Genomic DNA, 120,583 nt, shown 5'->3' with positions numbered 1-120,583 from the left:
AGCTGCCCTGTGGGATGTCCTGAGGGTTTGTGGGATCCCCTCAAGGTTGCTGGATATCATGGCCGGCCTGTAGACTGGTACTGTGAGTGCTGTGCACAGTGGAGTCAGAACGTCTGTTTTTCCCAGTTGATTTTGGGGTTCATCAGGGGTCTATTCTGCTCCTACTCTGTTTAATTCTTGTATGAACTGGGTGTTCGGCAAAGTCATGTGGTCCAGCGGCTGTGGGGCAACTGTTGGTGAAGAAAGATTCACAGAACTTGACTTTGCTGACGATGCTGTGATCTTTGTGGAGTCAATGGAGGCTCTGATTGGGGCGCTCGAGAGACTGAGTGAGGAGTCTGAGGGTTGGGGCTTGCGAGGGTCTTAATAAAAACCAACATCCAGGTCTTTAATGACCTCTTGGGCATGGCCATCAGCAATGTGTCTCTCTGTGGAGAGAGTGTCGTCCTCGTCATTAAGAGGTTTACTTACCTCGGCAGTGACATTCATGTGTCTGGTGACTCTTCCTATGAAGTCGCCGGAAAGGGGTGTGTGTCGCTCCCAATATCTCTGCAAAAGGACGAAGGTCCAAGTCTTTAGAGTCCTGGTGCTTCCAGTCTTGCTATTTGGTTGCGACACATGGACGCTATCCAGTGACCTGAGACGAAGACTGGACTCCTTTGGTACTGTGTCTCTCCAGAGAATCCTTGGGTCCTGCTGGTTTGATTTTGTGTTGCTCATGGAGTCCCGAAAGAGACACATGACCTGCATTGTGAGGGACCGCCACTTATGGCACTACAACCATGTGACACGTTTCCCCGAGGGTGATCAGCTCATTGTTGAGGACCCGAGTGGCTGGACCAGGCCAAGGGGTCGCCCACATAACACTTGGCAGTGGCAGATAGACACTCATTTCTGGAGGATGGGACTGGACCGCGTGTCTGCCTGGGGAGGTTGCCAACCAGGATCCTGAGTTGTTTCATTGTGTAGTGGGTGCAGCAACGTGCAGTACCAGTGCATGCTCCTCAACTTGACTTGACTTTTACTTTGTCATTCCGGGGTATTCAGTGTTACTTGAATAATTTAAACGATTTTAGCACAAGGCTGTAAACATAGCAAAATATGAAAAAGGTGAAGGATTCTGAATAATTTCTGGATGTACAATTTCTCATACCTGCTTGATCAAATTCAGAGTTGCTGAGGGCAGGAAATCAACTGGCACAGGGTTAAAGTTCATTATTAGGCCAATGCATGCACTGCCACACTCAATCACTTTGGGCAGATAACCTAACCAGAACATCTTTGGGGATATGAGTGGACAACTGATTCAGAAACAGGGAAAAATTGTAAAAACTCCATTACAGACAATGACTGGGTGTGAAATCCACAAGCAGCACAACGTAATACTGCCAACCTGCTAGAACAGCAAAGGTCAGGTCAGGTTGGGGAGTGGGCACTGGTACAGCGTGTTGCTACCACCCACCACAATGTTACACAGCTCGGAATCCCACTTGGCAACCCCAGGCAGAGACGCGGTCCAGTCCCACCTTTCAGAAATGACCCTCTACCTGCCATGGGAGTCCCCTTGGCCTGGTCCAGCCACTCGGGTCCCCAGCAATGAAGATCTTACGAGCTGGATCACCCTCTGGGAAATGTGCCACATGGCTGTAGTGCCGTAACTAATGTTTCCACACAATGCAGGTCATGTGCCTCATTCAGGACTCGGTAAGCAACACAAAGTCAAACCAGTGGCACCCAAAGATTCTTCGAAGAGATGCAAATGAAGGAGTCCAGTCTTCGTCTCAGGTCACTGGATAGCGTCCATGTCTCACAACCACATAGCAAGACAGGAGGCACTAGGACTCTAAAGACTTGGACCTTCGTCCTTTTGCATAGATATCGGGAGCGACACACACCCCTTTCCAGCGACCTCATAACCCCCCCATGCTCTCCCAATCCGTCTACTGACTTCATAGGAAGAGTCATCAAAGACATGAATGTCACTGTCAAGGTAAGTAAACCTCTCGATGAGGTCGACACTCTCTCCGCAGACAGACACACTGCTGATGGATAGAACAGCACTATAATAATTCATTAAGGAATAATGCAGCGACAAAGTACATAAAATAAGCTTGTAATGAAAAATAAAGCAGGTCCTGAAAACATGATGGACTGACAGCTGTGAACCCATTTTTAAAATTTTTACTTACACTTAAAAGTACAACCCCCTGGAAAAAATGATGGAATCGCCACTCACGGAGGATGTTCATTCTGCTGTTTTACTTTGTGGCAAAAAATAAAATCACAGATACGTCGCAGAACTAATTTATTTAAAAGCTGAACATTCTGGCATTGTACAACATGTCTCAATAAAATGAAATTGTGGTAATTAATGGCACATTTTTTCTCCAGACCAAGCAGAGGAAGAAATTACTGAATCACTCAACGATGAGGAAAAAAAATGATGGAATCGCCTGGTAATTCGCATTTCTAAACCAAATCCCTGCACAAGTCTAAGTAACCCACTGAAGTTTGCAGCTCAAAGCGAGTGCCTAAAAGACCTTACTAAACTGTTGCACCAATTTGACAGACAGGAAACACGACCCCAACAAGAGAGCTGTCACTTAGAATATTAGAACAATCTGGACGAGAACAGGCCAATCAGCCCAACAAAGCCCGCCAGTCCTGTCCACTTATTTCTTCCAAAAAAAAAAAAATCAAGTCGACTTTTGAAAGTCCCTAAAGTTTTACTGTCTACCACACTACTAAGTCGCTTATTCCAAGTGTCTATCGTTCTTTGTGTAATGAAAAACTTCCTAATATTTGCGCAAAATTTCCCCTTAACAAGTTTCCAACTGTGTCCCTGTGTTCTTGATGAACTAATTTTAAAGTCACCGTCTCGATCCACTGCACTACAGTAATCCCTCGCTATATCGCGCTTCGACTTTCGCGGCTTCACTCTATCGCGGATTTTAAATGTAAGCACATCTAAATATATATCACGGATTTTTCGCTGGTTCGCCGCTTTCTGTGGACAATTGGTCTTTTAATTTATAGTACATGCTTCCTCAGTTTGTTTGCTCAGTTGATTTCATACAAGGGACGCTATTGGCGGATGGCTTAGAAGCTTAGAATCACAGCATGTATTACATATTAACTAAAACTCCTCAATGATATAAGATATGCTTCCTGCGCGGTGCTTGATTTTTGCTTCTCTCTATCTTTCTCACTCTCTCTGCCTGACGGAGGGAGTGTGAGCAGAGGGGCTGTTTGCACAGAGGACACCGACGCTCCTCTACAAAATGCCGCTTTATCACGGTGCTTCTGTATACTTAAAAGCACGTATTGATTTTTTGATTGTTTGCCTTTCTTAGTGAGCGCTCTCTCTGACATTCTCTGCTCCTGACGGGCGCTCCTCTAAAGATAAGATATGTTTGCATTCTTTTAATTGTGAGAAAGAACTGTCATCTCTGTCTTGTAATGGAGCACAGTTTAATCGTTTGACTAAAGGGTGTTATTTCATGTCTAGAGGACTCTAATAATGTTAACAGGTTGGGAGAGTTTATAAGGGCTTAAACTATATAAAAATAACCATACAAACATATGGTTTCTACTTCGCGGATTTTCACCTATCGCGGGGGGGTCTGGAATGCAACCCCCGCAATCGAGGAGGGATTACTGTAATTCCCTTCATAATTTTAAACACTTCACTCAGGTCACCTCTTAATCTTCTTTTGTTTAAACTGTAAAGGCTCAGCTCTTTAATTCTTTCCTCATAACTCATTACCTGTAGTCTTCTAATCAGCCTGGCCGCTCTTCTCTGGACATTTTCTTGGGCTGCTATGTCCTTTTTGTAGTCTGGAGACCAAAACTGCACACAGGACTCCAGAGGAGGTCTCACCAGTGTGTTATAAAGACTTAGCAGAACCTCCTGTGACTTGTACTCCACACACCAAGGTGCTATAGAACCGGAAAGTCTGTTAGCCTTCTTAATGGCTTGTGAAAACTGTCAGAAAGTTGATAGCTTAGAGTCCACTATGGCCTCCTCATAAGGTGGACTCTCGATTTTCCAGCCACCCGTTGTGTATTCAAACCTCACGTTTTTACTTCCTAGGTGTAATTCTTTACATTTACTGACATTAAATTTCATCTGCCACAAATCTGCCCAAGCCCTCTGTAATGATATAACAGATTCCAAATTATCTGATAATCCACCTATCTTGGTATCATCTGCAAACTTAACCAGCTTGTTACTTATATTCCTATCTAAATCATTTATTTATATTAAAAATAGCCGCGGCCCCAACACTGACCCCTGCTGGTCATCACTCTTAACATCGGCCAATTTTGATGAGGTTCCTCTCACCATCATCCTCTGCTTCCTGTGTCTGCACCCATCTAAAAACACCACCCTGAACTGCCACTTCTTTAAATTTGATGCCCAACCTCTCATGTGGCACCTTATCAAATGCTTTCTGAAAGTCCAGATAAATAATATCATCTGCTCCACTGTGGTCATATTGTTTTGTTGCCTCCACATAAATTTCCAGCCTGTTAGTACAACACAACCTTCCTCTTCTGACCCCATGCTGACTGTTCCTAATAACTCCTGTCCTTACCAGGTGTTGCTCAATCTTGTCCTAAATAATTCCTTCCATTAATTTTCCTGTGATGCACATTAAGCTTACTGGCCTATAGCTGCTTGGATCTGCCCTGTCGCCCTTTTTATATAATGGGATGATATTTAATAATAATAATAATTCTTTGCATTTGTCATTTCCAGTCCTTATGAATCTCTCCAGTGTGCAGTGACTTCCTAAAAATATGTGTTAATACAGCACTTGCTAACCTCCTTAAGAACCTGAGGGTAAATGTTATCTGGTCCTGGTGATTTGTTTGGTTGAGTTGAGTTGAGTTGAAGCAAAGAAAAGGATTATAAAACTCCTTCAAGAAGGTAATTCAGCACGGAGTGTGGGAAAAGATGGTGGCAGGTCCCAGTCAGCCGTGTCTAGAATTTGGAGTTAAGTACAAACAAAATGGGAAAGATGGACAAGGCAAACATACAGGGAGACCAAGGAAGACGTCCAAGCGTCAGGACAGAAAACTCAAAGCAATATGAATGAGGAAACAGAAAATGTACAACAGAAATGAGAAACAAAGGGCAGAAAGACCGAACTGTAAGAAATCGGCTGAAGGAAATGGGATTTCCTGTTGAGAAAAGCCAAACGTAAACCACCATTAACACCTAAACAGAAGAAAACAAGGTTACTGTAAGCTAAAGAGAAGCAGTCATGGACTGTGGATGATTGGATGAAAGTAATACTCAGTGAGAAATCATGAATCTGCATTGGCCAAGGAGATGATGCTAGAACTTTTGTTTGGTGCCATTCCAACGAAACATATAAAGATGACTGTCGGAAGGAAACGAACAAACTTCCACACTCATTGCTGATATGGGGTTGCAATTTAGTGGGCAGGGGAGATGGCAATCATTACCTCTACAGTAAATGCATAGGCGGACATTGAAATTTGGACACTTTTCTCATCACATCAATCGAAAGTAGGTTTGATGATGATGAAGTCATTTTTCAGGATGACAATGCATCTTGCAACAGAGTGACAAGTGTTAAAACTTCAGGAAAGGCATATCAAGTCAACGACATGGCCAGCAAAGAGTCTGGATCACAATCGGATATTAAAATTTGAAAAGAATGTTTCCGCTCCATCCTGCAAAGCTGGTCTGTCCTGTCAAGTGCTGTACAAGAACCTGATTGATGAAGAATATTGATTTTCATTAGTGAAGTCCATGCATCAAAGAAATTAAGCAGTCATAACAGCGGGAGGCAGTGCAAAAAAAAAAATACTAGTTGTAATTTTTTGGTTTAACAAATCCAGAATTTTTTCCTAATCGTTGAATGATTCCATAATTCTGAACACTAAATGTGCCATTAATTACAATTTCCTTTCATTTTTATGAGGTATGTCTTACCATGCCAGAATGTTCAGCTGTTAAATGAAATAATTTTGTGTCACTTCTGTGATTTGTTTTCTTGCAACAAAGTAAAACAGCTGAATGATCATCCTCCAAGAGTAGCGATTCCATATTTTTTGCCAGCGATTATACAAGCGCAAGGATGCACTCTGTTGGACAGGATTGTGGAAATCTGGAACCAGCTACTAAGTTCTGTAGTTAAAGAGGAAACCTCAACAAATTAAAAAAATATGTGGACGAGATATTTGGACAACTTAGCTTTCAGCAAACTAAATGAGGCTGATGAACTGAATGACCTCCTCTCATTTGTTGTTTTGTTCAAAAGAAATTCAAAACTACAGCTAGAATAAACTAGGGATGCTCCGATCGATTAGCGGATGAGCAAAAAATCGGCAATTTTCCTCCCCAGATAACTTGATCAGAGCTCAGCAAACTGGCCAATCTCAAAAAAACTTTTTTTTTTTTAAGGCTGTGTACGGTAATAATTTTGAAAGTGTTCCTCTAGCCCAAGTATGATGGGACTTGAGGAAGTGGTCGTGGTCTTGAGAAGCTGGAAGTGACTTGTAAATTGAAAAGCAGCCAGGCTGATAGAGAAGACCATAAGGTTAGCTTTCACATTAAAGAAAGTCAAATAAGAAGAAGAAAAAAAAGCAATCAATATGTTGTTCAAGTATAAACAATTTCTACAACTGTTCCAACTTTTGCTGATTACTAACAAACCCTTTGTTCATATAAAAGCAATGTTAGAGCAAAGTGTGTTGCTACAGCCTTTGGGGACTTATCTGGATAACATTGTTATCATAATGGTGAGGAAAAGGGCAATTAACAAAAGAAGAGAGACCAACCATTATAACATTTAAAAGTGTTGGGTCTTTCCTTTAGCGAAACTGCAAAGACAGCCAAGGTGTCAGGGAGTACAGTGTCCTCCATAATGTTTGGGACAAACTGACAATTTTTTCTTAATCCTTCTGCTAAACAATTTACAATTACAAATCAAACAATTCAGACTTTGTGATTAAAGGACATTTTGCAGACGTTTCGTTCACACTACACTTTTTCTACACGGTCCCCCATTTCAAGGTTCCATAGTGTTTAGGACACAGCAATGGCAGGTCTATTAAAGTAGTCATATTTAGGACTTTGTCGCATATCTGTCACATAAAATGACTTCTTGAAGTCTGCAATTCATAGACATTACTAGGTGTTGAGGGTCTTCTTTGGTGATGCTCTGCCGAAGCCTCTCATGCAGACATCTTCAGCTCCTGTCTGTATCAGGAGGCTTTTCTCTTCAGCATAGGGAAGGCCTGCTCAGTTGGATTGGTGACTAGCTTGGTCATTCAAGAATTTTCCTTTTTTTTTTTTTAAACTTTGACAAACTCCCGTGTTGCCTGAGCAGTGGGTTTGGCTCATTACCTTGTAGGATGAAGCTTCGTCCACTGAGTTTGAAGGCATCTACTGAGACTTGAGAAGATCAGATATTTCTACACACCTCAGAATTCTTTGTGCCGCTGCTGTCAGAAGTTCCATTATCAATGAAGAGAAGTGTGCCAGGACAGCAAGCCATAACACTTCCAGCACTACTATGTTTAACAGATGAGGTGGCCTGCATTGGGTCTTGGGAAGTTCCTTTTCATCTCCACACTTTGCTCTCATCATCACTCTGATGAGGCTCATGTTTGTCTCGTCTGTTCACAAGACCTTTTCCCAGAATTCTGCAGGCTTTTTTCAAGTCCTTTTTCCCAAACTGTAATCTGGCCATCCTGTTCTTGTGCCTTCCATCTTGCAGTGTGTCCTCTGTGTTTCTGTTCATGAAGTCTTCTGCTGATAATCATCTCTGACATGTCCACATTGGCTCTCTGAAGTCTGTTTCTGATTTGTCGGACAGGTGTTTGTTGCTTTTTCTTGACCAGAGTGAGGATTCTTCTGTCCTTGGCAGTGCAGGTCTTCCTTGGCCTATCAGTCCCTTTGTGATTACTGAGCTCACCAGTGTATTCTTTCTTCTTCATGATATTCCAGACAGCTGGTTTTGGTTATCCTAAGGTTTTCCCAATGTTTCCAATGGTTTTATTAATTTTTCTCAGCCTCAGGATGGCTTCTTTGACTTTCATCGGCACAGCTCTTGTCCTCTTGTTGCACAATGGCAGCTACAGACTCCAATGAGTAGAAGCAAGCCGAGGTATCTTATGAAGCCATGAAACCCACCTGAGTCATCGACAAACACCTGTGACGCCAATCGTCCTAAACATTAGGAAATAGGGGGACCAGGTAGAAAAAAGTGTTGTTGTTTCTACATGATTTGACTGAAACGTATTCATGGAGGGCACTGTACATAAATAACCTATTCGTGCTCAGAAAACTACAGTGTTTGATACCTTTCTATCTGACAGCTCACGATTCTATCTAGCCGTCTGTCTAATAATGTTAGATTATTTTATTGTCTAAAATACAGGAATATAGCAGAGCAAATTAAGAGCATTCCATTAGCATGTTAGCTTATAGGGGGTAAAGCAGAAACTTGTATTATCTTTTGTACATGTGCGTCTCAATAAATTAGAATATCATCGAAAAGTTCACTTATTTCAGTGATTCAATTCAAAAAGTGAAACTCGTATATTCTATAGATTCATTACACACAGAGTGACATATTTCAAGCATTTATTTCTTTTCATTTTGCTGATTATGGCTTACAGGTAATGAAAACTGAAAATTCAGTATCTCAGAAAATTAGAATCCTCTTTAATAAAACCCCTGTGTGCGTCCAGGTGTCCGTGTGTCTTCTGGTGAAGTGCGCATGCGCGGGCCGCGCCACATATCGCATCATGCCCTGCCCATGCGCTCAGCACCGTGGACACAAACACACTGGAAGCTGGGCACACAGTGAATGGCCTACCAGCTGCCTCACATGATAAGCAAATAAAGCACACACACTGGACGCTGCACACACAGTAAATGGCCTTGCCACGGCTGCGCATGATAAGAAATAAAGGACACCATTGCTGGGGAGAGTGCTGATTGGGTAGTCGCGGCCGCACACATAAAATCCGTTGCTGGGGAGATGCCACACATACAATAATCAGCTACACGCCCCCACAGATTAAAATACTTGCTGGAGAACTGCACAGTACTTGCTGGGGAGACGCCACAGGCACGATTATAAGCAGCACGCCACACATTACATCAGTTGCTGGGGACACTCTGCTGATTGCCCACTGTTGTGACAGAAAATTAAAGTCATATTACGGACATCAAAGTCAGTATTACTGTCAGAGAAAACTGCAGGCATTTTGCGGAAATACAAACCAGCATTACTGCGAGAGAAAATTAATGACACACAATGCAGTGATGCATATTACAGCCACATACAAGCCAGTATTACTGTAGGATAAAATATTACGGACGTATCTACTAACAACATGCCACCCAAAAAAAAGGACACGTCAAGTAGGACAAAAGACACAGACAATCAAATCCTAAATAAGCAACATCTCCTGGAAGAACGGTCAGCTCAACAAGTAAACGTCAACAAAAGAAAGGCTGAAAGACAAAGACAAATGCGAGCAAATAGATCGATTGAAGAAAAAGAAAATGACCGTCAGAAAAACGCTAAAAGAGAAAGACTCAGAAGAGCAAACCTTAGAAAAAGTTGGCATTTACTTGCCAGAACCATCATTCAGCCACGGTCAGTTATATGTTGCATTATCAAGAGTAAGAAGTTATCCAGATGTTGTTGTCAAGGTTGTAGAGATTCCTGAACAAGGCAAACTGTTGCCAAACTCAGACAGAATATTTACAAGAAATGTTGTCTATAATGAAATTGTATAGAAAAATTTCATGAGGTAAAAAAATAGAAAATTTTACCTAAATATCTTCTTCAGATATTGTGTATTACAGATTGTTACAAAGTTTTACACTAAGGCAATATTAATTATACTTACTGTATTGTCATATACGTTTCTATTTTATTTTTATTATTATTTTACTTTAGGCTTCTTGCAAAAATATTTTTGACAAAAAAAAATTAAGACAAGAATCAGAATGAGGTCAAGGTCCCTTGCCATGTAATATAGACTGTTCCTACTAATGTTTATGCACTACTGTTCTAGCACCCGCTATTGTAACGGGCTTAACGTCTAGTATTACATAAGACCAATAAAAAAAATGATTTTTAATACAGAAATGTTGGCCTACTGAGAAGTCTGTCTGTGTACGCCCACAAAACTTGGTTGGGGCTCCTTTTGCATGAATTACTGGCAAGGAAGCGATCAGCCTGTGCCATTGTTGAGCTGTTATGGAAGCCTAGGAGCCTTCAGTTTGTCTGCATTGTTGGTTCTGGTGTCTCTCATCTTCTTCTTGATAGATTCTCTATGGGGTTTAGGTCAGGTGAGTTTGCTGGCCAATCAAGCAAAGAGATACCCACCATGGTCATTACACCAGGTATTGGTACTTGTGGCAGTGTGGGCAGGTGTCAGGTCCTGTTGTGACATTAAATCAGCAGAGGGAAGCATGAAGTGCTCCACAATGTCCTGGTAGATGTGTGGCTGTGCTGACTTTGGACTTGATGACGAAAACAAAGTGGACCAACACCAGCAGATGACATGGCTCCCTAAATCATCACTGACTGTGGAAACGTCACACCGGACCCTCAAGCAACTTGGGATTCTGTGCCTCTCCACTCTTCCTCCAGACTCCTTGATCTCCAAATGAAATGCAAAATTGACTTTCATCTGAAAAGAGGACTTTGGACCACTGAAATGTTAACAGTCCAGTTTTCCTCCTTAGCCCAGGTAAGACGCTTCTGACGTTGTCTCTGGTTCAGGAGTGGCTCAACACAAGGAATGCTGTGACAGTTGTAGCCCACGTCCCGGACACGTCTGTGTGTGGTGGCTCTTAATGCTCTGACTCCAGCTGCAGTCCATTCCTTGGGAATCCCCCCCCCGCAAATTCTTCACAATCCTCTCAAAGCTGTGGTTATCCCTGTTGCTTGTGCACCTTTTTCTGCCCCATTTTTTCCTTCCACTCAATTTTCCATTGATATTCTTAGATACAGCACTCTGTGAACAGCCAGCGTCTTCAGGAATGACCTTCTGTGGCTTCTCCTCCTCTCAATGACTGTCTTCTGGACAACCATCAAGTCAGCAGTCTGATTGTGTGGCCTACTGAACCAGATAGAGAGAGAGTCTCAGGACCCTTTTGCAGGTGTTTTGTGTTAATTAGCTGAGTGGAGTGGGACACCAGGAGTCTACAATATGGAACTTTTTCACAACATTCTAATTTTCTGAGATACTGAATTTTGAGTTTTCATTACCTGTAAGCCATAATCAGCAAAATGGAAAGAAACATTTGAAAATATATCACTCTGTGAGTAATGAATCTATAGAATACAGGAGTTTCACTTTTTGAATTGAATTATAGTAATCCTTCACTATATTGTGCTTCGACTTTCGCGGCTTCACTCTATCGCGGATTTTATATGTAAGCATATCTAAATATATAACGCAAATTTTTCACTGCTCCGTGGGTTTCTGCGGACATTGGGTCTTTTTATTTCTGGTACATGCTTCCTCAGTTGGTTTGCCTAGTTGATTTTATACAAGGGATGCTACTGGCGGATGGCTGAGAAGCTACCCAATCAGAGCATGCAGTTAAGTTCACGTGTGCTGATTGGCTCAGCGACGGAGCGCCGAATTCGATTCCGCTGCATTAACCAGGAAGTCTCGTCTCGCTCATTCAGCATCAAAATGTTTCGCTGTGTAAAGAGTTATCTTTTGTGCTCTTTGTGCATAGTCAAGCCCTTCGTTATGGATCCAAAACGATCTTCTACTGCTTCAGGGGCCGTGCCCAAGCGCCAACAGAAGATGCTAACGATTGCTGAAAAGGTAAAAGTTTTGGATATGTTGAAGAAAGGGAACAACTACACCGCTGCAGGACGCCATTATGGCATCAATGAGTCCACGATTCTTTTTATTTAAAAAGGAGGAAAAGAATATTAGATCTACGGCTGCAGTGTCCTTTAACCAGGGTACAAAATGAGTTGTAAGTGGATGTAATAAGGCGGTAGTTCGGATGGAATTTGCTTTAGGGATTTGGAATGAAGACTGCCGGAAGAAGAACAACGGCGGTACTACACAGTCGCCTGAAGAGGCTCCTTTAGAAGAGCTGTAACGCTCTCCTTTGTTCTGCAGTAAAACTAAACTCATCGTGTCATTGTTGGTGAGAAACCATAATTAATTTTCTATGTACAGTACTTAGTATATGTACATACGTTTAGTGTAACTGTACACACATTTACTGTATACAATTTTTCTTGCATTGTACGTATTTATTGCTGGTGGCCTGTCTATCGTAATGGCTGTAACATATGTGATATCGGAGATGCTCGATATCTTTAAAATAATATTTAGGTTTTACTGTATATAAACAGAGTGTTTACATACATAATTTCAACGAATCTTACCTAATATCTAAGAGAATACAAAGGGTTTATGCTATATAACTGTGCGGGAAATATTTATAAGAGTGTGGGAGAGTTTATAAGGGCTTAAAATATACAAAAAAATAACCATATGAACATATGGTTTTTACTTTGCGGATTTTCACCTTTCGCAGGGGGTCCTGGAACGCAACCCCTGCGATCGAGGAGGGATCACTGTACTGAAATAAATTAAACTTTTCGATAATATTCAAATTTACTGAGATGCACCCGTATGTAGCTATGTGAACCTTGCATTCTATTAAAATAAGCAAAACACATATATTAATTTACCATTAACATTAACTTAGCAGGTTTGGTCAATTGTCAGTATACTGCCCACCACTAATCAGAGAACACACTTGACTTACCTGGAAGAAGCTCACGATCTGCCATCTCTGTGCAACCAGGGTAGGGATAAAAGAGGTGTCCTTTCTCTAATGGATAAGGTATCATCCTAAACGCTGCAAAAAATAAAAACAAAACAAAGAATATTATAGCATGTTCCACACAAGTGAACTGGTGCATTGGTTTACCTCATAAAATGACCTAATTAACTCACGTCTTATGGGATGTGCCCTCCACTAATATTGGCACCCTTTGTAAATGCTAGCAAAATGGGTGGTGGGAAAAAATGCCCTTTTTTTTGAGCCACAATTTTTGGCAGCGGTAAAAAATCACAGGAGTAAAATCTACCTGTTAGTACAGGGAAATTCACTCAAAAAGGCCCCAAATATTCTGCAATAGCTCTCGCTAGGACAAAGCAATCTGAACAAAACAACATGCAATGTGCTCCTCATTATATGGAGCTTAGAACAAGCTGGGATGCCCCTGCAGCCGTTGTGACCTTTAACCTCCGTTTGCAACTTGTCCAGATCTAAAAACCAGCATGGAGAGTCGCTCATGTACTGAAGAGTCTATAGCTGAAGGTGGAAGCTGCCGTCACTGCACTTTGTATGTAACAGCCAGATCGAATGTTATTTACCTATTTACCTTTATTTATTTACTTACTTCCTACAGTCACAAGTAGATTGCAGAGTTTCCAATGTACATATACAAAGTACAGTGATGGCAAAAGTGCGACGTGCATTCTTGCTCCGATGTAGAACCGTCGTCATCATCCGAGTTCACCTCTGTTATAGCGCGTCTTTATGTGAAAACAGCAGTGTCAAATGCGAGGGGGGGTGGGATCGTAAACACGACTAAAGGAATAAAACTGAATAAAAAAAAAAAGCAAAGCTAACCTTTACAAGTATCATAAATTTACACCGGCTGTTACAGACTGGAATCAAATATACACTCACCTAAAGGATTATTAGGAACACCATACTAATATGGTGTGTGACCCCCTTTCGCCTTCAGAACTGCCTTAATACTACGTGGCATTGATTCAACAAGGTGCTGAAAGCATTCTTTACAAATGTTGGCCCATATTGATAGGATAGCATCTTGCAGCTGATGGAGATTTGTGGGATGCACATCCAGGGCACGAAGCTCCCGTTCCACCACATCCCAAAGATGCTCTATTGGGTTGAGATCTGGTGACTGTGGGGGCCATTTTAGTACAGTGAACTCATTGTCATGTTCAAGAAACCAATTTGAAATGATTCGAGCTTTGTGACATGGTGTATTATCCTGCTGGAAGTAGCCATCAGAGGATGGGTACATGGTGGTCATGAAGGGATGGACATGGTCAGAAACAATGCTCAGGTAGCCCGTGGCATTTAAACGATGCCCAATTGGCACTAAGGGGCCTAAAGTGTGCCAAGAAAACATCCCCCACACCATTACACCACCACCACCGGCCTGCACAGAGGTAACAAGGCATGATGGATCCATGTTCTCATTCTGTTTATGCCAAATTCTGACTCTAACATTTGAATGTCTCAACAGAAATCGAGACTCATCAGACCAGGCAACATTTTTCCAGTCTTCAACTGTCCAATTTTGGTGAGCTCATGCAAATTGTAGCCTCTTTTCCTATTTGTAGTGGAGATGAGTGGTACCCGGTGGGGTCTTCTGCTGTTGTAGCCCATCCGCCTCAAGGTTGTGCGTGTTGTGGCTTCACAAATGCTTTGCTGCATACCTCGGTTGTAGCAGTGGTTATTTCAGTCAAAGTTGCTCTTCTATCAGCTTGAATCATTTGGCCCATTCTCCTCTGACCTCTAGCATCAACAAGGCATTTTCGCCCACAGGACTGCCGCATACTGGATGTTTTTCCCTTTTCACACCATTCTTTGTAAACCCTAGAAATGGTTGTGCGTGAAAATCCCAGTAACTGAGCAGATTGTGAAATACTCAGACCGGCCCGTCTGGCACCAACAACCATGCCACGCTCAAAATTGCTTAAATCACCTTTCTTTGCCATTCTGACATTCAGTTTGGAGTTCAGGAGATTGTCTTGACCAGGACCACACCCCTCAATGCATTGAAGCAACTGCCATGTGATTGGTTGATTAGATAATTGCATTCATGAGAAATTGAACAGGTGTTCCTAATAATCCTTTAGGTAAGTGTATGTTTTTATTCTAAAATAGTAAGAATAAGAGCAGCTCACTTCTCAAAACGGACTCATCCGGGATCGAACCCGTGAAGTTTTGATTACCAGTCAACAATTGTTTCCACTGCACCACCGAAGCGATTGTATCAGTTATATTCTTGAATAGAAGCACACTTGTTCTGTTATATTTGTACCTTTTGTGAAAAGTGATTATTTGATATTTGGACATCAGGCTTCACACATTAAACACGTCATGTCTACATTTTGTTAATTATTACTAAAACATGAAAAACGTTTCTGTCTTAACGATGTGTTTATATAACCCATTGTAGATACGGAACACACATGAAGTGCAAGTGTTCGAAATAGCCATACAGTATTTATAAGAGGTGTCATTTTGCTTGACTTCTCACGCTATACAACTCTAAGCAACTGACACGCAGGGTAACAGACTTGAGCTGAGAAATTTTGGGGCAGCTGAAGGGCTTTAAAGAAGGTAATTCCTGGTCGGACCAGGTGGTGGCAGAGTGCACTGACCCTTTCTCTTTTTCCCCACAGACCAAATGCAGGAAATTCCACCTGGGCCAGATCCCTTGCTATGTGCTCTCCAACCTCATTAGGCACAACAATCTGTTTTAAAGAAACCGGAGATATTACAGAAAAGTATTTGTTTTATGATGGGTTTTTGTCCATTCAATTATATGGCTTCAAATATGGATTACATTTTTGTTAATATTTATGATGAAAGCGCAATAAACAATAAGGACCTTTCATAGCCTATTTTCCTTTTATTTAGCAAGTGTGCCAATGTAAGTGGAAGACATTGTACATTACCTTTAAACAAACAAATATAAGATATAATAAAAACCAGCATAAAAGTAATGTTATAATTAGGAGATTGTTTCCAACTGAGACCTGTACGCAGTTCCACACATCACAGTAGAGGTCACACAACTCAATATTTTTGCTGACTTGGAACTACAATTTCAGAGTGGTGAGCGGACACAGATGAGCAGATTTTATTCCTGTGGTTATGAGCAGGCAGGCAGAGTGTACATGAACCTCTAAAATAAATAAACCATTCCCAGCAAGACAATTTTTCCATTACTTTTAAATCAAAAATTTGAGTAAAAGAAACCTGCCCCATCTTCCTCACTTCACACCCATTTTTATTCCAGAAGAAATACTGATCAGACTTGAAGACAGCATCTCAATTATATATAAAAACTTTTTAAAGTTCCCATCCTTTCAAAGATCCCAGGGTACGCTGGGGAAAGTATCTGTCACTTAACATCTCTGAAAAGCAGTGGAAGGCAGCCATGCACAGAATATACTCTAGCTCCATGTGCACAAACCATCCAATTATTCAACTTAAAATCTTTTATCGAGCACATTGATCTTGTTTAAAATTGTCCAAAATGTATCCAACCTAAACGCTGCAATCGAGCTCCAGCCTCACTGGGCCACATGTTTTGGAAGTGCACCAAATTAACATCATCCTGGACAAAAAAATTTCAATGGTGTCTCGATCACTCCTAACCTATTAACAGCTGAGTTTGGTGGTCTCCCAGATGGGCTTAAAGTGGAGAAGGACAGATTGATTGTAATTGTCGACACCACATGACCAGTACACAGACTTACCTTGCTCAGTCAGAAGAATCCCAATCCATCTTTTATAGGTCAGTGGGTATCTGATGCTCAGTATTATTTACAATTGGATAAAAATGTAATTCTCACCGAGGATCAGTCCAAAACTTTATTAAATTATTAGCAAGATCTAATTAATTAAATCTTACAATAAGTATTTATATCGGGGGGAGGAGGGGTGTACATTCATGTTATTTTCATCAAATAAACTTTATGAAAAATGAAAAAAAAAAAAACTTTCTCAAATAAATCATTGCGATATGTATCTTATATACCGTATATACATGCGTTTTAAGTTCTCTCGCGTAAAAGCCGGGGCTTGTTTTTACCATATAAATTTCTGGTATTTTATAATGTCGGTCGTATAAGTCGAATGCAGAAAACTCACGCTATTGGGCCAACAGATTATGCTATGCTAACACCCACCTGAGAGACTAACCACAGAGCACACTGACTTTTTTTTTTTCCTATGTATTGTGCCTACATGACCACAAGGTAATACCTGAACTATTCCGAAGCGACGTTTGCACTGTTTCGTGTATCTCACACCCTCATACACCTTTATAGTAAGAGCATCCCTTATCTACGATGGAGCGTTCGATCAGAAGAAAATATGAAGCTGGTTTTAAATTAAAAGTTGTTAAAAGTGGCAAAAGAAATTGGTAAATGTGCTGCTGCAACAAAATTCAATGTGTCTGAGAAACTGTTGTGAGATTGGAGGAGGCAAGAAGATGTCGTATGTTTGAACGGGCACATAAGTCAGGGTCTGATATTATGATCGATTTTTCGTGTATCAAGACCTGACTTATACGTGAGTATATATAGTATATATATTTTTTTGCCCACACAAACAAAAAATTAACTGAATTTTACAAGGACAGTTAACATCAAAGCATCTACTTTTCCTGAATTGTACCAGAAATCAATCACAGTAACATCTCTGTAAACAAGCAGAAGCCCTAGAAATGGATAGGACACCTTGGCCATACCGATTACTTTATAACCTGCTGTGATGGGTGGCCAGGACCATCACTCGGCTGGAACACTGGCTGGGTGAAAGGACCGAGGGACAGAACCTCTTTAGGACAGTATCCTCCCTGAGACGCTAGAGGGCAGCCCCACTGGGTTGTTACTGCACCATGGGTCCCCGGCAGGCCACGCCTGGAGTTGAAGTTTGGAGCAGCCTGTGATCCAGAGTCTAGAGGTGGAGGACAAAGCTTGCGGAAGGAATAGTGGAAACTATGCATTATTTGGTGCTTTATACTGTGTTGTATAGTGCCGTGCAAAAGAAAAACGCTTCCCCCACTTTAACAAAAGGTGTGCAATTTGGCAAGACTTGTGTCTCAAACCTGTCTGTGTTGGGGTTTGGGGAGCAGTACGCTCCCTGGTGGTGCACACTGCAAACAGTTGGGCACCTGGGACAAGGAATTGCCAAATTGGTTTACAGCTTTGGAAAGTAAGGTAAATGGACATACTTAAAAAGATCAAAGAGTCTGAGCAAGGACGTCCATCATATTGACAGACGGCCAATCAAACGTGTGTAACATCACATGTTTCGGAATCCCACATAGAATTTTACAATAAATATAGCTTGTCTAAGAGGAGAAAATGAATAATGACTTCAAGAGAGGGCAACAGTGACGACAGGAGAGGGCACTGGCAGTCATTTGGGGTGCAGGACCCTAATCGTAAGGGATTACTTTACTTCAATATTAAAGTCTTCTTTAGCACATTGGATGTCTTAACATTTCAAGAAGAAGTGAAGAAAGTTACATGCTTCATAACTTAGGAGAAAAAATGATTTTTTGGTACATTTTGAAAGAAATCTCATTGAACAGTGGGTCACTTCTGCTAGACAAAGTTCTCCCTTTTTAGAAGTTCTGTGATTTTCAGAGTGAAGGTGAGCTCTTCTGAACATGTATTTGGCTTCCTACTCGTTATGTCCTGGTTGAAACATGGGTGTTCATTTTTTAATTATTTTATTATTTTACTTGTCTGTAGATGTACACAGGCATTGTTTGGGCACCTTTTGTATTTATTAGTTGGTGCTGATTCTAATGTGGCTCTGCCCAGACCTCCTCTGTCATTTTTGCCAAAATGCCATATGAGATTTTCTTTAAACAAACCTCACAGAGTTAAACTGACTGCATGTTCAAACCATACATGTGTTGTGAATGCATTGGATAAAATATGCAGTTTGTTTACACAGTCTAAGTAATAATGATCCTAATAACATCCTAGACAATTTTTGGGATTTTTATAAATATCAGGCAGATGGCCATTTAAAGTCTCAAAAGAGAGGACACTGTGTGGTGTGTAACACTGGGGCACCTTAAGGAACCGTCATGTCTCCTTTCCAGTTTACCTTCCCCACAATGGACTTATAGCTTAATACAAGCTCTTGCTAGCTACAGAAGTTCTCAGAAGACTCCTCTATCATAGAATGTAAATGATTTAGATAGGAATATAAGTAATAAGCTGGTGAAGTTTTCAGATGATACCAAGATAGGTGGATTAGCAGATAATTTGGAATCTGTTACATCATTATAAAAGGACTTGGACAGCAGACAGGCTTGGGTAGATTTGTGGAAGATGAAATTTAATGTCAGGAGATGTAAAGAATTACACATAGGAAGTAAAAATGTGAGGTTTGAAAATCGAGAGTCCACCTTATGAGAAGGATTTAGGATGAGGGCACCTCTATCACGGGACTGACTCTGGAGATTCTAGTGGCTGTTGTGCAAAAGAGGATGGTGGCAAAGTCAATTGTGTGAAAGAAAAATTAACTGCTTGCAAGTTGCTAAGGGTTAAAAGCTGACAAAGACATTTTGCTCTAACGACGGGTTATTCATACTGGCGTCTGCCATAAAACAGGATGCAGCAAGCTGACGGTAAACCCGTGCATGCAGTGTGTGATGTCTCAGATAAAGAGGAAGACGAGCTGTTTATTGATGTAGTAAGAGAGGAACAACCCTCTGAATCTGAACAAGCCTTTGTAGACATATCAATAGGAAAGCAAGGTGTAAAGCTTAAGTTTAAATTACGTCCATAGACACGCTGCCGCTAAATATTCGCAGGCAAATCCACAACTTAATACCGGGAATGCTTGTTGAACATCTTACATTCACGAGTACCGATTTGGGTAGTGAACACTTCAATGAATGAAACCTGTTATCTTTACAACGGTTGACAACGAAGATGAGATGGTCAGGGATAGACCAGACAAACACGGACTGTAACTTGAACACAACACATCCTCCAAATACGAACCTGATTGAACAGTCACAAAACAATTAGATTGACAATCATGTTACGTTATTTTTAAAATGTTTCCTTTTCTTTTTCATAACTTCTTTAGCACACTACTTCTCTGCTGCGAAGCGCGGGTATTTTGCTAGTTGTTAAATATGAGCCAAAATGAAGTAACACATTTCTCAAGGTCATTGCGTGAGGTAGAGGTGGCCAAGTATCCTTTGATAGGCGAACCCCTGTAGATCTCAGTCGGCAACACGCCTTGGTCCTGTGCACCGTGCTTTGTCTGTCGAAGCATTCTTCAAAAACAACAAATCCATCGTGACTACGCAACACTCCTTCCGAAAACACTTCAGCATTCCTCCTAATGGAGATGTCACAAATCGGAAAACAATTCTTCAATGGGCAGCTAAATTTAGACAGACGGGTACAACATTGAACAGAAAATCTCCAGGCAGTCCTCGGACGCCTGAAAACATCCAAACTGTAAGGGCATCAATTTTGCAGTCTCCTAGATGCCTTCGCCATTTCCAACACGTCTTTGATTTTGCATGAGGACCTTAATTTCCATCCTTACAAAACGATGGTAGTGCAGGAACTCACTGAGAGAGACTGGGAGAGCCGCAGAGAGTTGTGCGGCAACATTCTGCAAACCGTTCATCAAGATGCCATCGTCATTTGACATCAGCAACGAAGCCCATTTCCATTTGAATGGTTGAGTAAATAAGCAAAACCATCGCTATTGGGCTGAAACCAACCCTTCTGAACTTCATCAGAGACCCCTGCACAGCGAGCACACGTGTTACAGTCTAGTGTGCCGTTGCAGAATTTGGCATTGTAGGCCCTTATATTTTTTTTGAGGAGGGGGGAGCAATGGTCACCGTCACTTCACAACGTTACATTGAAATGCTAGAGAACTGGAAGAAATGGATGCGGTGGATGGCGGATTTCAACAGGATGAAGCAACAGCTCATACGGCGTGGAGATCCATGCAAGTTTTCCAGGAAAGGTGATCTCCTCCCTGCGCACCGATGTCAGGTGTCCTTCATGTTCACCTGATCTTGCTCCGTGCGATTTCTATCTCAAACCGAAGGTATACACACACCAACCTCAAAACCTTGAAGCCCCCAAGGACGCTGTTCGGCACGAAATTGCCGCTATTCCCCTTGAAATGGCTGAACGAGTCATGCGAGCGTTCAGAAATCGCCTCGAAGAGTGCTAATGATGGCCAGCACCTTGAAGACAACATTTTTAAAACACAGTGAAAAAAAATCTATTTTGTATACCATTTCTTGTGTCGTAATGAAATTTAGTTTATCTTGTAGCGTTTTTGTAGAATAAACATTTGAAATGTGGTACTTCTTTTTGGCTCACCCTACATAAATAAAAGTGAGTTATTTTGCCAGTCTCGTTGTTTAATAGACAGACCTCATATCTTATACTGTACTTTGAAATGACATCTGTGTATTTTCTGTTTTTGCTTTTCTACAGTATACAGTTGAATTTCCACTTATGGATCAATAAAGTATACCTAATATAATCTAAAGAGAGGATGTCTGGTCACACATTATCTATTCATCTATTATTTTTTTCAAAAACGATATCAATTGGGGGCGGCACGGTGGCGCAGTGGTAGCGCTGCTGCCTCACAGTAAGGAGACCTGGGTTCGTTTCCTGGGTCTTTCCTGCGTGGAGTTTGCATGTTCTCCCCTTGTCTGCGTGGGTTTCCTCTCACAGTCCAAAGACATGCAGGTTAGGTGCATTGGTGATCCTAAATTGTCCCTTGTGTGTGATTGGTGTGTGTGTGTGTGTGTGTGTGTGCGTGCGTGTGTGTGTATGTGTGTGTGCCCTGTGGTGGGCTGGCGCCCTGCCCGGGGTTTGTTTCCTGCCTTGCGCCCTGTGTTGGCTGGGAGTGGCTCCAGCAACAACATTTATTTATATAGCACATTTTCATACAAACAGTAGCTCAAAGTGCTTTACACAATGAAGAATAGAAAAATAAAAGACACAGTAAGAAACTAAAATAAGTCAACATTAATTAACATAGAATAAGAATAAGGTCCGATGGCCAGGGAGGACAGAAAAAACAAAAAAAAACTCCAGACGGCTGAAGAAAAAAATAAAATCTGTAGGGATTCCAGACCATTAGACTACCCAGTCCCCTCTGGGTAAGACCCAGCATACCCCCATGACCCTGTAGTTAGGATATAGCGGGTTGGATAATAGATGGATGGATGAATATCAATTGATCAACTCTGTATTGTGGGGGAACAAAAAGGCACTCAAACAGATTTCCTCCAAATTTTGTCAGGAGTTGCCGGGAGTGGAATGGAACTGAGGTGGGAGCGGTCAGGAACAGGACTGAACAATCAGTAACGTGCAGACCTCTACCTCAGGGTTAGGGCTGCCCATCCCTGCTGTAAGTCATTACACTGTAAAAGAAACATAATTGTATTTAGGCCTCTGCTTACAGTGTCTTCCAGTGTTCTTCCAATTTCAGGACCTTCGCGTCCAATTGTATCCAGTGTCACACACTCACGAGTGCACATGGGAGGCAGCTAAAGGGCTCAAAAGAAGGTAATGCCATGCCAGACCAGGGGGTGGCAGAGTGCACTGATCCTTCCTCTATTTTTCCCCAGCAACGTAAAGTTCCACCTGGGCTTGATGATGTCACTTCTGGTCCCGATGACCTCACTTTCGGCCCACCGAGGCCAATGATGTCATTTCCGCAGGCTCGATGATGTCACGTCCAGTTCCTCCCCAACCCCAAACATGATGACGTCACTTCTGGTTCCTCTCTGGATGACGTCATTTCCCCTGACTGGCTCTAAAAAAACGCCATCTTCCTCCTGTTATCTCAGTTGTGTTTTGGACTCGTATCTATTCTTCAATTTTGCCTTTTTATTTTCAGCCAAACTTCAAGTGTACGGGGTGGCTGCCCCAAACGTTTTTGTTGTGTCAAGGCGTGTCATTTCACAGCAGTTTATATGTGTAGAATATAAGAAACTTGACAAACGGTAGGAGGCCACTAAATCCATTAAGTTAATTTGTTTAGCTAACAACTAAGCAGAACCAAACTCCAATTCCATTATTCCTAGCTATTGTTTTCAGGCGTGAGGGCCTGCTTTGAAAACGGAGATTAAAGTAAAGGTCTTGAACCCTGCAGAGCACTCAGTCAAGAGCGTCAAGGGGGTGTCGAGAGGCAGGGTCTTGGGCCGACGGTCACTCACATCACGAAAGACTGTCAGTTTGGGGGTTTGGGGCCTTGAGAAACGTACAGAGATAGGAAAAACAGAATAAGAATATGACAGCACATAACGTTAAGTGCAGCTGTGAGAGGCTCAACTGAATGTGCTGCTCCTCACCAAAGACCCCAACCAGATCCCAAAAGTAAAGACACACAGTACTTACTGCCTTCCCAGGTGCAGTGCAGGAGGTTCAGAGCCCCCTCGACTCTCTTCCAGTGCTGCAAGTGGAAGAAGGAGTACGCCACAGCCTCGCTGTCCCCCCGCTTCAGAATGTGTTCTGGGGGTAGTATTAAACTTTTCATTTCTAATAAATACTGCAAAGGAAAAGAATATTCACATAAGTAGGTGTCAAGAGTCAGGCACAGTGGTTTGAACATGAATTGAAGCTCTCTGTACTGACAGGGAAGGGCTTTTAGGTTTGAGAGACTCCAGAGGCCAGTAAGCCAAACCAATTTAGTGGAACAAATAAAAAAGCAACCCCCTTACACAGCACTCCGGTCCTTTCAACCCCAACACCACAATGTACGATATTGTCACCTTGACGAAATGGAAAATGAAACACACCTTGCTCATATATCAGAAATCAACATCATTTATAGGACCCCATCAAAAATTATAGTTTGGCTATTGTAAATGTGGAGCTTGGATGGTTTATCAGAGAGAAAGGAAATTAAAACATAAGAGCAACAGAACTTTCACAAACAAGAGGAGACCACCAAGCTCATTCGGTCTGTTAATACCAAAGCTGTCCTAATATCCACTCCAGATAAATCAGGAGTGGTCTCCCCTCGACTTTCTCACATACTCAAATATGGGGATGGACAAACTGCAAGACAATGGTTATATTATGTACATCAAGAACCATCAACAACAAATCAAAACAAATGAATAATGTATTGAGCAATTATTATAAAAGTAAGGTTGAATAAATTGGACTGTGCAGCTGCACAAATAAAAGGTAAAGTACCACGTCCAGTTAGCGGAAATAGGACAAAAGTTGATAGAAATCTACATTTTGTGCCAAATACTTGGATGTAAAATTTGGTTGACCAAAGTGAAAGAGTACGCAGGTTATCGTGTTTACACACACACAGACACACAGAGACATAATTCCAAAATGTTGAGATTCATCAAAATCTCGAAATGGAATTTTTGGAGAATTCTAATACTTTCCCAATGCTTCGTATACGAGAAAGTCAGGGAGGTCTAGAACGTCAAGATTCATCAAAATCTCAATATGAAAATTTTCCCTACACTTCAAATACGAGAAAGTAAAAAACAACAAAACGCAGATATTCTTAAATTTACGTTGACTTTGATTACATTGCAGACAGTAAGAACCCAAGATATCTCATGTTTTGCCTGCTCAACTTAGTTCATTTGTTAATATGCATCCATTTCTGCATTTGAGGCCTGCCAACACATTCCAAAAAAAATCAGGAGTGATCTGCCCTTGGCATTCTCATCTACTCAGATATGGGGATGGATATCTGAGAAGTAAACAGCAAGGCAATGATTATTTTTTTTTATGTTACGTACATTAAAAAACCATCCCAAATAAAAATAAAATGAATAATGTATTGAACAATTATTATAACAGTAAAAGTTGAATAAATCGGACTCTGCAGCTGCATGAATAAAAGGTAAAGTATCCCTTCCAGTTAGCGGAAATAGGACAAAAGGTGATACCCAATACTTGTATGCAAAATTTGGTTGACCCAAATGACAGCGTACTCAAGTTATCGTTTTTACACACACAGACAGACAGACACACAGACATAATTCCAAAAGTGGAATTTTATGAATCGGGCAGGTCTAAAATTCATCAGATTCATCAAAATCTCAAAATGGAATTTTTGGAGGATTCCAATACTTTTCCTATACTTCATTTGTATAATGCAACGAAATGTGCAATCTCTGGGATAATTGATTTTAATCTTGAATATGCTGCCTGATGTCGATTTGTAATTTAAACTGCCTGATGAAGGGACCCGAGTTGCTTTAAAAGCGTGCATACTGTAATCTGTTCAGTACACTCGTGTACTGAAGAGTCTATAGCTGAAGATTGAAGCTGCCATCGTTGTACTTTGTATATAAGAGCCAGATCGAATGTTATTTACTTATTTACCTTTATTTATTTACTTACTTCCTACAGCGCAAAGTCACAAGTAGACTGCAGAGCTTCCCATGTACGTATACAAAGTACAGCGATGACTGCCGGCAGCAGCATATTCTTTAGCTAAAACTCCCTAGCTTTATGTAAAAAAAGCAGTGTCAAATGTGGGGGGTTGGGTGGGATTGTGAACGCGACTGAGAGAATAAAACTGAATAAAAAAAAAAAAGCTAACCTTTACAAGTATCATAAATTTACAGCAGCTGTTGCAGACTGGAATCAAATGTATGTTTTTATTCTAAAATAGTAAGAATAAGAGCAGCTCACTTCTCAAAACGGACTTGTCCGGGGTCGAACCCATGAAGTCTCGATTACCAGTCAACAGTTGATACCGTTGCGCAAATGCGTGTCAATGTCGCACCCTAACGCGGGTTCTTTTTCTGCAGTTATATTCTTGAATAGAAGCGCATTTGTTCTGTTATATTTGTACCTTTTGTGAAAGTGTTTATTTGATATTTGGAATTCAGGCTTCACACATTATACATATCATGTCTACATTTGGTCAATTATTACCAAAACATGAAAAACATTTCTGTTTTAACGATGTGTTTACATAGATCTTTGTAGACACGGAACACACATGAAATGTAAGTGTTCCAAATAACGATATAGTATTTATAAAAGGTCTCACTCTATACAACTCTAAGCAACTGACATGCAGGTAAACAGACTTGAGCTGAGAAAACTGCGCGGCGGTGGGGGATGTGATAGCAGTCTGCTGGCTGCTTATCGACACATTTACAGGACAAAAGACGCTGATGGAGAGGTGCGAAGCGATTTAAGGTGGGATGGATCTACGAGTTTTTTCATAGGCTCTGGTAATTCTAGTGTTAATAAAATGTGTTATTATTACTCCTCTCTTAGACTCAGTTCCAGTGAGTCTGCACGAAAGGTTTGCTTGCAGTAGCCGCATGGCCCATTTACTGACTAATCATTACAACGTTACGTTTTGGCAAAATCCTTGTTTCATTCATATTAGCCATTCTTAGGGCTTTATGAAAGAAATCTAATTTAGAATTTAAAATATTCTAAACAACTATAGAGAATTCCTAAATTAGGTTCTTAAAAATGTGGACTAGCAATTTTTAATTCTTATCTTAAAACCCACAATATTTATGAGAAATTTCCGCCTGGCTTTCACCCCAGCCACAAGATGTAAATTATGTTATTACTGCTATCCAATTCAAGAAATGCTGTAGTCACTATAATTTAATACTTCTTTAGCAAAGCTTTTGATAAAAATGGACAAAGCATTTTATTACACAGGCCTCAGAATTTCATCATATTGCCTTGTTCTGCACAGTAACAAAGGTATTATTAGAATGTGATATATAGAAATGCTGCGGTGGGTTGGCACCCTGCCCGGGATTGGTTTCTGACTTGTGCCCTGTGTTGGCTGGGATTGGCTCCAGCAGACCCCCGTGACCCTGTGTTCAGATTCAGCGGGTTGGAAAATGGAGGGATGGATGGATATATAGAAATGATTTGGATTGGAATGTCAGTAACGAGCTGGTTTTAAGTCTGCAGATGATACCAAGATAGGAGGACTTGCAGATAATCGAGAATCCATTAAATCATCACAGAGGGACTTGGACAGCAGACAAGCTTGGGAAGAGTTGTAGCAGATGAAATTCAATGTCAGTAAATGTAAAGAATTACACATAAGAAGTAAAAATGTGAGGCGTGAATACACAATGGGCAGTCAGGAAATCGAGAGTCCACCTTATGAGAAGGATTTAGGAGTCGTAGTGGACTCTAAGCTATCGACTTCCCGACAGTGTTCAGAAGCCATTAAGAAGGCTAACAGAATGTCAGGTTATATAGCGCCTTGGTGTGTGGAGTACAAGTCACAGGAGGTTCTGCTCAACCTTTATAACACACTGATGAGGCCTCATCTGGAGTACTGGGTACAGTTTTGGTCTCCAGGCTACCAAACGGATATAGCAGAACAAGAAAAGGTCCAGAGAAGAGTGACTAGGCTGATTCAGGGCTACAGGGGATGAATTATGAAGAAAGATTAAAAGTGTTGAGCCTTTACAGTTTAAGCAAAAGAAGATTCTCCCCCAAAAGGAGAATCACAGTCCAGTCCCGTCCTCCAGAAATGACCCTCTATCTTCCGCAGCCAGGTATTACATGGGCCTCCCCTTGGCCTGGTCCAGTCACTAGAGTCCTCAAAATTGAGGATCCTGCCAGTTGGAATCACCCTCAGGTAATTGCGCCACATGGCCATAGTGCCATAACTGATGTTCCCTCACAGTGCAGGTAATGTGCCTCATTCGGGACACCGTGAGCAACACAAAATTAAACCAGTGATACCCAAGGATTCTCTGAAGAGACACACATGAAGAAGTCCAGTCTTCATCTCAGGTCACTGGAGAGCATCCATGACTCAAAAAACAGGGAGCACCAGAACTCTTAAGACCTGGACCTTTGTCCTTTTACAAAGATATCGGGAGCACCACACACCCTTTTCCAGCGACCTCATGACGCCCCCATGCTCTCCCAATCCATCTACTGACTTCATAGGAAGAGTCACCAAAGACATGAATGTCACTGCCGAGGTAAGTAAACCTCTCGATGAGGTTGACACTCTCTCCGCAGACAGACACACTGCTGATGGCCGTGCCCAAGAGGTCTTTAAAGGCCTGGATGTTGACTTTTATCAGGACACTTGCAAGCCCAGACACTCAGACTCCTCGCTCAGTCTCTCTAGTGCCCCAAGCAGAGCCTTCACTGACTCCATGAAGATCACAGCATCATCAGCAACGTCAAGATCAGTGAATCTCCCTTCACTAACAGATGCCCCAGCCGCTGGACCCCACAACCCTACCCAACACCCAGTCCATGCGAGAGATGAACAGAATAGGAACAGAATGCACCCCTGATGAGCCCCAGAATCAAATGGGAAAAATCCAGAGGTTCTGCCTCCACTCTGCACAGCACTCACAGTACCAGCGTACAGGCCAGCCATGATATCCTGTAACCTTAAGGAGATCCCGCAAAGTCTCAGCATGTCCCACAGGGCCATTTGACATGTGCTTTGGATCATCTCCTTTTTGGAAGACCTAACAACAGCCAAGTTTCAGCCTTCTCACAGAGGCAATCAGATTTTCAGCTAAGATGTTTTGGTATTTAATGGATTTCATTATGTCAGTGACCTTAAGAAGAGACCCCCTGGCCCACAGGTAGCAAAACTGCCCCAAAGAATCAACGAGCAACCACCATATTTTACTGGGGGTATGAGGTGACCTGCTTTGTATGCAGTTCTTCTTTATCACAAAACATGGTGATGGTGTGCATGGCCAAAAAGCTCAGTGTTTTTTTCCCCGTTGTATCTCCAAATGTTGCTTGGCAAAGTTGCAACATTGGGATTTGCATCTTGGACTCAGGAGAGGCTTCTTTTGTGCCACTCAGTCGTAAAGCTTCTGGACATGGGGGGGTTTCATCTCACAGCTGACTTTAAAACAATGAATCCCCAAAATTCAACTAAACTTTGAAGTTGTGAAACTGTGCTCTTTGGGGTCCTCTTTGCCTCTCTTAGCATCCTCCTCACTGTACATGAGGGTGATATGAAGAAGCGTCCCCATCCTGGCAAATTTTCCATGCCTTTCAAACTTCTTGATCATGGCCCTGATTGCGCTTCCTGGTAATTTCAATTGAATCTTGTTTTTTTTTGGCAGCTCACATGCACACACAACCTGCCACTACAACTAAACAAAAACGTTAAACGGTTTGAGGGGCAAGTAACAGACTATTTGTACTGAGTCACTGGGTATGTCACACTATACAACCGATGGTCACAATAAGATTAAGTCTCTGACTGAAAATCGCTGGAAAATGACAGGACCTTAAGTGTCATGAACTAATTGCAGCTTATTTTCTGCTTTGTGCCCTCCTCCACCATAACCTATATCACCTATTGGGGGAGAAGCAAAGCTTTAGATTTGTCAAAAATTTCAATCTCTGGTTATTGATGGATCTCGACATTTTACAGTCCCCTGATACGTATCTCGGTAATGGGTGTCTGACTGTGCGTCACAGTTTCTTGAGGACGGTCTGGAGCTAAAAAACGCTGGATGGAAAAATACCAAACTCAAAACTTAAGCCAGTTATGAGATGCCGATGTGCTGATTCGTTTCTGAGCAAAATGGTGCAAGAGAAAGAAATGCTTTAGAGCAAGGGGTCTTCAATCACGGTCCTGGAGGGCAGCAGTGGCTGCAGGTTTTTGCTCCAAACCCTATTGCTTAATAAGAACCACTTATTGCTCAAGTAACACTTCTGCTTCACTTTAGTGGTCCCGCTTATTAAGATTTTGAACCTTTATTGCTTATTTGAGTCTTAAACAGCTCTATTCTTGGTTTTTAATTTCTCCTAATTAGCAATAACATGCAAATGACAAAAGAGACCAGCATTTCTCCATTTACACCTCTGTGTGTATTTATCGTGCACTACTGGGTTTAGTACAGGTAAAATTCCATTACAATCAACTGTCAGGGACTTAAAAAATATTTCGTAGTAATGAGATTCTGTATTTGTCACTATAGTGCTTTCTTTAACTTGCATCCAGACGTTTGCAATCATTTCAATAGCTTTCACGTTAATTTTAATCTCCTCCTGCCTACAAGTTATGCTGACCAGAATTTTTCTCAGCATTTCCTTGCCATAATACACTTTCAGGGTGCGAATGATCCCCAAATCCAATGGCTGAAGCGCTGCTGTGCAACTGGGTGGGAGGAATTCAATGTGAACATTATCTAAATGTAGAAGCATGTTATCAATCAGCACAGTTATTAATCAGAAGCCAAATCATTCTTTTCTTCTTCTTCATATTGTGAGGTTTCTGAACTCTCTTGGGATCCCCCCTCTAATGGGACGACAAGCCAAAGTGCATCCCAAAGCGTGATTGCTGTGTCTGTGAAAGATTGTTTGTCCGTTGCCAGGGCAGGGCAATAGGAGGCTCACAGTGCTGCACTGAAGCACCACAGAAGCAAATCCTAAAACTCTGTGGTCGCGCTACAAGTCCCTGTCTTACACCCCAAAACACGAGGCTTAGTCTCAGTACTTTAGCAAAACCAGCTTTATTCAGCTTGAAACAGGAACAGCAGATCTGTCACTCTCCTATACACAGACACAGCACTCAGGCAGGGTTGTGACTAGGTTAGCGGCCAAGTAATCCTGTTCCCTGCATTTATAATGTTCCTTGAGCGAGGCCCTTAACCTGTAATTGCTCTGTCCTGGGTATGACGTTAATCTGCATCCACGCCTGCATGTAGGCCCTCCAACCTGCAGGGAAAAAAACGTGGGGGTTGGTGGCAGAATTGGCACTCCGGCCATCATAAAAAACCTCACACTGTTCCATCTCCTTCTGTACTAGTGTGGTGCTGAGGTATCACCCGTTGCATGGCTGTACTCAGTTCCTAATCTGGATCCTGAGTTGGTTTGTCGTGTGGTGAGTGGGGCAATGCACTGTACCAGCGCATGCTCCTAACCTCTCTCGCATCACCCATCGAGATTTTTTCTGTTTGTTTCTTCGGTGAGCCACAGCAGAGCTGTGAGCCTGCTGTTGCCTCGGCAACATATAAACAGTCCTCCACAGACGCGGTGATCACACTTTGGGATGCTCTTTGGGGTGTTGTCCACTTGGGGGAGGTCCCAAAAGAGTTTACAAACCTCACATTTTCTTGAATGAGTGCCGCACTAATAGGAATGTTTCTTGAACGAGCATCACTGAACCACATAAACACGGCTTTTTTGACGTCTTCAACTGCAGTAGTTCGAATACGTTTGCAACCCGAGATTTTTCTTCTTTTTTTGCTCGGCCTTTCAAAAGAGTTGAGGGTGTCGATGGCAAAATTTCTAATTCACTGGCAACGTCTTTTTTCTTTTTGTCGCAATCGAGAACTGCAAAAATGCAAAGTTTATTTTTTTCTAATATGAACGGTTATCTTTTTTTCGTGTCTGCTGTTTCTATAGGAGGGTGACAATGAGTTCAGTTCTAATGGATGTTTTTCAAATGTTGATGAGCAATAAACAAGACCACCGAAAACAAAAACAGCAAAAACACAGTACAAGAACAGAGAAAAATTTACAATGCTTGCATTCGAAGATCGTTGTGCACAACTGAGCTGCGACCACAGAGCTAACTACTCTACAGATGATTTATTCAGGCATTTCAAGGTCTTTTGGTCAGAAAGTATCTGCTGAATGCACTTCGTAGTAACAAGATTTCTACAGACGTGTCATATGGGGAAACTGTCGAAATTATAAAAATACTTCGTTGTAATGAAAATTTCATTATAAAGATGTTTGTTGTAACTCAGAGTAGCATGAAAGAAGTCTGGAATGGACTGGGAATCATTACTGGACTCAAACAATTCAGAGCTTTGGTGCCAGAAGGAGATGTGGGCGAAGTGAACGCCCTGAACCAAATTTTTAATAGATTTTCCTTCCCACTGCCATCTTCTTCCAATGACCAGTCTCTCTGCCACATCAACAACTGGAATGGCTGGTGACAAGTCTGGCCATAACTGAAGACCAAGTAAGGCAGGGGTGTCCATCTCAGGTCCTGGTGGGCTGCAGTGGCTGCAGGTTTTCATTCTAACCCTTTTCCTAATCAGTTTTCAATGCTAATTGACTCCTTTATTAGCATTGATTTTAAGGATTCAGTCTTCTGAATTGATCTGATTCTTCAACAAATTTCAGCCAAACAGAAATGAGACGTGAAACAAGCCAACAGATGACCAGCTAAACTGGAACGTCAAATTCCAGCCAATTTCACTCCAACCAGTTTCTTAGTGAGAAGCCAATTCTTGCTGTTAATTAAAGCCTTTATTGAATATCAGGACTTGTTGCTGCTCTCGTCCTGCCATAGCAGACTGTCAATTTCTGTTTTTGCCAAGACCACCATGCAGATGTTTTGGTGATCTGAGCAGACCAACATGACCGAGACCTTCACCTTTCTTTATGTTCAGGTTAGCTGGTCGCGTGACAGCTTGTTTTGTGTCTCATTACTGTTTGGCTACTCATTATGGAAAAACAAACAACTAAGGGGTCTGAGTCATGTCAGTTAAAACAAAGGCAAAACAAGTTAATCAGCAGCAAAAACGGCTCACTGATTAAGAAGATGGTTAGAATGAAAACCTGCTGCCACTGCAGCCCACGAGGGCCGGTGTTGGACACCCTTGAAGTAAGGAGACAACTGAGGAAGCTACACACAGGAAAAGCTGCAGGCCCAGAAGAAGTAAGTCTTCAAGTTCTTAAGGCCTGTGCTGACCAGCCTTGTGGTGTCCTCTGTCACCTGTTCAATTTGTCGCTAAGGCTCCAGAAAGTGCCACTGCTGTGGAAAGCATCCTGCATTGTTCCTGTTCCAAAGAAGGCAGCACCTCTTCATCTAATGACTACAGACCAGCAGCTTTTACGGCTCACATGAAGACCTTTGAGAGGCTGATCCTGGACCATAGGAGTCCACTTGTATTAGACCACCGAAACCCACCACAGTTTGCCTATCGGACAAAGATTGGGAAGAAGGATGTGATTATTCATCTGCTCCACAAGGCTTATTCTCACCTGGACAAAGTTGGCAGCACCGTTAGGATGATGCACTTTAATTTCTCCAGTGCCATCAATACCATTCAGCCATCACTGTTAAGCTGTAAACTCTGAGATATGCAAGAGGATAAGTCTATGGTGCCCTGATAATGGACTGTCAGGCAGACCACCATCTGTGAGACTCAAGGACTGTGTGAGCAACACTGGCACAGCACAAGGAACAGGCCTCTCTCCATTTTGAACACCTCAGACTATAAATATACCGGCAGGTCACCTCACTTGCAGAAACTCTCAGATGATTCTGCACTTATAGGGTGTATTGACACTGTGGATGAGACAGAGGGGGAGAACTTTGAGAATGTCAGCAGCAACAACATCATCAGCAAAACCAAGGAATTGCTTATTGACTTTCATCACACCAAAAAGCCTCTATATCCAGTCACCATTCAAGGAGTGGATGTAGACGTGGTCCATTCCTACAAGTACTTGGGGGTCCACATTAATGACATGTTGAACTGGTCTTGGAACACAGAGGAACTATAGAAGGGGCACAGCAGACTCTTCTTTTCTTAGGAGACTGCATTCCTTTAATGTGGGAAGTGACATCCTTCATGCCTTCTACAACTCTGTGATGGCCAGTGTGGTCTGCTGAGTGGGTAACATCACTTCAAAAGAAGACCACCGAATTGACAAGGTGATTAAAAGAAAGGCCGGGTTATGGGAAATACTCGGGCCCTCCATGGAGGATGTAGCAAGAGAGAGAATAAAAACAAAACGGAGTACCATTATGAACAATGCTGCACATCCTCTCTGTGACACACCAATATGGAGGACTTTCAGCCAACGAACTATTCAGCAGAAGTGGGTCATGAAACACATTGGGGGCTCCTTTATACCAACAGCAATACACCTGCATAATGCCTCACCGGGACTGTGACAGGCAAGTCTGAACTTTTTCTTCCTTTTGAATTTTCTTGCTTTATAGACATTCCAGCGTGTGTTCAGAACAAAGTGTGTGTATATATTTATTTATTTATTTACTTACTTATTTACTTAACTCTCTATTCATACATTTACTTATTTAAAGATCTTCTATAAAAAGCCAAATTTGCCCCTGGGAGACATAGTTCTTTCTATCTATCTATTTATGTATCTATCATATAGTGCCTTTCCTATCTGTCTATTATATCAGGGGTATCCAACTCCAGGCCTGGAGGGCCGCAGTGGCTACAGGTTTTCATTCGAACCCTTTTTCTAATCAGTGACTAGTTTTCACTGCTAATTAACGTCTTTTCCCTTCATTTCAACAGCCCTGTTTTTAAGGATTCAGTCCTCTGAATTGATTTCTTCATTAAACGACAGACAAACAGAAATGAGACATGAAACGAGCTAACAGACGATCAGCTAAATTCCAACCGATTTCACTCCAACTAGTCTCTTAATGAAAAGCTGATTCTTGGTGTTAATTAAGCCCGTTATTTAATTCCATGGCTTGCTACTGCTCTCATTCTGTCACAGCAGACATCTCCAAATTCTGTTTTTTCTAAGAACAAAGTCAAAATGTTTTGGTGACCTGAGAGATCAGCCTTACTGAGACCTTCACTTTTCTTTATTTTCAGATATTGTGTGATGGGCACAGGTGAGCTGCACATGTGGTGGCTTGTTTGATGTCTCATTATTGCTTGGCTACTAATTAAGGAAAAAGAGACAACTAAGGAGCCTGAGTCAAGTTAACTAAAACTAAAGCAAAAGAAGTTAATTAGCAGTAAAAAGTGGCTCACTAATGAAGAAGATGGTTAGAATGAAAACCTGCAGCCGCTGTGGCCCTCGAGGACCGGAGTTGGATACCTGTGTATTATATAATTCCTTTCATATCTATCAATCTATCTATTATATAGTGCCTCCCATATCTATCTACCATATAATGCCTTTCATATCTATCATATAATGCCTTTCATATCTATCTATTATACACTCACCTAAAGGATTATTAGGACCACCATACTAATACGGTGTTTGACCCCCTTTCGCCTTCAGAACTGCCTTAATTCTACGTGGCATTGATTCAACAAGGTGCTGAAAGCGTTCTTTAGAAATGTTGGCCCATATTAATAGGATAGCATCTTGCAGTTGATGGAGATTTGTGGGATGCACATCCAGGGCACGAAGCTCCCGTTCCACCACATCCCAAAGATGCTGTATTGGGTTGAGATCTGGTGACTGCGGGGGCCATTTTAGTACAGTGAACTCATTGTCATGTTCAAGAAACCAATTTTAAATGATTCAAGCTTTGTGACATGGTGCATTATCCTGCTGGAAGCAGATATCAGAGGATGGGTACATGGTGGTCATGAAGGGATGGATATGGTCAGAAACAATGCTCAGGTAGCCCGTGGCATTTAAACGATGCCCAATTGGCACTAAGGGGCCTAAAGTGTGCCAAGAAAACATCCCCCACACCATTACACCACCACCAGCAGCCTGCACAGTGGTAACAAGGCATGATGGATCCATGTTCTCATTCTGTTTACGCCAAATTCTGACTCTAACATTTGAATATCTCAACAGAAATCGAGACTCATCAGACCAGGCAACATTTTTCCAGTCTTCAACTGTCCAATTTTGGTGAGCTCGTGCAAATTGTAGCCTCTTTTTCCTATTTGTAGTGGAGATGAGTGGTACCCGGTGGGGTCTTCTGCTGTTGTAGCCCATCCGCCTCAAGATTGTGCGTGTTGTGGCTTCACAAATGCTTTGCTGCATACCTAGGTTGTAACGAGTGGTTATTTCAGTCAAAGTTGCTCTTCTATCAGCTTGAATCAGTCGGCCCATTCATTCTCCTCTGACCTCTAGCATCAACAAGGCATTTTTAGCCACAGGACTGCCGATACTGGATGTTTTTCCCTTTTCACACCATTCTTTGTAAACCCTAGAAATGGTTGAGCGTGAAAATCCCAGTAACTGAGCAGATTGTGAAATACTCAGACCGGCCCGTCTGGCACCAACAACCATGCCACGCTCCAAATTGCTTAAATCACCTTTCTTTGCCATTCTGACATTCAGTTTGGAGTTCAGGAGATTGTCTTGACCAGGACCACACCCCTAAATGCATTGAAGCAACTGCCATGTGATTGGTTGATTAGATAGTTGCATTAATGAGAAATTGAACAGGTGTTCCAAATAATCCTTTAGGTGAGTGTATAATGCCTCCCATATCAATCTATCTATTATATAGTGCCTTTCATATCTATCTATCTATCACAGTCCCAACATAAACCACAATGTCATTAAACTGGTACTAATATTTTACAGAAATACAAACAGGAGGACTGTGCTGGGTTGCTCTCTTTGATTCTTTGCCCACTTTGAATTCCCCAGTGTGTGCAGCCAGTTAACAGAGCCACTTCCCTGCAACACAGACCCCTTTAACAGAAATAAGAGACATTTTTGAAATCCCGGATAGTCACCTAGCACTTTTTTTTTTGCTCTGTTTGTGCTGTTTATTTGCTTTTTTTATTGCATAACTGACTTTTGAACTTAAAAAAAGCCCTCTGTCCCACAACCAATAAGATTCTTTACTAATCCAGTTTGCACGCTTAACATCTCCCATTCATTTTGCCAAAGGAATGTGCCAGAGGTAGCGCCGCTGTGTGAATAAAGTGCATTTGCTGCCTGGCTGCTTCAAATTCACCCACCCCTGTAAAATCATAGCCTAACACTTCAGAGGGGTCAGACGTATGCTAATCCCTCTGTAATCCTTCAGAGTTTGTTGGTACAGAGTAAGGGGAGTTCTTGTCACAAAACGGCCAGGCAGTGGAAACTCCCACATTGAGTGCCTGACCTTCGATCTCGGATCTCACTTTAGAATGTCCCAGAGCCGAAGCCAGGATCAAACAAACCCTCCAAATTACATGTTAGTGGCACCCTAATGAGCTGTCAATGCGGACCACTGACAGCAACCCAAAAAAAAAAAAAATAGAAAGAAAGAAGCCTCTAAGATTTAGCGGGAGGAATGTCAGATTCATAAAAGAAGTGGCAGCTTAAGCAATGCCCAGAAAACTGGGACCACTTGTAAGGCTTAAACATAAACTAGAGATGTCCTTGTAGGGGAAAAAAATAATCCTAGGAAGAGGCAGGCGTCTTTAAAAAATGGCCCGTAACATGCGCACAATTCATTCATTCACTTGTGTTCTCTCTTCAGGTTTGATCCTATCTGTCTGCATGTGACAACTGGCAACAGAGCCATCACAATGCAATCAGACCCCTTAATGTTATGCACATTTTGTTAGGTTACAGCCTGGTGCCAATATCATTTAAACTCGTTTTTTTTTTCCCTAATCCAAAAAACACTCAATACTCCGGAATGACAAAGTTAAAAACAGGATTTAGAGAATTTTGGCAAATTTATTAAAATTAAAAATAAAAAAAAAAAAAAAAATGAAAACATCCCATTCATTCACAAGTATTCAGACCTTACGCTATGACATTTACAATTTGTTTCTGGTGCTTCTTCATCATAGAGGTGTTGCTTACAGAGTGTCTGACGTCTACCTTTGGTCATTTCAATCGACTGGACCGACCAGGAAAGGCGCACACCAGTCAGTAGAAGGTCCCACAACAACAATTTATTTCTTGCATAGTCCAAAATCACCCAAGGAGTGCCACCATGGGCTTTAACAGGCCCCTCAAGCTTAGACTCCCTAAGATGATAAGAAATAAACTCCCAAAAAATGCCCTTGTATTCTGGTGTGTGTTCAGACCATACTCTGTGTGTATACAGTGGGGAGAGAAAAGAATCACCACCCCTCCAAAATATTCACATTTTGTTGCTTTGCAGCCTGAATTAAAGACACACACACAATAAACATTTTTCCAGCTGCAATTAGCCAAAGCAACTTATAACAAGCAAGACAAGGATGGAATAGCAACAGTTCAGAAAGAACTAAACAAACATATTTTGAAGGGGTTGATTATTTTCTATACCCACTGTATGTATTTATTTATTTATCTGTCTATTTATGTGTTTATTTATTTAAAGGCCTTCTATAAAAAGCAAAATTCCCCCCCAGGAACAAATAAAGTTCTATCTATCTATTAGTTATATAGTGCCTTTCCTGTCTATCTACACTGTGTGCACAATTATTAGGCAAGTGAGTATTTTGACCATATCATCATTTTCAATGCGTATATTCCAACTCCAAGCTGTATTAACTTGAATGCTTATTGGATTTAAGCACGTCAGGTGATGTGTATTTGTGTAATGAGGGAGGGTGTGGCCTAAGGAGATCAACACCCTATATCAAGGTGTGCACAATTATTAGGCAGCTCGTTTTCCTCAGGCAAAATGGGCCAAAAAAGAGATTTAACTGACTCTGAAAAGTCAAAAATTGTAAAAGTCTTTCAGAGGGATGCAGCACTTTTGGAATTGCTAAGATATTGGTGTGTGATCACAGAACCATCAAACATTTTGTTGCAAATAGTCAACAGGGTCGCAAAAAACGTGTTGAGAACAAAAGACGCAAATTAGCTGCCAAAGATTTGAGAAGAATCAAACGTGAAGCTACCAGGAACCCATTATCCTCCAGTACTTTCATATTCCAGAGCTGCAACCTACCTGGAGTGCCCAGAAGTACAAGGTGTTCAGTGCTCAAAGACATGGCCAAGGTAAGGAGGGCTGAAACCCAACCACCACTGAACAAGAAACATAAGTTGAAACGTCAAAACTGGGCCAAGAAATATCTGAAGACAGATTTTTTTCAAAGGTTTTATGGACCGATGAGATGAGAGTGACTCTTGATGGACCAGATGGATGGACCTGTGGATCAGTAATGGGCACAGAGCTCCACTCCAACGTGGAGGTGGGGTACTGGTATGAGCTGGTATTTTTAAAGATGAGCTAGTTGGACCTTTTGCATTGAAGATGAACTCAAAATCAACTCCCAAACCTACTGCCAGTTTTTCGAAGACACTTTCTTCAAACAGTGATACAGGAAAAAGACCAGGATTTTTATGCAGGCCAATGCTCCATCACTTGCATCGAAGTTCTCCACTGCGTGGCCAGCCAGTAAAGGCCTTAAAGATGAAGGAATAATGACATGGCCCCTTCCTCATCTGACCTAAACCCTATCGAGAACTTGTGGGCACTTCTTAAACGCTAGATTTACGGGGGAGAAAAACAATACACCTCTCTGAAGAGTGTCTGGGAGGCTGTAGTCACTGCTCCACAAAAAGCTGATCGTCAACAGATCAAGAAACTGACAGACTCCATGAATGGAAAGGCTTATGACTGTTATTGGAAAGAAGGGTGGCTACATTGATTGATTGAATTATTTCTTTTTGAAATGTCAGAGATGTTTATTTGTAAATTTTGAGGTGTTTGTTTATTATTCTCACTATAACAGATGAAAATAAACAAGTGAGATGGGAAAATTTTCATTTTCCTTTAGTTGCATAATAAATCTGCACACTAATAGTTGCCTAATAATTGTGCGCACATATGTATTCCCCTGATGATGTTCACACTCACATTTCCGTTGTGAAACATTCAGGTTTCAGGTTTATTAACATTTTGGATTGACTGATAGCACTGTGTTTGTTCCATATTAAAATTAATCCTCAAAAATACAACTTGCCTAATAATTGTGCACACAGTGTATTAGTTATATACAGTAGTACCATTCCTATCTATTAGTTATATAGCACCTTTCTTATCTATCAATCAATCAATAAAAATAAACAATTAGAACTACTTAAACATATTAAAAAACTAGGGGGCTTCACCCCCACTCACTTTGCTCGCCAACCCCCAGTCCTGCGCTACATGCCAGCCACTTCACATCTCTGCCGCTTGCATATGTGGATTTCACTTTCACCAAACAACAAATCTTTTAATTCTAACGGATACGCCTCTTCATTGGTAAGAAACACTACTGTCCCCTGATGGCAACACAAATAAGATGATCTACACGTCTCAGACTCAAAGTTTAAATCCAAACAATATATTCGATCTCTTTTCGCTATTCCGTTATTTCACCGAGTAATAATTTCCGTTTTTTTGCAGATGCTATACGGTGCCTATACGGTATGCATGCCCTTGGGAGTTTTCACATTTTGAATTGCAATGGATTGTAATTAATTTAGACCACCTTGCAAAGATCTGTTTTCACTTTGACATTAAAGCCTCTTTCTCTGTTAATGAATTTCAAAAGGGCCACATTAAACCCACTGTTGTAGAACAATAAAATGTGTAATCTTCCAAAGCGTGAATATTTCTTTAATATGCACTATACTAAGAGAGGAGTCCTTCTAGTCTAGCTCATTTTATCTGGTCAGAACATTAGCCATTCACACCCGAATACAGAAATTTGATTGACTATCAAGAGAGTACCCGCTGCCAAAATGGGCTCATTCTCCACCACCAGGTGAAGAGCTCAGCGATACAGAAATTCATTCGACTCGATCAAGTTGGTGTTAAAAGTGAAGTTGGACAGTATCATTCGCGCCAACCTCTTTAACAGTACGGTGTTGCCAGCGGTGCTATAAAAGAGGAAAGAGAAACGGCTCATCACAGCGCAGTGGGCCATGGAGCTTTCGATGCAAGGAGATCAGGGAGAGAACTGCAGTGAAAGACATGATCATGGAGTCATCAGCAGAGCAAACTCAGATAGGCAGGACACAAAAGGAGCTAGTCTGAGGTGGTCTGTGCTTTTAAACAGGATGGGCACACAGCCTTCTGGGAAGAGTCTCATGGGACTGGTCTAGGAGCATTTGAACATTCTTTCATGAGAAACTGAAAGAAGTTGTTAGGCAAAGGGAGGTTTGTCTCCAGCTCAACAGGCTGTCAACATGAACCCTGTCGTGATAAGTAGAAGGAGAGTGAAGATGTTTAGGTCTAACTACTTCTATTTAGCAAACAGGTCTAATCATTTACAGTAATACTTTATAAAAAGGAGTCTATATTGTCCAAGGTTTATCCCAATCCCCTTTCTCTAATACTGGTGAGGCCATGGGCATTCTTATGTGGTGAGATCCATTCTTCTCATATTATGCACTGTCGCCTCTATTGTCTAACCGTGGTAAGATGATGAAGCTTCTGGTCGCATGACAATCAGAAACAAAGTAATAGAAGAGATGTCCGACTACGTGTATCTTGGACAGGAGGTGAACATGAAAAAGGAGATCTCATGGAGAACAGTAACTGGAGGGAGCGGACCCTACCATCTGAAGGTCATAGTAGAAATCGAGACACATCAGACCAGACAACATTTTCCCAATCTTCTACTGTCCGATTTTGGTGCGCCCGTGTGAACTGTAGCCTCAGTTGCCTGTTCTTAGCAGACAGAAGTGTCACCCAGTGTGGTCTCCTGCTCTCGTAGCCCATCTGCTTCACGGGTCAACGTGTTGTGCGTTCAGAGATGCTCTTCTGTATACCTCGGTAACGAGTGCTTATTTCAGTTCCCGTTGCCTTTCTGTCAAGCTCAGACCAGTCAGGCCATTCTCCTCTGACCTCTGGCATCAAGAAGACATTTTTGCCCAGAGAACGGTCGCTCACTGGATGTTTTCTCTTTTTCGGAACATTCTCTGTAAATCCTAGAGATGGTTGTGTGTGAAAATCAAAGTAGATCAGCAGTTTTTGAAATACCAGCCTGTCTGGCACCAACAACCATGCCACGTTCAAATTCACTTCAATCCCCTTTCTTCCCCATTCTGATGCCTGGTTTCAACTTCAGCAGGCCGGCTTGACGAGGTCTAGAGGCCGAAATGCACTAGATGTCTGTGTCATCAAGCAATTGAACCGGTGTACCTAATAAAGTGGCCAGTGAGTGCACATTTGTTGATAAGCGCTGTTCTTGTTTACTGCCCTTGATTTTATGTCTGCAATGTCACTGTATTTTGCTTCATTGCCAGTAAATCCAGCAATAAATACTGTAAGGCCTAATGACAACACATTCAATTGAGCCTGCAGTCTGCACCTCCCTGTGCGACATCTCACCTAAGTAGCATACCTCATTACTTTCCAGAAAGCAACTTCACTACCATTTCAAAGTTTAATATACTGTACAAAGAAATCTGTGAGTAATAAAAGTTTTGGGGTGGGCAATGAACAACTCTGAGAGTGCACTAGCGAAAAACCATGAGAGATGAGGTGAAATACACACGTGATGTAAAAGTGACAGGCAATGAGAAAAGACGTGAAATCACACGTTTCAAAATCTTAAAACGACATTTGAGAGAGTGGCAGAGTTAGTGAAACAGACATTGTTAAAAGCTGCCGGTGGATTAAGTGGTAGTCTTTGTAGTGCTCTTGGCCGACAAGGAAGACAAAATTGATAAGGAAAATTTGGACGTGAAGATAAGGCTTCAGAAGGGGGTCTGCTACAAGTGAGTGGCTCCGAATGATAAAGGTGGGATTGAGAAATACATGAAGGGCCTTTCAAAACAGCTCTTGGAAACTACTACTTAATTAAACTCTTATATTAAGAGCACTTCCAATAATGAGTCCAGTTCACCATAACACAATGAAAATAAAAATACATACTAAAAAAACTAAAAAATATCTGTACATATTCTGTGTGTGTGTACATTTTATTATTTTATATATACAGTATACTGTATACCAACCCCCGGCCTGCGCTACGCGTCAGCCACTTCACGTCTCTGCTGCTCACGTATGTGGACTTTATTTTCACCGAACAACAAATCTTTTAATTCTCACAGATACGCCTCCTCATTGGGAAGAAACATTACTTTATTCCAGATGGCAACACGAATTACATTATCTACAAGTCTCCAAATTAAAGTTTAAAGCCAAACAATAACTACATACTTCTGTCATATCACCTATGTCCATATATTTGATCTCTTTTAACTGTTCCGTTATTTCACCGAGTAATAATTTCCATTTGTTAGCATTAATGTGATCTTTACTATCAGTTTTTTGAGACTTTCAATTTCAGTACTTTCAGAATCTCTAACCTGCTCTGCATGTGTATCGTGCCCATTGTTTTTGATCCTCTTTACAGCGTTCTACTTTGACTTCTACTCTTTGTCTTTTATTTCCGACCCCGCTTGAAGCGGAGAGCACAGGGACTGGGTCTGACAATAGCATTCACACAAATGAGAAGAGAGTGGACCGTGGGCGTGGTTATAAATGTTTGAGAGGAGGACGGGACTAAATCTCTTGGTAAAAAATCTCGTCTCTCGCGGGAGTTGAAATTATCTCCAAAAAAGTCTTGTCTCAGGATTTCCTTTTATATATATTTATACACACACATATATATATATATATCTATACTAATAAAAGGCAAAGCCCTCACTGACTGACTCATCACTGATTCTCCAACTTCCCGTGTAGGTAGAAGGCTGAAATTTGGTAGGCCCATTCCTTACAGCTTACTTACAAAAGTTAAGCAGGTTTCACTTCGAAATTCTACGCATAACGGTCAACAACGTCCGCCATGTTGAACTTTCTTATTCATGGCCCCATCTTCACAAAATTTGGTAGGCGGCATCCGTGCGCTAACCGAAACCAATGTACGTACTTATTTCGGTGGTGTGATGCCACTGTCAGCCGCCATATTGAACTTTCCAATGTCACTAATTCTCCAACTTCCCGTGTAGGTAGAAGGCTGAAATTTGGTACTTATTTCGGTGGTATGAAGCCACTGTCGGCCACCATATTAAAAACTTTTTAACGGTCTTTGTTACTTATGGACCCATCTTCAAGAAATTTGGTACGCGGGTTCCCAACGCTAACTGAATCCTACTTACGTACATATATACGTCCATAGCCTGCAGCTTGGTCACCGTGTGAGGTGGCGTTGGGTCCCCCATCCCAACGCCTCCCACGTTGTTGGCTGCCTGCCTATATAAGGCTGTCTTTTCTTCCAGTCTCTATATTCCCTTCCTTGCTTCGCCACGGGATTCACATCTCCCTGCACCTATTTCCTTTATCATTCCAACCGTACCCCCATTAACATGTCTATCGAGGTGATCACCATCGATCAAAGAAATGTCACTTACCGAGTGGTTTCCATGCCCGGAGATGGCACCTGCCTTTTCCATTCTCTTTGTTACATATTGCATGGCCATATCAGGCTCACTCTTGATATCCGGAGGAACATTGTGTCTTATGTATTGAATGACTGGGACAGGTTCAAGGTGTGGACTGATGACGGTAAAGGAGATAATTAGACTACACAGGAGCACTAGAAGAGTAAAATGCTTAAGCCCTTCACCTATGGTTCTGCATGTCCGTTAATGGCTGCTGCTGAATTGTTCGGTTGTCGCTTTCAAGTGTACCGAAATGGCCAAATATTTTATACCTTTGGACAATCGCCAATGCCTCTTAAACATCTCAGATTCACAGGTGACGATTTCATTAGTAGACACTTTGATGTTTATGAATGTTTAAACTCTCAAAAGCTGGATGTGAAGTTATCGATGAAACTGGTTGTATGCTTACAACGCTTGACAGATGCCGAATGTCTCTTCAACACAAGTCCTACAAATACTGTCGTCATTGAAACAAACCATGAAACTCATACCGATTATGACAGCAGCAATCCAAGCTATGAGATTTGAATCAAGATTACTGTTCACACGGCCAACTGTACGCTGCATGCTTAAGAGTAAGCTCAATGCACAGCTTGGTCATGTTACAACCAGAGGGCCAAACTCACAATGTGGTACACAAACAGATCCTTAACAAATAATTATTGGTATATTTTCCCTCAGTTTAAAAAGGTTTAATTTTCTTCTTGATAAAAATTTTAAGGCAGTACTTAGCCACTGCTAAGCTGGTATTTTGCTAGTATATATATATATATATATATATATATATATATATATATATATATATATATATATATATTTGGACAGAGACAACTTTTTCTAATTTTGGTTCTGTACATCACCCACAATGAATTTTAAATAAAACAACTCAGATGCAGTTGAAGTGCAGACTTTCAGCTTTAATTCAGTGGGGTGAACAAAAAGATTGCATAAAAATGTGAGGCAACTAAAGTATTTTTTTAACACAATCCCTTCATTTCAGGGGCTCAAAAGTAATTGGACAAATTAAATAGCTGGAAATAAAATGTTCATTTCTAATACTTGGTTAAAAACCCTTTGCTGGCAATGCCAGCCTGAAGTCTTGAACTCATGGACATCACCAGATGCTGGGTTTCCTCCTTTTTAATGCTCTGCTTTGTTATCATGTGGTTTGCTAAAAAAAATGGTCAATACCAAGGAAGTGTGCTTGATTTCAACATATGCAGTACTCTGTTTTAAGATCCCCAAGTTACTATATACCGTAATAAAGAATGATACAGCTAAGACTGCTAATAAAACAAGGTAAAGCACAGCAAATTAGAAGTGAAGAGCTCAAGTATTAACCACTACACACTTTTTCCTGGTAGCATTGTGACATCTGCTGGACACATATGGGCTTCACAATAACCATAACATAAAAGTTATGGACAAGAGATTGCTTATGAAAAAAAACAAGTAAGTAATTTGGAAATACTTATGAAGAGGTGATTTGAGGCAAAGAGGTAAAATAAAACCATTAATCATAGAGACGCAATTTTAAAATATAGAGAGTGTACTGTAAAGCAAAAATGATTTGATAAATGGCATGAAACACCAACAGCCCACATAAATTAAGAGGTAACCTGAGTCGGAAAAAAGACTCTCATTAAAAACAATACTAGACATGGAAACCCTATTTAAAAAAAAATTGTGTCCTATTATCATTATCAGATATTTTAAATGTTTAATATTTACTTTTTGTAGCATAAATGGATATGTGAATAATGAAAAGATGTATACAATACTATACAATTTATTTTTGTATAGCCCAAAATCACACAAGAAGTGCCGCAATGGGCTTTAACGGGCCCTGCCTCTTGACAGCCCCCCTGCCTTGACTCTCTAAGAAGACAAGGAAAACTTCCCCTCGTTGGGGAGAAAAAAAAAATGGAAGAAACCTCGGGAAAGACACTTCAAAGAGAGACGCCTTTCCAGGTAGGTTGGGCATGCAGTGGGTTTTAAAAAGAAGAGGGCCAATACAATACAATACATAGAACAGAACAAATCCTCAATACAGTATAAAAACTAAATGTTTACAAGTACAGAGCAGAATTTAACAGTAGAGGATATCCCATAATAGGATTTGAATTTGTTTAAAGTCCTGGAGACCTCAGCGATCAAGCTACCTCCACCCTATTGGCCATTCCACAGCTGAGTCAGTGCTGGGCCAGCCAATCAGATGAAAGGACCCATCTACCCCACGATTCCTGCGATCCTCCATCAGGCATATCTTTACCTTAGGCAGGCAAAACAACATTATATCATATCAACATTAACCTGTCTTAAACTTTTACAGTGGCTTGCCAAAAGGAAAAAAAAAAGATGCAATATAGATATATACCATATATACTTGCGGATAAGTTCTCCCGCGAATAAGTCGGGCCTTGATTTTATCGTATAATTTCTGATATTTTATAATGCCGGTCGTATAAGTCAAATGAGGAAAACTCACGCTATTGGTCCAATAGATTATGATATGCTAATGCCCGCCCACCTGAGAGAGTAACCACAGAGCACACAGCCTTTTATTTCTATGTGGGTGCTGCAATGCGCTGTATCAGAGTGTGCTCATAACCTCTATCTCTATCTATCTATTGTGACCACACGGTAATACCTGAACTATTCCGAAGCAACGTTTGCAGTGATTTGTGTTTTTTGTATCTTACACCCTCAAATACCTTATAGTAAGAGCATCCCTTATCTATGATAGCACGTTCGATCACAAGAAAATATGAAGCTGGTTGAATTAAAAGTCGTTGAAGTGGAGAAAGAAATTGGTAACTGTGCTGCTGCAACAAACTTCGATGCATCTGAGAAACTGATGTGAGATTGGAGGAGGCAAGAAAATGTAAAAAAAAAAAAATAAAAAAAAAAAATATTTAAGTATTGCATTTTTGAACGGGCGTGTAAGTTGGGGTCTGATTTTATGATCGATTTTTTAGGTTTAAAGACCTGACTTATACGGAAGATGTGTTTTGAAGTTCAAGGGTTTTATGGATGGAAAAGGTACTACCTGAATAAAGTGTATATTATAATTACAGCTTCCTTTTCTTTGGTAATTTTTGCCTTACACAGATTCACTGAAGAAAGTCTGAACTTGAACCTTGTTTCCAGGTGCTACAGTCCATGTTCTTTGTTAATTTGGAATAGAAATTCGGCAGCCTAATACCATGGAACAATTTAAAAAGCTGCTAAAATTCCATTATTTTTAAAATGGCTTTTTCATAGCTACATTTTAATTGTATCCCTATTAGTTTATATGGGCATCGAATTATCATTTCCTTCTAGGTTCTGCAGTTCCCTAATAATCTGTCCTACTCTGTGCCGTCTTTTCCGGTTCTTCTGGGGTATGGAGATCAGCGCCACCACCACCACCTGATCAAGGCACCCTGCAGCCCACGGTGTTCGTGAATTGAATGGTGGGTGTCCCAGATATCCACATGACCATCATCATCAAATTCTACCATGTGAAGCCTGAAAACCATGTGGGCTGATTCAGATCATCTACCGTTAGGTAGAATGCCTAGTAGGGGCTGGGTGGTCTTTTGGCCTTGGAGCCCCTGCAGATTTTGTTTTTTTTCTCCAACCTAACAGGAGTTTGTTTTCTGTCCTCCTGACCATCCAACTTTACCTTTTTCTTTGTTACATACTGCATAATGCTACTGCCTAATCTTGTATGTTTATGTTTCATATATTAACGTTCTTTTTATTTCACCTTGTAAACCACTTGGAGCTAAAATGTTTGTATTAAAATGTGCCACATAAATGAATGTAGTTATTGTTGTTGTTAATTTTCTGCATGTTTTCCTGGATTTATTCTGTGTAGCTTTATATTTAAACTAGCCACGTTAGCAGTCAAAGTCAGGTAATAAAATGAATTTTAAAATGTTGAATATCTCGTGTCCTACATGTACCTTCAGCTCCTTTCCTTGGTATCCTTCTGTGTCTGCACCTCTCTTGACCAGAGCACCTCCTTCTATAACACATTCCTGGTTTCTCAGGCTCTTTTCGTGTAATTTTGGGGCACCTTGCTTGTCTTCTGTCCGCTTTTATACTTCTATGTCTTTGAAGATGACTCTCAGCGTTTTTATTTCTTCTTGTGTGTCTGACCCTCGCACATCTATTTTCAATCATGTCACCAAAGCCAAACGGACCAATCAGATTGCTCAGACAAACAGATACAGTGGGTACGGAAAGTAGTCAGACCCCCTTCAATTTTTCACTCTTTGTTATATTGCAGCCATTTGCTAAAATCATTTAAATTAATTTTTTCCCTCATTAATGTACACACAGCACCCCATATTGAGAGACAAAAAAAATTTTGAAATTGTTGCAGATTTATTAAAAAAGAAAAACTGAAATATCACATGGTCCTAAGTATTCAGACCCTTTGCTCAGTATTTAGTAGAAGCACCCTTTTGAGCTAATACAGCCATGAGTCTTCTTGGGAAAGATGCAACAAGTTTTTCACACCTGGATTTGGGGATCCTCTGCCATTCCTCCTTGCAGATCCTCTCCAGTTCTGTCAGGTTGGATGGTAAACGTTGGTGGACAGCCATTTTTAGGTCTCTCCAGAGATGCTCAATTGGGTTTAAGTCAGGGCTCTGGCTGGGCCATTCAAGAACAGTCACAGAGTTGTTGTGAAGCCACTCCTTCGTTATTTTAGCTGTGTGCTTAGGGTCATTGTCTTGTTGGAAGGTAAACCTTCGGCCCAGTCTGAGGTCCTTAGCACTCTGGAGAAGGTTTTTGTCCAGGATATCCCTGTACTTGGCCGCATTCATCTTTCCCTTGATTGCAACCAGTCTTCCTGTCCCTGCAGCTGAAAAACACCCCCACAGCATGATGCTGCCACCACCATGCTTCACTGTGGGGACTGTATTGGACAAGTGATGAGCAGTGCCTGGTTGTCTCCACACATACCGCTTAGAATTAAGGCCAAAAAGTTCTATCTTGGTCTTATCAGACCAGAGAATTTCTCACCATCTCAGAGTCCTTCAGGTGTCTTTTAGCAAACTCCATGCGGGCTGTCATGTGTCTTGCACTGAGGAGAGGCTTCCGACAGGCCACTCTGCCATAAAGCCCTGACTGGTGGAAGGCTGCAGTGATGGTTGACTTTCTACAACTTTCTCCCATCTCCTGACTGCATCTCTGGAGCTCAGCCAAAGTGATCTTTGGGTTCTTCTTTACCTCTCTCACCAAGGCTCTTCTCCCCCGGTAGCTCAGCTCTAGGAAGGGTTCTGGTCATCCCAAACGTCTTCCATTTAAGGATTATGGAGGCCACTGTGCTCTTGGGAACCTTAAGTGCAGCAGAAATTTTTTTGTAACCTTGGCCAGATCTGTGCCTTGCCACAATTCTGTCTCTGAGCTCTTCAGGCAGTTCCTTTGACCTCATGATTCTCATTTGCTCTGACATGCATTGTGAGCTGTAAGGTCTTATATAGACAGGTGTGTGGCTTTCCTAATCAAGTCCAATCAGTAGAATCAAACACAGCTGGACTCAAATGAAGGTGATCTCAAGGATGATCAGAAGAAATGGAAAGCACCTGAGTTAAATATATGAGTGTCACAGCAAAGGGTCTGAATACTTAGGACCAGGTGATATTTCAGTTTTTCTTTTTTAATAAATATGCAACAATTTCAAAAATTATTTTTTTTTGTCTGTCAATATGGGGTGCTGTGTGTACATTAATGAGGAAAAAAATAATTTAAATGATTTTAGCAAATGCCTGCAATATAACAAAGAGTGAAAAATTGAAGGGGGTCTGAATACTTTCCGGTCGGTCTGTCGGTCGGTAGGTAGGTACTTTATAATAAAACGCTATGATCTGTGTGCATCCCCTTGAGATTAATATAGTACTGTGGTCCCGAACCTCTTCTATGCACCACACCTCTGAAAAGTGTTGAATTTATTTTTTAACCTCCTGCACAAGTCAGATTTCTCATTTTTAAACCACAAGAAGCACATCCAGTACTGCGAGTGAACAAATTGAACAACAAAAAATTACCTTTCAACTACGTGAAAAAAAATGTAAAAATTAACTGAGCAATTTACCTTTATAAATCTCAATAATCTTGTAAATGTGTCCCCTGTGAAGCTTACACATTCGATTGAGGATATGAGGCTTTGGGTATCCTACGAAGTATCAGTCACCACAAGGAAATGATTCACGATTAAAGGGGTTTGAGGGTATTGGAGACCCCCTTGAAGTAACGGGTGCTGGTACACCGCTAAATAATGAAACACAGTCGACGAGCTTTGTTTCCCGATAACACCTGCACTGCAGTTCGAAAACAGATTCACCACACAGTAAAATTTGCTGCACTACTGTCAGGACCACCACCAGGAGAGATGAGCTGACTGCAAGCAACAGGTGTTGCATCCAATTCAGTCCCCCTTGTCCCCCAATGGTAAAAATGTCAATCAAACTTCTAAATCAGGGATGTTTCATGATCAGGGCTTGCACAGAAATCAATACTAGACCTCGCCTGTCGCTACGGACCACTGCAAGGTACAAATTTGCTTGTACGTAGCCCCGCCCACAGCAAGGAACCCGCGAGTAAGCGCATCCGTGTAACTCAATCACATGTGACAATTCTGCATGTAGTGCGTGATTTTTACATAACACAGAATAGAGGCCTTAATTAAAAAGTGGCATCACACTGCAAGACACCACTTGCACCTGGATAAAGTCCGAAAACACACCTCACTCAATTTTGTAGACTCATGATGCAGCCTTCCCTCTTTGTTGCACCCCCTGAAAGGCCATCTCACACCCCCCAATATAGTAGATAGTTTTTTTGATTTAGAGTTCTTTTACAGTTCTGACATTGTTATTATAACCAGGCTTCTTTCAACTTCACCTGTTTGTTGTCTGGTACAAACCTTGTAATCGATATTTAACCCACTCCTATTTGTCCAAGTGACTTGACATTTTGCACTCTTACTCACTTCCGATGACCATACATGAATCAATAATCAGTTTCACTAATTGATCAATTAATCCATGTTAAGAAATGAAATTTTCATATGAAGAATAGTTTCACCAATAGATGGCGCTAGTAACGGATAGATATATTAAAGGAACTGTTAAAATATCGATTACAAAATTATACTAAAACAAACCCAAGACTAAAAAGTTGAAAATAATACATACACACACATATATATATATATATATAAACAACTTTTTAAAAACCATGCATACAGTGGTGTGAAAAACTATTTGCCCCCTTCCTGATTTCTTATTCTTTTGCATGTTTGTCACACAAAATGTTTCTGATCATCAAACACATTGAACCATTAGTCAAATATAACACAAGTAAACACAAAATGCAGTTTTTAAATGATGGTTTTTATTATTTAGGGAGAAAAAAATCCAAACCTACATGGCCCTGTGTGAAAAAGTAATTGCCCCTTGTTAAAAATAACCTAACTGTGGTGTATCACACCTGAGTTCAATTTCCGTAGCCACCCCAGCCCTGATTACTGCCACTCCTGTTTCAATCAAGAAATCACTTCAATAGGAGCTGCCTGACACAGAGAAGTAGACCAAAAGCACCTCAAAAGCTAGACATCATGCCAAGATCCAAAGAAATTCAGGAACAAATGAGAACAGAAGTCATTGAGATCTATCAGTCTGGTAAAGGTTATAAAGCCATTTCTAAAGCTTTGGGACTCCAGCGAACCACAGTGAGAGCCATTATCCACAAATGGCAAAAACATGGAACAGTGGTGAACCTTCCCAGGAGTGGCCGGCCGACCAAAATGACCCCAAGAGCGCAGAGACGACTCATCCGAGAGGTCACAAAAGACCCCAGGACAACGTCTAAAGAACTGCAGGCCTCACTTGCCTCAATTAAGGTCAGTGTTCACGACTCCACCATAAGAAAGAGACTGGGCAAAACGGCCTGCATGGCAGATTTCCAAGACGCAAACCACTGTTAAGCAAAAAGAACATTAGGGCTCGTCTCAATTTTGCTAAGAAACATCTCAATGATTGCCAAGACTTTTGGGAAAATACCTTGTGGACTGAGGAGACAAAAGTTGAACTTTTTGGAAGGCAAATGTCCCGTTACATCTGGCGTAAAAGGAACACAGCTTTTCAGAAAAAGAACATCATACCAACAGTAAAATATGGTGGTGGTAGTGTGATGGTCTGGGGTTGTTTTGCTGCTTCAGGACCTGCAAGACTTGCTGTGATAGATGGAACCATGAATTCTACTGTCTACCAAAAAATCCTGAAGGAGAATGTCCGGCCATCTGTTCGTCAACTCAAGCTGAAGCGATCTTGGGTGCTGCAACAGGACAATGACCCAAAACACACCAGCAAATCCACCTCTGAATGGCTGAAGAAAAACAAAATGAAGACTTTGGAGTGGCCTAGTCAAAGTCCTGACCTGAATCCAATTGAGATGCTATGGCATGACCTTAAATAGGCGGTTCATGCTAGAAAACCCTCAAATAAAGCTGAATTACAACAATTCTGCAAAGATGAGTGGGCCAAAATTCCTCCAGAGCGCTGTAAAAGACTCATTGCAAGTTATCGCAAACGCTTGATTGCAGTTATTGCTGCTAAGGGTGGCCCAACCAGTTATTAGGTTCAGGGGGCAATTACTTTTTCACACAGGGCCATGTAGGTTTGGATTTTTTTTTCTCCCTAAATAATAAAAACCATCATTTAAAAACTGCATTTTGTGTTTACTTGTGTTATATTTGACTAATGGTTAAATGTGTTTGATGATCAGAAACATTTTGTGTGACAAACATGCAAAAGAATAAGAAATCAGGAAGGGGGCAAATAGTTTTTCACACCACTGTATATTAAGTTAAAAAATGCACTAAAATATAAAAAAATAAGTCTCTCATACATCACTTGTAAAATAAAAGCATGGGTGCTTTTCATCAATCAACATTCAAACAACACATCTTAAAATCTTAGCAAAAGCGCCCATGCTTTTATTTTATGAGTGATGTATGAGAGACTTATTTTTTACTTTTTAGTACACTGTTTAACTTAATATAAGCATGGTTTATAAAAAGTATTTTATTATATATACAGTATCTCACAAAAGTGAGTACACCCCTCACATTTTTGTAAATATTTTATTCTATCTTTTCATGGGAAAACACTAAAGATATGACATTTTGATACAATGTTAAGTAGTCAGTGTACAGCTTGTATAACAGTGTAAATTTGCTGTCCCCTCAAAATAACTCAACAAACAGCCATTAATGTCTAAACCACTGGCAACAAAAGTGAGTACATTGCCAACAAAAGACCGGCATACTGTCCACCATCTTTGCATCTTAATAATAATAATAATAATACATTTTATTTATACAAGGTGCCTTTCTGAGAACTCAAGGACACAGAACAAACAATAAATAAATAAAAGACACAATTATAAACAACTAAAAACATCAGAAAATATAAAAAATTAAAACCAAACATAGCCACTGTAATCATAAAGAAAAGGCCATTTTAAACATGCATTTTAAGTTCACATTTGAAGGATGAATATGATTTGATATTTCTAAGCTCGGTAGGCAATGAATTCCAGAGCTTGGCAGCAGAACGGCTGAATGCTCCGCTCCCCGTGGAGGTTAGACAGGCGAGAGGGACAGTCAAATGGATAGAGGAAGAGTATCTAAGGTTACGGGAGGGAATGGCAACATGAAGAAGGTCACACAGATATGGAGGGGCGAGGTTATGAATGGCCTTAAATGTTAATAGCAGAATCTTAAAATCAGTTCGAAACTTAATCGGGAGCCAATGAAGCTGCTGCAAAACCGAAGTAATATGGTGAATAGATGAGGTTCGAGTAATGATGCGTGCTGCAGAATTCTGGACTAACTGAAACTTATGAAGAGATTTATTAGAGAGACCAAAGAGGAGTGAATTGCAATAGTCCAGCCGAGAAGTAACAAGACTATGAACAAGAATTGCAGTGGTATCGGGAGGGAGGGGAGAATGCGATTAATATTACGTAGGTGGAAGTAAGCAGACCGGGTGATGTTATTAATGTGAGACTGAAAAAATAGAGTACTGTTGAGGATGACATCCAGACTCTTGACCTGAGGTGTTAGGGTAAGGGACAGGGAGTTATCAATAATAAGAGAAAGATTATTGGCTTTGGATAATGATGATTTTGAACCAATGAGGAGAACCTCAGTTTTGTCACTGTTTAATTTAAGAAAATTCAAAGAAAACCAGGATTTAATTTCAGCAATGCAGTCAATAAGCGAAGGAGGTGGAAAGGAAGAGGTGGGTTTACTAGCAAGGTAGAGCTGGGTGTCATCAGCATAACAGTGAAAATTAATGTTATATTTACAAAAAATATTGCCAAGGGGAATAACGTAAATAATAAAAAGAAGAGGCCCCAGGACAGAGCCCTGGGGTACACCTGAAGTAACAGTGATGGGTTGGGATGTGAAGGTTTTAAGCTGAATGAACTGAGTGCGGCCTGAGAGGTAGGATCTAAACCAATCAAGTGGAGCGTAGGTAACTCCAATCAATGATATTCTAGTAAGGAGAGTTGTATGACAAATAGTATCAAAGGCCGCACTCAGATCAAGGAGGATGAGAATAGTGATTAGACCGGAGTCAGCAACCATAAGAAGGTCTTTGGTAATTTTAACAAGTGCCGTTTCTGTACTGTGAAGGGGGCGAAAACCAGACTGGAACTTTTCATATAGATTATTATGAGATAAGTGGGAGTGGAGTTGGATAGCCACTATTTTTTTGAGAATTTTGGAGATAAAGGGCAAATTAGAAATAGAGCGGAAAATCTTACCTTACACCCAGTGCTGTTGGAATAATCACTGGCTCCCTGTGATCCTGAAGCGGACAGGTAAAACGTACCCCACAGTACAAGCAGGTTTATATATATTTTCTATATATTTGAACTTACGTTCAGTTCTTGCCTTTGATTGCTCGCTTCTGTAGAAGGCATCCTGGCAGGAAGTCGAGAAGATCCCTTACCTGGACAGGAGGCCCCAGAAATACAGAGAGACATTCCGGCAAAGAGAGGGAAGGAGGACACACCCAGACAAGGCTGCCCTAGGGGATGGATAAGCTGCACGTGGTTCCAGTACCTTCCCAAAATGGGAGAAAAGGGAAGGACGGGGAAGACTGTCGCAGAGAGATATCTAGTTCTCACAGGTGCTAGATGACAGCAGCCCTCCATGACGGCGCCCATTCCGGTACTAGCAGAGAATGCTGGGAGATGTAGTCCGGCAATAGAGCATTGCCAAGGACCGGGGTGCTGTAGGGAAGATGTGCTTCCCAATTTATGGGACTTCCATATGACCCGGAAGTGCTTCCAGCATGCAGTGGCCCTGGCACCAGAAGTACTCCCGGGTCCTCAATAAAAGGGGCCGCACTCCCTTATCTAGGTAAGTAGGAGCTGGGAGCACGTGGAGCAACACTCGACTGGAGGAGGGCAGTGCAGAGGTGAAAGGAGAGGTGATTTCAGAGAATATTTATATAGAGGGAAGACCTGCGTTTATGCTTGTGCTACTTTGTGGAGGTACGTTTTTGGATATTAAAACCATCCGTTATTCGAATAACGGGAAGATGTGTGTGTTTGTTTTGGGGTTTGGGGTTCGCTGGACAGCCCGGTTCCATTACGCTACGTGCATGTTTAACATTTCCTTAACTAGCTGTAACTGGACAGCCAAAATGTGCGCATGCACAGTGTTACTACTGACACAAGCAGGCAATGTTTTTGCAAAATAACACAATAATTATTGAGAAATAATACTTTTGGGACGTGAAATGATGTATTTTGGTTTTTGAGTGGCAGGTAGAAGTTTCTGCACAACACAGTAACAGTCGAAAACAAATAAGTTACCGCAGATCTGGATGAACTTTGGCATAAAGAACCGACCTTTGGCACATGGGGGTTGAATTCCACTGCTCTGTGAATGGCTTCAACGGCCATCATTTCTGCAGTGCTAAGCCCTCGTCGGGATGCGGTCTCCGGAGAAAACCTAAAACGTAAAAACAAAGACAGCACGGTGAAAAAGAGCCAAAAGAGTTGCCAGATAAAGTTGTGGTTGGCACATCATTTGGTGGAAACCCAACAGTGATTGCTATTTAGAACACAGACGGTAGCCCCCTTACCCCCTTCAATAATTATTTCTGCATCATCTGAATTTGATTTTAACTTTTCTTGAATATTTTTGCCTTGTCTCCAAGTGCTGCCATGTTGCACGCTGGCTCCCTGCGACCCTGAATTTGTTTAAGCATATTATGTTGCTTTGTAAATATTTAGGACTTTAAATAACAACCAAAATATGTTTATGTTCCAGGTTAGGAACCCAAAAACAATTAAGTTAACATATTCAGTGAAACAACAGAGTTAAAAATTCTTTTTCTCTACAAAATTTTTCAACTTTGACTCTGCTCACTGCCAAAGCTATAACCCCAGGGATAAGCTGAAAATAATTGACATTGATTTTAATATGCCACCTAGTGCAAGTACAAGTAAGTTCAGTGCAACGGTTGCCAATATTCGAGATCCAACTTCTGCATTCCACATCTGCTTGTATTGTTCTTAAGTTAACCAAGGGTGTACGTACTTACCTCATTTTGGGAATATTTGCGCAAATAAATTACAGTACAGCAACAACAGCTTCTCAGGACAGAAGTCCGGAGCTCAACAAATCAACTGGCGAGACCTGATGAGGGCCATCCTTAAGCTGGTGGCACATTACACTACTTCTGGCAGGCGGGGTTGAGAAACTTGATGACTGCAGCTTGTGGATCCTAAAGCCTTAAAAATGTCACTTTACATTACTGGGAATAGCACAGGATAACCGATTACATGAATCTGTGTAACCAGCAATGAAAAATGACTATTTGAATTGTGATTTGTGGGGCAAATTATATCCTAACTACAGGGTTAGGGGGGTCTGCTGGAGCCAATCCCAGCCAACACAGGGCACAAGGCAGGAAAAAAACCCCGGGCAGGGTGCCAGCCCACCGCAGGGCACACATACACACCAAGCACACACTAGGGACAATTTAGGATCGCCAATGCACCTAACCTGCATGTCTTTGGACTGTGGGAGGAAACCCACGCAGAGAACATGCAAACTCCACGCAGGGTGGACCCGGGAAGCGAACCCAAGTCTCCTTACTGCGAGGCAGCAGCGCTACCCACTGCGCCGCCGTGTCACCTATGTTAGCATATCGGGTCCAACTAAAAAAGTAGAAAAAATAAATCTTTCCAGGCAGCTATAACAAATACAGCTAGGGCTGTAAGCCGAGGTTAGTGACTGGGATACATGCATTGTGGACAGACAGGGAAAGAGGGGCTATACTGGGCCTTGGAGAGCCGAATCGCATACGATCACAAACAGCTAACCGAATATGCCAAACACGTGGGTATATAAGATTTGTCAGAATATTTCGAAACTGAAAGAATGCCTTCATGTGCTCTGCCAAAATGGAACTGCAGTCATCAACATCCTCCACTTGAAGAACTGTATGAGGATTGTACTGTTCCAGTAGCTTCTCTTCAGCCTGGATTTCGATGTATAAATGATTATGCTAAAATATATATTGGGAGCAAAAGGTGCATTTTAAAGCAAGCTAATACATAAACATATTATATAGTAGCCGTCCCCTGCGTAGAAGTGAAACAGGACAGTGAGGAAGGCCCCGTCTGGCTCCCCACTCCTGACGTCACTCTTTCCCCTTTCCTCGAACCGCAGCCTCTGCCTTGGATTTGCACGACTATATTGCTCCTGCAAGAAAACTATGAGAAGTCTCAAAATTAACCGGAATGTTCCAGCAAATTACAGAGAAAAAAAAAAAGAGCTAAATCTGTTAAGTAGTTCTTAAGGAGAGAGAGAGATTGCAATCTGATTATTTGGGTGGTTACCTACCAAGCATTACCTGGTAGGTGACCACCCAAATAATCAGTTTGAGATTCAAACATATGGAAGTAAGACTCTGATCGTCACCTTGTCAAGTAAGCGAGCCAGCCGCCGTGGCGCAACGTCTCAGGTGCTGACGTCCAAGGTTCAATCCCAGAAAGGGGAAGCAAAGGTGCGTATGCCTGATGAGCCCCATTTAGGGCAAAATATGTGTCGTGTACTTTTTGCATTATTTGATAGATACTCTATAACATTATATTTAGAGGCAGACGGCCGGGACCCTTACCCAGCTGGGATGCCCCTACGGTGAAAGGACTGGGGAAGAGAGCCTATTCAGGGCATTACCTCCCACAGAGTGCTAGGTGGCAGCCCCCACCACCCCTCCTCAAGGGTGCAATGGTGCCTTGGACTCCCACAGGCCCATGGGAGTTGGAGTTAAGCACAGCCCCGTTGGGTTCCATGGCCACTACCAGGGGATCTGCAGGTACTGTTGAGCCTTTTGTTGCAGCACTTCCACCACACCCGGAAGTGCAGCTGGAAGAAGGTCACCGGACACCTGGAGGACTTCCCAGTGCCCTATAAAAGCAGCCAGCTGCCACAACTGTGGGAGACAGAGTCGGAAGGATGGGAGATGAAGCTTGACAGGTGGAGTGGAGGCAGACAAAGAGAAAGGAAAAGAAGAAAAAGAGTGTGTTGTGCTGTTTTAGAGCTTCAAACTGTGCTGTACAGGTGGGAAACAAATACAGTTCTTTACCTCTTTTTTGCTAAATTAGGTGCTGGCTTGCTGCAACTGCATCTTGTGCGGCGCTTTAAATATTTAAAAACCTGTACAGCAGCTGTCCTTTGGTCTCACTGCCTTGTCACTTCACTTCAATCAATCAATCGCATCAACTGTGCATCAGTGGCTGAGCAAGGTTCTCTTTCCCTGGTGGTTTCGTTTTGCCGACCTGCTCGCCCCCCTTGTCAATCAGTGGCTAGGTGAGTTTCTCTCTCTCTTTTAAGGTTTCGTTTTGCCGATGTGCGCACCTCACTTGTGTATCAGCAGTTAAGCGAGTTTCCTTTCTCGGCGGTTTCACTTTGGCAACAGAGTCGCTTACTTTGAGCTTCATGCTGTAGCCTCGCACTTTCGGGCCAGACAGTCGGACACACACACACACTTCTGTGCGTAGACGTTTTATATATATATACACATATATATATACAGTGGAACCTCGGTATACATCCTTAATCCGTTCCAGACCCTTTGACTTATACCAAACAAATTTTTCCCATAAGAAATAATGGGAAAATGATTAATCCGTTCCCATGAAAAAAAAAATCCTATTGCTATTGGCATATTATACATACAAGCGAGAGAGATAAGGAGAGAGAGATGCACACGAGAGAGAAGAACCATCAGCTCAGTTATGCTCACATGACGCTCAGCAGACAAAGTGTATCCATACTACTTGTCTTGCAAAACACTCGTAAACCAAGTTACTTGCAAACCGAGGTTCCACTTGTATATACTGTATTATTTATCAGTGTTATTTGTTAGGAAAATTGATTTTTATGTTGATATTTTTGGGGGTGCGGAACGGATTAACTGGATTTCCATTATTTTCAATGAGGAAGTTTGTTCTAGATACGAGAAATTCGCTATACAAGCTCAGTGCTGGAACGAATTAAACTCGTATCTCAAGGTTCCACTGTGTATATTATATATATATATATATATATATATATATATATACACAAAAAAACCCTAAAATCTCCATATCCTTTAGTATAATATTTCTCTTGTCTTAATATTTCCACCACGGTTACTACAGAGGATACAGTGTCCTCCATAATGCTTTTAGTAAGATACTAAAAAAAAGAGAAACAACTTTCTGAAAGGACTTTTTTTTGCAATGCTGAAACTGCCTATCATTTTAAAATAGCTTGTGACATTATTGTAAATGAACTTTGTGTATAAATGATTATATGCTTGCTTGAGAATTACCTGAACGAGAGGTACAAATTAAGTCATTTCTGAGTGTGACGTACGATGGAACTCGTATCTCAATACACAGCACCTATATAGGGTGGTCCAGATCTAATTATGCAATTTTCATTACACTATAACTTAAGTTTATTACATAGAAAAAAGGAAAAAAATCATGGACCATCAAGAAGTGTGCGAACTGACAACATGAAGAATTGTCTTCGCGGCGAACTGGAATCGTCCCTGCATAAATCAAAGTCATCCAGACGATCTGTATCTGCATAATTAGATCTGGACCACCCTGTAGATGCAGCCAGCTTGCTGCCACATCTCAATGAGAAGTCAACCAAAATGACACCTTTAATTGGCTGTCTAAACAGATTACAGTATGCAAGCGTTTGAGGCAACTCAGATGGGGCCTTGTTTGCCCTAAAAGCTTACATATTGTATATCTGTTCAGTTAGCCAATAAAAGGTGTCATTTTGCTCAACTTCTCATTGCATCCAAAACAGCTAACACGGTACAACACCGTACCACTACTGCCATGTCTCAGTAATCTACTATAGTGCTGCCATCTACTGGTCAGTCACAGAATTATATTTTTTTTGGGCTTGTGGAAAATAGTGCTATAAATAGACAGTCTGTAGTTATGTGGTTATAAAGGTGATGATGTTTTGAAACAACTACATTTGTTATACGAAGAATATTTTGATGATAACGACCATGATAGTGACAGTAAATTGGATGATGTGAAACTTGTAGGCTCTGGCACTGGTGTGGATAGCTGCTCCAAAGGCGCTTCTTCATCACAAGGCATCCGACTAGTAACAACTGTCAGCAAAGCATTACATGGACATTCTGCTGCCCACTGAGCACAAGAAATCACCAACTACCAAATGTGTTGTGTTCAACCAGCACGGACAGTGCAAAGAAAGCATCTATTTATGGCACATGTGCTTCTAAACCTGCACTCTGCATGCTGCTATTCTACAGGGACTCTCATTCGCAGACTTTTAGTCACGTTGCTGGTCAAAATAAAGCAATTAACAGTTTCTTTAGATTTTTGACAGAGTTACCGTTGATAACAAAAGTGTTTTTTTCTAATATATTTCTTTGCATTTTTATGTATTATGGTAGAGTTCATCATCCTTGTATATAATTTGATACTATCCGTATGAATGGTGTTCATGTCAATACCCCGTATGAATGGTGTTCGCGTCAATACCCCGAATGAATGGTGTTCATGTCAAAAGGAAGTCACTGTGCACTGGAGAGATTCCAAAGGACTGGAAAATGGCAAATATCATCCCATTATATAAAAAGGGTGACAGGGCAGATCCAAGCAACTATAGACCAGTAAGCTTAACAAGCATCACAGGAAAATTAATGGAAGGAATTATTAAGGATAAGATTGAGCAACACATGGCAAGGACAGGAGTTATTCTGAACAGTCAGCATGGGTTCAGAAGAGGGAGGTCGTGTTTTACTAACATGTTGGAATTCTATGAGGAGGCAACAAAAGGATACGATCAAAGTGGAGCTTATGATATTATTTATCTGGACTTTCAAAAGCATTTGATAAGGTGCCAAATGAGAGGTTGGGCATCAAGTTAAAAGAAGTGGGAGTTCAGGGTGATGTTTTTAGATGGGTGCAGAATTGGCTCAGACACAGGAAGCAGAGGGTGATGGTGCGAGGAACCTCATCAGAACTGGCCGATGTTAAGAGTGGTGTTCCACAGGGGTCAGTGCTAGGGCCGCTGCTATTTTTAATATATATAAATGATTTAGATAGGAATATAAGTGACAAGCTGGTTAAGTTTGCAGATGATACCAAGATAGGTGGATTAGCAGATAATTTGGAATCCGTTATATCATCACAGAAGGACTTGGATAGCATACAGGCTTGGGCAGATTTGTGGCAGATGAAATTTAATGTCAGAAAATGTAAAGTATTACACATAGGAAGTAAAAATATTAGGTTTGAATACACAATGGGCGGTCGGAAAATCGAGAGTACACCTTATGAGAAGGATTTAGGAGTCATAGTGGACTCCAAGCTATCAACTTCAAACAGTGTTCAGAAGCCATTAAGAAGGCTAACAGAATGTTAGGTTATATAGCACGATCTGTGGAGTACAAGTCCAAGGAGGTTATGCTCAACCTTTATAATGCACTGGTGAGGCCTCATCTTGAGTACTGTGTGCAGTTTTGGTCTCCAGGCTACAAAAGGACATAGCAGCACTAGAAAAGGTCCAGAGAAGAGCGACTAGGCTGATTCCAGGTCTACAGGGGTTGAATTAGGAGGAAAGATTAAAAGAGCTGAGCCTTTACAGTTTAAGCAAAAGAAGATTAAGAGGTGACATGATTGAAGTGTTTAAAATTATGAAGGGAATTAGTACAGTGGATCGAGACTTGTATTTTAAAATGAGCTCATCAAGAACACGGGGACACAGTTGGAAACTTGTTAGGGGTAAATTTCGCACAAACATTAGGAAGTTTTTCTTTACACAAAGAACGGTAGACACTTGGAATAAGCTACCAAGTAGTGTGGTAGACAGTAAGACATTAGGGACTTTCAAAACTCGACTTGATGTTTTCTTGGAGGAAACAAGTGGATAGGACTGGCGAGCTGTGTTGGGCTGAATGGCCTGTTCTCGTCTAGATTGTTCTAATTCTAATTCTAATTGTAAAATACCCCATATGTATGGTGTTCCCGTCAATGCCCCGTATGTATCGTGTTCGCGTCAATACCCCGTCAATACCCCGTATGTATGGTGTTCGCGTCAATACCTCGATTCAATACAAGTTAGAACCATGCAATGGGATTCTGCCTCTGTAGTTAAAACATAACATGGCAAACGCAGTATTGCATGATTGGCTAAGAATGTTTGAATGCTTCAGTGATGCCACTGGACGGCCGAGTATAGTAAGTCGGTGTTGGTTCGAGCAGGTAACAGTAAATTCGGTTGGTTTTTGAAACGTTGGTTCGGTGGGACGTACTTTCCAGGACTAACATCGTCAACTGACTTAAACCCTTCGACAGCTCCGGAACCGTATCGCCATTTGCTTGATATGTCGAAATCTATCATTGGGCAGTTCGGTTTTGGCATCCATCCGTCCTGACATCTATTGGCAAACTGAGTAATGATGGCTGGGTATTAACAACGGTCATTGTTTAAATTTTAGCCGATCTCAGATCTAAAATGACCATGCCAACATAATTATTACTCCGACTCTAGAGTCGTAAAATACGGTTTGTTTTGAAAATTTGTATGCCGGAAAAAATCAAATGAGGTGCCCCAAATTGCTGAATTCAAGTCTCGCAGCCCCGTTTAAACAGGAAGCTCTTCATTACATCAGCCAAAAAGGTCTATTTTAAGCACAAATCAGTACCATGATGACAAAATCATTTCAAGGACTTAAAAAAACAAATAATTCTTTGCAAAGAAAGTATGGATTTCACAAACGTAGAATTTGTAGCCCGATTCAATCGGGCTCCCAGTCGCTAGTTATATCATCATTGCGCCACGGCAGCTGGTTCGCTTACTTGACAAGGTGACAACCAGAGTTTTACATCCATATGTTTGAATCTCAAACTGATTATCTGGGTGGTCACCTACCAAGTAATGCTTGGTAAGTAACCACCCAAATAATCAGATTGCAATCTCTCTCTCTATATATACTCTCTACTTAACAGATTTAGATCGGGTTTTTTCTTACATTCTATATTTGCTGTAACATTCTGGTTGGTTTTGTGACATCTCTCATCATGCTAAGCATCAGAGTTTGCTTGCATTACCGATTTATTTGTGCGAATCAAAGAGACAGGCAGCAGACCGAGGGGAGGGGATCAGGGCCCTCCTCATTCGCGCACCAGCCTCGGGGCATGTACTTTACCTCCGCTTAGCTAGCAAATGAGAGAACTATTTCATGGATTTAGATCGGGTTTTTTTTTCTATAATTTGCTTAAACATTCCAGTTGATTTTGCGACTTGTCTCATCACACTAAGAATCAGAGTTTGCATGCAGGAGCGATATAATCGTGCTAATCCAAGACAGAGGCTGTGGGCCGAGGGGAGGAGGAGGTGTGATGTCGGGAGTGGGGAGCCGGGCAGGACCCTCCCCACCATCCTGTTACACTTCTATATGGGCGGAGCCCCAGGGGATGGCTAGCTTATCAAATACACACAGACCTATACTGCAGCATCCTGGTTATACATGGTCCACCAGTCAATATATTTTAAGTAGAAAGTGTAATAAGTTCTGCTATGTTGTGAGTTTAAGGCACTGCTCCCCTATGCACAAGTTTGTTGATAGGAGATAAAGGACCGGTTTAAATCAAATGTATAAGGCAGAAGTGCTACCATAATATACATATAGTTTCAAAAGCTGCTTGTAAGTTATAGAAACATGCTGTGCTGTTGGCTCCCATTTATGATGTCAGAAGCATGATTTCAGTTAAATAAAATTTGGTTTTGAGTGATGACCTCCCGTTTTACAAGCTACACCAGCACACCTAACTATAGCCTACTGAATCTAATGGCATAAGAGTGTAAACTCTGAAGAAATTAAATTTAATTTTAAAAAGGCAAAGCTGTCTTGGAGACAAGATGACCACATCATCCTTAGATTAGTATATAAAAAAAAATAAATAAATAAAAAATAAAAAGCTGACCAAACACAAGAAGAGAGGAGAGAGGAAAGGGAAAGTCAAGACAGGAATTCTCAAAGTTACTGCTGACACTTAATACAAGAAATGGGCCGCCTGGAAATACTAAACCTCTAGCAGAACCAAAGTGTGAGATGCTCACAGATTTGCTTTTGGTTTATGACAATATACATTTGAACATTGCTTAATAAATGTGAAACTTTTTCTCCTATCTGTTCTGGTACTCTGTCTAAATGCCTGGGGTTACAAATGTAAAAAGAAAGTGCAAGCAGTGAACTACAGCAGGAGTAAATCTAAACAAGGGGTCTCCAACATGTCGCTCACGAGCTACCGGTAGCTTGCAACCCCTTTCCAAGTAGCGCGCCAAAGGTTTAATGAATCTAAATAAATCTGAGAACTTGATTAGTCAAATTAGGGGTGGGCGATCTTTCCAAAAAATCCTATCACGACCCTTTTAACACAAAAATCACGATCCACAATCTGAATTGCAATCTATCTTTTCAATGTGGTATACACTTAAGAGAATATCCGGATTCAGACTCATCAAGATCTCAGTAACACTTTATTTTCAATTCGATTGTTCTCTTGTCTGCTAGCTAAGCAGAGTTAAGGAACACGCCCCGAAGCTGGCAAGTGTGTGAGAAAGGCCCCTCTCCTCGGCCCGCTGCCTTTTTATCGGATTCGCAAAAATTAAACTATGATTCATAGCGAAATGAGAGAAGTCGCAAAATCATCCGGAATGTTCAAGCAATTAACAGAAAAAGACCCGATCTAAATCAGTTAAGTAGTCCCCTCGTGAAAAGTAGACAGAAATACAGACAGACAGACATTGAATTTTCTATATTATATTTTAGTAAACCTTCAAACTAACATGCAGTTAAAGTCTCAACAGAATCCTCAGCATTTCTGGAGCTTAGTAGAGCCAGAGAACTATAAGAATCCTCACCAAGCAGCTCTGAAAATGTCTGCTTTGTTTGGGTCTCCATTCCTCTGTGAGTCTGACGTGAATGTCATGAAGTCAAAGTTCAGAACAAGACTGACAGACGAACATTGAAATGACTCCATAAGAGTGAACCTCAGTGGCTCCACTCCACCAGACACTGCAGTGCCAGTCATCTGACTAACTAAAAAACACATCACACATGCAACTGGACCTGTGAATAAAGTGACACAGTGACATGTGACAAAATGACAAATGAAGAAGTCAGATCTGTGGATTTGGAATTGCATTGTTTTGTTCTGACAGCATTCATTTTTTAATTCAATAGTGTGAGATACGCTAGAAAATGCATACAGCCATACAAAATGCACTTACAGGTGAACTCAACATTTTTGTGATGTTTTAATGCAAAATGTGAGTTGTGGACACCAACATTTTGTGGATGTTCAGGCTAAACAAGCGTATTCAGTTTGTTTGGGTTGAAATAATCTATGAGAATGAAAGGTAGAAAACACGAGCAGCTCTCAGCCATTTTCATTTTGTAAAAGTAGATTTCAGGGGGAAAAAAGGTTGGAGACCCCTGATCTAGACAGTGTGACAAAAATATGGGATTTGGGGGATTCTTTGAAGGTCTACGTAATACAGAGTATAAAGATGGAATCGGGTCACCCAAGGACCCCACCACGACAAAAGAGTGGGGAAGACAAACTTTTGGAAAACGATCTGAAACGACCAGTGTGGGCAGAATGATGCTAAAATGAAAATGCCATGTGTCTGCATTAGATGTGGACTTACCTATCCTAAAACAAGAGGTAAGATGTAGCCCATGTGATATGCCTGAAAAACTTTAAGCTACAAACAGATGACGGGCTATAAACTAAACAAGGGGTGGGCAACGTCATTTCTGAAGGGCCACAGTGGCTGTTCAAACCCAATTGCTTAATTAGAAACCAATCCTTGCCAATCTCAGACCTTGTTTAATTTTATGGCTTGTTATTGTGCCATTTTAAGTTCTTATATTGTCATTTTTTTCCCTTTCCAAGGATATCGTCCAAATGATTTGAAGCCTAAAATGGATCATTTTCAGTCGGTCACATTGTTCTCTTAAGTGTTTTATTAAACCAAATAGTGCATGATGAACACACACAGGTCTAAATGGAAACAAGTCAGATGGAGAACTGTTGGCTCCTTTGTCATCTGCCTCTTACTGCTAAGAAGGAGCCATTAAAAACAGTGAATGTAGTTGTTTAAAACTGAAATAAGCAATTAAAGGTGGGGAACTTTAACAAGCAAGACCACTAAAATGAAGCATCAAAATGTCACTTGAGCAATAAGTGCTTCTTTAGCACTTCTCATTAAGAAACTGGGCTGAACTAAACAGTAACAGGAATTAGACACTCCCCAAAAAGAATCCCTTAAACTTACTTGTCCGAGACAGCTCGTGCCTTAAGAAGTGCTGCAGTGTAACATATTGCTGCTGATTTGGGCAAACTGATATCTGAAATTGAAAAATAAAAAAGAATATTGAGTAAACAGACCCTAACATAATAGGGGTGTACATAATTTATCTACATGAGCATCGTAAATTTGTATTAAAGATCAGGACATATCATGGCAGGCCAACACGTACAGGGTGAAGTTATTTCACATCAAACACTCAGAGAAAGAGAGAGGATGGCAAACACATCTACACAGACTACGAAGAAATTGGCATGTTGGGAGAATCGTTCTGTAATTATATTTCTTGCAAAAGAAGAGAAGAAGCCAAAGTAAATCCATGAGAGGTCGAATGTTATGTATGGTGATAATGGACATTTATACAATTTGGGAAAATCAATTTAAATGGTGTCGTGAGTCACATGGAGAATCCTGTGGTGTCATCTTCACATGAAATGTGCCAAAAAGTGAAGGCCGTGATTATGGAAGAGAGTCATGTTAAGATTATAACTCAGCACTAGGCATTTCAGATGGCACAGCTTCCATAACACTGCACAACAATTTTTTTGAAAAGTCTTGCTTCCTGAAAACATTGCTGATTGTGACAGGTACCTACTGGGTATGCACAAATATAGTTTTGGTTTTACTGCATTACGTAGAAGCTCTGAGAAATAGACATTTATATGTTTACCGACAATAATGTTTTTAGTCACATTTATGTTTTGCATAAGCTATTAAATTCAACAGAATTAAAAGTGTTTTGCTCCTGATTTTCTATTGTAATCAATGTCTGGTGCATCACGTTGCAGTGTCCAACAGTAGTCAGCAAGCACTGACAGATTCCAGTTGCCCTGGTATCGTCTCTCCATAGTAGCAATGTCCTGATGAAACCTTTCACAGTGTTCGTCACTAACAGCACCGAGATTTGTGGGAAAGAAGTCCAAGTGTAAGTGGAAGAAATTAATCTTGAGTGACATGTTGCACTTCATTGTCTTGTAAGCTTTGAGAAGATTGTCTACCAGCTGAATGTAGTTTGGATCTCTGTAATTGCCCAGAAAATTGTCAACAACGTCTTTGAAGGCTTTCTAGGCAATTTTTTCCGGCCCAACTAACAGATCTTCAAACTGCTTGTCACTCTTAAACATGTCTGATCTGGGGGCCAACAAAAATGCCCTGTTTGATCTTGGTGTCAGTTATTCTGGGAAACATCTGTCTTAAATAACGAAAACCTTCGCCATCCATGTTCAGTGCTTTCACGGAATTCTTCATGAGTCCCAGTTTTATGTGAAGAGGAGGCAAAAATAACTTTGCTGGGTTGACAAGCGATTCTTGTGCCGCATTTTTCTGTCCTGGAACTAACTTTTTACAGAGTGGCCAGTTCTGTCAAAAATAGTGTGACTCTTTGGCACGGCTGTCCCATTCACAGATGAAACAACAGTACTGTGTATAGCCGAGCTGCAGTCCTAGTAACAGAGCAAAGACTTTAAGATCTCCACAGATATTCCAGTTGTACCTACTATACTGGACGTGCTTCAGCAACAGTTCCATATTTTCATACGTTTCTTTCATGTGTGCTGCATAGCCAACAGGTACTGAAGGATAAGCGTTGCCATTGTGTAGCAGAACAGCTTTCAGGCTTAACATTGACGAATCAATGAAGAGACGCCACTTTTCCGGGTTGTGATCACAACCCAAGGCTGAGAACAATCCTTCAATGTCACAACAGAAACAGAGACTGTCGACATGTATATAAAATTTGGTTAGATCATGATGTCGGCCTCAAAACACAGAAATTTTCATACCTGGTGACAGCAAACACCATTCCTGCAGTCTCAAACTCAGCAGCTTGGCTTTTTCTTTTGACAGACCCAAATCGCTGACCAAATCGTTCAATTCGGACTGCGTTACCAGATGTGGATCGCCTGATGAGCACGGTTCAAAATCAGGGTCAGTGTCACTGTCAGTACCCTGTATTGCAGTTTCTTCATCTGGTTCGTCTAAGGTCCAATCCTCTGGTGGTTTCGGAATTGGAAGACTGTCGTCATGGGCACGGGTCTCATGGCTGAAGACAGATTAGGATATTCAATTGTCTTCTTGTTTTTGGCAGAGAAACCAGACACATTAGTCAAACAGAAGTAACAGTCCGTCACATGGTCTTTCTGTTCTCGCCATACCATCGGAACAGCAAAACGGCACTGTCTTTCAAGTCCCTCTGAGCCAGGCTCTCAGACTGACAGCACCTCTCGCACAGCAAATGTGAGGAGCCCATTCCTTGTCTTGATCATCAATTTTGCAGCTGAAATACAGATGATAAGCTTTCTTCACAAGAGCAGTCATCCAACGTCTCTGATGCGCAAGTGTATATTCACCACAGATACAGCAGAATGTATCGCGCCTGTTACGACATTGACGAGACATATCACCTGACACCAAAATGTCTATAGCATCAAGCTTACTTACTGTTATATTGCTACAGATGCTATACTTTAATATACTGATACTATACATACACACTGACTATCTATATTAACCAAATGAGCAGGATCGCTGTATGCAAGCCACCTTTATAACATGCTGAGACAGCGTCAAGCTTGTTCAGACCTACCCAGGATGTCAACTTCCACAGAACAGCTTCCAACCGGGCCTGATTCCATGACTGGACATGCCCAGGCTGCACAAGCCGTTGTTGAGAAGTCACTTATGGGAGCGAAAATGTTTGGGAAACAAATATAAGAAAAAATCATGACAAAACTCTGAACGGTACGTGATGGGTAAATTTTGATGTGATATTCGTGATCAGCACCCAAGAATCTATAAGAAACACCCAACAGTGTTCAAGAAGAAAAAACTTTGATTATGACATTTGATGATGTCAAAAGTCAACAACAATACCATTTATTTCTATGGCACATTTTCATACAAATGATGTAGCTCAAAGTGCTTTACAAGAAATACAAATAGAAGTTTATAAACAATACAAATATAAAAATAAGATTAGGCAATACTAAATAACAAAGAATAAAGTAAGGTCTCTTGGCTGTGAGGACAGAAAAAAATAAACAAAAACCTCCAGACGACTGGAGAAAAAAATAAAATAAACAAAAAGCTGCAGGGGCTCCAAAGACATGAGACCATCTAGCCCCCACTGGGCAATTCCCAATGGGTTCCTCAAATGGTGACACAGAACCAGATAGTATGTTGCTGGGAATTCAGTCAAGAGAACTTGGACTTTCTTAAAGGAAGTTGTGACAGGGGATGAAATGTGGGTTTAACCAACAGGACCCTGAACCCAAACAAAAGCTGATGCAACGGAAGCACAAGGGGTCCCCTCACCAACTACCAAGAAAATTTGTGTGCAGCAGCAGTCAGTCGGAAAAGTCATAAGATCTTGGACTGCGATAGAAAGGATGTTCTTCTGTTGGAATTCATGCCACACAACTCAACCTACACTTCTACAGTCGTGGCCAAAGGTTTTGAGAATGAGACAAGTGTTGGTTTTCACAAAGTTTGCTGCTTCAGTGTTTTTAGATCTTTCTGTCAGATGTTTCTCTGGTACACTGAAGTAGAACTACAAGTATTTCAGAAGTTTCAAAGGCTTTTATTGACAATGACATAAAGTTTATGTGCAGAGTCCATATTTGCAGTGTTGGCCCTTCTTTCTTTTTCAAGACCCCTGCAATGCACCCTGGCAGGCTGTCAATCAACTTCTGGGCCCAATCCTGACTGATGGCAGCTGCCCATTCTTGGGAGTTTGTCAGAATTGGTGGGTTTTTGTTTGTCCACCCACCTCTTGAGGATTAACCACAAGTTCTCAATGGGAAGTTTCCTGGCCATGGCCCCAAAATGTCGATGTTTTGTTCCCCAAGCCACTTAGTTCTCACTTTTGCCTTATGGCCCGGTGCTCCATCATGCTGGACAAAGCATTGTTGGTCACCAAACTGATCTTGGTTGGTTAAGAGAAGTTGCTCTCCCAACATCGTGAAACATCATGAGAAACTGTCAGCCGGTGCATTGCTCTTTCACAACACACCGTGCTATAAATACCAAGAGTTGAAGGCCACTCTCAGGTAATGTGGCTTCGTAGAGCTTAACCATGTACTGTACAGTCTAGACCTGGCTCCCAAAGATTACTTTCTCTTTCGAAATGTGAAGAAATTCCAACGTGGATGTCGATTTCTCAATGATAATTACTTCAAAGAGGCGGGAACGGGCGGACCAAAAGAATCCTTCTATTCCGAAGGGATGAAGTCACTGGAGGTAAAGTGGACCAAGGATGTTGAAGTGAAGGGGGATTACATTGAAAAGTAATGATACGAGTTTCACCATCAGATTTTATTTCCATAGTCAGGAAGACAAATTATCGAACGATGAGCAAGAAGCTGATTGTTCAATTAATACGTTCTTGGCCTAACATCTAGTCAACTTGATCGGTAAGTTTTTCTATCCATTTGCCCTATTTGTAAAGATCAGATTTTATTTTCATGATCAGGTAGATAAATTAGTGAACACCCCTCGTATGATGGGCAGCAAGCTAATTGTTCAATTAATACTTTCATGGCCTAAGCTCTTGTTGACTTCAGCCGGATTTTTTTCCCCACCCGATCCATTTGCCCCGTTTTAAAGAAATTTTTTTCAAATACACTATAACCAGTAATGGCGTACTGCACGATAACATGCAGTGAATACACTTGACTTAACAGTTTTCATTCTCCTTCTCTGTACGTTTACCATTCGTTTGCTCAGAGGTTGATGCGCTTGCTGCTTCCTGAGCAGCTCTTCTTTTCTCCACCCTAGCGGCCCGCTTCTTCTCTTCTTCCGTCGGCATCTTTTCACGTTAAAACTGATTAAGTTGGTTTCTGTGTTGTGCAATTACTTTTTTTTTTTGCAATTTTTCACTTAATCGCCTCTTCAATCTGCCTCAAGAATGATTTAGCTGTACACATGTGCCACATGGCAGCTCTGCTGCCGAGAGTTGATTCTACAATTAAATAAAATAAAAAGAGGAATAACCTTGGAGGTCAGTCATCACCCCGAAAGTGGATAGTAGATGTTACATAGTATATTGTACCAAGATATAGTACCAAATTTCAGGGTAATCGGTCAAATTGTTTGTGAGCTACAGGTGATTTAAAATCCTGGACAGACAAACGAACAGCCACAGCAGCGTATTATATAAGAAGATAATAGTAAGAGGAGGAAGAAGTAGTAGAAGAAGAAGAAGACGACGATGACGACGACGACGACGACAAAGAAGACGGAGAGGAGAAAAAGACGACGACGACAAAGAAGACGGAGAAGAAGATGAAGACAAAGAAGAAGTTGTTACATTTACATAGCATTTTTTTCTTATTATAAAAAGCGCTTTAGTGATTGGGAGCCACTTCAACCACCACTAATGTGTAGCATTCACCTGCATGACTGTGTAATGAGACGGCAGCCATTTTTGCAGCAGCACACTTACCACACATGAGCTAATAGGTGATGAAGAGGTGAGTGACAGTTAGCCAGTTAGACACAGGGGATGATTAAGGGGCCAGAATGACTGGACCATGGAGGGCAATTTAGCCTGGACCTACTGTTTATCGAGGATGCCCAGGGATCTTTAATGACCGTAGAGAATCAAGACCTTGGTTTTACGACTCATCAGAAGGATGGCACCATTTTTACAACACAGTGTCCCCATCACACCACTCTGGCATTAGGATCCATACTCAGACCACTGGGTAAGTGCCCCACCCCCAAACCCCCCGCTGGCTCTGCCAGCACCTCTACCAGAAGCAACCCAAGCTTTTCCTGGTTGTCCTGGCCGTGCCCAAACATGCATAGCTTCATATGGATGACCTGTTCCAGTGCATGTGGTAATATAGCTTGACAGCATTATAATTAGTTCTGACAATGGCATGTGGAAATCTGCAAGACCAACAACCTCCCCTAATAACATGGGAAGGGGAAAAAAAAGAAGATTGTAAGTACGTACCAGACTTTAAATTAGGCTTACAAAATGCAGCAATTTTGAAAATAGAAAATATCTGGCCTGAAATTAATTACTTGGCAGTGTGACATAAAAATGCTGGCCTGTACAAATCTATACTGCTCACCAAATGCATGTGAACTCTGTTTGACAGAGAAAGGGGCTGCAGCCTACTTAACTCCACACACTTACATATAGGCTCAAAAATATGTAAAATACAGCTAAATAGCAGTGAGACTTGCCAGCTTAGCTTCAGGGGGAAAATAGGGGAGAGAAAAAAAGAAACCGGGCAATAACTCAGAAAAACTGACCAGGTCATCTATAAAGATACAAAGATCATATAGGCACTTGGGGTGATTGTGGGAAGTATCTCTTTTGTGAATATATAATAATAATAATAATAATAATAATAATAATAATAATAAAAACAGCTGCTTACCATCATATTTAGCAAGCACAGCCTGGACATCAGCATACGCTTGCAGCTCAAGGAGTGCCTCCAGTAAATTTTCATGTACGTTTAACATGCCCAGGGGTGGAAACTCCTTCATTAACTAAGTAAAAAAACAACCAGAGAAAAAAAAGTTACAAGGACTCCAAATCAAGAACTTTTTAATAGATTTGTAAGAATTAAAGATCTGCTGCTTAGAACGGAAAACTGGGAATCAAGAAGCTGTCAAGAGATATCCAGACAAAAAGCAGAAACTGTTTTGAGAAAGAAAAGGAAAAAAAAAAAACAGCATTTGTCTCTAATTAATTTTTCAGACTTACACACAACTTACTATAAAAAAAAGCAATAGTATATTATCCAATGGTAAAGAAGTCAGTTTTATAAAGGTTAAACTAATGGGCGGAAAAATGACACAGTGTTTGGCAACGTATGATAATCGAAGGAACCAGGGTCCGGAATGTAATGTCGGTGACAGGTCACTGTTCGTAAAGACTTTATGCCTGCATATCTGCATCGTTTTATTCTTTGGGAACTCGGGTTTATCTCCCTCATTTCATCTGTTTTAGGTTAAGTGACAGTTCCAAACTGGCCTTGCACGAGACTTAAGTCTTTGATGGACTGGCACTCCATCTAGGGATGATTCCTACCTTGCACCAACCGATGCTGTGATAGCCTCCAGCGGCCTACAAGCCTGAACTCAGACACATGGGTTTGAGAAGGTTATGTTAGAATTACACTTGGATATGCTGAAGGTTATACTGCTGGTGAGTAAACCTAAGGCAGTCCCTTAATCTAAATATACCAATATACACCATTTTGAAATGGGATTAAAGCATAAAGCCTTCTAGGATGGCACTTGCCGTATATCATACTGCACAATTACAATCCTTCTGCACTTGTACCAGGGACCACCATGAAACAGATGTGAGAGACGGCCGGCAGCTCTGCCCCTGAAATGGAAGGATGGGGGAAGGCAGCTACTTGTGGACACTGCCTCCCCCAAAATGCTAGATGGCAGCTCCCCTGGAATGCAGCCGTGCCCAAGATTCCCACGGGGCATCCTGGGACTTAGGAGTTCGGTTTCTCAGCCCTGTTGGGTGCCGCCAGGGGGTGCTGTGAAAGGACCTGGGGAGTCATGCTTCCCTTATAGCCTCCAAGTCACGAGGACGGAAGCCCCAAAGTACTTCCGGCTGATTAAAGAACTTCGGACCTCCATCTAACCCGGAAGTGCTGCTGGCAAGTCACATGGGAGGAAGAACAGAAGCACTTCCAGGTCAAGGACTATTTAAAGGACTGTTGGGAACCCAGCAAGAGATGTGAGGTGTGGAGGAGAAAGAAGAGAGATAATTGTGAATTATCTGTTTATTTGATTGTATATTATGGCTGTGGTGCTTGGGGAAGCACTGTAGAAGAAGAAGAAAAGAATTAAACAACTTTTTGGTGCTTTTAACCTGTGTGTCTGTCTGTTGGGTTTAAGGGGCAATAGTGCCACCTAGTGTCCACACAGAATATGGCCAGTGTTTCTCTATTACAAATCAGAACTCTGATTGAGATATTTGTAAAGCAGTAATATCAAATATCCATCCATCCATCCATCCATCCATCCTCTTCTGCTTATCCGAGGTCGGGTTGCAGGTGCAGCAGCTTGAGCAGAGATGCCCAGACTTCCCTCTCCCTGGCCACTTCTTCCGGGGGAATCCCAAGGCATTCCCAGGCCAGCCAGGAGACATAGCCTTCCCCAGCGCCTCCTCCTGGTTGGACGTGCCCAGAACACCTCACCAGGGAGGTGTACAGGAGGCATCCTGATCAGATGCACGTGCCACCTCATCTGACTCCTCTTGATGCGGAGGAGCAGCAGCTCTACTCTGAACCCATCCCAGATGAGCTTCTCACCCTATCTTTAAGGGAAAGCCCAGACACCCTGCAGAGGAAACTCATTTCAGCCGCCTGTATTCGCGATCTCGTTCTTTCGGTTACTACCCGCAGCTCATGACCATAGGTAAGGGTAGGAACGCAGATCGACCGATAAATTGAGAGCTTTGCCTTACGACTCAGCTCCTTTTTCCACCAAAGCAGACCGATGCAGAGCCCGCATCACTAAGAACGCCGCACATACCGCTTAGAATTAAGGCCAAAAAGTTTTATCTTGGTCTCATCAGACCAGACAATCTTATTTCTCACCATCTCAGAGTCCTTCAGGTGTCTTTAAGCAAACTCCATGCGGGCTGTCATGTGTCTTGCCTCTCCTCAGTGTGTGGAGACCACCAGGCACTGCTCATCACTTGTCCAATACAGTCCCCACAGTAAAGCATGGCGGTGGCAGCATCATGCTGTGGGGGTGTTTTTCAGCTGCAGGGACAGGACGACTGGTTGCAATCGAGGGAAAGATGAATGCGGCCAAGTACAGGGATATCCTGGACAAAAACCTTCTCCAGAGTGCTAAGGACCTCAGACTGGGCTGAGGGTTTACCTTCCAACAAGACAATGCCCCTAAGCACACAGCTAAAATAACAAAGGAGTGGCTTCACAACAACTCTGTGACTGTTCTTGAATGGCCCAGCCAGAGCCCTGACTTAAACCCAACTGAGCATCTCTGGAGAGACCTAAAAATGGCTGTCCATCAATGTTTACCATCCAACCTGACAGAACTGGAGAGGATCTGCAAGGAGGAATGGCAGAGGATCCCCAAATCCAGGTGTGAAAAACCTGTTGCATCTTTCCCAAGAAGACTCATGGCTGTATTAGCTCAAAAGGGGGCTTCTACTAAATACTGAGCAAAGGGTCTGAATACTTAGGACCAGGTGATATTTCAGTTTTTCTTTTTTAATAAATCTGCAACGATTTTAAAAATTCTTTTTTTTGGCTGTCAATATGGGCTGCTGTGTGTACATTAATGAGGGAAAAAAATTAATTTAAATGATTTTAGCAAATCATTGCAATATAACAAAGAGTGAAAAATTGAAGGGGGTCTGAATACTTTCCGTACCCACTGTATATTAAGAAGATAGAAAATAGAAGTTTGATTTACTCTAACATAACTATGAAAACATCAATACCAAATAAAACAGCCATCTTGAATTCATATGACACATGCCTCCAACCGGACACTCAGTCATTAAGCCAATTTAAATGGAGAAAAGGAGTAACTCTGCTATATGGTATTATCGTGTGTCTCAAACCCATTTTGTTTATTTGTTATCAGATTTATATTAAGAAAACAGAAGTTTGATTTACTCTAACATAGCTATGAAAACATCAATACCAAATAAAAACACCCATTCCATTGTCCCCAATGAGCACAAGTGAATCAAAGATAAGACACAGCTACACACAGGAAAGTATTATTATTATAGGGTTATTAAGTAAAGCTCCCACCCAGGTAAATATAAATAATTTTAATATAAGATTGCTACTTATAAATGAATTCTAGAAGCAGCATAAGATTATAGGAAGACGATATCTCAAACCCAGGTGTTGTCCATGTGGACTCTAAACATTCTCTCCATGTCACTGTGGATTCTTCCCCAGGTCTCCCCATATCCCAAAGACAAAGCAAATTAAACTTACCTGGCCATTTTAAATGAATCACAGATGAAGTGAGAGTGGTGGGGTGAATACAAGTGGACCCCACAATACACCGGTGCTCCCTGTCAGGTACTGGTTTTCTGCCCCATACTCAGGGCTACTGTGACAGACTTTAGACACCCATGAGCCTGCACTGGATTACACTTAAGTGTTAAAATAACTGACATGAAGTACCAATCTTACTTACATCTCTCATCATCTTCACAGCCTCCCGGATCCTCCCCAATTTACGGGTACACATGGCTAATCTTCTTTTAATGTACACGAGCACATTTGTGTCCTTTCCTAAACAAAAAAAAGTCATTTACAGCACTATTTTATTTCACTCTGAAAGGTTTTTAAACTTGTATAAGATTAAGCAGGTTGAAGAAAAAAAATAATAAAATGTTTTAAGATGTCCCCAAAAAGAATTGGTGTAGTTTTATACATCCATGTATTTCATTGCAAAGCATTCATAAGCCACAAGCTGGCAAACAAAGAAATATTTGCAGTAAGGAATGAAATCAAAACTTGCCCTAAGAAACTTAAGATTTTCACATGCTAAAGAATTACATTTAACAGAGACGTGCCCACTGGCAGTTGGCATTGTGTCGTTCACTGGCTTAGCCACAAGGCTGTGGGTTCAGCTCCTGACTGTGACCTACCGAGTAGTTTTGAGCAAGTCACTTAACTGGGCTGTATACAGCTGAAGTCAGAAGATTCCATAAACTTCGGGTGAATTCTTTCAAACTCACTTTATAACTCCTCCACAGCTCTAACACTAACAAACTATAATATTGTTATTGTTGAAGACATTTACTTGATTAAGAAGTGTGATTAAGAAATTAAGAATTGAGGTGATGATTAGTGAGCTGCAGTGTGGTTTTAATGCCAGGAAAGAGCAACACAGATGTGATGTTTGCTCTGAGGATGTTGATGGAGAAGTTTAGAGAAGGCCGGACCCGGAGAAAGCAAATGACAGGGTGACCAGAGAGTAGCTGTGGTATTGTATGAGGAAGTCGGGAGTGGCAGAGAAGTACGTAAGAGTGGCACAGGATATGTACGAGGGAAGTGTGACTGTGGTGAGGTCTGCGTTAGGAGCGACGAAGGTGGGATTACATCAGGGATCAGCTTTAAGCCCTTTCTTATTCGCAGTGGTGATGGACAGGTTGACAGACAAGATTAGACAGGAGTCCCCATGGACTGTGATGTTTGCTGATGACATTGTGATCTGTAGAGAGAGTAGGGAGCAGGTTGAGGAGACCCTGGAGAGGTGGAGATCTGCTCTAGAGAGGAGAGGAATGAAGGTCAGTAGGACCACCAAGACAGAATACATGTGTGTGAATGAGAGGAAGGTCAGTGGAATGGTGAGGATGAGGGGAGTAGAGTTGGTGAAGGTGGATGAGTTTAAATACTTGGGATCAACAGTACAAAGTAATAGGGATTGTGGAAGAGAAGTGAAAAAGAGAGTGCAGGCAGGGTGTAATGGGTGGAGAAGAGTGTCAGGAGTGATTTGTGACAGACGGGTATCAGCAAGAGTGAAAGGGAAGGCCTACAGGGTGGTAGTGAGACCAGATGTGTTATATGGGTTGGAAATGGTGGCACTGGCCAGAAACCAGGAGACAGAGCTGGAGGTGTCAGAGTTAAAGATGCTAAGATTTGCATTGGGTGTGACGAGGATGGACAGGATTAGAAATGAGGACATTAGAGGGTCGGCTCAAGTTGGACGGTTGGGAGAAAGAGGAGAAGTCAGATAGGCGAGATTGTGTTGGTTTGGACATGTGCAGAGGAGAGATGAGGGGTATATTGGGAAAAGGGTGCTAAGGATAGAGCTGCCAGGGAAGAGGAAAAGAGGAAGGCCTAAGGGAAGGTTTATGGATGTGGCGAGAGAGGACATGCAGGTGAGGGAGTGACAGAACAAGATGCAGAGGACAGAAAGATATGCAAGAAGATTCGCTGTGGCGACCCCTAACAGGAGCAGCCAAAAGAAGAAAAAAGTTAAAGACGTCTACTTTGTGCAGGGCCAAAGTCATTTTTTTCCCCACCAAAGTTCACAGACCTTGGAGTATTTCAACTTTTATTGACCACATCACAATTCCAGTGGGTCACTTTGTTCATATTTTGTAGCGTTGCCTTTAAATTGTTTAACTTTAGCCAAACATTTTACGTCACCTTCTTAAAATAAGCTTCTGGAAATTTTAGCTCATTCCTCCAGACATAACTGATGTAACTGGGACAAGGTTTGAAGGCCTCATTGCTCGCAGGGCTGTGGAGTCGGAGTCAGAGTCGGAGACAATTTTGGGTACCTGGAGTCGGGGTCAGAGTCGGCAAAAATGTACCGACATCGACTCCTAATAAATTGAAATCTATTATTAAAAAAAAAAACTTGCAACGAGACTTTTTCCCGGGGACGAGGTGTGATCTTCTGAAGAGAGACAGAGACACTTTCACTTCCCGTGAGACAGTCAAGTCACATCATACTTACAACCCTCTGACGCAAGTCCCATGATACACATGCAGAGCAGGTTAGAGATAATGGAAGTAGGAAAATTCGAAAGTCTCAAAAAAATGAGAGTAACACCTGTTACTTGTTTCCCAATGTATCACCGTTTAAAAGGGGTTTTCGGAGGAGCAGCCGCATCAACAAACTGAAAATATTATTCGAGGAAACAACAGAACAGCGAAAAGAGATTGAATATTCAGGTGCTGTGCAGGCTTTTAAATGTTCAAAGCTCTGCACGAAATGCAGATCAGCTTCTCTAGGCTGATTCAGGGCTTACAGGGGATGAGGTATGTGAAAAGATTAAAAGAGCTGAGCCTTTACAGTTTAAGACAAAGGAGATTATGAGGAGACCTGACTGAAGCGTTTAAAATTATGAAGGGAATTAGTCCAGTGGATCGAGACGGTGACTTTAAATTGAGTTCAACAAGATTCACAGATGGAAAATTTCACACGAGCATAAGGAAGTTTTCCTTTACACAAAGAACGATAGACACTTGGAATAAGCGACCAAGTAGTGTGGTAGACATTAAGAGTTTAGGGACTTTCAAAACTAGACAATGTTTTTTGGAAGAATTAAGTGGACAGGACTGGCGAGCTTTGTTGGGCTGAATGGCCAGCTCTCGTCCAGATTGTTCTATATGTTCTAAAAAATGACTTTTGCCCTGCACAAAGTAGACATCTTAAACAATATGCCAAATTTATAGTTTATTAGTATAAAATCTGTGGAGGGCTTAGAAAGTTTTAAAGAATTCATTCAAAGTGTGTGGAAACTTCAGACTTTGACTGTGGCTGTATAAATGGGAACAACTTCACATGCTTCTGGACAGCTCAGATCTCCTGATATTTTAAAATAGGATTCACCTCCATTTGCAATTTCTTTAAAAAAAAAAACTGTTTGTATTATCTCAAATTTTATTTCAAGATATCTTAAATGCATTTCAATATACTGTCAATTCTCAACTAGGAAACAACACGAAAGTCAAAGACATGAATATTAATGCATTGAACCTATGGGGGTTAGAATGCCACAAGCACCAAAAGCTGAACATGGGAAGAAATGTAAAGGTGCACACATGCGCCATCTAGTGGCTGTGGTTGAGCATGAGTAGAGCAGACTGCTCTACACAAACACACACACACGTATATCATTTCTATACCGTATATGAAATGGGCCTTCTTCAGGGAACAAACAACAGGTTACAACCTACAGATGTTCTACAGCAATTAAAGCCTTGCAAGTTGAAGCAAACAATTTGCACAGGTGATCCAACTTCTGTTAAAAAAACATATGTGTATCTTAAAGCAGAGTTGGAAAAGCCTGTGTCACAACACCCTCTGAATTCCTACTTGGAGAATATTCCAGTGATAATGACAAGAAAACCGCAATTAAGAAATGAAATGAGACAGATAACCCTTACAAGTGTAGGCTTTGCATTTAGAGGAACTGCAAACCAAATCATAAGTGTCAGTGAGTCCAGTGGTGTCCCCCACAATCCAAAGGCAATTGGAAACTGGAACTCTGATAGGAAGAGATCTGGCAGACCCAAAGTCAGCAACCAATCAGAAGACAAGTTTCTGAGGGTCACCAGCTAGCATGATCGGCGCCTCACAGCACAACGGCTTCAAGCACAGCTTAACAGTGCAGGTCGACAAAAGCAAGTGTCAGTTTTGGACTGTGAAGAGGAGACTTTGTGCTGCAGGGTTTGACAAGGCAAGTGGCAGGAAGAAAGCCATTCCTTACAGGACAAAACAGGGCCTTGAAATACCGGCTATGGATTAGTGTGATGGGCCGATGAATCCAAATTTGAAATCTTCGGTTCATCACATAAGGAGTTTGCACCCTGTCGAGTTGGTGAAAGGGTGCGACTCCAACTGTCAGACATTGGGGAAGGAAGTGTGATGGTCTGGGGTTCTTTTGCTGGAGGCAGAGTTGGTGACTGGCACAGAGTGACTTGTAAATGATGTACACATAATGATTCCTTGGCTTATTAGTTTTTATTTGTCATTATTTATTCAATCCCTTTATTTCATGAAACATTAAGACATTAAACTGTGTGTGTGCATTTCCATAAAAACGGAGGTTTTGAACGGAGACTTCTGACTGGTAGTGTATGCCTACCCTATAAATCCTTAAATAATGCAGCTCTCCAACATGGGCCAAAATATTAATACATTCTTTCAGTGGTCCTATGTGGAAAATGTTTTGTTTTTTTTTTTTTTCATTTACAATTTGCTGGTGGGCATTGCAGAGTTGCAATCTACACTTACTGTGCTGAGCTTCATGCTGTGAGCCTTGGCTCTGATGAAGAAGCAGACTCTGGCGGTAGCTCACTTCCCCCAATTTTAAAGCCTGCTTTAAGAGTCGCTCAGCCTCAGATATGGTGGTTGCCTCCTCTTCTGCCAGGAGAACATATGCCGTGGCACACCTATAGGAAATAAGCCAGAAAATCATTAAAATCTACAGGGTGAGGTAGGAAAAAAAAATAAAAACCTTTTGAACGCATGCCAGTCCATACTCATTGCTAATTTCAATAGCCTGATGTGCAGCTTTGATCCTGGCTTGTGGGTTCCTTTCTCTCCATGCCTTCTGCATAACTGTAAAACAAAAGAGGACAGAAGATTTAAACTCGGGAGTTTTATTTTCTTGAGTTTTATCAAAGAAATTAGATGCATCTGATGGGGTCACGTTCAAGTGGCATTTGTACTGGCATGTGCCATAGACTAGTGAGAGCAGCACAATGCCAGCAATAGCCTACTGATACAATGCCAACAAAAAATGTATCAGGCAGAGGAAACACTAATGAACTTGTCAATATGAGCAGCTCCTGAGTATCCAGTAGTGAGGAAAGGAAGCTGCCAACCCACACATGGTAGGGTCTGCCAGTTAGGAAGTCCAAAAATCCAGTTGCCTAAGGTGGCACTAAGAACCAAGTCAAGGAGCTTGGTAATCAGCTTTAATGGTGTTAAAACCTGAATTGTGGGCTATAAAGTCTATTCTAAAAAAAAGGATTAAAACGATTTAAAATGTAGCCGGTTTAATTGTAAAATCTGAGCCAAACCAAAAAAGGGGGACTAACAGACATTACGGAGAAAAGCTAACATAATTCTGAAAAAAAAGAAACGTTGACATTTCAATGACTTATTCATTTCAAAGGTGGTAAAAAGAAAACTCATTAGTACTGTGAGGCTGTTCAGGGGCAACTGGGCGACAGACAACTCGGCGAAAACACAAGTGGGTGACACACAACTCGGCGAAAGGACAACTCAGCGACATCCTTTACCAGTTAGGTAATAGGTTCAAAGAGATTTTTAATGATATTTAAATGACAACGTAGGGCACCAGAAAATCCACAGAAACGCCCGCTTTATGAGAATCCAAATACGTTGAGAGGTCACCTTTTGTATTCTAAATAGCATTATTATACGATTACAATCAATACAATTTATATAAAGGATTAGCAATTTTGGTTGCAGAAGATAATGTAAGACAGAGTTTGTTCCATCTGCAGAACAAAGTTTGTTCGTCAATTATATAAATTTATTTTCAACATTTTAAATCACGTTGTCATTTAAATATAATTAAAAAATCTCTTTGAACCTATTACCTAATTGGTAAAGGATGTCGCCGAATTGTCTTTTCACCGAGCTGTCGCCCAGTTGCCACCGAACGCTGTGAGGCTCCCTGCTCAGCCACCACATAAATCCATAATATTATTTCACACCCTCTCCAGAATCTCCCCTTCCAGTACAGCATCACAGGGAAATGCAGTCTCTCTTTTCAGAATTGGGTGTGTGGCTGGTGGCCGGCCGGGACGCCCTGAGTGTAGAAGGACCGGGACAGAGAGTATTTTCAGGACGGTTTCTCCCCCGGGCTGACAGATGGCAGCCAACTTGGTTTCCAGCAGAGCCACAGGTCATGAGCATTGGAGCTCAACCCTGTTGGGGCCTGTGGCCGCCGCCAGGGGGCACATGGACATTTCCACGGCCTTATTTGGCCACACTTCCACCATACCCGGAAGTGTGGCGGGAAGAAGCTCATTGGGCACGTGGAGTCCTCCTGGGTGGCCTATAAAGGGAGCCAGAGTCAAGAGGAAGGGGGCAAAGCCTGAGGAGGAATGGAGGGAGAAGGACTGGCGGCAAAAAGGGACTGTGTTATTGGTGTAGGTGTATGTGCACTTTAAAATTGTACATAAACGTGTCTCCTGCCAATCTGTGTCCATGTTGGCTTTCACACGTGCAAGACAGAGACTATGACTAGAGTGGGCACAAACTTCATCACAGCCAGGCCAGGTGACAGTCACCAATCAGCATGCACACAACATCTAAAGAAACTATCATGAAAAACATTCTGACAAAGTAAAATCTTCCTTAGATTGTTTGACATCTGCTTTTTATTTTCAAGTAACTCCACAGTTCTACTTTCTGCGTCCATTTGCGCACTGTGCTTCTTTTATTATGGAGACTCTAACACAAAGTGCCCAGATCGCTTGTCACTCTCTGCTCACCTGATTCTGCTGGATGAAGCTGGTCATTGTCACAGGTGAATAAAGTCTGGTGATCCTGTGCAGAGAGGTTCATGTCATAGTAGGTTAAAGGCTCCTTTCCAGTGACCCATGTATACCTTGGAGATAAAATGAAAAAGTAAGAGTCCTAGAAGAGACTTGCTTGGACAGTCGAACTTCCTCAGATAAAAAGATACAAAATGCTGCACTTTTTAGTAAAACAAAAAAAAAAAAACAAGTACTGAACTCTATGGGAGCGGCACAGTGGCGCAGTGGGTAGGCTGCTGCCTTACAGTTAGGAGACCCAGGTTCGCTTCCCGGGTCCTCCCTGAGTGGAGTTTGCATGTTCTCCCTGTGTCTGCGAGGGTTTCCTCCCACGGTCCAAAAACAGGCAGGTTAGGTGATCCTAAATTGTCCCAAGTGTGTGCTTGGTGTGTGTGTGTGTGCCCTGCGATGGGCTGACAACCTGCCCGGGATTTGTTCCTGCATTGTGTCCTGTGCTGGCTCGAATTGGCCCCCCGTGACCCTGTGTTAGGATATAGCGGGTTGGATAATGGATGGATGGATAAACTTCCTCTCTCCATAGAATTCATCAGAATTAGATGATGTTAAAAGTGGTGTCCCTCAGGGGTCAGTGCTGGAGCCACTGTCTTAACATATTCATATAATGATTAAATAACTATGAAATAAATAAGTATTTATGTTAAAAAAAATATAAAATATAATTTACATTGGGAATAGAAAAGAATCCCTCTCTTCGAAATATTCCCATTTTTTTGCTTCACGGCCTTAAATGAAAACACAAACCAATATTTTTTCCAGTTTTACTTACTCAATGCAATCTCTAACATCCAAGTGAAAGATATCACAGCTACAGTTCAGAAGAATCAAAAACAAGAAATCCTGAGATGAATAAAGGATCCCCCCCAAACTCACTCAGGTGTCAGTGCCCACCATTCCTATTGCAGTTACTGGCTTCCTCCCACCTGTGCTCAGTTGTAATGAGTGTGATTAGTGAAGCTGTTCCTGGTCCACTCATTCTCTTGCTTGGTAGTGCAAATGACAGCAAACAACTGACTGTGGGTGGCAAGTCACTTTCAAAAGATCTCAGGGATAGATTTGTGGACATACATAAGGCAGGAGATGGAGACAAAAACATCTCAAAAGGCTTTATCAGTCCCAAAGAGCTCAGTAAAGTCCATCATAAAGAAGTGGCGAGTGTCTCGTACTACTAGGACCCTCCCTGGATCCTCCAAACTGGATGGAAGAGCAAGGAAGAAACTGACAAGAGAGGCTACCAAGAGGCCAATGGCCACTTTGAAGGAGTTACAGGATTTGATGGCAAAGAGTTGCCATTGTGTGCAGGTGACAACAATTTGACAAGTGCTTCACAATTGTGGCTTATTCATGAGGGTCGCAAGGAAAAAGCCACTTCTCAAGAAAGGCCACATTAAGGCTGGTTTGAGCTTTGGCAGAATGCACCTTGAAGATTCTGATGTCAAGTGGAAAAAGGTCTTATGGTCAGATGAGGCCAAAATCAAACTACCTGGCCTCAATACCAAATGGTACACCTGGCGGAAATTCAATGCTGAACCCTATGGTCACTCTGTCTGAGCTCCAGAGAACCTGTGTGGAGATGGGAGAAATGACCAAGACCAAAGGACAGTCACTATTGCAACACTTCACTAATCTGGGCAGAGTGGGTAGATGACACACGAAAGTCCACTTGGGAGTTTGATTAAAAAAAAAAAGTCACTGAAAGGACTCTTGTCTGAAAAATCCTAGATTGAACTCACATCTGGAGGGCACCGGGCATGGCTCATCACCGCATTACTGCATCATAATGTGGGCTTGTTTTTCAGCAACAGGGTCTGCGAGCCTAGTCAGGGTTGAGGGAAAAGCTGAAAAGCGGAGCAAAGTGAAGCGATATCCTTAATGAAATCCTGCTCCAGTGCGGTCAGGACATCAGACTGGGCCGAAGGCTCACCTTCCAACTGGGCAAAGACCATAAGCACAAAGCAAAGGCAAAACAGGGGTGACTTAGGGACAGCTTTGAGAATGTCCATGAGTTGCCCAGCTAGAGCCTGGGCTTGTACCCAACCAAAAATCTCTGGAGAGCCCCGAAAAATATTTTTATCTCACAATGTTGTCACAATAATCTCTATATATAATCTTCATTTGGATCTTGATCTTTGTTTGTCCGCGAATGAATTAGAAGAAGAAGCACTAGATGGCAGTAGAGAGACAGCTAAAACATAGGCATTGCATTAAGAATCTCCTCCAGGCTTATACTACTGAAGACTGCAGTACGCCAGTCACACCTCAAAACACAGACATTCAAACTAAACAAATTGTTGTGCTTTAAATTAATTAAAGAGATCTTCATTTAGATCTTGATCTTTGTTTGTCCGCGAATTCCACGCATGCGTAGACCACCTTCCAGTTTAGTACGTTGTTGTTACTCACAGATGTCAACAATGTGCCGGAATAACGAAAGGGGTGGTGGACAGTGTTATGCTGGTTAGCTCCTGAGGCCTGGTTAGAGAATGAGATTGCCGAAGATAAAAGGTACGTGCCTACGTAACATATGAATGAAAGAAAGACAGTGGGTAAAATGAATGACAACGTAACAGCACGTTCCAGAAATTATTATTGTTACGTTGTAGCCGGTGAGTGCTGCGCGTCTCACAGTTGTACGTGGCTTGCTCACATGTCAGTGAAGTGATCCCTATTTATGCTTTAAAGAGCCTGGATACCTATGTGTCCCCCTTTTATAACCATTGCTCCGTGTATATTGCCTTAGTCTTTGAATTGTCACAAAGCAAAATGCGAGATTGGAGAAAGGTTGAGAAGAGATCGTGAGAGGAAACGACAGCGTCCTGAAAACGAGACGGACTAAATGGACAGAAACAGAAATGCTCCTACACCACCACATAATTACGATCCGGACAGTGATTCCGAGTGGGCCGTTCCTATCGAATCAGTGCCCAAGGGTTTTCTTTTTTTAACTTTGTTTCCCTTATAAAAAATCATAATGCTGTGCGGCGAAGGGCCCAGTTCACGACTGGCAGCCGCGTTTAAACAGGGAGCCCATCACAGACAACTTTAACACGCGCAACGTAGTTGGGTGGACATGGCTAGTCTCTATATATAATCTTCATTTGGATCTTGATCTTTGTTTGTCCGTGAATAAATTAGAAGAAGAAGCACTAGATGGCAGTAGAGAGACAGCTAAAACATAGGCATTGCATTAAAGATCTCCTCCAGGCTTATATTACTGAAGACTGTAGTACGCCAGTCACACCTCAAAACACAGACATTCAAACTAAACAAATTGTTGTGCTTTAAATTAACTAAAGAGATCTTCATTTAGATGTTGATCTTTGTTTGTCCGCGAATTCCACGCATGCGTAGACCACCACATAATTACGATTCGGACAGTGATTCCGAGTAGGCCGTTCCTATTGAATCAATATCCAAGGGTTTTCTTTTGTAATTTTGCTTCCCTTATAAAAAATCATAATGCTGTGTGACGAAGGGCCCAGTTCACGATTGGCAGCCGCGTTTAAACAGGGAGCCCTTCACAGACAACTTTAACACGCGCAACGTAGTTGGGCGCACATGGCTAGTTTGTTATAATTGTATACGTTGTATAACAAGAAAACGGTACACGGTGGACAAGAAAAAAATCAGAGGCTTACCACGATTGCTTATGTAAATCTGGGACTGAAAGAACAGGGGTCAGGCGCCAACAATCAGGGGTTAGTGAAGCCCCTGTAATGGACAGCTGGGGGATCATGCTCTAACGGGAGGCCTGGAGAAGCAGGGAACCAGGAGAGGGGCAATTCATACCTCGGGACATGAGAGGGCAGCCCCCCTGGGTTGCATCGGGGCCACGGGCTTGAGGCTTAGAAGCTCAACAGTGCCGCCAGGACAGCACCAGAACCATGGTCTGGCATAGGTTTGGCGGGGGCAGTATAAAAGAGGCCGCCAAACTCCATTTGGAGAGCCAGAGTCAGGAGGCAGAGTTTGCGGGAGAGGAGTGGAGGCAGAGAAGGAAAAGAAAGGACTGTGAGTTTGGGCAGTTTGGCGCACTGTGCTGTGTGCAGATAGAACTGTAAATTAAAAACGTGTGTGTTTTGGGACATTCGGAGTCCGTCTCTGTCTGTGTTCCAGGCGTCTTTCACACCCCCCACCTCCTGAGCCCACTGTCCATTTTTAAACCTGTCCTGTGTTTATATCAGTTAGGGCAGCTGCGCCTTTCCCATTGTGTTCAAACTCCATTTAGCTGCTGGCTGATAATGTCGGTTCTTTATAATAACACTTTGCGGATAATATTGTTTAATCAAGTCAGTCTTATGCTTACATAATCACTTTCCCTTTCCATTTATTTCCGGAGAAGTGACATGTTTTTGTCTCCTGTTAGCTGATTTAAATAATGTAATACAAGAAGGTTGCTGCTGCATGAGCTGTGTGCATGTGCACCCACTATGCCCGGCATTTTGACTAAATTGTTTTGGGCATCCAGGCAGCCATCAGATGGATAAAAGGGGAAAATACACAAAATGTACAAGTTCAACCAACCGCTCTCAAGGTAAAACTGAAACAGGATTCCTAGTTGAAGTCGCACACGACACTAATCCATTTTAAGATGGGCAGGTTTCCAAATTCGCCAATGGTTTTCAATGGGAAACTTTGAAATTTTTTAATTTCATACAGAACAATCTGTCCAAGATATCTGAATGAAAATTGAACTGTCTCGATCGACAACATTTTTTGAAGAAAAAGTGTGCAAATCTCAATAAAACTGGTCCACGTGTAGCAGGGTTGGTTCATGTGGACAGACATGAGCGCAATAGGTGATTTGCACGTTATATGTGAACACATTGAAAAATACCATTTGTGTAATTAAATAAACAGCAGGGCGGCACACTGGAGGACCACCATGGCTGCAGGTTTTCATTCTAACCCTTCTTTTAATGAGTGACCCGATTTTGCAGCTGATCAACTTCTTTTGAATTCATTTTAATTGACTTGCTCTTGGGCGGTACGGTGGCGCAGTGGTAGTGCTGCTGCCTCGCAGTAGGGAGACCTAGGTTCATTTCCCAGGTCCTCCCTGTGTGGAGTTTGCATGTTCTCCCCGTGTCTGTGTGAGTTTCCTCCCACAGTCCAAAGACATGCAGGTTAGGTGCATTGGTGATCCTAAATTGTGCTTGGTGTGTGTGCGTGTGTGTGCTGTGGTGTTCCCTGCCTTGCGCCCTGTGTTGGCTGGGATTGGCTCCAGCAGACCCCCGTGACCCTGTAGTTAGGATATAGCAGGTTGGATAATGGATGGATGGATGGAGGGGATTAAAAGCAATAGTAAAAAGACAAGAACAAAATGACAAAAGTTAATTTTAACTTACTTCTAGATCACACGAGGTCCGGCAATTGACATACCTGTTATACTCAGCACCTCTGAAAAGGTTTAGTGGGTTTCGCCATACTTTGCACTCTGTGAAAACACAAATGAACAGTTTGAGAAAACATTTGTATTGTTAGGAGTTCTGACTGAAGCCATGATTTGTCTGATGATACAAATTTATTTTACCAAAGTGACTACATTTTCTAAAATTGCACCATAAAGCATCTTGCGAGAGACAGAGGGCACCACCATGCCCCAAATCCTGGACACAATTAACACAAATACAGTCACAGGTACAAAGCAGTGGTTTTTATTACCAAAATACCTCACAAAGGTTTCTTCTAAGGCTACACCTTAGCAGTGTTACATGATTAACATCGTGTTAAATGTGTTATGCCGATTCGGGTCTTTCGTAGCATTGGTCCTTGTGTGTCTGTGTAAATATCATCCCCTGGAAACAAAGAGGACAGGATAACGTCATGGAACCGTGGCCCCTCGTGATAATTCGTCCTATCAATCCCATCATTTTTCATCCGGGTCATTTACTATTTAAACACAAGGAGAAAAGGAGGAAAAAAAAAACCTGTTTTTGTTTCCACACCAAAAACTCATCACGAAGAAAGAAGGGAACGACGATTCAAATCGCCGACACATTCTCCTGCTTGCTGCTTTCAATGCCGGACTGGACAATTTCACCAATACAACAGAAAAACCCCGGGGTTCTGGATCACGCCGACACACTGAGGATAAAGAACGGTGAGACTGTTTTTTGTCATTTGGGAGAGGAGCACGCCATCACTGTTGTCTGTTTATAATCGCCGCAGGACATTTTTACAACTGAATCAGGTTCACTACCATTACTCATCCTCTGTTTGATCTTTTATGGGAGGTTTGTGTTTCCGTGAACCTTACTTGTTCCTTGTTCAGTGTGGGGTCAAGGGAGGGCTTGTGTTGTATACTTTTTTGGTTGCACTTTTTATTATTATATCATCCTACATGGCACTTTTGGGGTGTAATGAGGGAGCTTTGAAGGGAATGAATTATATATGGTTTGGCTGTTTTGTTTCCTGTCACTGTTAATTGTGGCAGAGTGCCAGGGTCCATGCCCGGCCAGGACGCCCCTGCAGCATATGTTCCGGAGGAGCAAGCATGGGAGACCCAATACCTCCCAGGTTGGCAGCCTCCCTGGCTTGCAGCGGTGCCTCAGACTCCCGCAGGGTTTTATGAGAGTTGGAGTTTGGTGCAGCCCTGTTGGGTTCCGCAGGCACCGCCAGGGGGTGCTGCAGTGGCAGCTGCTGGGCCCTTCTGGGCAGTTATTTTTCCCGGAAGGGCAGCTGGGTGTGGCAAAATAGGGACTTATAGCGCGACTCCGATCTTTTAGGATTCGCTTCTGTGGTGCCTCACTCTGCACCGCTGTGAGCCTGCTGTTGTTCTGCCCCGGCAATGGACAAAGAATCTTCCATAGACGTGGCAACTGCACTTCAGGACACACTTCAGCGTGTCATTCCCATTGGGTGGGGAAGTGGAGGGGATCCCAAAAGTGCTCAGAAACCTCACAATATGAAGAAGAAGAAAAGGATGATTCGGCTCCTGATTGATAACTGTGCTGCCCACAACATGCTTCCGCATTTAGATAATGTTTGCGTTGAATTCCTCCCACCCAATTGCACAGCAGCGCTTCAGTCATTGGATTTGGGGATCATTCGCACCCTGAAAGTGTATTATGGCAAGGAAATGCTGAAAAAAATTCTCGTCAGCATAACTTGTAGGCAGAAGGAGATTAAAATTAAGGCAGAAGAAGCTATTGAAATGATTGTAAACGCCTGGGCGCAAGTTAAAGAAAGCACTATAGTGACAAATACAGAATCTCATTACAACAAAATATTTTTTAGGTCCCTGGGAGTTCGTTGTCACGGAATTGTACCTGTATTGAGGTGTCGGTTAGCTTTAATTTCAATCGACCTGAAGCGTTTACCAGAGGGGAGTTTTTGGAATAAGTGATGAGCTGGGTGAGCCGAGTCTTTGAGGATCCTTTCGACATTTTCGGTGGGTGACACGAGAGGTCTACAGGTCTATCACAGATAGAACAGCACAGCCAATTATTTATTAAGCAGACCTCACGACATGTCGTCATTTATTCTTGGAGTGTGTTGTTGCTGAACCAAACCAGACAACAATGGAGAATGTGATTACACTTTCACTTACGGCTTTGTAAAACTGAACTAGGATTGGCTGGGAAATATTTCTTTTGTTGGCATAAGAAATAAAGTCGCTGCTGTGCCGTTTTAGTGATGGAAGTGGAGTGAGTTACTGTGCCAGCTGAGGGTGTTGGACCCCCCTGGTAATTAAATAAATAAATAATACAAAATAATGATAATTCCCAATAAATCTAATGCATAGTAGAGGAAACATTTAAAATATGCAAAGCAAGGAAACTACAAAATAAAAAATGACACACAACATTCAGCACACCTACCGGATACACTGGGCCTTGTGGAATCCGTCTCCCCATTGACAGACGTGAACAAACCTGCAGACGAGGTGCTTTCCAAACCACCTAACAGGGGCCTCAAGTGGCTCACAGAGACCTGCTCTATGAAGGAGGCGCCATACTTCTGGAAATACCACCACTCAAATATCTGCAAAATGGAAAATAACATCTTTACCAAAGGAACCATCACAAAAATGTGTGTTCTACTGTATATCCGTTTGGTTTATTTTAGCTATTTAATATTTGTAAAGCTGTAAAATATTCCAACCATCTGGTGTGCCACTGTGCCTCCTTGATCCATCGCCATCATGGGACAGGAGGTGGAGGAGTTGCAGTCTTACAGGGTTTTATGTGAATAGTAGGCCAAACTGGGTGGATAACAGACTTGCTGTGCAAAGACAAAACTCACAGCTGGGTCTTCACTGAGGACTGTCAAATCCTTTAGTAAGAGTAATAAGCTGGGGGGGAGATTCCACAATTACAAAGTTTCAAATATACTGATTGACACTGTAATCTACTGGGGAAGTAAAACCATACACTTGAAGAAAATGGGTGGTGCAGTGGGTAGCGCTGCTGCCTCGCAGTAAGGAGACCTGGGTTCGCTTTCCGGGTCCATGTTCTCCTCGTGTCTGCGTGGGTTTCCTCCCACAGTCCAAAGACATGCAGGTTAGGTGCACTGGTGATCCTAAGTCTTCCCTAGTGTGTGCTTGGTGTGTGTGGACCCTGTGGTGGGCTGGCACCCTGCCCGGATTTGTTCCTGCCTTACATCCTGTGCTGGCTAGAATAGGCTCCAGCAGACCCCCTCCCCCCCCAAGTGACCCTGTGTTAGGATATAGCAGGTTGGAAAATGACTGACTGACTGACTGACTGACTTGAAGAAAATGAACAGCTACATTATAGGACTTGCTAAGACTCATGGGAGACGGTGACAGAAGAGAGGATAAATGCAGAATAAGAGGTCATATTGAATCCTCATTCCTCTCCATGATGCATTGTCCTGGTGCACCATTAACCACCATTGTCTCATTACACCGTGATGTGCTACGTTGGTGCTTCTGGGAGTCTCTACAGCCATCAGACTTTAAAATGGCTTGTGCCAATAGCTACTTCAACAAGTTAAAGCAGAAAGTACCTTAGCAGATTAAGTACTGCATTGTCACCCACACAAGCCATGGGAACGATTCACTTATGCGGATCTGGTAGGAAAAATGGGAAGGGTAGGAGTGAAGCAGAGTGGGTAACTGCCTACACAGTTTTTTCCCTTAGAATGGAGAAAGAAAACATGGGCAAACCATCACATTATTTCCCCTTCATTCCTGAACGTCCAGCTCCTTTCGTTCCACACGCTCTCAGAAGTTTGAACCCTGCTTCCAATGAGAGCAGATCTTCCCTTTAAAGATGTCTTGTGAAATAAGCACCAAGACCAATGGGCCGTCACTTCTTCCATTTTCACCATATTTCTTTCTGCTTACTTGTAAAACACAACTGTTATTAAAAAAGGGTCACTGCACTGACATCCCAATGCTTTAACCCCTTGTAGGCAATGCTTGCAGTCTCGCTACAAACCGCTTCCAGCCTGAATGTAGCCGAGGTGGCATATGTATCCCATCAATGCCAGTCGATACATATTCAATACGGACCACGGATCGTATTAGAACCACTGGTCACGCCATCTAGTAGTCGTAGTGGAAACTACTGTACATCCACCTGATGGAAGCGAAGTGTTGGTGTGGCCGTGGATTTTGGCAGCTAATTTCAAGAGTTTTTTTTTTTTTTTATTGTGTTTTTTCTGTCCTCCCTGGCCATCGATCTTACTTTTATTCTATGTTACTTAGTGTTCCTGAATTTTATTTTCTTATTTATTTTGTCTTTTTTCTCATTCTTCATCATGTAAAGCACTTTGAGCTCCATTGTTTGTATGAAAAGGTGCTCTAGAAATGAATATTGTTGTTGTTGCTGTCTAAGTCCCTCTGTGATGATTCAGCGTATTCTTGAATATCTGCTAATCCACCTATCTGGGTATCATCTGCAAAGTTAACCAGCTTGTTATTTATATTTCTATCTGAATCATTTATATATATTAAAAACTAGCAAAATACCTGCGCTTCGCAGCGGCGAACTACTGCCTTAAAATTTTTATTAAGAAGAAAATTAAACCTTTTTAAACTGAGGGAAAATATCCCAATAATTATTTGTTAAGGATCTCTTTGTATACCACATTGTCAGTTTGGCCCTCTGGTTGTAATATGACCAAGCTGTGTGCTGAGCTTACTCTTGAACATGTAACGTACAGTTGGCCGTGTGAACAGTAATCTTGTTTCAAATCTCACAGCTTGGATTGCTGCTGTCACAATCGGTTTGAGTTTCATGGTTTGTTTCAATGATGACAGTATTTGTAGGACTTGTGTTGAAGTGGCATTCGGCATCTGTCAAGCGTTGTAAGTATACAACCAGTTTCATCGATAACTTCACATCCAGCTTTTGAGAGTTTAAACATTCATAAACATCAAAGTGTCCACTACTGAAATCGTCACCTGTGAATCTAAGATGTTTAAGAGGCATTGGCGATTGTCCAAAGGTGTAAAATATTTGGTCATTTCGGTACACTTGAAAGCGACAACCGCACAATTCAGCGGCAGCCATCAACTCACATGCAGAACCATAGGTGAAGGGCTTAAGCATTTCACTCTTCTAGTGCTCCTGTGTAGTCTAATTATCTCCTGTACCGTCATCAGTCCACACCTTGAACCTGTCCCAGTCATTCAATACATAAGACACAATGTTCCTCCAGATATCAAGAGTGAGCCTGATATGGCCGTGCAATATGTAACACAGAGAATGGAAAAGGTAGGTGCCATCTCTGGAAACCACTCGGTAAGTGACAGTTCTTTGATCGATGGTGATCACCTCGATAGACATGTTAATGGGGGTACGGTTGGAATGGTAAAGGAAATGGGAACCTGAACAATGTAAAGTAAGTCTAAAATATCTACATAATAACTATAATCGTAGTAAACGAACAATAAAACAGCGGAGAAGCCGTGGATTAAATAAAAAGGCTGTAGTTATCAGCAGGGAGACGTGAATCCCGTGGCGAAGCAAGGAAGGGAATGTAGAGACTGGAGCGACGGACGGCCTTATATAGGCAGGCAGCCAACAACGTGGGAGGCGTTGGGATGAGGGACCCAACGCCACCTCACACGGTGACCGAGCTGCAGGCTATGGACGTATATATGTATGTAAGTAGGAGTCAGTTAGCGTTGAGAACTTGCATACCAAATTTCTTAAAGATGGGCCCATATGTAACAAAGACCGCTGAAAAGTTCAATATGGCGGCCGACAGTGGCATCATACCATCGAAATAAGTACGTACTTGGGTTTCGTTTAGCGCAGGGAAGCCGTCTACCAAATTTCGTGAAGATGGGGCCATAAATAAGAAGGTTCAACATGGCAGACGTTGTTGACCGTTATCCGTAGAATTTCGAAATGAAACCTGCTTAACTTTTGTAAGTAAGCTGTAAGGAATGAGCCTGCCAAATTTCAGCCTTCTACCTACACGGGAAGTTGGAGAATTAGTGAAATTGGAAAGTTCAATATGGCAGCCGACAGTGGCATCATACCACTGAAACAAATACGTACATCGGTTTTGGTTAGCGCAGGGAAGCCCCCTACCAAATTTCGTGAAGATGGGGCCATAAATAAAAAAATTCAACATGGCAAACGTTGTCGACCGTTATGACCATTACGCGTAGAATTTCGAAATGAAACCTGCTTAACTTTTGTAAGTAACCTGTAAGGAATGAGCCTGCCAAATTTCAGCCTTCTACCTACACGGGAAGTTGGAGAATTAGTGTTGAGTGAGTCAGTCACTCAGTGAGGGCTTTGCCTTTTATTAGTATAGATAGCAGAGGCCCTAGTACTGACCCCTGCTGGACACCACTCTAATGTCACCCAATTCTTTCTTTTTTTATTATTAATTTTATTGTAATCACTCCATACAAAAAATCAATACATTTTTACAAAAAGTAGGATTAAGAACAAGTCGACCCCAACCCCTGAGAGAGACAACATGGCCAATGGAGTAAAACTTAAGGCTTGTAAACATACCTAAATTGATGAGTTTGATAAGCCAATAGAGATGAATGGAGAAGCAGAAATAATTACTTCCTCTGTGCTTTAAGAGGTTATTTTAAAATATTACTGATTAGATGCTGCCATGTTTTGAAAAAAAATCTGTATAGATCATCTGAGTATTTGATTTTTTCCAATTTCAGATAGTATAAAACATTGGTTTCCCACTGACTTAAAAGAGGAGAGCTTGGGTTCTTCCAGTTTAGCAAAATAAGTCTGCGTGCCAAACGTGTAGTGAATGCAATCACAGTTTGTTTGTCTTTCTCCACTTTAAACCCATCTCTGAGAACCCGAAACACAGCTGTTAACGGGTTAGGAGGGATTGTGACACCGAGGCTGTCTGAAAGGTAATTAAAAATTTTTGTCCAGAATAATGCCAAAACATGTGACCCAGTGAGGCTGGGACTTGGTTGCAGCATTCGCAGGTTGGCTCTTGCTCTGGAAACATTTTGGAGAGTTTTAGGCGAGACAGGTGTGCTTGATATATAATTTTGAGTTAAATAATTGTATGCTTTGTGCATATGGAGCTCGAGTGAATTCTCTGCATTGCTATTTTCCACTCCTTTTCTGATATATATTGATTAAGAGATCTTTTTCCCAGTGTCCTCTTGGATCTTTGAAAGGGAGGGACTGTAAAATAATTTTATATATTGCAGAGATGGTATCTGAGTCCCTGAAATTGAGAAATATCACCCAATTCTGTTAAAGTTCTTCACACTCTCATCACCCTCTGTTTGTTGTGTCTGAGCTAATTCTGCACCCTCCTACACACCACAACCTGAACTCTGACATCTTTTAGTATCAGACAGGTGATGAGCAGTGCTTGATCTTTGACAGGCACATTGCTTGGAGTTTTGTCCAAAGAGTTTAATTTTTATCTCATCAAACCGGAGAATCTTTTCCTCATGCTCTCAGAATCCTTTAAATACAGAATGGCAGGTGTTTCTACTGTCTAGCCCATCTACCATAAAGACCTGATTGCTACTGAGATGGCCATCCTCCTAACAGATTCACCCATCTGTAGAGCTCTGTTAGAGTGGCCATTGGGCTCTTGGACATCTCTGACCAAGGTTCTTTTTGCCCAGTTACTTAGTTTGACTGGACAACCATCTTTAACAATAAGATAATAATATATTTTATTGTTATAGTACCCTTTAGGAAGTCCTGGCACTTTCAAACTTCTGCCACTTTACAATTTTTGAGGCCATTGTGCTCCTGTGGACACTCGAAAGACTTGGAAATGGTATTATCCCCTTGGCCTGATCTATGCCTGGCCACAATTTGATCATGTAGGTCTTCAAGGAGTTCCTTCTCCCTTTTTGGTCTTGATGTGCGGTGTGAACTGTGGAATTTCACATGTGTGCCTTAGTAAATGACGTCCAGTCAATTCAGTTTGCCACAGGTGGACTCTAATCAAGTTCTGGGCACATCCCAAGGAGAGATAAAGCCAAAAGGATGCACCTCAGCATAATCTGGAATGCCATAGCAAAGGGTCTCAATAAATACTTCTATGAATGAGAGACTTTTGGTTTTTGATTTGTAATAAATTTGCAAACCTTTCTGAAAGCATGTCACTTTGTCATTACGGGTCATCGAGATGTAAAAATGGCAAGCTTAGGCATTTAAAAGGAAATCTACAATACAATAAAGCAGGGGTGCCCAACTCCAGTCCTGGAGTGCTGCTAATTAACTTGTTATGGCCCTGCGGTGGACTGGTTTGTTTCCTGCCTTGTGCCCTGTGTTGGCTGGGATTGGCTCCAGCAGATCCCTGTGACCCTGTAGTTAGGATATAGTGGGTTGGATAATGGATGGATGTATTAACTTCTTTTGAATTCATTTTAATTGACTTGGTTTTTAAGAAATGTTCCCCTGAATTTCTTCTTTGTTCCTCTCAGTTGCTTCATTTCTTTCCTTAAATGGCACCCAAACAGAAATAAAATGTGAAGTGAGGCAGCCAACAAAAGACTACCTAAGTCAGGGCCTCAAACTCCAACTAATTTCACTCCAACCAGTTGATTAATGAGACGCCGATCCTTGTCGTTAATTAAATACGTTCTTTAATTCCATGGCTTGATGCTGCTCTCGTGGTGTAATAGTAGACACTTCCGAAATTGTGGATTTTCTCTTTTCTAAGAGCAGATCAGCATTCCAGAGACCTTCACCTTTCTTTATTTTCAGATATTATATGATGAACACCAGTTGTTTTGGCTCATTTTGTATCTCATTATTGTTTGGCTGCTAATTAAAGAAAAAGAAACAACTGAGGAGTCTGAGTCTTCAAGAGCAATTCAGTTAAAATGAATTCAAAAGGAGTTAATTAGCAACAAAAACAGGACACTCGTTCAGAAAAGGGTTAGAATGAAGACCTGCAGCCACAGTGGTCCTCCAGGACCGGAGTCGGGAACCCCTGCAATAAAGTGTGCAGAATGTGAAGTGACCTGAATACTGAAGGAATCCACTGTAACCTATCTTCTGCATAGTTGGCTCCTGTGTATTATTATATTAGAAAGTTTTTGAATATTTCAGGTGTAACTGCACTGCCTATTGAGGTACAACTTTTCCATTGTATTTCACATTGCACAGCGTCAAACTGGTCACGTTTAGATTGAGTCACTCCGACTAAACATTCCCTTTATTATAATAGTCGTATGAAAAAGATTGGGAACCCCTCTCAGCCTGCATAATAATTGACTCTACTTTCAAAAAAAAAAAAAAGATAACAGTGGTATGTCTTTCATTTCCTAGGAACATCTGAGTACTGGGGTGTTTTCAGAACAAAGGTTTTTAGTGAAGCAGTAGTTAGTTGTATGAAATTAAATCAAATGTGAAAAACTAATTGTGCTCAAATGTGGGTCCCCTTGTAATTTTGCTGATTTGAATGCCTGTCACTGCTCAATGCTGATTACTTGCAACACCAAATTGGTTGGATGAGCTCGTTAAGCCTTGAACTTCATAGACAGGAGTGTCCAATCATGAGTGGTAAAAGGTATTTAAGGTGGTCAATTGCAAGTTGTGCTTCCCTTTGACTCTCTTCTGAAGAGTGACAGACAGCATGGGATCCTCAAAGCAACTCTCAGAAGATCTGCAAACAAAGATTGTTGAGTCTCCTGGTTTAGGGGAAGGCTACAAAAAGCCATCTCAGAGGTTTAAACTGTCAGTTTCAACTGTAAGGAATGGAATCAGGAAATGGAAGGCCACAGGCACAGTTGCTGTTAAACCAACTCAGGTCTGGCAGGTCAAGAAAAATACAGGAGCGGCATATGAAGAGGCAGGATTGTGAGAATGGTTACAGACAACCCTCAGATCACCTCCAAAGAGCCGCAAGAACATCTCGCTGCAGATGGTGTATCTGTACATCATTCTACAATTCAGCGCAATTTGCACAAAGAACATCTGTATGGCAGGGTGATGAGAAAGAAGCCCTTTCTGCACTCAAGCCACAAACAGAGCCACTTGTTGTATGCCAATGCTCAGTTAGACAAGCCAGATTAATTTTGGAACAAAGTGCTTTGGACTGTGTGACAATGCGGGTTCTGGCTCCATCTGATATTAGGAAGCCCTTGAACCCAACACCGTCGATAATGTCACCGTGTGAGCTAAACAGTAAGACAACATTTGAGCAAGGGGATGGTTCAAAAAACGTGCATAGTGCTTTTATTAAAAAACAATCAAAAACAAAGTGTATATAAAGTGCAGTGATTCAAAAAGTCATTAAATAAATAATCCATTAAAAGAAAACGTGGTGGTTAAAATCAATAAATAGAAAAATCCTCTAAAAACAATGAGGTAAAATAGTACAGGAAGTAATATGTTAAAACCAAAAGCCCGGTGTCTTCTGCTTCCATGGTGGCTCCCCTGCTACACTCATCTGGTCTGCTCTACAGGAGAGTCGCCTACCTGCAGGATCAGCTGCCCTTCAATCAGGTCCGGTAGCCCTTTGACCCTTGGCTTCGTCAGGCTCCCAACCGGACCAAGACTTGGGTTATTTCCCAGTGACCAAGGCGCTCACTCTGGGACTACAACAGCCCAAAGCCTTCTCGACTCCCGCTACTTCTACGGTCAAGTCGATTCCTCCACTGGTCACTCCAGCTACTGAGTCGCTCAGCTGGCGCGACCGCTTTCTCAGCCCCACTGAGTTTTGGCCAAACACTCCCCTCATGGGCTCGCCTCCCAGCTGACTGCTTTCTCCCTCACTCGCTCTTCCGTACCGGCGCTCTCTCTCCCGTACCGGCGCTCTCTCTCTTACTTCCTGCTTCCTTCTCTGCAAACTCCGTCTTTCTTTTTCTTTTTTTTCGTCTTTTTCTTCTACTCTCCCCAACCGCCTTGTGCTTCTTTTATAATGCAAGGGGCCATAACAGCTGCAGCACATTAGCCACGTGAACAATCACGGATGTGGGCAGTTCCTCACCTGTGCACTCGGTGAGAAACGGCCATACCGCAGATTGCCCCGCGGCTTGCTACAACCACTAAACCCCCTCACAAAGCTGCCTCGAGTGTGGCGATTATTTATTTTAAAAAAATGGCCTTTGCTAAATGAGCTGTGGACCCACAAAACCAGAGGCTAATGAGACGAAAATGGAGTTACAGTGAAACCTCGGGTCACGAACGTCTCAGACCACATAAAATCGGGTTACGACCAAAAAGCTTGCCAAACTTTTGCATCTGTTCACGACCACACACTCAGGTGACGAACAGGCCAGTTTTCCTTCTGGTGCGTACGCGCCGATGACTTCTGTACGTGTTCAGTCTCTCCCTGTGCATTCCCTGTGCAGTGAGCGACAGAGAAAGAGACCGAGCGAGAGAGAGGGCTGGCCACGTAAGGCCAAGAAGGCAGTTAAAGAATGCACCGGGCTTGTTTTTAAAGAGACTGATTCAAGCATTCTCTGTTCAAGGTCTTCTCAGTGTTATTCAATGTTTTTACATTTAGTTTACTATTATGCTGTGCATTCTATGGTATAATTAACTATTTTTGTGCTTAAAAATCTTAAAAAAAAATATTTACATACAGCTTATTTGTTCCGGAACGGATTAATTGTATTTACATACAGTCCTATGGGGGAAAATTACTTCGGGTCACGGCCAAATCAGGTTGCGACCAGAGTTTTGGAACGAATTACGGTTGTGACCCGAGGTTCCACTGTATTTGGTCATAACAAAAAGGGCATTGCATGGTGGAAGAAGAACACCGCATTCCAAGAAAAACACCTGCTACCTCCTGTCAAATGGTGGAGGTCCCATCATGCTGTGGGGCTGTGTAGCTAGTTCAGGGACTGGGGCCCTTGTTAAAGTCGAGGGTCGGATGAATTCAACTCAATATCAACAAATTCTTCAGGATAATGTTCAAGCATCAGTCACAAATTTGAAGTTACGCAGGGGTTGGATATTCCAACAAGACGATGAGCCAAAACACAGTTGGAAATCTACAAAGGCGTTCATGCAGAGGGAGAAGTACAATGTTCTGGAATGGCCGTCACAGTCCCCTGACTTGAATATCACCGAAAATCTATGGGATGATTTGAAGCAGGCTGTCCATCAAATTGAACTGAACTGGAGAGATTTTGTATGAAGAATGGTCAGAAATACCTCCATCCAGAATCCAGACACTCATCACAGGCTATAGGAGGACAGCATCTGGAGGCTCAAAGAAGCAAAAGGAGGCTCAACTAAGTATTGATGTCATATCTCTGTTGGGGTGCCCACATTTATGCACCTGTCTAATGTTGTTATGATGCATATTGCATATTTTCTGTTAATCCAATAAACTTAATGTCACTGCTGAAATCCTACTGTTTCCATAAGGCATGTCAGATATTAAAAGGAAGTTGCTACTTTGAAAACTTAGACAATGATGAACAAAAATCCAAAGAATTAAGAGGGGTTCCCAAACTTTTTCATATGACGGTTTGTGAGAATTTTCTTTTTTCACATCTCGTCTAGCATTCTTTGTTCTCTGTGTGCACTGCACATATGAGAACAATTCACACATGATGATGCAAAGCTTTTAAAACAAATACACCCAACACCTACCAGAATCAAACCTGATATGAGAGAAGATGTCCCTGTGAGCGCCACATAAAACTTCGGAGTCAGAGTGTTCACAAATACTGTAACTGTAATAAAGGCAAAACAAAAAAGTGATTAGAGAAGGCTTACTTTGTCATATTCAATACTTTTATAAAGTGCATTTCTATACAGTGCCGTGCAAAAGCATTCAGTCCCCATGAAAGTCATCATAATGTTCTGCATGTCAAAAGATTTGTCCACATATTTATCCATACAGTATTTTTAATGTGAACTCTTGTGCTGTAACGCAGTCTACTGGGGAAGCAACCCGAACACAAAAGATGCACAATGCCCGAACAAACTTCTCAGGAAAGCCTGCGCCGTCACCGGATTGGATTAAATCGTGAAAAAAAAAATGCCCCCCACCCACAGACTCTTTCCACTACGCCGTGCTAAGAAGCGACTCTGGGGTCTCGTCTGTCTACTGCTATCGGGTAATTCAATGCTTCCTTCCGGCGTCCTCATTCCATTCATTTTAAAACATCTGCATAATATACATTTATTTTGATTTTTTTTACTAATTGATTTATTGATTGATTGGCTGTATTACTCCTTGCTGGGTTATAACCACGAATGCTGTTGTGTCTGACTGATCCTCTTAGTTCAAGATGGATAGTTCATAGTTCTTAAATTACAAAGAGTAAAACATCAACCCTGGCTTCAGTCTGTTTGGATGTTTCACTTGATCTGAGCCAGCAGGTGACACTGGTGTGCAAAATGTATCACACATGGGGAGTCTCTCTGGAAGCCCCTGGGTCAAAATGTTGGGTTCCAAAGTAGTCTACCTAGTCCGTATGGTTCGAGAGAGCAACTATGCAAAAGATGGTCCAGATTGGTCAAACCGTGTGCAGGGGTCCCCAACTCCCATCCTGGAGGGCCCCAGTGGCTGCAGGTTTTCATTCTCACCCTTTTCTTAGTTTAGTGAAAATATCTGAAAATAAAGAAAGGTGAAGGTCTCAGGAATGTTGATCTGCTCTGGTTCCCAAAACAATTTTAACTGTGCAATTAGTAAAGAGAAAATCGCCAATTTTGGAAATGTCTGCTATTGCATAATAAGAGCAGCAACAAGCCACGGAATTAAAGAACGGGTTTGATAAACGACGAGACTCGGCGCCTAATTAAGCAACTGGTTGGAGTGAAACTGGTTAGAATTTGAGGCCCTGACTTAGTTGGTCTTCTCTTGGCTCCCTCACTTCACATTTCATTTCTGTTTGGGTGCCATTTAAGGAAATGAATGAAGCAACTCAGAGGAGCAAGGAGTTCAGAGGAACAAATCTTAAAAAAACAAGTCAATTAAATTAAAGTGAATTCACAGGAAGTTAACAGGACACTCCTTTAAAAAAAAAGGGTCAGAATGAAAACCTGCATCCACGGTGGTCCTCCAGGACTGGAGTGGGCGACCCCTGCTCTAATAACACGATGTCCTTCTCGCAACTTAGAGGGCATAACAGGTGTTTGCTGACCAACCACAAGCATTATCTGGTACACAGGTGACCACCCAAATAACCAGACTGCAATTCACAAATACGGCCATGGTACCTCAGTATACGTCCTTAATCCGTTCCAGATCCTTGGACTTATACCAAACAGGATGTACTGTATACCAAACAAATTTTTCATGAAAAAAAGTCCAATTGTTATTGGCATATTATACATTGATGGGGTTGTACAAAATAATTTAAACACTGCTTAATACTAAAATACATACAGTAAATACAAAAGCAATTAGATGAAATACTGTAAATGAAAATTTAACCTCACTTTACCTTTTCACAATCGTAGATACTGTCATTCTCGGCATACGATATGCAGCAGCCAAGTCCCGGATACACATGCCACCTTCATACTTTTCAACAATCAATTCAAGTTTACGCAAAAACACACAAAATCACATGAAAATTCACAGAGAATTATAGCGCGGGTTGTTAACTGAATGCTAGCAACTGACGCTCGTGGGCAGTCATCTCAAGAGAGGTAAACAAGGGTAGCGCGTGGTGTTCTAGCACGCGAGTCGCATTCCAAACAAAGCTCGTGTAACGAGCAAAATTTTTTGCATTTAAACAGGATGTATACCAGGTTGGACTTATTTCAAAGCGGACATGTACCAAGGTAACACCATATATTTAAAAAATATATTATATATATATATATATATATATATATATATATATATATATATATATATATATATATATATATATATATATATATATATATATATATATATATATATATATATATATATATATATATTAGGACTAACACATTTATATATACACATAATTCACCAAGGGCATGCAAGACAGTGAGCTCAAGCAAGACAGAGAGCCACGCCCACCAACTCTAAGACCATGGGATACACATAACAGAGCCCCGCCCGCCATCTCTAATCCTATTAAGGCCAGAGTTATACTTCACGCGACGCATGCTGCAGCGGACGCTCCTGCTACGCAAGTGTTGCAGTGTTCATACTTGCGCGCGTACTTTACGCAAATCTGGAGGAATCCACCAGGCGGCAGTGTGAGATATTATCACGGTGAGAACATGTTCAGCTTCTCTGTGTTGTGAATTGCCTAGAACACTTATTAAATTCTGATGACACCTTACCGCAATATCTCTGAAAAGGATGTTTAATGATTAAATCCATCAATCCAGGGATGTGTCCATTCCAGCAAGCATGAGAGTGAGAAACAATCCCTGGACGAGGCCTCAGCTCATCGCAAGGTGAATACAAGCACTCTCGTACACTAGCGTCATTTTAGCGGCACCAAATCCCAAATCTGCTTATCTTTGGAAGGAAACTGGAGCACAGTGTGGAATACAAGCAGGAAATACCAGCAACGTAACTCCCTGCAAGACAGCAGTGCTATCACTCCACCACCGTGACACCGCCATGTGTGTAATTAACAGTATTCATTATTTAAATGAAATTATATGTAAAATGTAACATACACACTTTAATGCATTTCATCATGAAAGTGGTATCAAGCATAAATCTAAAGATTCTAAATGTGCAGAGAGTTGAAATATCAGACATTTATTTTGTCCTGTGTGGTGATCTATTGCTGCTTTCCGCTGCTGTCAAGTCCAAGAAGCTCGTAGCGATTAAAAACTGGGATGACGTTTACGAAGGTCTGCATTAATGATAAAGTAAACTACGAGGTTAAAGTGGACATTTCGAGATTAAAGCCGAAATTTCCACTTTAAATCACAAAATACACGTTTTCACCGTGTCCTTTATTTTTTTCTCAGGTTCAAACATAACGCTATACATTATGCTGCTGTTGTTAAGTTGCAAAAATAAAAAAATAAAAAAGACGACACAAAAGATGGTACTATCTAAATGTGACAGAAAGCCTCTATGCCGATCCTACGGGATGGATGCTTCGATGTGGTGAAGCAAAATGCCGACATACAGATGCATTCGTGGTGCTTTTATATTCAAGCGTTGCATATTCCCGATCGTAATGACACAATACATTTTACAAGTGCCACATACCATCTTTTGTGCCATCTATTTTTTTTTTTTTTGTAACTTCACATCAGCAAAATAAAGTATAGCGCTGTATTTGAGCCACTGAGAAAAAAAATAAAAGAAACTGTGAAAACGTGTATTTTGTGATTAAAGTGGAAATTTCAGCTTTAATCTCGAAATGTCCACTTTAACCTCGTAGTTTACTTTATTATTAAAGCAGACCATCGCAAACTTCATCCCAGTTTTTAATTGCTACGAGCTTCTTGGACCTGACAGCAGGTAAAGTAAAAAAATAGAAAATAGAGGGCACAAAAGATGGTATGTGAGACTTTTAAAATGTATTGTGTCATTACGATCGGGAATATGCGACGCTTGAATATAAAAGCACCACGAATGCATCTGTATGTCGGCATTTTGCTTCACCACTTCGAACCATTCATCAAACAGCAAAGCATGCACATCGATCCCCGAAGGATCTCCAGAGAGGCTTTCTGTCACAGGTAGATAGTAAACAGAGACTCTGACGTCACGTTCCAACTTTTAGCACACTGCTCCCCCAGACTTTTTGATGGTACTGCAACTTGCGCACGTGTCGCGTTAATTTCTGAGGACCTGCTCAGAGGACGCGTGAAATGAACGCTGGGAACGCGTGGCAGCCATGATACGGGCACGTACGCGTTCTGAGCGTGAAGTATAAATCGGCCCTTAGGCGTCCACCGTCGCTCTCGATCAAACAGTAATAATTAGCAAACAAACAAAGATAACTGGCAGTAACAGTGCAAAATTCGTAATTTGTATGCCAGTTTGAAAAGATAAGTTTTGAGGGCAGTTTTAAAATATGTTATTGAATCGACCTGACGAATATGAGAGGGAAGAGAATTCCAGAGTTGAGGAGCACCAGGAGAGACGCTCGAGCTGCCATAGCACCGAGTCTGATGTGCGGTACAGAAAGTCGAGCTGCAGATGAGGATCTGAGTGAGCGAGAGGAGTGTCAGTCTAGAGGAGATCAGTGAGGTGTGGAGAGTTTTAAATGTTCAGAGCGGAATTTAGTATTGTGTTCTGTAGTTAACAGGGCGCCAGTGAAGTTGAGAGAGAGTCGGTGTGATGTGTTCAGTGGATTTAGAACAGCAGGTTATCATCCTGGCAGCAGAATTTTGAATAAATTGTATGCGATGGATACGTTTTTGCTGGATGACAGACAGAATAGCATTACAGTAATCTATACGTGAGGTGACTCGGGCATTAACCAATACTTTAGTACTGTGTTGCGTAAGAACAGTCTAGAAATGTTTCGGAGATGGAAGAAAGCAGTCCGAGAAATGTTACTGATACTGGAGGAATTATTTAATAATAATAATAATAATTACTATTTATTAATTTCCATTATTAGTGTATAAATGGATATAAATAATTGCATGTAAACAATTCGCCAAAATCTGTTGTATATAAACGATACTGTTTTAAACGTTAATTGTTTTTTCATCAGCAAACCCGGTTTCCACGTCTACTTGTATTTGTTTAAATGGCACTTTTACCACTCGCAATAGGGTGGACGCGCTGACTTATCGTGTCGACTGGGCAACACAGTGAATGCGGCGTCTATCTATATATGTCTGTGTTTTCCGTAGCCTGCTACAGGGAGGTACTCTCTTGACCAATTGGCATTGGTTTCACCACTTGCTATTTTCATTATACTGCGATGGTGGTTTTCTAAGTCTTTGTTATACTGAATTCCTTTCTCACGGTTTTCCATTCCTATTCTTACAACGCTGTATGCTTCGGCTAGTATATATATATATATATATATATATATATATATATATATATAAATTTTTTTTTATTATTTATATTTTATATATATATATATATATATATCATTTTTAATGTAGGTAGATCATTTTGACCTGGTCATTTTAAAACCAGCTCGCAAGCGAAAAAAATGTGGGCATCCCTGCAGTAGATTCATTACAGACAGAGTGACATATTTTTAGCGTTTATTTCTTTTTATTTTGCTGATAATGGCCTACAGATGATGAAAATCCAAAATTCAGTATCTCAGATAATTAGAATATTACAGAAGACCAACAAAAAAAAGATTTTTAATGCAGAAATGTTGGCCTACTGAGAAGTCTGACCATGTATGCCCACAAAACTTGGTCGGGGCTCCTTTTGCATGAATTACTGTCATGGAGGTGATCAGCCTGTGGGACTGCTGAGGTGTTATGGAGGCCCAGGATGCTTTGATTGCGGCCTTCAGCTCATCTGCACTGTTGGCTCCGGTGTCACTCATCTTCCTCTTGATTGATTCTCTATAGGGTTTAGGTCAGGCGCGTTTGCTGGCCAATCAAGCACAGTGATACCCACCATGGTCATTAAACCAGGTATTGGTACTTCTGGCAGTGTGGGCAGGTGCCAAGTCCTGATGGAAAATTAAATCAGCATCTCCATAAAGCTGGCTGGCTGGCAGGCTGATCACCTGATTGGTCTTATGCAATGTTCTAATTTTCCAAGATGCTGAATTTTGAGTTTTCATTACCTGTAGGCCATAATCAGCAAAATGAAAAGAAATAAACACTTGGAAATATATCACTCTGTGTGTAATGAATCTATAGAATATAGGAGTTTCACTTTTTGAATCGAATTACTGAAATAAATTAACTTTTCAATAATATTCTAATTTATTGAGATGCACCTGTAGATAGACACACACACACAGACACAGACACAGACAGAGTGTCACCTAGTAATGTCATCATCAGTTACTGTCCTAAAAGCTTTGTCAAATATTGCAAGTTGGTTTTTTTTTCAATTTTACACTCTCTTTAGACAGTGGAGCCTTCAGATTTTAAGCCTTCAGATTGCAGGTACATATCTGGCTACTGACACAGTAGGTCCTTCAGGAAGTCACTTCACCAAAAACAAAAGAAATGTAAACAATTGTATCTTAAATTGTTGTAAGTCAGCCAAATAAGAAGTAGTAATACTGAACAGAAAAACTGGCTTTTGTGGTGCAAACGCACTTACAAAGGTTTCTCCAATAACCCGTTAGCACATAAACAGGATTAATTAAGGAAGGCCTAAGAGAGTTTAGGCCACTGGAATAAATTGTGCTGACCATTGGGGCTTAGCAGTCATATGTGAATAATAAAAGCTGCGATTTCAAGCAGTAATAACCAAAAGCAATATTAGTAATGTATTGGCTGTGTTTTTAAAGCACAGTACGTCTTTCCTAAAATAATTATCAATTTCTATAAAAAAAAATCATATTTTTTAATGATTCCAAACTTTTGAACGCATGTAAATTTAAACATAAAATTTACACGCAGGTGATTTTATTCGGCTTTGGACGCCGCTTTCTTTTCCCCTTAAAACTTCTTTTCCACGCTCCTCTCACGCCACCAGATTTCTTTACCATCTGCACCTCCGAAGGTATTACGCGACCGCAACCTGCGACCAGAAAGTTAAAACGGGCTGCCTTTAAAGAGCTCAGACCTCCGAGATCCTTATTCCACCCCTAGCTGAGAGCAGACGTGAGTCTCGGTTCCGTGAATCGACATCTGGCGGTTACCTGCTGTCAGATTCTCCTGGATCTTCAACGGGGTCCTCAGTACGTAGAGTACGCACAACAGCATGATGAACCACACAAGCCACAAATACGTCCAGGACCAGGCCAGCCAAAACTTGACTTTCTGAATACATCTTATGGTTGGAGAAGCACCAACATTATTACCACCGCTACTGCTTTCATTACCGGCCTCCGCCATCTTACCGCCGGTAATAAACACAGCGCTCACGGGACAGTGGATGACTAAGGGGCGCGGCTTACTCTCCTACGTCATTATGTTTTGGACATCGCGCCACGCGGAAGGGCTGATTGATTGATCGATGTTGATTGTAGCCAATGGTAAATAGGGTGCCGCCCATAAACACTGAACGCCCCGCCCTCAGGTTAAAGTTAACTCCTGAAGTGCCGCAGAAAACTATCGCCTAAGAAGTATCGCCTGTTTGGAAGTCATTGGACGCTTTTATTGGGGTGGCTCGAGTGACTAAATGAAACTGAAATGAGATGAAATACCAAACGTTGAACTGAGTTTGAAATACATTTGAAATGAAGTGAAAAACGAAACTTGAGTACCGTTAAAAATTCAAAGACCATCCTACATCCTGAACTCTGCTCCATCTCAAAAGCAGATTTCAGATCAGGTGTTGACTGTCAGTGGAATGGTGAGAATGCAAGGAGTAGAGTTGGCGAAGGTGGATGAGTTTAAATACTTGGGATCAACAATGCAGAGTAATGGGGATTGTGGAAGAGAAGTGAAGAAGAGAGTGCAGGCAGGGTGGAGTGGGTGGAGAAGAGTGTCAGGAGTGATTTGTGACAGACGGGTATCAGCAAGAGTAAAAGGGAAGGTCTACAGGGCGGTAGTGAGACCAGCTATGTTATATGAGTTGTAGATGGTGGCACAGGAGACAAAGCTGGAGGTGGCAGAGTTAAAGATGCTAAGACTGGCATTGGGTGTGACGAGGATGAACAGGATTAGAAATGAGGACATTAGAGGGTCAGCTCAGGTTGGACAGTTGGAAGACAAAGTCAGAGAGGCGAGATTGCATTGGTTTGGAGAGATGCTGGGTAAATTGGGAAAAGGATGGTAAAGATAGAGCTGCCAGGTAAAAGGAACAGAGGGAGGCCTAAGAGAAGGTTTGTGGATGTGGTGAGTGAGGACAAGCAGGTGATGGTGTGACAGAAGAAGATGCAGAGGACAGAAAGATATGGAAGAAGATGACCTGCTCTGGTGACCCCTAACAGGAGCAGCCGAAAGAAGAAGAAGAAGTGTTTGTCCCCGAGTCTTCATGCGTCTACTCCTGGTTCTCCTCTCTGTCTTGGGGTTCACGTATAACAAGGGGTGTCAAACTCGCTTCAGGGAGGATCGCGGTGTCTGCAGGTTTTCATTCTGTCCACTTTGTCCGGTATTAACCAATCACTTCATTTCATTGTTCCAAGAAGGAAATTTGGAATTGTCAGCTGGTTGTGACAGAGAGATCACGACCTAACTTTCAAAACCTTTCAACAAAGAGCACAGCCATCAAACATGAACTTAATACAAATAAATGAAAAAGAGCAGTTAGCATAATAACTACGAGGAAGCATTAGGTCAAACATATTAGACTCAACAATTAAACCAACATTTCAACTTGACTGATGAATGATGCAAAAGCTAATTGTTTATCCCATTATTGAAGCCAGTGAATCTTCATTAAAATTGAATTTAATTATATTATGAATGCATTGACTCTGAGACCATTTACATTAGTTTAGATTAGATTAGATTAGACAAATTTGATTAATCCCATGGGGCAATTCAAATACAAACAGCAGCAGAAACATTAAAAACAGGGACACAGACTCACAGGACAAATAATACAGCCAAACAATCTACTTTCTATATATCAAATCCTAAGCCTAAAAGTGCAACGATTTTATGTCACGTTTTTTGTCACACTTTAAATCGGGCTTGTTTTAAAACCTACATCAGCGTTTCTCAACCTTTAAGTATTTGCGACCCGAGTTTTCATAACAGTTTTAATCACCCCCTAACATTTTTTTGAAATGTAGATGCATATTTTATTACACCTACTTAACTTTTATCGACATTTACCTAACTCTATATTTATTGTTCTAGTATCAGAATGTAGTTTAAGTTCATTTGTTTTAGTTTCAACAGATGTTTTTTTCATATTTTTGATTCTTCTTTTCTTTTTTTCACATCTTCGCGTCCCCCTTTCTGTTACTTCGTGCCCCACAGGTTGAGAACCGCTGACCTACATACTGTATATATGTTTGGTATCATTCTTAAATGGCCACGGTCCGGCTTACTTGTCTGAACTTATCATGACTTACAAACAGAGGTGGGTAGTAACGAGTTACATTTACTTGAGTAACTTTTTAAAAAAATTGTACTTCTAAGAGTTGTTTTACTGCACCATACTTTTTACTTTTACTTGAGTACATTTGTGAAGAAGAAACGCTACTCTTACTCCGCTACATTGGGCCACGCTCGACTCGTTACTTTTTTCCATTTACACATTTATATACACTATATTCTAGTCAGAGAGAAGTCGCCAGAGGATCCACTGCATGACTGTTTCACCAATCAGACGAAGCATCAATAATCACATGACTCCACTTCACTAATCAGACATTGCCATGCAGTCACATGACCACACACAAACTTCCTGCATCTTGAAGCCTGAGAGAGACTTTTTAGTCATGCGGGGCTCCTGATCACTGCTAAACGGTCACAGCTTCACTGCAGGAACCTGGAGAGCCAACTCCTGCTGAAGCTTAGCCATCACTTCACTGAGTGAAGAACAAGAACATTTTAACCAAACCTGCGCAGACACAGACAGTCGAGGTAAAGTGAGACTTGTTGGACGTGCACAGGCTGCCTTGTTCTAATGTTATTTTCTATCAGTTGTGCTATTTGGAGGGTAAGTGAATCTGCAGTATTAGAGAGGCAAGATGGCATTGGTTTGGAGATGTGGAGAGGAGAGATGCTGGGCATATTGGGAGAAGGGTGCTAAGAATAGAGCTGACAGGGAAGAAGAGAAGAGGAAGGTTTATGGATGTGGTGAGAGAGAACATGCAGGTGACGGGTGTAACATAATAAGATGACGAGGACAGGAATTGATGGAAGAAGATGATCCGCTGTGGTGATCCCTAATAGGAGCAGCCAAAAGAAGAAGAAGATACTGTGAGTGTACAGAAGATCTCGTCACTGTGAGTAGTCTGGTCTGCACTGTTCAGACAGACACGTCACCTACTGTAGGTATCGGCTTCAAAAGCTTTGTTGTGAAAAACCGAGATATGGAACTTTGTGTTGTTTGTGCATCTTTATTTTGTAAATATGTAATTTATTTTTACTCATTTTTTATTTTGTTATTTGGAAATAGCAGAATTTGCACATTATTTTATATTTTTGTCTGTCTTATTACATTTCTAAAAAATAAATCATTTATTACGATCAAACAGTTACTCAGTACTCGAGTAGTCTTTTCACCAAATACTTTAAAAGAGTAATTTTCTAGATGACTACTTTTTACTTCTACTTGAGTAATATTATTTTGAAGTAACGCTACTCTTATTTGAGTACAATTTTTGGCAACTCTACCCACCTCTGCTGCTAACACCCATGTGTTAATTCAGTGTTAACCACCAAATTATATGACTAGCTGTAGTAATTACTCCTACCTGGAGACTGCATCTGACCAACATAAAATACTGTTATCTGCACAGTGTAAATGTTTTGGAACACTAAATAAAGTTTGAAATGAATTTATGGAGCAGCACATTTTATCACCATTGTTGTGAGATCTGTTTATATGTTCAAGGGTGGCATCCCATCCAAAGCCTTATGTCCAGTGCAACTGGAATATTCATGCATGGTACTGTTAGAAATTGCAGTTAATCACACCATCATTTCAATTCTCTCATGCATATGTGTGACACTACAAGTAAAAATTCTAAAAACTCGTATTAAAAATACAAAGCTAATATTATTTTGAAGTAACGCTACTCTTACTTGAGTACAATTTTTGGCTACTCTACCCACCTCTGCTTACAAACCAGAATGCACATTAAGATCTCAGGATGCCGGTCTGCTTGTGATTCCAAGGATTAATAAAATAACAGTGGGAGGTCGAGCTTTTAGTTATAGGTCTGCCTGCTACTATAAGAGATGCCCCTTCGGTCTCAGCTTTTAAATCCCAGCTGAAGACTCATGACTTCAGTTTAGCACACCCTGACTAGAGCTGCTGATTAACTGTACAGGCTGCATCTCTGTTGTCAGTCATTAGCACTAAAACATAAGTAACATGATCGTTATAATTTGTCACTCACCCTCACCTCTTCTGTTTCTCTTCTCGGTACTCAAATGTGGCACTTGGTGCCCCCGGCCCACCTGCCAAGTTGTTTTGCCTGCCTAAAGTAAAATCATCTTTGATGGAGGATCGCAGGAATCGTGGGGTAGAGGGGTCCTTTCATCGGATTGGCTGGCCCAGCGCTGTCTCAGCTGTGGAATGGCCAAAAGGGGGAGGCAGCTTGATGGCCAAGGTCTCCAGGACTCTGAACAGATACAAATCATATTATGGGATATCATCTACTGTTAAATTCTGATCCGTATTTGTAATATTTTTATTTTTATACTGTATTGAGGATTTGTTCTGTTCTGTGTATTGTATTGGCCCTTCTTTTTGACACCCACTGCACGCCCAGCCTACCTGGAAAGGGGTCTCTCTTTGAATTTCCTTTCCTGAGGTTTCTTCCATTTTTTTCCCTAAAAGGTTTTTTTGGGAGTTTTTCCTTGTCTTCTTTGAGAGTCAAGGCTAGGGGGTTGTCAAGAGGCAGGGTCTGTTAAAGCCCATTGCGGTACTTCTTGTGTGATTTTGGGCCATACAAAAATAAATTGTATTGTATTGTATTCTTTTCAGAATTTATCGAACTTTAATGTTATTAGATTTTCAGATTCTTATTCTGTTTTTAAATTATAAACTAAAACATATCAAGAACTCACGGCCCACGAGACAAGACTTTGTACCAAGAGATTTAACCAGGCCCGGGGCCGGAAATAAAAGACAAAAAGTAGGACAGCTGCTGTACAGGCTTTTAAATGTTTGAAGCGCCGTGCGAGATGCTGATCACGTGGCACAGCAGCAGCAGCTGATCGATCAATCAATCAATCAATCAACATTTATTTAAAAAAAAAATGTAGCTCAAAGTGCTTTACAAAATGAAGAATAGAAAAATAGAAGACACAATAAAAAATAAACATAAGTCAACATTAATTAACATAGAATAAGTAAGGGTGGACAGAAAAACAAACAAAAACTCCAAAAACTGGAGAAAAAAAATAAAATCTGTAAGGGTTCCAAACCACGAGACCACCCAGTCCCCTCTGGGCAATCTACCTAACATAAATCAAACAGTCCTCTTTGGATTTAGGGTTTTCATGGAAGGACCTGATGATGATGGTCACGTAGACTTCTGGCTTTCAGTCCATCAATGTTGGTGCATCATGATGCTTTGAGTAGGTGGTGGTGGACAGAAACCGGAAAAAGAAACAGAAGAGAAAGTTGGGGTCAGTACAGATTTTAGAGCCACCATGAATAGTTATTATGATGAATTGAACATACAGAGTATCAGTATTAAGATAAAGTGAAGGTATAAAAAGGCCATGTTAAAGTAATGTGTTTTTAGCAGTGTTTTAAAGTGCTCTACCGTATCAGCCTGGTGAATTCCTATTGGCAGGCTATTCCAGATTTTAGGTGCATAACAGCAGAAGGCCCCCGCCTCATCACTTCTTTTAAGTTTTGTTCTTGGAATTCTAAGGAGACACTCATTTGAGGATCTGAGGTTATGATTTGGAATATAAGGTGTCAGACATTCTGATATATACGATGGAGCGAGATTATTTAAGGCTTTATAAACCATAAGCAGAATTTTAAAGTCAATCCTGAATGACACAGGCAACCAGTGTAGTGACATCAAAACTGGAGTAATGTGCTCAGATTTTCTTTTCCCAGTTAGGATTCTAGCAGCTGCATTCTGCACTCGTTGCAAGTGATTTATGTCTTTTTTGGTGGTCCTGAGAGGAGTGCGTTACAGTAATCTAGTCGACTGAAAACAAACGCGTGAATTAATTTCTCAGCATCTTTCAATGATATAAGAGGTCTAACTTTTGCTCAAAGAGGAGGTAAATGAACAACTGTATTGGATTCCCATTGTATCACCGTTTAAGAGGGGGTTTCAGAGGAGCGACCGCATCTCCTTGGGGTGCGTTCAGCCCCCCCTCTTTATAACGTGAGTGGCAGAGATGCGAAGTGGCTGGTATATAGCGCAGGCCAGGTGGGTGAACCCCTTAGTCAATAAATAAATAAATGAATGTATATTGTACAGAAATTTCAAAATGCACTTAGCACACCATTGTGGAATGAGCCTGTGGCTAGAAGACCTCCAAGAGAGAGCACCCCCTGGAGGGGATTTCTCATGATGGCATTCGATTTTGCCATCGTCCTCTTTTCCTTCCGGTGGGTCCAAAGTTTGCCCCGATACACTGTAGGTCTGTGCATATATGATAATATAATTGAAAAGAAATGGTCAATTATTTTATTAAGGACAGTTTGAAAATGGAAAGGAATCCAATGTAAAGAAACTGCTAATTGCTTTATTTTCACCAGCAACCTGACTAGAAGTCTGCATTTGAATGAGAGTCCTGGAAGTATGGCATGAAGGCTGGCATCACTCGGAGTGCAGGCTTGGGGCTCATTTATACTTCTCGCTCAGAACGCGTACCCGCACGCATCATAGGTGCCACACATTCCCTGTGTTCATTTGACGCGTCCTCTGAGCAGGTCCTCAGAAATGAACGCGACGCATGCGCGAGTTGCAGTACCAGTAAAAAGTTGGGGGGCCGCAGTGTGATCAAAGTTGGAATGTGACGTCCGAGTCTCTGTTTACTATCCACATGTGGCAGAGAGCTGCTTTAAGGATCCTACAGGATTGATTCGCGCGCTCCGATGTTTGATGAATGGTTCGAAGTGGTGAAGCAAAATGCCGACATACAGATTCATTTGTGGTGCTTTGATATTCGAGTGTCGCATATTCCCGAGCGTAATGACATGTCTCATATACCATCTTGTGTGCCGTCTTTTTTTTTAGGGCTTCCTTCTGACCTGACAGCAGCGGAAAACATCAATAGATCACCACACTGAACACATTACATGTATGATATTCCAACTCTCTGCACATTTAGAATCCATCCATTATCCAGCCCGCTATATCCTAACTACAGGGTCACGGGGGTCTGCTGGTGCCAATCCCAGCCAACAAAGGACGCAAGGCAGGAAACAAACCCCAGGCAGGGCACCAGCCCACCGCAGGACACACACACCCACACACCAAGCACACACTCGGGACAATTGAGGATCTCCAATGTACCTAACCTGCATGTCTTTGGACTGTGGGAGGAAACCGGAGAACCCGGAGGAAACCCACACAGACACGGGGAGAACATGCAAACTCGAACCCAGGTCTCCTTACTGCGAGGAAGCAATGGTACCACTGCGTCACCGTGCCACCCTGGAATAAAGTAATTTTGTAGCATTTATAAACGGTGTAAGTACGTGGACACTTGGTGGCACTGTTGCCCCCCCCTTTTCCCGACAGACAGTACGCAGGACACGGGATAAAATCACCAAGAAGAGATTTATTTTCTTTCTTTTTCTTCTTTGTGTTGTGCCCCAAAGCACAACCACCACCATAAACAGCAATAAATAAACACAGTAAATCGCTAAATTCTCCTCCACACCTCCCAGCAAGCTCTGTCACACTCCCTCCCAACTCCGGCTCGCCTGCTGGGTCACCAGCAGTCCTTTATATAGTCCTCGACCTGGAAGTGCTTCTTTCCTTCCATCCATGTGACTCATCGCCACTTACTTGCTATCACTTTCATGATGAAATGCATTAAAGTATGTATGTTACATTTTACAGATTAGTGCATTAGCACCAACAAAAGGAAATTAGTACTTGGTGAAATAACTGAACAGCGAAAAGAGATTGAATATATGGACACAAGTGATATGGCAGAAGTATGTAGTGTGATGAAAATAACTTTCACACAAGATAATAAAGAGTTGGGAAATTGCCCCTTATATTGCTTTTTAGCAAAAGTGGTCAAAAAATGCATAAATTGCAAAACATTTGACAACCTGATGATGGTACTGGGGCTTTTTATACAAGAAAATGGCTGCCGGATATGATTAAAGCGGAAGTGACGGCATTGTGGGAGGACCGGAAGTGACGTCATCATCGGAGGCCGGAAGTGGCGTCATCATGGCTGGGCCGGAAGTGATGTCACCATAGGGAGCCGGAAAGTGATGTCTTGGACGAGGAAGTGGTTGATGTGTCATTTTCAGGGATATGCATTAATGCTGGTAGGTTTGGATTATTTGTCTTCTTTGTTTCTATAAAGTCAGAGAGAGAGGCATCAGTACCACAATACAACTCCCATCTGATAATAAATCGCTCACCTCTGGGTTTGTTGACTGCCTCCTAAGCGCACGTGTGTGACAGTAGATATTGTTTGGCTTTAAACTTTAAGTTAGAGAACTTATAGATCGTCTAATTCGTGTTGCCATGTGGTACTGTATAGCGGGTCCACAGCTCATGTCAAGAGGCCAGTTTTAAAATAATCACCGCACTCGCGGCTTAGCGAGGGGGCGTGTGGCTGAAGCGGTTCCTGGGGAGCTAGTGACGTGGGCGTTTCACACCTAAGTGCACAGGTGGGAAATCATTCGCATCCGGACTTGTTCCCGGGAGCTGCTGATTGCCACAGCTGCCACGTCCTCTTCATAAATAGAAGCGCAAGGCGGCTAGGGAAGGTGAAAGTAAAAAAAACGGAGGTTGCAGGAAGCAGCGAGAAGGAGAGAGAGACAGCCGGTGTGAGCGACCGAGCGAGCGAAGGCTCGCAGGCAGGCAGCTGGACAGGACAGTGAGGGGACTAGCAGGGGTGTTTGGCCGACACTAGAGGAGGGGCAGTTGGAAGTGGTCACTCCAGCTGAACGATTTCTAGGAGCTGGAGTGACCAATAGTATGGATGACTTCCCGCGGAAGACAATGGGAGTCGTGGAGTCTTGGGAAGGTGTTCCTCAGCATGAGCGACCTGCCCGTTGAGAAACCCAAGTCTCAGTCCGGTAAGGTAGTCGTACGGAGCCAGGGAACGGAAGGCAACCGGACAGTAGTAAGGTCAGCTGCAGGAAGGGTGACTCCCCTGTTGAGAAGCCTGTATGGGAGAAGCAGAGGAGCCGTCAGATAAAGGAAGACACCAGGAACTTGTTTTTTAATCTATTGGATTTTAACCTCCACTTCACTTCTGTTTTAATGGATTCTTTATTTAAAGATTGAATGCACTGCACTTTGTTTGAACACTTGCTTTTGCTTGTTGTTTTTAAATAAAAGCACTTTGCACTTCTGCACCATCCCCTTGCTCTATTTGTTGTGCCTCACTGCCGTGCTCATCGGTAACATTACCGACGATGTCGCCTTCAGGGCTCCCAGAAGCGAGATGGGAGCATGCAGCGAACCCGCATCGTCACATGCCATCAGGGAAAAGCCGTGTTTCTTCCCAATGAAGAGGCGTATCCGCAAGAATTAAAAGATATGTTATTTGGTGAGAGTGAAATCCCATGAGAGAAAATTTCAAGCCCCGCGAGACAAGACTTTATGCAAAGAGATTCGGAAAAGTCCTGCCCACATAACCCTGCACGTGGTACAATCATTTCTCATTTGTGTGAATGCTATTGTCAGACACAGTTCGTGTAGGGAAAGAAACGAAATTCACTCACAGGCAGTTATACGTTGCGTTGTCATGAATGGAATTCCAAACACGGAATCAAAATTGACGAAAAGGTAAAAGCGAAAAGAGATCGAATATATGGACATAGGTGATTGGACAGAAGTATGTCGATATTGTTTGGCTTGTAGATCATCTAATTCGTGTTGCCAACAGGGAAAAGTCGTGTTTCTTCCCAATGAAGAGGCGTATCCGCGAGAATTAAAAGATTTGTTGTTTGGTCAAAGTGAAATCCATAAACACTACAGGCAAAATATCCAAATCTACAATAATGTGTTCGCGTGGGCATCATTCAATGCTCAAAACATAGATTTACACGATTCAGGACCATACGCTATGAGAATTTGTGGACCCACAACAATTAAAGCTACTACAAGTTAAATTTCAAAGACACCACAATTCGGTCAGGCTTATATTTAACATCACAGAGAAGCGATACAACATAGAATCGAAAGAGTTAAACGATCGGACGTATTAGAAATTCTACAGCCAATAATGGATACAAATCCATCCATCCAGTATCCAACCCACTATATCCTAACTACAGGGTCACGGGGGTCTGCTGGAGCCAATCCCAGCCAACACAGGGCGCAAGGCAGGAAACAAACCCCGGGCAGGGTGCCAGCCCACCGCAGGGTACACACACACCAACATATCCATACCTCCAAAAGTATCGCACTTGACACGAAATGTATCTGAAAAACACGGGCAAAGAAGTTTTCTTGGATTTCTATATGAATCCAAAAGATCACGCTCACATATATAGGGTGTCCATAAAGTCCACGTGCAATTTAAAGTAGTTCTAAATTTGTACGTTTATGTGATAGAAAGAATTTGTAAAAAGGGTTAGAAAGCTTGATGTATCTAGTTTTTTTTTTTTTTTTTGTCTTTAGAAGTTTTATTTTTGACGTATTTGGGGAACTGAAAATCCACACAAGCCTGTTGAACATGAAAGAGGTTCTCCCAAAGTTAATGTGTGGTGTGCTTTGGGGAAAAAAATCGAATCAAAGGGCCATTCTTTTTTGAAGGGTGTGTTGTTAATGGTGACAGCTATTGTGGCGGATGGCCGGCCGGGACACCCCTGTGATAGAAGGATGGGAGAAGGCAGATTTTCTCGGTTACTGCCTCCCCCAAAACACTACATGGCAGCTTCCCTGGGATCTGGCAGCGTCCAGGATTCCCACAGGGCATCCTGGATCTTGGAGTTCCGTGATACAGCCATGCTGGGTGCCATGGGTGCCACCAGCAGATGCTACAGGGAGACTAGGCAGTCCCTATTATTTATGTAGCCCAGAAGTACGACAAAGTCACAGGGACGGAAGCACAAACGTACTTCTGGGCTGAAGGAAAATATAACTCTCCATCTGATCCAGAAGTGCTGGCGAGTCACATGGACAGAAGGAAAGAAGCACTTCTGGGTCGAGGATTATATACAGGACTTCTGGTGACCCAGCAGGCGAGCCGGAGTTGGGAGGGAGTGTGACAGAGCTTGCTGGGAGGTGTGGGGGAGAATTTAGCGATTTACTGTGTTTATTTATTGCTGTTTATGGTGGTGGATGTGCTTTGGGGCACAACACAAAGAAGAAGAAGAAAGAAAATAAATCTCTTCTTGGTGATTTTATCCCGTGTCTGTCGGGAAAAGAGGGGACAACAGTGCCACCAAGCAGCCACGTACTTCCACCATTTAGAAATGCTACAAAATGACTTTATTCCAGGGTGGCACGGTGACGCAGTGGTACCATTGCTGCCTTGCAGCTAAAACCCAGGTTCGCTTCCTGGGTCCTCTCTGCGTGGAGTTTGCATGTTCTCCCCGTGTCTGCGTGGGCTTCCTC

The 120,583-nt window shown here is 41.7% G+C and overlaps 1 protein-coding gene across 1 annotated transcript; it reads right to left on the bottom strand.

Moving 5' to 3' along the window:
- Positions 1–11,083: 11,083 nt before the first annotated feature.
- Positions 11,084–109,139, bottom strand: LOC120526345 (suppressor of tumorigenicity 7 protein homolog). The gene is made up of 14 exons (XM_039749501.1): positions 108,917–109,139; positions 101,838–101,920; positions 91,665–91,827; positions 89,224–89,278; positions 83,788–83,903; positions 81,799–81,877; positions 81,551–81,708; positions 76,988–77,085; positions 73,204–73,318; positions 66,782–66,854; positions 55,786–55,888; positions 23,251–23,401; positions 12,812–12,904; positions 11,084–11,127 (listed from the first exon to the last, which is right to left on the bottom strand). The coding sequence occupies exons 1-14, from the start codon at positions 109,110–109,112 to the stop codon at positions 11,099–11,101; spliced, it is 1,512 nt and encodes a 503-aa protein (XP_039605435.1). The 5' UTR covers positions 109,113–109,139; the 3' UTR covers positions 11,084–11,098.
- Positions 109,140–120,583: the final 11,444 nt, after the last annotated feature.

Source organism: Polypterus senegalus, chromosome 3 (genome assembly GCF_016835505.1).
Source record: "Polypterus senegalus isolate Bchr_013 chromosome 3, ASM1683550v1, whole genome shotgun sequence".
NCBI classification, from domain to species: Eukaryota; Metazoa; Chordata; class Cladistia; order Polypteriformes; family Polypteridae; genus Polypterus; species Polypterus senegalus.
The sequence above is the reverse complement of the archived record's forward strand: the minus strand, read 5'-3'. Positions and strand labels throughout refer to the sequence as shown.

Bases quoted from the DNA above. Each gene is read 5' to 3' on its own strand.
- LOC120526345 (XM_039749501.1), bottom strand. From the start codon at position 109,112: ATGGCGGAGGCCGGTAATGAAAGCAGTAGCGGTGGTAATAATGTTGGT. The intron at 77,086-81,550 runs GTAAGTGTAGAT...TTTTTTGTTTAG, and splicing joins ACAGCATGAAGCTCAGCACA to GAAAGGACACAAATGTGCTC. The intron at 66,855-73,203 runs GTAAGCAGCTGT...TTTCAATTTCAG, and splicing joins TGTGCTTGCTAAATATGATG to ATATCAGTTTGCCCAAATCA.